Source organism: Molossus molossus, unplaced genomic scaffold (genome assembly GCF_014108415.1).
Source record: "Molossus molossus isolate mMolMol1 unplaced genomic scaffold, mMolMol1.p scaffold_m16_p_18, whole genome shotgun sequence".
Classification (NCBI taxonomy): Eukaryota; Metazoa; Chordata; class Mammalia; order Chiroptera; family Molossidae; genus Molossus; species Molossus molossus.
The window spans coordinates 56,981,951-57,106,025 of NW_023425353.1; the positions used below are offsets into that span (position 1 = coordinate 56,981,951).

At 43.5% G+C, this 124,075-nt stretch overlaps 3 protein-coding genes across 8 annotated transcripts; all 3 read left to right on the forward strand.

Annotated features, from left to right (window-relative positions):
- Positions 1-540: 540 nt before the first annotated feature.
- On the forward strand, positions 541-82,861 carry OXSR1 (oxidative stress responsive kinase 1). 6 transcript variants are annotated; one of them, XM_036266393.1, is made up of 19 exons: positions 18,767-18,902; positions 23,717-23,825; positions 24,374-24,408; positions 26,178-26,314; positions 30,873-31,014; positions 46,567-46,622; positions 53,536-53,645; positions 57,197-57,298; positions 59,427-59,560; positions 61,790-61,838; positions 62,539-62,604; positions 66,997-67,119; positions 70,250-70,282; positions 71,689-71,835; positions 73,291-73,355; positions 75,858-75,910; positions 78,074-78,142; positions 78,987-79,051; positions 80,158-82,820. In XM_036266393.1, exons 4-19 carry the CDS (start codon positions 26,224-26,226, stop codon positions 80,230-80,232), a joined length of 1,380 nt encoding a protein of 459 aa, XP_036122286.1. In that variant the 5' UTR covers positions 18,767-18,902; positions 23,717-23,825; positions 24,374-24,408; positions 26,178-26,223; the 3' UTR covers positions 80,233-82,820. The 6 variants fall into 6 exon arrangements, with proteins under 6 accessions (XP_036122282.1, XP_036122283.1, XP_036122286.1 ...); XM_036266389.1 differs by lacking the exons at positions 18,767-18,902; positions 24,374-24,408; positions 26,178-26,314 and adding exons at positions 541-944; positions 17,633-17,745 and having other exon boundaries at positions 80,158-82,861; XM_036266392.1 differs by lacking the exon at positions 24,374-24,408.
- Positions 82,862-88,209: 5,348 nt separating this feature from the next.
- SLC22A13 (solute carrier family 22 member 13) lies at positions 88,210-96,838 on the forward strand. The gene is made up of 10 exons (XM_036266298.1): positions 88,210-88,751; positions 93,771-93,874; positions 94,071-94,225; positions 94,425-94,593; positions 94,723-94,843; positions 94,929-95,023; positions 95,224-95,438; positions 95,610-95,718; positions 96,243-96,458; positions 96,757-96,838. Exons 1-10 carry the CDS (start codon positions 88,374-88,376, stop codon positions 96,836-96,838), a joined length of 1,644 nt encoding a protein of 547 aa, XP_036122191.1. The 5' UTR covers positions 88,210-88,373.
- A 10,037-nt stretch (positions 96,839-106,875) lies between these two features.
- Positions 106,876-116,200, forward strand: SLC22A14 (solute carrier family 22 member 14). Its single transcript, XM_036266299.1, has 10 exons — positions 106,876-107,391; positions 108,094-108,197; positions 108,394-108,548; positions 109,420-109,588; positions 110,610-110,730; positions 110,997-111,094; positions 111,385-111,604; positions 113,442-113,590; positions 114,152-114,355; positions 116,014-116,200. Exons 1-10 carry the CDS (start codon positions 106,876-106,878, stop codon positions 116,198-116,200), a joined length of 1,923 nt encoding a protein of 640 aa, XP_036122192.1.
- The last annotated feature ends 7,875 nt before the right edge of the window (positions 116,201-124,075 follow it).

Consider the following 124,075-nt stretch of genomic DNA (forward strand, 5'->3'; position numbering starts at 1 on the left):
TCCACACCCAGCGGAGCCGTTTGCACGTCTCGAGGGTGTGACGGGCACGCCGTGACGTCCCTCCAGAGAAGGGTAGGCGAGCACAGTACTACCGTTTTTGAGGACCTGGAGCCCTGGCGCGGAGAAGAGCGCCGAGAGCCTGGAGGCGGGACTAACATATGACTGATGTCCACACACGCCCATTGTCTTTCCGATTCCTTCTCAAACAAACCAATGAGTGCGACAACGGAGACGGCAACGTGCCCCCCGCCGCCAGAAGTTGCTCCGCCCCCTCCACTCGGCCTCCCCGGGTCGCCATGCTTGGTGTGGCTACAGTCTCGTGCGACTCTAGACTCTTCTCTGACTCTCCGGTATCACTGAAAAACTCATTCTTAAGCATTCCTTCCCGTGCACTGTCAATTTCCACCTTCTCGGGCTTCTTGCTCGCTCGCTGCGAACCCAGCCACACTTGAGATGGCAGCAGAGGGGGCGGGGGCCAAGGCGGGGCGTGACCGGCGCGATGACGTCAGCGCGTTGCGTGTCGGCAGGTGAAGGGAAAGTTTGGCCCGTGCGTGGGGCTGGGGTGGAGGGCGGGACAGAGGGGCCGGGCCCAGGCGAAGCTCCTGTCGCTGCTGCAGCGGAGGCCGAGGCCGGGACTTGGACCGGGCCGGAGAGTGGCGGGCGGAGAGGAGCAGGAGGCGAGGTCCGCCGGAGCTTCGAGCCCTCGCCGCTCTGCCCCGCGGTGACCTCGCACCCAGGCGCTGTCCGGACCCGTGGTTGTTCTCGAGGAGATTGGTGGGGTCGCGGCGGCAGCGGTTGGGGGTGGGGAGAGGCGCGGCGAGGAGAGGAGAGAGGTCAGCGAGTTTGAGGGAGGACCGAGAGCTGTGCTGCCGTCATGTCCGAGGACTCGAGCGCCCTGCCCTGGTCCATCAACAGGGACGATTACGAGCTGCAGGAGGTGATCGGTGAGAGCTGGCGCCACAGAGTGGGGAGGCACCGCTCTGGGCAGCGGGTGACACGCGGGATCGTGGGGACCTGCGGAGCTCGGGGAGCGCAGGACTCACAGATATGAATGGGCACTGTTTGGGCACGGGGTTGTAGGGCGCGTGGGTGAGGCTCCGGGTGTGTGCAGCGCGTGTGAGGCGGGTTAGGGGATTTTGAGTGGTGTGCCTGCAGGGCGGGGTGGGGTGGGTTTGAGGGGCTCGGGGGAGATGTGTGTAATTATAGATGTTTGAACCTTAGCGACAAATGTGTCTTGGAGAGAAAGAAAAGTGCAGGGTGGGGCAGGCCTTTACAAGGCTGTACAAAAGGGATATTGGAGTTGTGGACGGCCACCTATTTCGAGGATTGTGGGATAGGGTGCTTTAGTTCATTCCAGCATCGGTGCGAGAACTCTTGAATGCCCACGAAATGCCAGACAGTGCCGCGGTGGAGCTGGGGCTCCTCTCCGGACGAGGCTGCAGGCACCATACTGAGCAGCTTGGACATAACTTCCAACCGCTTGGGACCGACTTTGTAATCAGGGAGGTAGACATTAAATAAGTAAACAAACAGCAATAGGTTTGGGGCAAGTGCTAAGAAGGAAATAAGATGTTCTGATAAGAAATAACCTGGAGACCTGGTTAGGGTGATTTCAAGGAAAAAGCTTTTTTTGGAAGCATGTAAGTTGAGCACTGAAAGGTGAGAAGGAAGTTAAAGAATCAAGGTTTTTTGTTCCTACCCAGAGATGAGAAAATGCAAAGGCTCGGAGGAAGGAAAAAGCTTGATGTGTTTTAGGAGCTGAAGGAAGATTGGCAAGGATTGAAGGAAAGGTTAGGGAGAGGCCAGAGCTTAGGGACCTTCTCAGCCTTGGTAAGGATTTTGGAATTTTAAGTGTTACTGAAGAGCTTTAAGCAGGGACATGACATCCAGTGGGTCTGGCTGTTGTGTGTGGAGTGGATTTGAAAGGGGTCCAGGAATACCAGTTGGCATAGACCAAAACTTGCACATAGATTGTAGTTGTCAGAGAGGCACAGTGATTGGGGGAGGGGAGGGACTGTGGATGATGAGAGGAATATTTGTTGAACAACAATAATACAGTGACTTTAGAAATAAAAAAGGTATGTGTTTAGTTAAACAGAACTTAATCCAACTAACATGAGCAGACCCCTATGTATTGGAGGAAGGAGATTGTCTACTTTGCTAGATCAGCATCCTGTCCTAAAATTAGTTTTGTAACAAAGACTGGCTGAAAACTCACTAGCTGTCTTGGGGGTGTGAGTGTTTATTGGACTGTATCTGTCTTTTAGAAAAACTTTGTCATATTTCTTTTTTTCACTTCTTGTTTCAAAACAAATCTGGGCTAAGTTTTGTCTGAAAGACATCACATCTTTTTCCTTAAGTCACTTCATGGGCCTGTGTTCTTGCTGTGTCTTGACATGTACTGGTTGGCTCTAAAAACAGCTAGCCAGGTCTCTGTCTTGATAGATTGCTTCTGGGCCCCTCAGAGTTTCCTGTCAAAGAAAGGGATTAAGTGGGAGTTTCCAAAGTCATGTCTGAAAAGTAGAGTCCCTCTGATTGTCTTAGAAGAGAAGTTTTTACATTCATTTTTTTTTTAATTTTTTTTTCTTTATTGATTTTTTTAGAGACAAAGGAAGGGAGAGGGAGAGAGAGATAGAAACATCGATGAGAGAGAACATTGATTGGCCGCCTCCTGCATAGCCCTCACCAGGGATTCAGCCCACAACCTGGGCATGTGCCCTGACCAGAAATCAAACCAGCGACCTCTTGGTGCATAGTTCAATGCTTAACCACTGAGCCACACTGGCTGGGTGCTTGTGGCCATCCTTAATGCCATTGCTATTAAGGTGGCATAGGGCTCTAGAAATTTAGAGACTTGTGTCCTGAGACCAGGAGGGTGGAAAAAGGGGAATCAGCCCTCTGGGATAGGGTTAGTCTTTTTCTCATTCTCAGAGCCATGGATAAAAGTTTGTTTATGGGCCCCCAAAATAATTTTATGGGATCAATCTTAATGAATTGCTTTAAAGAATTTACATTGTTGCCTGGCTGGTGTGGCTCAGTGGTTGAGGGTCCTATGCACCCAGAGGTTGCCGGTTTGATTCCTGTTCAGGGCACATGCCCAGGTTGTGGGCCTCATTCCCAGTGAGGGCATGCAGGAGGCGGCCAGTTGATGTTCTCTCTCATCGATGTTTCTGGCTCTCTCTCTTTCTCTTCCCCTCTCTCTAAAATCAATAAAGAAAAAAAAGAATGTCCATGTGATTTGATCACCTTATTTTAAAAAATAATTTTACTGGCCCTGGCAGGTTTGGGTCAGCGGTTAGAGTGTTAGCCCACCAACCAATGAATCTCAGGTTCCATTCTGGTCAATGGCACGTACCTGGGTTGCAGTTCATCCCTGCCCTGGTTGGGGTTGTGCAGGAGGTAACCAGTCGATGTGTCTCTCTCACATTGATGTTTCTCTCTCTCTCTCTCTCCCTCCCCCTCTCTCTCTCCCTCCCTTCTACTCTATCTGAAGATAAATGGAAAAATATCCTCACATGAAGATAAAAAATAATAATAATAGCTTTACTGCTCTGGCTAGTGTGGGTCAGTTGATTTAGCATTGTCTGTGCACCAAAAGTTGTTGCAATTTCTGTTCGGGGCACATGCTTGGGTTTCTGGCTGGATCCCCAGTAAGGGGTGTGCAGGAGGCAGCTATCGATGTTTCACTCTCACATCAGTGTTTCTCTCTCTCTAAAAAATCAATTAAAAATAAATTTATTGAAGTATAATTTAATATTATAAAATTCACCCATTTTAAGTGCAACATTTAGTGATTTTTAGTAAATTTACTGTGTTGTGTATCAATCAGCATAATCCTGTTTTAGAATATTTTCATCACCTCATTGAGATCCTTTGTGCCTGTTACAGTTAATCCCTGTTCCCACCCCCAGCCCCAGGCAACCACAAATCTACTTTCTGTCTCTATAGATTTGCTTTTTTTGGACATTTCATTTAAGTGGGTTCATATAACATGTGGTCTTTTGTGTTTGGCTTCTTTCACTTAGCATAGTATTTTTCACTTTTTAAAACAATTGTAAGGAAGTATAAGTTATATACCATAAAATCCACCCATTTTAAATGTATCATTCTATAGTTTTTTAGTAAATTTACAGAGTTGTTCAGTCATCACCACAACCCAATTTTAGAACATATTCATCATACCAAACCGATGGCTCATGTCCATTTGCAGTCCTTGTTCCCACCCCCAGCCCCAGGCAACCACAAATCTACTTTCTGTTTCTATAGATTTGCTGGACATCCATGTAAATATAATCATATAATATGTGATTCTTTGTGTTTGGTTTCTTTAATTTGGCATAATGTTTTTTGAGGTTCATTCATGTTGTAGTATACAGTGTTTTCCCTTTCTATTGGACAACACTTGATGGACAACAGCTTTCTGCTTTTTGGCTGTGAACAGTCACATCAGATCTTCATGTGAACATGTTTCATTTTTCTTGAGTGGAATTGTTGGATCATATTGTAAATTTATGTTTAACTTTTTAAACTGACTGCACCATTTTACATTCCCATTAATGATGTATGAAAGTTCCTGTTTCTTTATCCCCCTTGCCAGATTTGTTTGTAGCCATCGTAGTGGGTGTGAGGTGGTATCTCATTTCGATTTTGTTTTGCATTTCCCAAATGACTAATGATGCTGAGCATCTTGTCATGTGCCTGTTAATTAGCTTTGTATATATCTTCTTTGCTGAAATGTCTATGAAATGTCTATTCAAATCTTTCGCCCGTTTGGATTGTTTTCATTTTTCTTTTTGCATTTATCTTCAGATAAAGTGGGAAGGAGAGAGGGAGAGAAACATCGATGTAAGAGAGATACATCTACTGGTTGCCACGCACACAACCCCAACAGGGGCCAGGGATGAACTGCAGCTGAGGTGCGTGCCCTTAGTGGGAACCGAACCTGGGACTCTGGTCTGCGGGCCGACACTCGCTGAGCCAAACCAGCCAGGGCTGGGTTGTTTTCCTATTGAGCTATTGGGGTTTGTGTATGTATTCATTGCCCTTAGTGGGAACCGAACCTGGGACTCTGGTCTGCGGGCCGACACTCGCTGAGCCAAACCAGCCAGGGCTGGGTTGTTTTCCTATTGAGCTATTGGGGTTTGTGTATGTATTCATTCTAGATAGGAGTACTTCACCTGATACATGATTTCACATATTTTCTCCAAGTCTGTAGCTTGTCTTTTTAGTTTCTTTCTTCCTTCCTTCCTTTCATTTTTTAAATGTTTTTATTGATTTTTTTTTAGAGAGAGATAGAAACATCCATGTGAGAGAGAAACATCGATCAGCTGCCTCCTGCATGTCCCCCTACTGGGGTTGAGCCTGCAAGCCTGGCATGTGTCCTGACTGGGAATTGAAGCGGGCCCTCTCAGACCTTGGGACTACGCTCAATCCATTGAGCCACACTGGCCGGGCTCTTTTCAGTTTCTTTCTTTTTTTTTTTATCCTCACCCGAGGACATTTTTTCATTTTTTGTTCAGATAGGTGGAAGGGAGAGAGGGGAAGAGAGACAGAGAGAAACATTGATGTGAAAGGTACACATCAAGTGGCCGCCACCCGCACAACCCAACCAGGGCCGGGGACAAACTTCAACCGAGCAACCGAGATATGTGCCCTTAGCGGGAACCAAACCCAGGTCTCTCTAGACCGCAGGCTGACGCTCTAACTGCTGAGCCAGACCAGCCAGGGCTCTTTCCAGTTTCTTAATGGTATGTTTTAAAATATAAAAGTTTTGAATTTTGATATGAGTTTAATTTATCACTTTTTTCTTTTAATTGATTGTGCTTTTGGTATTGTAGCTAAGAAATCTTTACTAATCCAATATTACAAAGATTTTTTCCCCCTGTGTTTTCTTCTGAGTGTTTGAGTTTTAGCTGTAACACTTGGTCCTCTGATAACATTTTGAATTAATTTTTCTGTGTGGTGTGAGGTAAGGTGAATCATCTTGTTTTACAGATGAAAACACAGACATAGAAAGGTAAATGACTTGTAAAAGCCATAGAGCCAGTATTGGTGTCCAACTCTCCTGTTTCCCATTTCAGGACCCTTGTTCCTATGTCTGTATTTGATTGGTTTTTGGATATAAACTGGAAGATGGTGGTCAAGTCTGACAGATTAGAGGAATATCTTTACAATGAAAAAAAATCTGACGAGCAACTATTTTATTGATAACCCTTTTGGATGTAGTAGGATTTGTTCTCTTTTGTGTATTCTATTTTGTAATTTTTTTAAATGCTCTCCCTCTCATTAGTAAGTTCCTGTCACTCCACTCCTGACACACTCTCACCCCATCTTCCCGATAGGGAGGGAAAAAAAGATTTTCCTTGAACTGCAGCTTAGTATAAGTAGTAAGGCTCAATAAATCAGTATATTCTCTTTGTTTTCTTTATTGATTTGAGAGAGAGAGGAAGGAAGAGAGAGAGAGAGAAACATTGATGAGAGAGAACATCGATAGGCTGCCTCCTGCATGCCCCCTACTGGGGATTCGGCCCACAACCTGGGCATGTGCCCTAACTGGCAACCTCTTGGTGCATCGGTCGACGCTCAGCCAGTGAGCCACACCAGCCGGGCAAATCAGTCTATTCTTATTCCAACTTTGCTTTCATACTGAAATGTTTGGAATACAGAATTTTGTAATAAGCTGTTGTTTTCAAAATAAATCTTGATTTCTTCAGATTACCCTCAGTTTTTTCAGGAAACAAATGATTGGAGTCCAGAAAAAATAAGGTTGGTGGGTGTCATTTGAATTTTCTGTTTTCAAGGGATTTTATTTTAAGGAAATGGTATAATAATGTCTCCTTTTTCACCAAAGCACACATATTTATTTAAACTGTAATTTTTTTTCATGTGTGCTGCTTAGTACTCTAATATTTATGGGGTTAATATTCCTTACATTCTGTTTTGTTCTCTCATTTTCTGGCAAAATCCTACAGAGAAAATTTCTTTCCTCAAACATAATAAAAACATACAGATTGCGAATTCAAAGGACTTCCGTTTAAAGAATTTTATTATCTTAAATGTGCTTTGGCAAGATTTCAAGTTCCTTAAGTATATTTACTTGTAAAAAATGTTAGTACTGTTCTCACTATAAGTTATTCTTCTTTTCAGTATTTTTGAGATCCTTTTTAACCCCTATTATTATGTCAGGTGTTATACTGTATTTGACATGTTGAAGCAACTGTAAGAGTATGGGATTTGGGGTTAGACTGACCTGAATTCAGATTCTGGCTTTCCTGTTAGAACCTGTGTGATCTTGGGCAATTTATATAATTAGTTTTAGTGTCAGCTTTTTGTCTGTAAAATAGGATAAGGGTACCTATGTCTTTGGGGCTGATATGTGGATTAAGTGTAATTGTTTGTAGAAAGTGTTTAGGTTGTATTAAATGCTTTATAAAATGGTTGCTGTTGTTATCTCTGACATTTTTTTCTCCTTTTTGTCCTTACATTTCCTAAGTTTTGATAATGCCATGAAATATAAAGTATGACTTAATTTGAAATCTTGTAACAAATATTTTGAATCTGCTTTAATGCTATTGGAAAATCGTTGCAACTTTTTTTTTTTTAACTTCCAGATCTCATTCCAGTTTAGATGTATTTAAGAATTTGTTTTTTTTTTTTTTTATTTTTTCTATCCTCACCCGAGGATATTTTTCCATTTTTTGTACAGATAGAGAGGGAGAGAGAGGAAGGGAGAGAGAGTGAGAAACATCGACGTGAACGGACACATCGAGTGGCTGCCACCCGCACGACCAACCAGGGCCGGGGACAAACTGCAACCGAAGTACGTGCCCTTAGCGGGAACCGAACCCGGGTCTCTCCGGACCGCAGGCCGACGCTCTAACCGCTGAGCCAAACTGGCCAGGGCTGTATTTAAGAATTTGTATTGGACATGCTAATACATCTGTGTGAGGCCCTGCCCCCCGTGGTATTGCCAACAATATGAGATGATGGCAAAGTGGGAAAACAATCTGTCGGGGCTGTGCCGTGTACCTTTTATTGGAATGCATCTTGAAAAGTCTCAGTAAATATTTACTGTTTACCTCAGACTAGATTTAGAAAATCTTTCTTAAAATCGGTTCTTAACAAGGTATGATTCATCTAGCTTTGACACTTGGTGAAGGTGACCCACTAGCTTGATTCTTTACCCTTTCCTCTTTTATTTTCATTAATTGTTTAGTAGCCACACATTTTGATGTCTAAAATAGTGGTTTACAAATGTGGATTTTAGGATTCCACCTCTAGCCCCTCCATAAATGTGAAAGACATCATGCTCTGTCGACAGTGATGCTTAATGGTTAGTGTATTTTCTTCCCTTGATTGGGAGACTTAGTTATGTTGACATTTTCAATAAGGCTGGCTTTGGGCCAACAACCTCATAGGGTTGAATCAAACAGGGATTGTATTTGACTGCATGTAATGGAAAATAAATAACAGTAGCTTAATGAAATACCACCCCCCCTTTATATAACAAGGAAACTGGAGTGGCACCCAGGCTCCTAGTTTTTCACTCCATCGCACTTAGCACATGACTCTCATTCTTATAGTTGCAAGATGATTGTCCCACCTATAGCCTCCTGCCTGTGTTCCAGGCTGAAAGAATATACCAAAAGGACACAGGCACGTGACAACTTAGTTGGCTCCCTTCCCTTACTTTCCTGGAAGCCTTACTCAGTGACTTCTATTTCTTTTATAGGCCAAAACTGTGTAATTGGGCCATTTGCAAGGGAGGCTGTGAAATGAAGCTTTTTAGCTGGGTACATTATTACTTCAAACAAAGTTGGGTTAAAGTTTTGTTGTTAAAGAAGAAGGGAAGATTGTATGTTGGATAGGCAACTAAAAGTGTTGGTCTTGGTTTTTATTGTTGTTGGTGTTTTAAATTACAATAGTTAAATATGATATTGCAAGTAAATAATTTAACTTGACATGTAGTATTCAGTTAATAAATGTTAGCTTTAACCTAAAGAGGCAGCTGCCTACCAATTAAGAGCATGGTGTTTGTTGAAACATCATGTAGTTCTTTCTAATTTATGATCTAAGTCTTACAGTTGCTTACATTGCTTTATATGATCAATAATACCTAACTCATGAGATTATAGTGAGAATTAGATAGAAAAAAGAAAGAAATACAAGTAAAGAAAGTGCTCAGCATAGTACTTGGCATACAGAGCAAGTGTTCGATAAATGTTAATACTCATGGTGGTAATCATGAGGTAATGCCCATAATACTGGACTGTTTTAGTGTTTGTTCTGCCCCAAGCAGTAATTTTTTTTTTCTTGAAAATATATGCCCCTACTTGATTGATTAATTTGTTCAACAAATATTGAACTTCTATGTGTCGGGCACTGTTCTGGATTGTGGAGATAAGCAGTAAAGAAGACAGACAAATCCTTACTTTTTTGGAGTATATAATCTAGTGGTAAAGGACAAAAATAAAGCATTCTGGTGTGTAATGTACTGCAATTCTGCAGTTAAATAGCTAGCTAGCAGAGGACAGAAGAATGCAAGAAGTGGGGATGCAGGGAACGGTGCATTGAGATGCACAACAGTGCACAGCAGTGGAAGTTGGAATTAGGATGTCTTACTGGAAATGGTCGTATACTTGCCATTATATAATTCTTGAAGTTAGGCTGATGCTTATTAGAGGGCATTGGAGCAGAGCAGTTTTCACCCCTTGACTAAACCACTTCTAAAAATACCTTTTACACATTTGCATGTGTATTTGTACTGAAATAAAAGTTTTATAAAGTAACATTTTCTTCTGCTACATGTAGTGCATACTGATGTTTTCTACTTAATTCTATTTACTATAAGAACAATGATGATTGAAGCCAGTAAGCTGACTTATAGTTTGAAAAATTCCACATGAAGGAACCTGCTTTAAAGAAAAGATGAAATATTTTCAAAATTAGCATCTCTAATTCTGTTTGGTGCAGCCACTGTGGAAAGCAGCGTGGGGTTACCTCAAAATATTAAAAATAACTACCTTATGACCCAGCAGTTACACTTCTGGGAGTATATCCGAAGAAACCTAAAACACTAATTCAAAAGAATATATACTCCTCTATGTTCATTGCAGCGTTATTCACAATAGCCAAGATCTGGAAGCAGCCCAAGGGCCCATCACTAGATGAGTGGATAAAAAAGTTGTGCTATATTTACACAATGGACTACTACTTGGCTGTGAAAAAGACGGAAATCTTACTGTTTGCAACACATGGATAGACCTGGAGAGCATTGTGCTAACTGAAATAAGACAGAAAAAGACAAGTACCATATTATTTTACTGATATGTGGGATCTAATGAACAAATTAAACTAACAACAAAATAGAAATGGACTCATGGAGAGCAGACTGACAGCTGTCAGAGGGGAGGGGTGTTGTGGGACTGGATGAAAAGGTGAAGGTATTAAGCAGAAAAAAAACCCAAACTCATAGACACAGACTTCAGTATGGTGATTACCAGAGGGAATGAGGAGTGGAGAAGGTAGAAGAGGCTATAGGGGGGATAAATGGTGATGGAAGGGGACTTGACTTGGCTGGTGAACACACAATACAATATAGAGATGATGTATTATAGAATTGTACACCTGAGACATAAAATTTTAACCAATGTCACCCCAATAAATTTAATAAAAAAGTAAAAATAATTAAAAATTTTATTTTTCAATTTTAATTTACATTCACTATTATTTTGTATTAGTTTCAGATGTACAGCACTTTTTATTTTTTGTTTTATTTTTTAATTCTTTCAAAAAATTAGTAGTTAAGATGATTATAAAATCATTATAAACTACTAAAGGTAGTTTTCTCTATCCTCATATTTATATTATTAGTTGCTATTTTCTGTAAAGTAAAATTTTTTCTTATGAAAGATAAAACACCATTGGCTGTACTGAATAAGTGGTGTTGAAAGTAGTGAATTTTTACTGCATTATCATAATCCTTTATGTTAATATCTTAAAATATTTTTCAACTGCTGAACAATATTTTGGCATGTATTTTAGGAAGATCATATAATCAATGAAAGTGCTAGTTAGAATAGAAGAATTGGAGCCTACAAGTCTCTATCATCAGGTGTGGAAAATGTTAGCAGCTTGTCTTTTGTAATTTGTTAAATTATACCAGCATTTACTATCTTGCTCCTAGGGAGATTTGTTTATTAAGTGTGTGAATCTTTTGAGTGACAAAAAGATTGAGTGACTTTTGTATATAAATAATTAATACCCTGTGTTTTATTATTAGTGAAATTAATTCTGTGTTTAATGATGGCTTGGAATTAATAACTACTAAACTTAAAGTCAGATATTTCTATGTTTATATTATTAACTCCAGCATGGTTTTGGTTTATGTAGGACATGACATTAATTTGTTTAAGGCTAGTATTTCAGGGTTTATGTGTACGATAAATAATTACCTGGGGGTAGTATAACCAGTTTGAGAATTAATACTGGTTAAAAAGAATTCCATCATATAGTACTTTTGTGAAAATTAAATTGTAAAGAATCAGGGACCACATCTGCTATTAGACGTCTGTTATCTGGGATCAAAGGTACTCTGTAGAGGTCACATTATATCTTCTGTGACTTGAGAATGCCTATCATCTTAGGCAGACAGATATGTAACCTGCAACAGCCTCTCAACTGAAGGTAAAGGAGAGAGTTGTTAAGTTTTCTTCTGGGTTTACACACAAAAGGAATTAGGAGAGGAAGGGACCAGAGAGGGAGAAAACCCTGGCAAACACTGACATTCTGCCTGACTTTGACTCACACTCCTGTGTAGGGTAAAGAGAGCTCAGCCAAGAAGCAGACAGACTATAAACTATTTCCACAGTGGCCCATTGGTTCATTTTTATCAAGTGATGTATTAGTGTTCCTGAACTAGTTCAAGTGCACTATTGGATGATGTCATTGAACGGTAAATGTGTTCTTGAATATTGGATTTTGTTTTGAATTTTGCATTATATGAAGTTTGTATAAAACTTTTACTTAGTTTGTTATAATTGTGATTTGGGTCTGTCCATGTCAGTGTTGGCTATGGTTGTGTGTGGGTGGCTTTAGTTGAGGATTTTCAAGTGGATGTGAATGTAACACACATCCCGTTGAATTATATAGTTATATATGTAAATTGTTTTCAGTTTTAATATTTGTAGCACAATATTAAAAATTTGATGCCATAATTGAAGATTTTAAAAAATTTTCTTTATTGATTTTAGAGAGAGAGGAAGGAAGAGGGAGAGAGAGATAGAAACATCGATGAGAGAGAACATTAATTGGCCGCCTCCTGCATGACCCCCACTGGGGATTTGGCCCACAACCCAGGCCTGTGCCCTGACTGAGAATTGAACCAACAACCTCTTGATACATAGGTCGATGCTCAACCACTGAGCCACACCGGCCATGCTTGAAGATTTTTTAATAGCAGCTTTATTGAGATATAATTCATATATCATACAATTTTCCCTTTCAAAGTGTACACTTTTGTTTATTCACATAGTTGTGCAACCATCACCACTCTAGTTCCAGAACGTTTTCATAACTCCAGAAGGAAACTCCATATCCATTAGCAGTACTCCACACTCCGCCTTTCCTCTGACCCTGGCAACCACTAATCTGTTCTATGTCTATTATGTTTACTATTTCAAGAGTGTTACATAAATGGGATGATAAAATACGTAACTTTTTGAGATTGGCTTTTAATGCCCTTGAGGTTCCTTCAAGTAATGTGCATATCAGTGGTTTGTTTATTTTTATTGCTGAATAGTATTCTTCTGTATGAATTTAGTTGTGTTTGTTTAACCATTTATCTGTTGAAGGATATTTGGGTAGTGTCCAGCTTTTGGTTATTGTGAATAAAGCTGCTATTAATATTCATATACAAGTTTCTGTGTATACATATGTTTTTATTTTTCTGGGATAAATGCCCAAGCATACAAATTCTGAATTCTTTAAATCCATTTTTATTTTTAAAAGAAATGGTGAGTTTTCCAGAATGGCTATACCAGTTTTTATATTTCACCAGCAGTGTATGAGCGATCCAGTTTCATCATGTCCTCACCAGCATTTGGTGTTATCATTAAAAAAAAATTTTTTTTTAGCCATTCTGATAGGTTATCCCATCTCCAACGAATTGCTTTTGCACCTTTGCCAAAAATCAATGGTGTACATTGGTGTGAATCTATTTCTGGGTTCTCTATTGTTGTGTGTATGTGTGTGTGTGTGTGTGTGTGTGTGTGTGTGTGTGTAGTCCTCTGCCAGTGCTGTACTGTCTTGATTACTGTTAGCTATATAAGTCTTGAAATTGGGTAGTATGGACCCCTTTGTTCACCTTCTTCACTATTGTGTTAGCTATTCTAGGGCCTTTCCTTTTTATATAAACTTTAGAATAAGCCTTTCTATATGTACAAAATACTTTGCCAGGATTTTGATAGAATTTTTTTAAACCTTTTATGGTCCATTTGGGAGTATTGACATCTTTATTGTGTTGAGTTTTTTTTATTTTTTATTTTTTTTCTTTATTGATTTTAGAGAGAGAGGAAGGGGGAGAGAGATAAACATTGATGAAGGAGAACATCGATTGGCCTCCTGCATGCCCCCTCCTGGGGATTTGGCCCACAACCTGGGCATGTGCATTGACCAGGAATTGAACTGGCGACCTCTTTGTGCATGGGTCGACACTAAACCACTGAGCCACATCGGCCGGGCTAGTGTTAGATTTTTTTTAAAAGTGTTTTTCTTCATCAGTTAACATGATCATATGCTTTTCTTCCTGAACCTAGTGGTGTATTACATAGTGTTTTACTTTGATTTTGATTTTTAAAAAATATTGTACCAACCTTGCATACCTGAAATACATACCCCTTGGTTGTGGTATGTCATCTGTTGCTGATTTGATTTGCTAATATTTTGTTAAGAATTTTGCAGCTAAGTCTACAAAAGATACTGGCTGGTCTGTAGTATTCTTGTGATGTCTTTGTCTGGTTTTGGTTTTGGTAATTCTGGCTTCATAACATAAGATGGGAAGTGTCTCACTTCCATTTCTGGAAAGCATTGTGTAAAATGGCTCTTAATTCTTCTTTTGATGTTTGGTAAAATTGTCCATTGAAACCATTTGTCGCGATTTTTTTTTTTAAATCCTCTCCCTCCCACTCTGTCTGGAGATAAATGCAAAAGTGTCCTTGGGTGAGGATAAAAAAAAAAACTCTCACCTGAGACTATGTTTATTGTTTGTTGATTATTATTATTATTTTAGAGAAAGGAAGAAGGGGAGAGAGAGAGAAAAAAACATTGATGTGAGAGAGAAACATTGATCAGTTGCCTCCTGTATGAACCCAGACCTGGGATTGAACTGATGACTTAGGTAGGTGCCCTGCCAGGAACAGAACCCACAGCTTTTTGAGTATGAGACGACACTCCAACTGAATGTGTGGTGATTTTTTTTTTATTTTTTTTTTAGAACTTTTAAATTACAAGTTTGATTTTTTAAAATAATTACCTATTTCCTATTGGCTGAGTTTTGTAGTTGTTTTCAAAGAATTGGTCCATTTATTTTCTAATTTGTAGAATTATGAGTTAAAGTAGTATTTCTCTATCTTTTTAAAATTGAGATAAAAGTCACATAGCATATAACTTACCATTTTAGAAGGGTACAGTTCAGTGGGTTTTAGTATATTCACAGTGTTTTGCAACCATCACTACTGTCTGATTCAGAATCCTTTCATCACACCAGAAAGGAATCCTGCCCGGCAAGCAGTCACTCCCATTCTGCTCTTCTTCCAGCCCCTGGCAACCATTAATCCATATTCTGTCTCGATACAGTTGCCTGTTCTGGACATTTCATGTAAATGGAGTCATACAGTATGTGGTCTTTTGTGATTTTTTATTTTTCATAGCATAATGGTTTCTAGGTTTACCCATGTTGTTTCATGTGTTAGTACTTGCTTCATGGCTCATGACTTTTATCATCCTGGCATCTGCTTTCAGGGTATCGCATCCTTCTCTAACCCTTCTGCTTTCTTTTTATGAAGACCCTTGTAATCAAATTGGGCCCACCCAGATAGTCCAAGATAACCTTCTCATTCTTAGTGTAACTTAACATGTGCAGAGTTCTGCCATGTAAGGTAACATTCACGGTTTCAAAGATTAAGACACGTGCATCTTGGGAGAGGAGCATTATTCTATCTGACACGTAGACTTTTGATCTTTTATTATTATTTAATCCACACTGTTCCCTGAGGTTTTTTGTTTTGTTTTGTTTTGTTTTGGTCTATTTTCTCTCATTTGTTTAGATTGAGGAAACTATTTTGGGAATTGTATAATTTTTATTTGATACTTTTTAATTTTTTTTATTATTATTTTTTTTTAATCCTCACCTGAGGATATTTTTCTGTTTATCTTCAGATAGAGTGGGAGGGAGGGAGGGAGAGAGAAACATCTATGTGAGAGAGACATATCAACTGATTGCCTTCTGCATGACTGACCAGGGCTGGGGATGAACCACAACCAAGGTATGTGCCCTTGACCAGAATCAAACCTGAGACTCACTGGTTCATGGGCTGATGCCCTAACTGCTGAGCCAAACCGGCCAGGGCTCATTTGGTACTTTTTTATAACTTGTGTTTATTTGCTGAGATTTTTTTTTTCCCTCACCCGAGGACATTTTTCCATTTTTTGTTCAGATAGAGTGGGAGGGAGAAAGAGGAAGAGAGAGAGAGAGAGAAACATCGATGTGAAAGGGACACATCAAGTGGCTGCCACCCACACAACCAACCAGGGCCAGGGACAAACTGTAACCTAGGTATGTGCCCTTAGTGGTAACCAAACCTGGGTTTCTCTGGACCGCAGGTCAACGCTCTAACTGCTGACCCAAACCAGCCAGGGCCTTTGCTGAGATTAAAAAAAAATTTTTTTTTTTAATCCTCACCCAAGGATATTTTTACATGTATCTTCAGACAGAGTGGGAGGGAGGGAGAGAGAGAGAGAGAGAAACATCCATGTGAGAGAGACACATCAACCGATTACCACCCGCAGGACCCCAACTGGGGCCAGGGATGAACTGCAACCCAGGTATGTGCCATTAGTGGGAACCGAACCCAGGATTCTTTGGTCTGCGGGCCGACGCTCTAACCATTGAGCCAAACTGGCCAGGGCTGAGATTTTTAAGTTTTTAAATTTATTTTAAAAGAATTCTTAGTTGTTGATGCATTTTTATATTAGCTGCTTTAAAATTCTCCAACATGATTCATTTTGGTGTTGGCATCAGTGTGTGAATGTCTTTTCTCATTAAAGTGTGTCTTTCCTGATTCTTGGTATCACGTGATTATTGTTTTTTTTTTATTGTATCTTGGATGTTTAGGATACTAATGTTGGATACTCTTGGTTCTGTTTAATCTTCTGTTTTAGTAGGCAGTTACTCTATTTAGGTTTAGTGTGTAGGCCCTGGCCTACTTTTGTGAGCTGTGTAATTCTTATGATAATTTAGTTTTCAGAGCTCTTGCAGTGCTGGTCTCTCCTGCTTTTTTCTTCTGGCACCCTGGGAACTCCTGTTTGATCTGTACACATGTTACTTAGGCTGACTGGTGGGTGTGAGTCCCCAGTTTGGCTGCTGTTAAGGGCAGTTTTGCTGGATGTTGCCCCAGATGTGGCACTGGGACTTAGTTGCCCCTGTGGTGGATCTGGCCTACTGCTATCTGAGTCTGGGGTGGAGACTCTGCTGATGTTGACTGATGCGATGGTGGGTTGGGTCCCCCACTGTCCTGGGTAGGGATTGGGGAATCTATTTCTCTCTGGGTCTGCTAAGCTCCCTTTTCACAATTGATTGGCCAGAAAGCAGATTGTCCTTATTTGTTTGTTTCTGTCTATCTCTATTGGTGGTTCCAAGTTGCAGGCTACCCTGGTGCCCACTTGTGGATATTTGGGAGATAAAAGGAAAACCAGTGAACTCACAGTGGTGTTTTTCTCACACTTTGAGGTCCCTAGCCAGTTCACCTTCTTTCTACATTGTAGAGGCATTTTATGATTGTTGAATTATTTCTAGGATATTTAGTTGTTTTTAGAGGAGAGGAGCAGAGAAATAGGGTCTGCACCATCAAATTTTAGAACTGGAACCCTAGCAATTTTTATTTTTATTTTTTATACTGGTATTTATTGGCAATTCTGTGAAATGGTTAAGGCTTTTGCTTTTTTTTTTTTCCTTTAATCCTCACCCGAGGACATTTTTCCATTTTTTGTTCAGATAGAGTAGGAGGGAGAGAAAGCTAGCGAGAAACATAGACATGAAAGGGACACATTGAGTGGCCGCCTCCCACATGACCCCAACCAGGGCCGGGGACAAACTGCAGCCAAGGTACGTGCCCTTAGTGGGAACCGAACCCGGATCTCTCTCGACCACAGGGCGACGCTCCAACCGCTGAGCCAAACTGGCCAGGGCAAGGCTTTTGTTTTTATAGATACCCAGCTTTTTAGAGTATTCGTCCACATCTGTTAAGTTTAAGAACAAGATAAGGATTAACTTCTCATTTAAATTGTGTGGGAATTAGGAATGTCATGTTTTTATCTAACCATCTGTTTATTTACTCATTTATGTATTTATCTTTAGGGAGTGGAGCAACGGCTGTGGTCCAAGCAGCATATTGTGCCCCAAAAAAGGAGAAAGTGGCAATCAAACGGATAAACCTTGAGAAATGTCAAACTAGCATGGATGAGCTCCTGGTATGCACGTCTCATGTTTCTTAAGTGGAGAGGTATAGTCTTGTGCATTCATGTAAGAGTGGGAAATAACTTGAAGTTTTTAATCCTTTTTTTAAAGTTTGTGATTTTTTTCATTATAGTAATGTTTATTATAAAATATATATAAATTCAGGTAAGTAGAATATATAGTTATAATCCTCACATTCTGAGTTTGACACTTGCTATATGATCTTTAGACTACACACTTAAATGTCTTTGTATATCTATGATAATGTAATCATATATTCTTTTTATTGAAAAATTTATCACAGAATTTTTCTGTCAATAAATATGAATTAATATTATTTTCTTTTTTTTTTTTTTTTTTTTTATCCTCACCCGAGGATATTTTTCCATTTTTTGTACAGATAGAGTGGGAGGGAGAGAGAGGAAGGGAGAGAGAGTGAGAAACATCGACGTGAAGGGACACATCGAGTGGCTGCCACCCGCACGACCAACCAGGGCCGGGGACAAACTGCAACCGAAGTACGTGCCCTTAGCGGGAACCGAACCCGGGTCTCTCCGGACCGCAGGTCGACACTCTAACCGCTGAGCCAAACTGGCCAGGGCTAATATTATTTTCAATATGTGTGTAGTATCCCATTAAATAGGTAGACTACACTCTTTTTTAAAAATATATTTTTATTGATTTTTTTTAGAGAGAGAGAGTAAGGGAGAGAAAGATAGGAACACTGATGTGCGAGAGAAACATGGATTAGCTGCCTTATGCACACCCCTATGGGGATCGAGCCTGCAACGCTGGGTATGTACCCTGACCAGGAATTAAACCAGGACCTCTCAGCCCATGGGACACTGTTCAGTCCACTGAGCTATACTGGGCAGGCTAGACCACACTTTATTTACCCTGTTCTCTGGTATTGGACAATTAATTACTTTCCTTCCTCTTATTTATTGTTATAAATGATACTTGGTTACTTCTCTCTTCCCTTAAAATAGTATCATGCAGTTGTGATTCCTGGATCAAATGGAATATCCTTTAAAAAGCTTTTGGCTTCCTAAGAACATGGTTTGAATCTGCATTCTGACCATTGATTTGAGATGAGAGATAGAATGACCCAGGCAGCATTGGCTTCTGCAAAGACTAAGGGAAACGGAGTCCCAAACCAGTCAGGGCTCAGGTGAAAGTCTTAAAAATAATATTTCCATTATTACAGCAGGGCCTTACTTTTAGAGGAATGGGAATTTGATATAGCTTAATAAAAGGAAAACATGTTAGTTAGACCTCCATAAATTTTGGCCACATATTCCAGTAAGCTTTGTGTTGTAAATGTAGTATTTATATTTTTGGCAAATAAGGGTTAGAGGAAGTGAACTTAATAAAGCAAGTTTAAGATAATTGGCTTTTGGGGAGGGGGAGGGCAAGCAGGGAAGATCCCACTAAACCCTGAAGACACATGAGGAGTATAAATAATGCCTGATTTATTTGTGGTGTCCATGGTGTCAGAACCAGTGGTCCGAGTGGCATGGCTCCATTTCTGGGAGATAGGAAGCTCCTTAATTTATCTTAAAAAAATCTCGATCAACACAGTAAACTTTAGATGTGGTGATTTTGAAATTTATTTTCAAAATTACCTTTATTATAATACAAAAAGGGTGCTCTGGGTTCTCCAGAGAGTGCTGACTGCAGGTGTGCGTCATGTGTGACAGTCATTACGGAGGAGGCAGTGTATTGCTCCTTTCTCTTGTCAAAGTGTTTTCTTGTCTGACAACCTTTGCAAAGTGTGATGGGAAAATCACCTGTCAAGTCTTACTACATTCGTTTTTCTCCAGAGACTATACTCACAGGCTTTTCTCTAACAAAGGCACATAATGTAGTATTTTAAAATTTTTCTCTCCTCTAGTATATGCTAGGACTAGATTCATTGAGCAAACATCTGAGGGGAACATTAAGAGGCGTAAAATGTCTTTTCTCCTCAAGAGGCTCACAATGTAGTTGAAGACTAGATGCTCTGCTGTCCAAGGCTGAGCAGGACAGATGCCTAGGAAAGGTATCAGATACCTTTCCTAAGGAAGAGGAGAAGGAGAGCTCCCAATTATGAGGATGGAGGCCTTGTGGAGATGCTTGTTTCATGAGCCACTAGGACTGGGGAGACTTTGAACAGGCAGAGATGGAGACTCTGTTTAGCAGGGGTTTACAATCAGGAATGAATAGTATATTCATATATATTAATATAACATATTTTTATAAAACTTTTTATTTATATTATGTGGAATGCTCTCTGATTTTCTATTCTATTTCCTTTTTTTGTTTGTTTTTAACACAGTCCACTAAGTTGCATGACTCATATGAGTTGCAACCAATAGTTTGAGGGACACAGTACTACACAAAGAGGAACTGAGACTAAATTTGGTCAAGGACAGTAAATAATAGAAAGGAAGACACAGATTGCGTATACATTTTGTAGATGGAAAAATTGTACTAGAATGAGCACTTCATGAAGACAGAGACTATTTTGTTCACTACATGAATGAATGAATGAATGAATGAATGAATGAATTAACATTACTTGAGCACTGACTGAATTGTGTGAAGTGGAGGAAAGCTGTCTGTACTGGGGTAATTAGAAAACCAGGTAGTAAATAGTAGAAATCAACACGAGTGAGTTTCATGAAGAAATAGGAAGTCATAATTTGCTTCAGAAAGCTTCAGGTGGAGTACTGAAAAGTCCAGACATAAGATCTGGCATTAGCAGATAATAGAGGACTTTGAAGAAAGCACTTTCATTAGCATGAATGGAATTCAATTCTAAGTGTTGAGGAAGCTGCTGGGAAATTTGAGTCAGAATGAATGTATCACTTTTTGCAGAGCACTAATATATAATTATTTTTTGAAAGGAAAGGGAAAGGGTATCTTCAATGGGAGTTAAGATAAAGGAAGGCTCCTCCTCCCTCTTGAAGAAAAGGAATATTTAAGACTCTTTTAATTTTTTAATTTTGAGGTTCTCTGAGAGTCTCTTATCAGAAAACCCTTTATAGTAAGTACTCCCTTTTCGGGATAAAGCTCAAAACCCTTAGCTTAACAGTTAAGACCTTGGACAATTTGACCCAACTTTTTACATTATGTGCATGTGATTTCTCTCTCTCTCTCACCTCTCCCATCCAATTATTCTCCCAGTCCTATTGTTCATACCTGTTTAGTATTATCTCTTGGCTACCTTTCTTTTCACTCATTGCCACTTTCTAAAAAAGCTTTCTGTTTTTAGATAGTTTTAAATTTACAGAAGAGCTACAAAATGGTACAGAAGTTCCCATATGCTGTTCACCCAACATCTAATGGTAGCATAACCATAGAACAGTTATGAAAACTGAGAAATTAGCTTTTTATCATTTTTCAGGTTACCATTGTCTCTCACCCAGACCACGGCAGCTGCTTTAAACAGAGGCTTTGCCTCTGGTCTTGCTTTTTCTCTTTTATTTTCTGCATTATAACCAGACTGAGTTTAATATATATATATATATATATATATATATATATATATATATAGTTAAACCGTTGCTGTAAAGATGAAACCTAATTTTTTTTTTTTTTTGGTACGTGCCCCTAGAGGGAACCAAACCCGGTACTCTCTGGTCCGCAGGCTGATGCTCCAACTGCTGAGCCAAACCGGCCAGGACCCGAAACCTAAATTCTTGAACATAGTTATATGGTCCTTTTTGATACAGTCCAAGGTAACTAAACAAGTAAAAACCTGTTTATCTTTCCTATTTAAATGTCAGCAGAATTGAATTTTGTTTTTAATTAATTTATTTTTTATTTATTGATTTGAGAGAGGGAGGGTGGGAGGGAGAGAGAGAGAGAGAAACATCGATGAGAGAGAACATTGATCAGCCACCTCCTGCATGCCCCCTACTGGGGATCAGGCCCTGTGGGCATGTGCCCTGACCGGGAATTGAACCAGCATCCTCTTGGTGCATGGGTCCATGCTCAACCACTGAGCAACACCAGCTGGAGAGAATTGAAGTTTTTAATAGGAAACCTTCCCTGGTAATCACTCCTAGTTTTTTATAATTTGTCTCTCAGATGAAGTCATGTATCTTGTACTTCCCCTATCAAACTGTTAATCGGTCTGTGCTATAAATTAGTATTTGTCTAACTTCTTCACTAGACTGTAAGTTTCATGAGGGCTCACCATGGTGGTCAAGCACCTCGCATTGTGCCTGGCATACAGTAGGCACTTGGTAAATATCTGTTGAAACCCCAGACAGGTTTACTCATTGTGTCCTATAATCTCTCCTGCATATTTCATCCTTTTTTTTTTTTTTTAATTATATATGCCTTTCACCTTGTACTATTGTAATATCTCCACATCCAGCAGAACTAAACCTAGTTTCCACCTCCTCTGTGAAGACTTCTTGCCTACCTTAACTATTTCCTGTGGATTTTTGTAACATTTATTATCTTTATTACTCATTTGGCCTGTATGTGCTGTCCTGCGTGTGCTTATCTTATCTCTTCGAATCCTGTATAACTATGTCAGCAGGCAGGTGCTTACTTTAGTTCCTTCTTCCTTTTCCTTCATATTTACTTAGCTTTTAGTACAGAAGATTGTGCTGGTGACTGGGGTGCAGAAATACATACAACAAGGTCCTTGCCACAAAGCAATTTACATTTAAGTAGAGAAAATGAGAAAAGAAAAGCTGGCATTTATTGAGCACTTCTTATGAATCAGGGATTGTGGGCAACTTTTACACAATTGATTTTACTAAACAGATACCAGGGTCATAGGGCAAATGCATGAATCAGTAAAAAGCTGTATAAAGTGATGTAGGATTCATCCATTCAACAAATGTTTATGGAAGGTGTGCTGTGTGCCAGGCACACTGATAAGTGCCAGAAATAGAGTCTTAGTTCTCATTGAGTTTACAGTTTTGTGAGGAGTAGAGAAAAATAAATAGACAATTATAGTATAGTATGCCAAGTTCCACAGTGTTTAGGAATTCACTTTTTAGTGCTTGCCATCTAGGGGCTCTTTGTCTAGCAAGGGGGGACAGATGGAATAAACCCCCAGGGTACTATTCAGTACATGTGTGCCATGATGTAGGGACATATACAGGAAGATTAGAAGCCAGAAGAAGGGATACCTAACTCAGTGTGGGGAGCCTGGAGGAAATGGTATTTTGACTGAGTTCAGAAGGAAGAATTTGCATTTTTAGGTGGTAGAAATAATGAGGGGAGCAGATTTGAGGCGGAGGGAACAGTTGAGTTAAATGTCCACAGTTAGAAGTATGACTCGCTTGAAGTTACTGTGGCTGGATCATAGGACTGGGGTATGTTGGGGTATAAAATTGAGGGGAGTAGGAATGAGACTAGTGAGGTAAGCAGGACCCTGATCACACAGTGCTTTTTTAAGGCATTTTATCACACCAGATGTAATTTAAATTCATTAACGAAGATTGTGTAAACACTTTTGGCTCAGGTTTCTACCTTGGATTTAGTTTATGACCTTGCCCTGTTTCAGTGTAATTCTCTGTAGAGTGAAAATTGTTAATCATTTCACAAAAATGGGATGAAACAATATTTTTAAAGAAAGAAATAACTCCCAAACAAAAAAACACCCTCTGTTTATTAGTACTTATCCTCTCTAGCTGTAAAACCAGGTTTCCCAAGATGGTTTCTCAAGGGCACCTTGAAGTAAAAATATGTGTCTCTGTGGAGGCCTGTGTGGTACTGTGCCAGGCCAGGGTGTGGTAAATAGTGCATGATTCTAGTTTCAGAGATTACTAGTGTGGCGACTGGAAGGAATAGAGTCAGAAAAGACTGAGGGAAACTAAGTAGTTTTTGGTTTTAACTGTTCTTGAAGTGATCAGGGCCATGGAGATTCCAGAAAGGTTGGACACAGTCTTGGGAAGTATTTCCAGTCTGTATTCACTAACTTGTTGTATTGTTTTAGGCTTGCATATAATGAGTTACCATGTTTTCTCTTTTTTGTAGAAAGAAATTCAAGCCATGAGTCAGTGCCATCATCCTAATATTGTGTCTTACTACACGTCTTTTGTAGTAAAAGATGAACTGTGGCTAGTCATGAAGCTGCTAAGTGGCGGTGAGTAAAATACAGTGAAATGTTAACCTTCATGGGTTAGAAAGTTCATAAAAATATTCTTTTCTGGTTTTCATGGACATTTGCATTTGAGAAGATACTGAGAATATAGGATCTGCTAACAATGCTAGTGTATGAGCTGAGACAGGTCTCACACATTGCATTTGTCATGCCTCTTACATTTCTCTTAATCTAGGGTGGTTCCCTCCTACTTCCTCTCTTTCATGACATGCATTTGTTAAGGGTCTGGTCTGTAAGGTCGATGGTAACTATCTTGTAGAATATATCTCGTTATTTCTTTATGGGGATGTGTAACTTCATTTATATTCCTCTATTTCTTGCAAATTGAAAATTATATCTAAAGCCTTGATTAGATTTAAGTTAAATATTTTTGACACAGTGTTTTGTAGGTGATGCCGTGTACTTCATAGCACATGATGTCATGAAGTATTTGTTACCTGGTTGTAATTTTAATGGTGATGTTAATTTTGATTTCTTAAGATTATGATAGGCTGCTTCATGGAATGGTTAACTTTGTTTTCCCTTTGCAGCTAGCAGGTAATTTGTGAGATAATACTTTGGCACTGTAAGTATCTAGTTCCTTCTAAGTCTTTTCTCTAAAGTTATTAGCATCCATTAATGATCCCTGTTAAAAATAAATCAATCAGTTTGTCAGGGATTGCAGAATGGTGGTTTTTCTTACTGCATCCTTTCTTTTACATGTATAAACTGGCATTCTTCTGTGTAAAGGAACTTTACCTTACTAACTGGGGCTCTTTGATTAATCAGTATTGTAATCTATATATTAGAGGAAATTATAATCTGTATATTAAAGAGTTAGTTTAATAATCACCTCCAGTGGTAGCAAATTAGAGGGTCCCCCCACCTCCCATTGGGTAAGGCTGTCACTTTTTGGAGTATTATTATATAGACTCAAGGATATTTATATATTCAATATCTTTCAAACAGTTATACTTTGATGCTCAGGTGGCCAAAATTTTGTCAGTGGGAGTCACTTCAAGCTTACTCTTGTGTCCTTTTGACATGAATCCATCAATCTTTGATAACTTTCTTGTTTTTTGGTTCAAGATTTCCTAGGCTCATGTTTCTATTGCTGTTCCCACACCCAGAACCAGCCAATATTCTAACATGCTCTGATCTTTTTTATAGGGAATGGTACTTAGAAAGCATAACTTGGGTGCTTGGGATGCTCTTTGTAGCTACTTTGTCATCGTTTCTAGTTCAAAGAGCTTGGAAATGTATATTAAAAATAATTCATGGTTTGACATTAATGCTTCCAATTCAAGTTTAATATTACAGACCTTTAAAACTTTCAAATTACACTTGAATCTTGTTTCTCTTACACAGAAAATCTTGATCCCTGTTCGAATCAATCAATTTGTCAGGTACCCAGCATTAACATGATAAATTATGTGCATTATCCTGCAGTAAATATGCAGTTATTTCTGTTTTGGTCCTTAGAATAAAATGTAAGTATTGTGATTACAAACAGTGGGCCCTTGGCAAGTATAGATTGGACATTTTGTTCCTGTTACCTGAAGGCTCATGCATGCAGTAAATTAGACATTTTGCTAAGGCGTGGATTTGAATCCTGTGGCAGGAGCAAGAGGACTAGTGAGGACTAGTGAGAGAGGGAGCCGCCTGATTTTCCCATCACTATGCTGCTTGGTTTTGTTTGCATATGTATTTTGTGTGGGAGCATCATTTCCCATTTTAGAATTCAGGGTTACAGAAAAGAGAGTCCATATTTTTTGCAATTTTAATATCATACCTCATTAAACACTTTACTTCCCCAGAGAGGTTGTAAAGGAAAGAGCATAGGCTTTAGAATTAAATCCTCGTCCGGCTGATGTGGCTCAGTGGTTGAGTGTCAACCCATGCACCAAGAGGCCGCCTGTTCGATCCCGGTCAGGACACATGCCCAAGTTGTGGGCCCGATCCCCAGTGGGGGCATGCAGAAGGTGGCCAGTTGATGTTCTCTCTCATTGATGTTTCTATCTCTCTCTCCCTCTCTCTCTAAAATCAGTAAAGGAAAAAAGAATTTGAAAAAAAAAATTTTTTTTTAAACCTTAACTTTTCTACTTAGGAAAAGTATGTCATTGGTCAAACTATTTCAACTCTTGGAACCCATTTACTTGTTTGTTAAATGGGGATACCTTTCTGCATTTCAGGGTATTGGGAAAGAGTAAATGAGATGATATTTGTAAAGCCTCCACCATCATGCTGACATGTAGTAAGGTGCACAAGAAATTTTAGTCATTAAGAATAATAATCCCTTGTTATTTGATGCTTTTCAGTGTAGCCAGAATCACCTTTTTGTTTCAATCCCATTAGTGACACACTGGAGAAACTGGATTGCTTTGTTAAAGGCCCTGTTCATATGATGGTTGGAAGCCTTGCTAACACCAACCACCTTTCAAGATGGTGGTCAAGCATGGTTCTTTCACTATGGACAGATATGGGAATATTAGGTAATACTGTATCTTTCATTATTGATCACTTACAGCATACTTTCTGTATTGTAATTTACAAAAATGTATAATACAAAGTTTTTGATGTTTTCTAAAAAGTCCTCTGATGAATAGGAATAAATTGTCTGCTTAGTTTTCTCATCCACACTTGTATGCCGGCCTATTCTTTCTGCTACACTGCTAAGCAGAATGATATGTATCTATTTTTAAAGAATCCATGTTCTCTTAGTGAGTATATGTCCTGAACACAGATGGGGCAGGACATGTGTCTGGGTGGTGTCTTTTAAATGTACCTCTCTGTCCCTCCTGGTCTTAGGACAGTACCCAATTTTTTAGCTTAGCACTAAGCAGATTTCCTGGAGGATAATTTTCTAACATGTTTTAGGCATTAATTCTTTTTATAATTACTTTTATTTTCATGAGTCAGCAAAATTTTACATCTGACCCTTATATTAAATTTTGCATCTTTTTAAAGAAAATGAAATCTTTTGTAGTTATAGAGTGAATACACACTTAACCTTTAGAGAAATGTTATGCAATATGAGAACACAGTAGATAGAACTAAGCACACCTTCTATTTTATTTAATAAGAGGAAACTGTGTTAAGATAGCTCAATTGAAACTCCATATATCAAATACTTATTGATCATCAGTACATTGGTGAATCAAACTGTTGGTTTCTTGCTCTTATGCATCTCATGGCTAGCCAGGAAAAGTTAGAGTTAAATAATTATGAGTGTGTAAAGTGCCTTGAAGAAGTATTAGGTGCCATGGGAACAAGTACCAGGAGAACCTCACCTTATTGAGGGAGAATGGGTGTGGTGAGGTTAATGAAGACTTCCCTCAGGAGGTGAGATTCAGCTGAGACAGATGGAGATGATATCAGGGAACGATGGAGAAGGGGTCCAGATAGAGGGGACACGGTACAGAGAACTGTCTGGAGGCAGGATTGAAGAGTGTGATGTGTCTTGGGAACTGATGGGGGAATCACAGCTGGAGCAGAATGAGTAACAGGAGACCTCTGAATAATTTGAAAATATATATAACCAGAGTTAACAGAAAGAAAAATATATAGGCTGCCTTCTTTCATATCAACTTTTCCAGCCAAACATTTAAAACAAAAGCATATTTTTGATTTGGCAACATTGTACTGATGTAGAATTTAATAAGCTAATTAAATCGTAAAGTGAATTGCAACTGTCACTCTCAAACCCATCAACCAGCTGGACATCATGGTTTAAATAAGTTTCGGTGTGTCAGTATTATCATTATTTCATAATGCTTTCTTATAACTATAATATTCTTTTCTTTTGCTAATTAAAACTCTGATATTGAATAGTGAGATTTATCAGTATAGGAAGTTTATATTTAGAAATTAGTTTATATTTAGAAATTTATTTTTTTTAATCCTCACCTGAGGATATTTTTCCATATACCTTCAGATAGAGTGGGAAGGAGGAAGGGAGGGGAGGGAGGGAGAGAGAGAGAAAGAAAATCCATCGAAGACGTGAGAGAGACACAGACTGGTTGCCTCCTGCACGACTTGACCAGGGCTGGGGACAGAACTGCAACCAAGGTACGTGCCCTTGACCTTCTGAAATCTAACCCGCAACTCTTTTGACCACAGGCCGACACTCTAACCGCTGAGCCAAACCAGCCAGGGCTGAAGCACTTTTGATCTAAATAGTTATTTCTACAATTTAGCAGCACCATATAAGATTTTTAGACATCAACATAATTAGAAAGCTTTTGAAAGGAAAGAGAAAGAAGTGCTTGCAGTGTCAGATGCTGTGACATGCTGAGGAAACCATAAGGACAAGAAGGGGAGACTGTCCAGTATTTTTCAGTCAGGGATGCTGATCTCAGTGAATTGATCATCTCTCCACTTATAAAAATTATATTGTTGGGAGACTGAAACTGAAAAGACATTGTTATCACAGGGGCTTCTTTATTTATTTATTTTAATCCTCACCCAAGGATGTTTTTTCCATTGATTTTCAGAGAGAATGGAAGGGGGTGAGGGGGAGAGAGAGAGAAACATCGATGTGAGAGAGACATGTCGATTGGTTCCTCCCGCACACACCCTGACTGGGGCCAGGGATCGAACCTGCAACCCAGGTATGTGCCCTTGACTGGGAATGGAACCCACAGCCCTTCAGTCCACAGTCTGACACTCTAACTGCTAAGCCAAACCAGCCATGGCACAGGGGCTTCTTATATATAATACAATCTATTAATATGGTTTAATTGTTGAATGAATAAACTGTGTTAATTTTTAATTTCTGGTGGGAATTTCTACCTTTGCATTTCTTATTTTAGATATTCTTTACATTACAAACATGCAACTCTACTGGCGTTTATACAGCTGTCTTACTGAGCATTTCTTTTTTTTTTTTTTTTTATCCTCACCCGAGGACATTTTTCCATTTTTTGTATAGATAGAGCGAGAGGGAGAGACAGGAAGAGAGAGAGAGAGGGAAACATCGATGTGAAAGGGACACATCGAGTGGCTGCCACCCGCACGACCAACCAGGGCCGGGGACACACTGCAACCAAGGTACATGCCCTTAGCGGGAACCGAACCCGGGTCTCTCCAGACCGCAGGCGGACGCTCTAACCGCTGAGCCAAACAGGCCAGGGCCTGAGCATTTCTTATGTGTCCTAGATTTCTCAGGAGAATGAATTGTGTGGCCTGTTAGCATAGTCACTTTGTTTTGGGGATTAATGTGTGATTTGATTAAGTTAAGAACAAAAGTTATCCCTTAAGCCTCCTACTTTGTGGAGATCAGAATGCCTTCAGGGTGGTGATGGCCTCCCCCTTTGTGGAGCAGTCTTGTGAATCCCGTAGTCAAGAGGGGAAGTGAGGTAATGTACTAGGAGAAGTTACCTAGTATCTGGAGCCTCCCTGGTTCTTTTTCTACTTAGAATAAATTGCCCAGTCTCCTGCTAAAGGTACAGAGTGGCCTAGCTTCCAGAGGGGGAGGTGGGATCTGGGAATCTTATTCTCCCTTATATGAATTTTCGACCAGTTTTCTGTTTTCAACCCTTTCCTTCAGTCCCCCTCACGTCCCCTTTTTGTGGTCCTTATATTCTGAGTCTTGCTGAAGCTCTAGGTAGAGATCACTTTTTCCTAATTACTTTCTCTATAGGCTTTGAAGTTTCAGATTTCTCCACTCTGTTTACTTTTTCTTTTTCTGCTTTTCTTCTTCCAAAAAAAGTATTACCGTCTCTCTTCTGTTATTCTTGTTCTTGTCTTTGTTCTTGGTTTATGCCCTCCTCCCTTTTTTTTTATCCTCACTTGAGGACATTTTTGCATTTATCTTCAGATAGAGCAGGAGGGAGAGAGGGAGGAAGAGAGAGAGAGAGAAATATCGACGTGAAAGGGACACATCAACTGGTTGCCACCCACAGAACCCCAATCAGGACCGGGGACAAACTGCAACTGAGGTACGCGCCCTTAGCGGGAACCGAACCCGGGTCTCTGTGGACCGCAGGCTGACACTCTAACCGCTGAGCCAAACTGGCCAGGGCTAGACCACTTCTTTTCATCTATTTGGAAGTACATTTTTTGCTTTTTAAGTGTGAAATAAAAAGCACCCACCAGGGCAAGTTTTCAACAGAAGCATGTGTTTATTTTAATTTTAGTCTTGATCATTAAGGTCTTGTGCCAAGAAATAGGCATCAACTCTTTTCAGTGCAGTTTACATTATGTTCCAGATTTCTTGTTACAATTTCTAATAATGAAGATAGTTTTGTTTTGGTTCTGCGAACTTCATGGGCCATTGTACTACCAGAAATCTTACAAATCTCTACCAAACTGTTACAAATTATAATCATCAGTTATGATAGTCAGCATTCTATGATTTAATTACTATGTATGTATCTTCCCCCACCCCCTTTTCTAATTTTTAGTAGGACCATTATTTTTCGTGCTGGGAAGAATGGGATTGATAATACATCTGGGCTGTTATTTAAAGAGAACTACCATTTTAATTTTTTTATATTTTTCTTTGCCTTTTCTATTTTATTTCTATTATTTATTAGCCTGAAACATAATTTTAACCCTTAAGTTAGTTTGAATACACATGTGATCTTTACTTTTCAAGTATTTCGTCTGTAATTTGATTTGCATTTCAATTGTATTTTTCTATCTTTATTCACAAAATGTTGCATACTCTAATCTGGTGTTGGAGCTTAAATTGGTTTGTGATATATTAAAGTGTTCATTGATGGACATGGTTAACCTAGGTATTCTCCATTACCTTTTCCAAATTCTCATTAGAAGTTTGAAGATGATGCTGGCGAACACTGCTATTTGGATATTAGCAGGCTTCTTTCTGTTTACACTCTACTGCTGAGCCAAATCGGCCAGAGCTGTTTTAGATTGGAATTGAGAACAAATTATTTATCTTAAACTTTTGTATTTCCTTATATTTGCTATTTTTCTTTTCCACACAATTAAATTTATCAAAAGGTTTACATGTGTTTTTATTTCAAAATTGCTCTAAATCATTGAATAAGTTAAACATTTATGGAAAACTGTGTCTTTTGTTTTCAGGTTCTGTTCTGGATATTATTAAGCACATTGTGGCGAAGGGGGAACACAAAAGTGGAGTCCTAGATGAACCTGCCATTGCTACAATACTCAAAGAAGTATTGGAAGGGTTGGAATACCTGCATAAAAATGGACAGATTCACAGGTATGTTAAAGAGAGTACTGTACTCTTATCTTTTGGATACGTTCAGTGGTGGTTGTGCTTTATTATTTCATTGAGGCCATTTTCCATTGTTTTGCAGAATTAATTATAATCTGAGTGTTAACATGGTTCTTTGTATTACTAGTTTCAGTACATTGTGGTTAGGGTTTTAATCACACAGCCAGTAAGTATTTTTAAAATACAAAAACAGGAAAAATTCCTAATTTCTTATCAGGAGGTAGTTACTGCAACCACTGATAACATTTTGGAAGATTCCTCTCCAGTCTCTTTTATGTGCTAAAAAATATTTAAAACAAAAATATATATGTAATTTTGTCTGTTGCTTTATTTGCTTCTTTTATATTATATCTTGAGTATTTTCTCAAATTATTAAAAGCTCTTTGTAAAATAACATTTTTAATTAAAACTTTTTAAAAAATAAAATAATACTTAAAAAGCTGTGTAACATAGTTATACAGTAATGATAGGGGATTTTAATACCCCACTCACAGCAGTAGATAGATCATTCAGACAGAAAATTAATAGGGAAATAATGTCACATTAGACCAGATGAATTTAATAGATGTTTATAGAACATTTTGCAAGTGCAAATGGGACATTCTTCATAATAGATCATATATTATGCAACAAAACAAACCTTAATAAATTGAAGAAGATTGAAATCATATCAAGCATCTTTTCCAACCGCAATGGCATAAAACTAGAAATCAACTGCAGTAGAAAAAGTGGAAAAAACACAAATACGTGGAGACTAAACAACATGCTATTAAACAACCAGTGGACCAAAGAGGAAATCAAGAACTATGCTAAAACAAATGAAAAGGAAAACACCAACTTTTCAAAATTTGCAACAAAAACAGTTCTAAGAGGGAAGTTCATCCAGGCCTACCTCAAGAAACAATGAAAAGCCCAAATAGTAAATTTACATTTAAAGGAACTAGGAAAAGAACAAAAAACCCCAAGTAAACAGAAGGGAAGAAATAGAAATTACTATGATTGGAGCAGAAATAAAATAGAAATTGAAAAAAATTAATGAAACCAAAGCTTGTTCATTGAAAAGATAGATAACATTGACAGACCTTTAACCCAACTCATCAAGAAAAAAGAGAGAGCCCAAATAAATAAAATCATAAATGAGCCTGGCTGGTGTGGCTCAGTGGATTGAGCATTGTCCCATGGACTGAGAGGTCCCAGTTTGATTCCTGGTCAGGGTACATGCCTGGGTTGTGGGCTCAGTCCCTGGTAGAGGGTGTGCAGGAGGCAGCTGATCGATGTTTCTCCTCACATTGATGTTTCTAGCTCTCAAAACAAAACAAAACAAAACAAAAAATAAATACATTTAAAAAAATTAAAATGTTTTAACTGACATCTCAGAAATACAAAGAATCATTAAAGAGTACTATGAACAGTTATATGCCAACACATTTGACAATCTAGAAGAAATGCATACATTTCTAGAAGTATATAACCTCAGACTGAATCATGAAGAAATAGAAAATCTGGCCCTGACCAGTTTGCTCAGCGGTTAGAACATTGGCCCCGCAGACCAAAGAGTCGCGTGATCAGTTCCCATCAAGGGCATGTACCTTGGTTGCCGTTTGTCCCTGGCTCTGGTCGGGGTTCTGTGGGAGGCAACCAATTGATGTGTCTCTCTCACATCGATGTTTCTCTCCCCACCGCCCTTCCACTCTATCTAAAGATAAATGGAAAAAATATCCTCAGGTGAGGATTAAAAAATAAAAAAGAAAAGAAATAGAAAATCTGAACAGACCAGTTACTAGTAAGGAGATCTAATCAGTGAAAACCTTTCAGCAAAGAAACTTCCAGGATCAGATGTCTTCACTGGAGAAGTCTACCAAATTTTTAAAGAAGAGCTAACAACAATTTTTCTCAAACTCTTCCAAAAAGTAGAAGAACAGGGAACACTTCCAAACTCATTTTAAGGTCTGGCATTACACTGATACCAAAGCCAGACAAGGACACTACAAGGAAAAAAATTATAGACCAATATCCCTGATGAACATAGATGTAAAACTCCTCAAAAAAATATCAGTAAACCAAATTGAACCATGCATTAGGATCATACATGATCAAGTGGAATTTATTTCAGGGATCAAGGACGGTCCAGCATTTGCAAATCAATCATTATGATATACCACATTAACAAAATGAAGAATAAAGATCTTATCACCTTGATAGAAAAAAAGTATCTGACAAAATTCAACCTTTTTACATGATAAAAACTCTCAATAAACTTGGTATAGAGGGAATATACCTAACATAATAAAGACCAAATATGACAGACCCACAGCTTACATCATACTCAATGGTGAAAAGCTGAAAGCTGCCCAGCTGGTGTGGCTCAGTGGTTGAGCATCAACTCATGCACCAAGAGGTTGCAGGTTCGATTTCCAGTCAGGGCACATGCCCAGTTTGTGGGCCCGATCCCCAGTGAGAGGGGCGTACAGCAGGTGACCAGTCGATGTTCTCTCTCATCAGTGTTTCTATCTCTTTCTTCCTCTCCCTTCCTTTTACTCTAAAATCAGTAAAGGGGAAAAAAATAAGATCAGGAACAAGACAGGGATGCCCACTCTCACCACTTTTATTTATTTTTATTATTTTTTAATCCTCACCCGAGGACATGCTTATTGATTTTAGAGAGAGGGGAAGAGGGAGAGAAAGAGAGAAACATCAATCAGCTGCCTCTAGTATGTGCCCCAGCTGGGAATTGCACCTGCAATATAGGTATGTGCCCTCAACAGGAATAGAACCCAGCATCTTTTGGTGTCTGGGACGATGCTCCAACCAACTGAGTCACACTGGCCAGGGACACTTTTTACCACTTTTATTGAACATATTACTAGAAGTCATAGCCAGACCAATTAGGCATGAAAAAGAAGTTAACAACATCCAGATCTGAAAGGAAGAAGTAAAACTGCAGATGATGTGATATCATATATAGAAAACTTTAAGACTATACCAAAAAACTGCATAACTAATGAACAATTGAAGTAAAGTTGATATATAATTGTATATATTGATATATAATCAATATCCAAAAATAAGTTATGTTTCTATACACTAAGAACAATCTGTCAGAAAGAGAAATTAAAACAATCTCATTTACAATAGCATCAAAAAGCATGAGACACTTAACAATAAATTTTACCAAGGAGGCCCTGGCAGAGTAGCTCAGTTGGTTAGAATGTCATTCCAATACACCAAGGTTGTGACTTTGATCCCTGGTCAGGGCACATACAAGAATCAACCATTGAGTAAAAAAATAAGTAGAACAAGAAATTGATGTTTCCTTCTTTCTCTCTTCTCCCACACTCTTTCTCTCTCTAAAATCAATTTAAAAAAAAATGTAACCAAAAAGGTGAAAAATCTGTTGACTGAAAACTATAAGACATTGATGACACAGATAAATGGAAAGATAATTCTGTGTCCATAGGTTAGAAGGATTAATATTGTTTAAACGTCTGTATTACCGAAAGTGATATACAGATTCAATGCCACTTCTATCAAACTTCCAATGGCATTTTTCACAGAAATAGAAAAAAAAATCCTGAAATTCATACGGAACCACAAAGACTCCAAATAGCCAAAGCAATCTTGAGAAAGAACAACAAAGCTGAAGGCATCACAGATCCTGATTTCAAACTATATTACCATGCTGTAGTAATCAAAACAGTATGGTATTGACATACAGACAAAAACATAAATAAATGGAACAGAATAGAGAACCCAGAAATAAATCCATGCATATATGGTCAATTTTTGATGAAGGAATCAAGAATATATAATGGAAAGGATAGTCTCATCAAGAAATGAAGTTTGGAAAACTGGATAGTCACATGCAAAAAAATGAACCTGGACCCCTATCTTACACCATACACAATAATTAACTCAAAAATGGATTAAAGACTTGAACTTAGGACCCGAAATTGTAAATCTCCCAGAAGAAAATATAGAGGGTTGACCAAGTTCCTTGATGTTATCTTTGGCAATTATTATTATTTTTTTTGGATTTGACACCAGTAGCAAAGGCAACAGGCAAAAATAAACAAGTGTAACTACATTAAAAAGCTTCTAAATAGCAGAGGAAACCATCAAGAAAATAATAAGGCAACCTACTGACTGGGAGAAAATATTTACAAATCATATATCTGATAAGGGGTTAATATCCAAAATATACAAGGAACTTAAAAAATTCAGAGGCCAGTCCTGGCCAGTTTGGCTCAGGGGTTATTAGAGTGTTGCCCGTGGACTAAAGAGTTGTGGGTTCGATTCCAGTCAAGGGCACGTACCTTGCTTGCGGTTGGGTCCCCGGCCCTGGTCGGTGTTATGTGGGAGGCAACCAGTCAGTGTGCCTCTCCCATCAGTGTTTCTCTCTTCCTCCCACTCTACCTGAAGATAAATGAGAAAAAAAAAAAAAAATATATATATATATATATATATATATATATATATATATCCTTAGCTGAGGATTAAAAAAACACTCAGAGGCCAAAAAACAATAACAACATAAAAAATACCCAACCCAATTAAAAAATAGGCAAAGGACCAGAATAGACATTTTCCCAAAGAAGACATAAGTGGCCAACAGATAAATGAAAAGGTGCTGGACATTACAAATTATCAGGGCAATTCATATCAAAACCATTATGAGATATCATCTTGCACCTGTTAGAATGTCTTTTATCAAAAAGACAAAAGATGACAGATGCTGGTGAGGATGTGGAGAAAGGGGAACCCTTGTACTCTGTTGGTGGCAAGGTAAACTGGTACAGCCACTATGAGAAACAGTATGGAGTTTACTCAAGAAATTAAAGGTAGCCCTAGCCAGTTTGGTTCAACGGTTAGAGCATTGGCCTGTAAACCAAAGAGTCTCGGGTTTGATTCCCAGTTAAGGGCACATACCTGGATTGTAGGTTTGATCCCAGCCCTGGTTGGGGTTGTGTGGAGGGCAGCCAATCAGTGTGTCTCTTTCACATCGATATGTGTGTGTCTCTCTCTCTCCTCCTCTTGCCCTTACACTCTATCTAAAAAAAAAATCAGTGGAAAAATATTCTCAATTGAGGATTAACAGAGAGAGAGAGAGAGAGATTAAAGGTAGAACTATCATATGAATCTGCAATTCCATTTATGGGTATACTGTACACAAAGGATATGAAATTGCTATCTCAAAGAGATCTCTATATTTCCATGTTCATAGCAGCATTATTCAAAATAGCCACGATATGGAAACAACCTAAGTGTCCATCAATGGATGAATGGATTAAAAATGTGGTATATAGAGAGAAAGAGAAATACCACATGATATCACTTATAAGTGAAATTAAAAAAAAAAAAAAAAAGTTGAGCTAATTGAAACGGAGTAGAAAAGTGGTTGCCAGAAGCTGAGGAGTGGGGGAAATAGGGAGAGGTTGGTAAAAGGGTACAAACTTTCAGTTACAGGATGAGTGAAGTCTGAAGATCTAGTGTATAGCATGGGGACTATACAGTAAGTCCTTAGTTAAGGGTAGGTTCTGGGAATTTAAGCAGAATTATGTATAATGAAACCAATTTTACTATAAGCTAACAGATATAAACAGGTATTAAGTTCCTATGGCATCTCATCAACATAATAAAATGATGTTGAATGAAAGACATTAATACAGAACCTGCTGTAGTTGATAACAATATATTGTATTATTGCAATTTGCTAAGAGAATAGAATTTAAATGTTCTTATCAAAAAATATAAATAAATGAATACATAAGGTGATAGATGGGTTAATTTACTCAGTGGGGGCGGAGTCCTCTCTCAGTACATTCGTATATGAAGCCATCACATTGTACATGTAAAATATCTTACAGTTTAGGCCCTGGTCATTGTGGCTTAGCAGTAGAGTATCGGCCCGCAAAGCAGAGAGTCCCGGGTTCGATTGCAAGGGCACGTACCTCAGTTGCAGTTTGTCTCTGGTCCCAGTTGGGGTTGTGCGGATGGCAACCAAGTGATGTGTCTCTCTCACATTGATGTTTCTCTCCCCCCACCCCTCCTGCTGTATCTGAAGATAAATGTAAAAATATCCTCAGAGTGAGGATTAAAAAACAAAACAAAACATATCTCTTACAATTTTGTCGGTTATACCTGAATTTGAAAAAAAATCACCTACTTAATCCAAATCCTTCACAAAACAGACAAGCAAAGGCCCAGAAAAGTAACTTATTGAAGATCATCTACCATGTTGTAAAACGGGTTTTAAGGAGTAATCAGAATAAGAAGGGGGAAAAAAGATATTCTCTTACGCCCGCAACACACACACACGCACACTTTTTAAAAAAATCTTCACCTGAGAGTATGTTTTTATTTTTGTTTTGTTTTGTTTTGTTTTTGAGAGAGAGAAAAACATCGATTGTTGCCTCTCACACGCACTCCAACTAGGGATCGAACCCGCAACCTAGATACGTGCTCTGACCCAGAATCGAACCTGAAACCTGTTGGTGTATGGGAGAACGCTTCAACCAGCTGCACCACCTGGCCAGGGCTTGATTAAGTTACCCTAAGAATAGCAACACTTTAAAGAAAATCAACATAAAATAGGTAAAATCAACCATTTATAGGAGCATCTCATTCTAGGAAAAAGTGAACAGTTCTTTCTTGTTGTCTAAATAGCCCAACCTACTTTAATTCTTACAAAGGAAAACAAATTCTCTTTATAGAGTTGAAGGAGAATAGTTGACTCTAAGAAATAACATAAACTAGAAATCTTGGAAACACTGAAGGTATATTCTTAAGACAATAGGATTTTAAATCTAAAATTGTACGTAATCAGTTGTTTTGTATGAAGTTAAAGTAAGGTGTTAACAAATGACTTTAGAAGGGGTATGACCAAAGAGTAAACATTTGGGAATAAAAAGTACCCTAAAAGCAGGATTCCTTTCCTTTGCATGGTGAAAACCCTGTGAATACATAACTTGAAATAGCAATGAACTTAATCCAGCTAAAGTCTCAGTTTTGATTCTATATTCAACAAGCAATCTTCTTGAAAGAAATGTACCAGAGGCTGCTTATTGGCCCCAATGTGTCTCCCCTTCTTGAATTAAAAAAAAAAAAAAAGACATTTTTATTGGGCACACAAACATCCATAAGAATGATCACTTGCAGGCCAATTATGACAATGAGATTTCATTTCTAGCCACTGTGATGAGGACCAAAGTGTTGTGTTCTATCAACCCCAGCACTACTGACGTTTGGGTTGTGCAGTTCTTCCATGTAGGGTCTGTCCTGTGCGTTGTAGGATATATTTAGCAGCATTTCTGGCTTCTGCCAGTCACTTCAGTAGCACCTCCCCTTGGTACCCATTGTGACAACCAAAAATGTCTCTAGACATTGTCAGATGTCCTGAAAACCACTGCTAACGGAAAAGTGGCATAATCTGTATTTCCCTTTCCTTCTACTGAAATGTGGATGTGGTGATAAGCCATCCTGGACTATGCAACAAGACCTTAGAGGTGCTAGAGTAATAAAATAGAAGGAGCCCAAGTCCCTGACTGTATGGAGTACCATACTGGGCAAATGGACTGATGTCACTTATGCCCAGACTATTACATGAGAGAGAAAAAATATTTTTCTACAGCCATGTAGATCATCAGAGATTGAGAAACTATGGCCCACCAGCTGAACCTAGCCTTATGTCTGTTTCTAAAAGACAAAAACCAAACAAAAAACCCCACATCCACACCCATTCATTTACAGATTGTTTATGGCATCTTTCCTACTACAAAGACAAAGTAGTAGTGACAGAACATCTGGCTCACAAAGCCTAAAATATTTAACTCTCTGGCCCCTTAAGAAAATGTTTGTTGCCCTGGCCGGTTTGGCTCAGCGGTTAGAGCGTCCGCCTGCGGTCCGGAGAGACCCGGGTTCGGTTCCCGCTAAGGGCACGTACCTCGGTTGCAGTTTGTCCCCGGCCCTGGTTGGTCGTGCCGGTGGCAGCCACTCGATGTGTCCCTTTCACATCGATGTTTCCCTCTCTCTCTCTTCCTCTCTCTCCCTCCCACTCTGTCTGTACAAAAAATGGAAAAATGTCCTCGGATGAGGATAAAAAAAAAAAAAGAAAATGTTTGTTGACCCCTGATGTAGATGAATGACAACTAACATCCACTGAAACTTGTATGCTAAATGCTATTCTAAATGCATTGTTTATATTACCTCACTTAATGGTCACAGTTGATTCATGAGGTAGATACTATTATCCCCATTTTACAGATGAGGAAACCAAGGTAAATCGAGTTAAGTAACTTGCCAAAGATCACCCACCTATGACAGAGCTGGGATCTGAATTTAGTAAGTCTGTTTCAAAAGCCTGCTAGAAAAGATTGTGTTAATCAGTAAAGTTGGGTATACATTGGTTCAATATCAGTTTCATATATATATATATATTTTATCCTCACCCGAGGACATTTTTCCATTTTTTGTTCAGATAGAGTGGGAGGCAGAGAGAAAGAGAGAGAAACATCGACGTGAGAGAGACACATCGAGTGGTTGCCACCCACACAATCCAACCAGGGCCGGGGACAAACTGCAACTGAGGTACGTACCCTTAGCGGGAACTGAACCCGGGTCTCTCTGGACCACACAGGCCACCGCTCTAACTGCTGAACCAAACCAGTCAGGGCTATCAGTTATATTTTTTAGTTACTACCACTGGAATTATTATTCTGTACATAAACCAAATGTCTAGTTTTATTTATTTATCCATATCTCTATATTTATTTATTTATTATTTTTTAATCCTCACCTTGAGGATATTTTTTCATTTATCTTCAGATAGAGTGGGAGGGAGGGAGGGAGAGAGAGAGAGAGAGAAATATCGACGTAAGAGGGGCACATCAACTGGTTGCCTCCCACATGACCCTGACCAGGGCCAGGGACGAACCGCAACTGAGATATGTGACCTTGACCGAAATCGAACCTATGGGCTGATACTAACTGCTGAGCCAAACCAGCCAGGATGTGTCTCTATTTTTAAAAGTTGAAGTCTTCACTTCAGAAAACAATAAAAGTATGTTCTTTTTCCTAAACCTTTACATGTGCAGATTTTATATATTTAATAGTAAATTAACCCAAAGTATACACTGAAGTACACGTTATGGTCACTGTCTTTTTTAGAACACAGTGAATTGATTCACATCAAAATCAGGCACAAATTTTTGTCTGTGCTTTATTTTGTATGACTTTAACATTTGCTTTGTAAAATATATCAGCTCTTATTTAGCTAAATGAGTACAAGGAACAGAAAAATGTTGAAAGAAATAATGGCTTCAAACTTTCAAATTTGAAGAAAAACAATCTACAAATTAAAGGAGGTAAATGAACCAAAATTAGGATAAATGCAAAGAGATCTATACTCTTCATAATCACACTGTTGAAATCTGAACACAAAGAGAATATCTTGAAAGCAGCAAAAGTAAAACAACTCATGTAAGGGGAGCTTTACACTGAATGTTTGTGTCCCCTCAAAGTTCATGTGTTGAAACTCAATCTCCAATGTGATAGTATTTGGAGGTAGGGCCTTTGGGAGGTGATTAGGTCATGAGGTTGGAGCCCTCATGAGTGGGATTAGTGTTCTTATAAAAGAGACCCCAGAGAACTCCATGGTCCCTTCTGTCATGTGAGGACCCAGCAAAAAGATGGGCACCTGTGAACTAGAAAGCAGATCCTCACCAGACACCAAATCAGCCACTGCTTTGATCTTGGACTTCCCAACCTCCAGAACTGTGATAAATAAAAGTTGGTTATTTAAGCCCCCCAGTCGAAGGTATTTTTATTACAGTAACCTGGACAGACGAAGACAGAAAGCATCAATATGTTTAAGCACTGACTTCTTATCAGAACAATGCAGGCCAGAAGTCAGTGGAATAGAGCCCTACAACCAGAATGACCCCTTTGAACTACATCCTTCATAATTGAAGATATGTTATAGGTACATAAAAATTCACGATTGTTACCTTCATGGTAACAATTGTTCCTTTTTAAAAATTATTCCTTTATTTTTTATCCCTTTTTATTCCTAGAAATACTTTTGTATTAAAACCATTAGCTCTTATTTTAGTATGGCTATACCAGCTTACCTTTGGTAGGTGTATCTTTCATTGTTGCTAAGTCTTCCCAAGGTCCTGGCTTTATGAAGGGTCTCAGTTCTAACTCTCACCCTTACACCAGCTCAGTGCCATGTTTTTTACTTAGGGGTGAGTTTTAAAACCTGAGTGCCTTAGCCATTTGGGAACAGTATTTCTGTTCTATCGTCCAAGGCTCACTGCTCTGGTTCTTAATGGTCCCTCTTCATTTCTGAAAAGGTTTTGTTGCTACTTAGAGCTTTAAAGTCCAGTTGTTTCAGGCAGATTTCTGTTAGCCTGGTAGATCAGGTCAAATAGTTTTCCACCATTTCCATTGTGTTCTCCCTTTGGCCTTCTAGACTTTAGAGGTTTTCATTTTTTTTAAATTCTTGCCCGAGGGGACACCTTTGCATTTATCTTCAGATAGAGTGGGAGGGAGAGGGGGGGGAGAGAGAGAGAAACATCGATGTGAGAGAGACACATCAATTGGTTGCCACCCACACAAACCGCAACAGAGGTATGTGCTCTTAGCGGGAATCAAACCCGGGCTCTCTGGTCCACGGGCCGACACTAACCGCTGAGCCAAACCGGCTGGGCTAGACTTTAGAGGTTTTTGACTAGGGTGAACAGGTCTCTATATTAGACTTATACTTTTCTCTCTGTATCTACCAATGCAAATATTTTTCCCATTAAAGAAATTAACTGTAACAGAAATGTTAGATATTTAACCCCCTCCACCTGGGGTCAAGCTTGCAACCTTGGCACAGGACAGTGCCCAACCAACTGAGCCACACCAGCCAGGGCTGCCAGCTTTTGTTTTGATTTGTTTCTTCTCTTGACTTTTTTCAAATTTTCCATAAACTGTGCTGATTGGTGAGTCACAAAAATGTCATGGAAGAAAACTGTTCTGTACTAATGAGAAAGTCAAGCATGTCTAATATCTCATTTAATATTAAAAGGAATTTGTAACTCTGGTGCAATAGTAACATGTGAGAAATAGCATTAAGCTGAGAAAAACAGCACTCACCTTTTTTTTTTTTTTAATATGTTTTTATTTTTTTAGACAGAGAGAGAAACATCAATATGAGAGATAAGCATCTATCTATCGGCTGCCTCCTGCACACCCCCTACTGGGGATAGAGCCTGAAATCTGGGCATGTGCCCTGACCGGGAATCGAACCAGACATCTCAGTACATTGGACAATTCAATCCACTGAGCCACACCAGCCGGGCAGCCCTCACCTTTCTTGTTATTTAAGAGTGGATGGAGCATTTAACTGTTGGGGCTATTGCTATTCTTTGTGACAGAGTAAAAACAGTTGTTAATCAAGGATTGTATTGATTGCCAGATATTTAGTTACAAATCTTTTTCTTGAAAGGTCAGTTGTCCTTTTGTGTGTGAGGACAGATCGTAGTGTGCTTAGTTGTCCAGTGAGCCATTTTGCTGCATGAAATTCCTCTGCTTTTACTCCTGGAAGCTGTTATACAGGTTGCACTTGTGGTTTCAAAAGGGAAACATGAACTGATGTTCTGGCAATTTGCTCAGGAAAGGTGAAGGTTCTACCGAAAATGGGTGACTGTCTCTTCACTTAGGAAAGACAAAAACTTATAAAATATAATTTAAATAGGCAATACATATGCATGGCTTAAAAAGTTCAAACAGCACAAGCCCTGGACAGTTTGGCTCAGCAATTAGAGTGTTGGTCTGAGGACCAAAGAGTCACAGGTTCGATTCTGGTCAAGGGCATGTGCCTTGGTTGCAGTTCAGTCCCCTGCCCTGATCAGGGTCATGCAGGAGGCAACCAGTTGATGTCTCTCTCACATCGATGTTTCTCTTTCTCTCCCCCTTTCACTCTATCTGAGGATAATGGAAAAAAATATCCTTGGGTGAGGATTAAAAAAAAAGTTCAAACAGGACAAAAAGGTATATGATAAAAATAAATGAATCTTCTCAATATCAACTGCAGCTAAATTATGTTGATATTATGTACTTTTGATATAAAGTGATGTGATGAAAATGGCACTTTGCTTATGTGGTTTTACTTCCAAGAACTCATAACACCAGTCTAATGAGGGAAGCATGCACATTCCATTAGATGGCCGTCCTACAGAATACTAAATTCTTCCTCCTCAAAATTGTGAAGGCCATTAAAACCAAGGAAAGTCAGAGAAACTGTCATAGACAAGGCGCCTAAGGAGAAATGACAACTAAATATAATGTACTGGCACTGGACGGGATCCTGGGACAGAAAAAGGGTATTTGATAGAAACTGAAAAAAATCTGAATAAATGGTGGACTTTATTTAATAGTAATGCATCAATACTGGTTCATTAATTGTGGTAAAAGTACCATACTAATGTATGATGCTAATAGGGGAAACTGAGTACTAGGTGTACTGCAGTCTTCTCAATTTTTATGTAAATTGAAAGCTGTTCTAAAAAAAATAGAACAGTCTTTTTCCTTCCCTGAACCTCTAGTAGCCTAGTCTTGCCATTTTCTTGTGATGCCTTTGAGAGAGATTATAGTCTAATATAAACATAATGTATATATCCCTCTCCTGCTTTAAAAAACAGCAACAAAAATAACCTCCCAGACAAATGGCAATGTACATATGTAATATTCTTCACTAAGAATATATTTGGAGATTGCTGTATGTTAACACATTTATTCATTAGTATTTATAGTATTTCGTTATATAGCTATACTACAATTTCACTCATCTCCTATTGAAGTGTAGTTTGGTTTATCCTATTAGACTACTGCCTATTGGTTTATAAGCCTAACATTTGGAACAGAATTGGGAGTTGGGACATTGGGGAGGGAACAATCAAATTTTATTTTGGTATTTAGTTAAATTCCTTGATTTAATATTGCACTTCTCTCTAGAAACAATCAGATTTTATTTTAGTGTTTTGTTGGATTTACTTACTTATTATCACACTTACCTCCATGAGGATTTGAGACAGGTTGTCTTCTATTTGGTTATTTAAATGTATTTGTTAACTATCTGGGAGATGCTCCTATGTTCTAATCATAATACTAAATAATTAACTGTAGGTGATATAGAAATGTATTATGATATATAGTCCCAGATATGGCTCATGATGAAACAGAGAAAGACCCAGAAATATGCTCATATTTCTATGATCTGTAGTAACATTGTATTATAGCCAGCTGTACAAACACAAAGGAGGAAGTAACTAAACCATGCATTGTTTTTTCCATTGAATTTTAGGTGACATTCCAGAAAAAAAGGGAGTTGAAGGTTCATGGTTGACTCATTTGAATGGTCTTTGTCACCAAGGGAAGGGAATGTCCTCAATTTCCTCCTGTTCATAGTATCTAGAGTCAGAGACTTCAGGTTTGTAGAGCAAAGTGAGTTAGCCTCCACTGTAAGTCAGCCTCTAGAAAAATGTCCTGTAAATTGTTTAGATTTATAAGCAGTACAAAATACTCACTAACACAATTATCTTATGCTTTAGTATATATTCAGGAAAGGGATTATATACTCTAGTATGGTGTTGCTGATGCACATAATTATGAAACTGTAGTTCATTTAACAAGGAATGGTTTTATCTAAAGATGAAGGAAAACAAGATGCACAGGAAAAGGGTAAAGAGTTGTGCTTTTCACTGGCTCCTTTTCGTGACAAACAAGGCCTTCCTCCATGAGCTAGTCTTGCTTTTCTTTCTTGTCTAGATTCAAGGGCTGGCTGCCTTTTATTTATTTAATTATATTTATTTTTAACTACAAAATAAATAGATGAATCTAGTCCCATAAGATATTCAAACACTGTTCCCCTTGACTCCAGTCCCACTACTCTCCACAAAAGGAACCCATTCATTGCTCTTCATTTGTTATATATGGTAAGGTGTGTGTGTGTGAGTGTGTGTGTGTGTGTGCGTGCAAAATGCACTGTTCTGCTTGATTTGTTCACTTAGCAGTGTACGTATTAGAGGGAATTTCAAATCATAATGTGTTGATTGACCTTGTTCTAGTTCATGGCTATAACAATTAATTTTAACCTTTCTGCTGTTGTTGCTTTTCTAGGCTGTTATCATTTGGGGTTATTACAAATAATGCTTCAGTGAACTCCATTGTGCATTTCCTGTATATTGTGAGAGTTTCTCTAGGTTATCAAGGAGTGTTTTTGCTACTTGTAGGATTTACAGATTTAAAATTTTACCAGATATTACTAATACATTGTTTCATGAGAAAAATAAATTGTAAATTGGAATGGCTAGTATGACATCATTTATGTTGGAAGAAAAACCCAGATATGTTATAGGAAGATATTCTATTAATCAGACTGCTAACAGTTGAAAATTGCAAGAGAATGCTATATTTGAGAATAGTAGTGAAAGAGACGTTGGTCGTTTCAGTGATGTTTTAGTTTTTATTTTTATTTTTTTATCCTCACTCGAGGACATTTTTCCATTTTTTGTTCAGGTAGAGTGGGAGGGAGAGAGAGGAAGAGAGAGAGAAACATCGACGTGAAAGGGACACATCGAGTGGCTGCCACCCGCACAACCAACCAGGGCGGAGGACAAACTGCAACCGAGGTATGCGCCCTTAGCGGGAACTGAACCCAGGTCTCTCTGGACCACAGACCGACACTCTACTCTAACCACTGAGCCAAACTGGCCAGGGCATGTTTAGGTTTTTATAACAAGAATGTATTAATATATTACTTGAGTTGCTATAGTTATCAGTGAAATACAGAGATGTTGAATAATTTATATCTGTCTTTATGCTACAGTCATAGAATAATCTCTATTATTCTATGGTCATACTGACCATTTAAAAAAATTTTTTTTTTTTATCCTCACCTGAGGACATTTTTCCATTTTTTTTGTTCAGATAGAGTGGAAGGGAGAGAGAGGAAGAGAGTGAGAGAAAGAAACATCGAAGTGAAAGGGACACATCAAGTGGCTGCCACCCGCACAACACAACCAGGGCCAGGGACAAACTGCAACCAAGGTACATGCCCTTAGCGGGAACCGAACCCAGGTCTCTGTGGACCGCAGGCCAACACTCTAACCATTGAGCCAAACTGGCCAAGGCCCATTTAAAATTTTTGATCATATATTAGGGTGTAGAAAAAATCAGTATATTTCACAAAGTAGAATTAGGTTAGAGTCACATTCTTTGGCCATTATTATTATCCCAATTAAGCATTTAATCATCTTGGCTTTTCTAGATTTTTATAGTAAAGCTATATGTTATTCTAGTTTTTTGTTTACAATGTTTGGATTCCAGTACAAGTGACTAAAATTATTTAAATTTTACTACTGGCCTTGATACCTTTTAATGCAAAATATACACTTCAGTTGCCATGTTGTATGAATATAGTAAACAGTTTCTTAAATCATGTGACTCCAAAGAATACGTGTTATTTTAATATGTAACTTTTTTTTTTTCTTAAAGAGATGTAAAAGCTGGAAATATTCTTCTTGGAGAAGATGGCTCAGTACAGATTGCAGGTAATGATTAGTATTTATTTTTATCTTTATTTAATGGTCAGTGGAAGCACATTACTGATCTTTTTGTTTTCTTAGTCAATTTGCTCTTCCCCAGACCATTCCTAGTCAAGCATCCTATATTGGCATACCTATTCTGACTCTGAAGATACGTACTCTTTGCTACTCAGTCTGCATTTTCTCTTAGACATATTTCTGACCATTACTTTTTACCTTCTAGTTATCTACTCTTTATTCTCCATTTAGGGTCTCCTTCTATGAGTTTTTATAGCATTCTGTACTTTACTTTAAAGGAGAAGTAGTTAAGAAACCTCATTGTGTTTAAGAATACATATGCTATAGAAAAGTGATAGAGCTGCTACTGTACTGGAGGGCATGGGGTATTAGCCAAATAGGAAGAGGTATCTGACAGGTGGAAGTATACTTTGGGAGATTCAGAGCTGAAGAGTTGGAGTCCATGGTCTGCCGACGGTGGCTATGCTGGTGAAATAACCCTTGCTTCGGGCTGGGACTCCAGAATGACTGAATGGCAGTATTGTTGAGCAAGCATATTATCTGAGAAAGTGGTATTTTATCTGAGAAGATAATAGATTTGACTTAAAATTAGCAACTTCTAGTCATCAAAAGAGGAACCAACAGTTTATTACCATTAATAAGTTATAAAGCAAACCACAGAGTAGAGAAGATATTCACAGCCTGAATACTGATAAAGAACTCAAATTTAGAATATATAAAGGACTCCTTAAGAAAAACTCTGATTAAAAATAGACAAGAGACTTTCCAAATGAATACATCAGAACATAAATTTAATAAAAGGTATTTGACCTTACTGGTAATTAAAAGCAAAGTAAAATAACATTGGGATAATACTACATTATACTACTGGCTGTGCTGGCTAAAACATCTAATAATAGCAGTTGTTAGTCTGGATGTAAAGCAAGGAAAAATCTCATACTCTGATTGTGGGAGTGTAAATTAGTATAAACACTTCATTAGGTTAAAGATATGTATATCCTAAAACTTTGGCTTTTAAATGGCATTGCGTAGAGAAACTCATGCTTATATAAGTGCCATGATGCTCATAAGTATTAAAAGTGTGAAACAGTCCCAAGCCCTTTATTAGTAGAATAGATAAATAAATTGTGGTTAATTTGTACATTAGAATACTAGCTACTGATGAAATTGAATAGAATTACAACTATATATACAAAAGCATTAATAAATTATAAAGACATAGGATGAAATAAGCCAGTCAAAATAGAATATAGGGGTGTGCAAAAGTAGGTTTACAGTTGTGAATGCATAAAACACAGTTTATTCTTGTATTATTATTTATTAATTAATTGTATTCTTTGTTATTAACCTACTTTTGCTCACCCCTGTGTGTAGCATGTGATTCCATTTTTATAAGTTTAACATCAGGGATATTTGTGCTGTATTGCTTAGAGAAGCAAAATGAAGTGGAAAAAAAATAAGACAAGAGGATTCTGGGAAAATGGTGAGTAGAATCACCAGGAGTCTGTCTGCCCACCTAGACAGCAGTTGAACTGGCGGAATCTGTCTGATGTACAGTGGGGTTCTTGATAACATTTTGTTCGTCATTTCATTATCACATTGATGACATGCCATAGGAACTTAACTCTTGTTTGTAAAATTGGTTTCATTATACATTGTTTTACCTAAAGTCACAGAACCTACTGACAATTTTAAGTGAGGACTTAGTGTAACTGTTTTGGAATTCTGGAGACCATTGAAGGCTTGAAAATTCTAGGGAAGGTCTTGGAAGGTAAATTGTGGTTAATTTGGTCAATTTCAGAGCTATTCATTTCTCACCCATCAGCCACTTGTAGGCAGCTGTACATATGTTTTGGAGCAGTTTGCACACACCTTGTAGGAACCATAGTGGGAAAAAAGGATTCTGTTCTCCAAATATCAGGTATCTGTGCTCTGATCACTGATTGCTGCTTCGGATCACAAAGGTGCAGGCAAAGAGGCGAGCAGCCATTATGGTTGTTAAATCCCCTCCCCCCAATGACTTCCAAGGGACTTACCAGGCCAGTACCCTTTTTCTTCCCTTCATTTTTTTCTTCTTTCCCTTTTTGGAGCCAGACATTAAAGAGTAGAACATTTAAAAACAACTACATTTACAGGAGAAATTGGAAAGTGACTGCATATGCCAAGGAAAAAGTGCAGAAAGGATCTGAGAAGACTTTAAGTTTACACCTCAGGCTGATACTTGACACAGACGCAGTCTGCACCAACTAAAAGAACAAAAACAAAAAAGAGAAAACCCAGGAAATGAGGTGGAATCTGATCTCCACAGTTGCAAATCTCCAGTTTCAACAACAAAAAAAATCACGAGGCATTCAGTGAAACTGCAAAATACAGTCTATTCAAAGGAAATACATAAATCAACAAAAACTGTCAGTGAAAAGACCTGATGTCAGATCTAGACAAAGATTTTAAAAACAGCCATCTTAGAAGTAACAGAAATAACAGATGATGTACAGAAACCAAAGAAAGCAGTGCATGAACAAAATGGAACTATTAATAAAGAGAGAAAACCTAAAAGAAACCAAAAAGAAATTATGGAGCTAAAAAGTACAATAACTTGTACTATGAAATGAAAAACTCACTGGAAGATTTACTTGCAGATTTGAGTTGGCAGAAGAAAGAATTGGTAAACTTGAAGATAGGAAAATGGAAATTAACAATCTGATGGGTTGAAGAAAAGTGAACAGAGCTCAAGGGATTAGTTAGACACTAGTAAGTGGACCAATATACACATTATGGGAAGCCCAGAAGGAGAAGAAGGAAAGGAGCAGAGAGAGTATTTGATGAAAAATGCCTAAAAACTTTTCAAGTTTGATGAAAGACATGAATATAAACATCTAAGAAGCTCAATGACCACCAAGTAAGAAAAACCCCAAGAGACTCACACAGAGACACATTATAATCAAACTTATGAAAGCTAGGGACATGAATCTTGAGAGCAGCAAGAGAAAAATGATCATTACACTGACTCATTACATGGAATACTGAATAAGATTGTCAGCAAATTTCTTATGAGAAACTTTGGAGGCCCAAAGGCAGTGGCCAATGCAGTCAAGTGCTAAAAGGAAAAAATTGTCAACCAAGAATCCTGTATCTGGTAAAACTTCATCAGAAGTGAGGGATAAATTAAGATATTCCCAGATAAATAAAAGCTGAGGGAATATGTTTTTATTAGGCCTGCCCTGCAAGAAATGCTCAAGGGAGTCCTGCAAAGTGAAATGAAAAGATCTAGACAATAACTCCAAGCAGTACGAAGAAATAAAGATCTCAATAAAGGTAAATACATGGGCAAGTATACAAGTTATTATTGTAAGTATTATTGTAACTATGGTTTGTAGCTCTACTTTTTGTTTACTGTGTAATTTAAGAGACTAATACACTACTAAAAACAATTAATTGGTCTAAAAGTTAGCATTACAGTAACATTAGTTTGTAACTCCATCTTGTTGCCTACATAATTCAAGACACTAATGCATTTAAAAGAGTCATTCATTTATGGTTTTGAACACACAGTGTATTAAGATGTAATTTTGTGACATCAATAACCAAAAAGGGTGGGGACAGGGCTGTAAAGGAGATCTTTTCTGTGTATCGAAGGTAAGTTGGTATAAATTCAGATTAGTGTGTTAAACTTTAGGGTGTTAAATGTACTTCCTATGATAGCTGTGAAGAAAATAGCTATAGAATATAGACAAAAACAAGTAAGAAAATAAATTAAGGTTTCACAACAAGAAACAACTCCACACAAAGTACAAAAATAATGTAGGAAATGAGGGATAAAACTATTAGACATAAAGAAAATAAATAATACAGTGATAGGAGTCTCTTCATATCAGTAGTTGCTTTAAACGTAAATGGGTTAACTCTCCAATCAAAAGACAGAGATTGACAGAGTGGATTAAAAAAAAACACATGATCCGCCCTGGCCGGATAGAGCAGTTAGAGCGTCTGCCTGTGGTCCAGAGAGACCCGGGTTCGGTTCCTGCTAAGGGCACATACCTCGGTTGCAGTTTGTCCCTGGCCCTGGTTGGTTCGTGCAGGTGGCAACCACTCGATGTGTCCCTTTCACATCGATGTTTCTCTCTCTTTCTCTCCCTCCCACTCTATCTGAACAAAAAATGGAAAAATGTCCTCGGATGAAGATTTAAAAAAACAACAACAAAAAACACATGATCCAACTATATGCTGTCTATACTGGTTTTCCTACTATCCTGAAGTAGAGAATTTTTATGAAATCTTTTATAAGCCAAATTGGCTTAAAGCAAAGAATATCTCCAGCTTTCAGAAAGTTAATTTGAAGCTACTTGCTTTCACAAAAACCTACATTGGTATGGTAACGGCTTTTTTGGTAAAAAGTGAAAATCCTTTTTGGGTTTCTTTTGGTTCGTGAAAACAGGTACTCACATTGTCACATTTCATAAAAGTGAAGTGGCATGCCCTGGACGGTTTGGCTCAGTGGTTAGAGCGTCGGTCTGCGTTCCTGAGAGACTCGGGTTCAGTTCCTGCTAAGGGCACATACCTCAGTTGCAGTTTGTCCCTGTCCCTGGTTGGTTCGTGCAGGTGGCAACCACTTGATGTGTCCCTTTCACGTCGATGCTTTTTCTCTTTCTCTCTTCCTCCCACTATCTGAATAAAATATGAAAAAAAAAGTCCTTGGGTGAGGATAAAAAAAAAAAAAGTGAAGTGACATAATGCAAACCAGAAAATGGGGGATATCTATATTGTTAAAATGTCAATACTACCCAAAGTGATCTACAGATTTAATGCATCACTATCAAACTCCCAGTGATTTTTTTTTTTTTTTTGGAGAAATAGAAAAACTCATCCTAAAATTAATATGGAATCTCATATAATTTCAAATAGTCTAAACAGTCTTGAAAAAGAATGAACAAAGCTGGAAGATTGATATTTCTTGTTTCCAAAACTTATTGCAAAGGGACAGTAATAAAAACAGTATGTGATTGGCATAAAGACAGAGACCGATAAACTAGCCCAGAAATAAACTCTCTGGCAAAAGTAGGTTTACAGTTGTTTGTATAGAAAATACAATAATAAATAATAATGCAAGAATAAACTGTTTCTCATACAACTATAAATCTACTTTGCCCCACCCTGTATAGGGTGAAATTGTTTTGACAAGAGTGCCAAGACCATTCGATGGGGAAAGGGCTAATTGTGCTAAGAAAATTGCGTATTCCCATGAAAAAGAATGAAGTTGGACCCTTAGATCTAATAACATATACAAAAATTAACTCAAACTGGATCTTAGATCTAAATGTAAGACCTAGCCCTGGCCAGTTTGGCTCAGCGGTTAGAGCATCGGCCCACGGACCATGAGTTGCGGGTTCGATTCCAGGGAAGAGCATGTACATCAGTTGCAGTTCATCCCTGGCCCTGGTCGGGTCATTCAGGAGGCAACCAGTCGATGTGTCTCTATCACATCACTGTTTGTCTCTGTCTCTCTCCTCCCCTCCCCACTCTGTCTAATGATAAATAGAAAAATATCCTCGGGTGAGGAATAAAATAATAATAATAAATATAAGACCTAACACATTAAAATTCTTAGAAGAAAACATAGGGAAAGAGTTGTATGACATTGGATTTGGCAGTGATTTCTTAGATAATGATGCCAAAGGCATGGCTTAACAGAAGAAAAAGTAGACAAATTGGCCTTTATGAAAATTTTAAAATGTTGTGCCTAAGACACTACCAAAAGAGTAAAAAAGTCAACCCTTGAAATGGTAGAAAATATTTGCAAGTCATACCTTTGATGAGAGACTGCTAATATCCAGAATTTACAGAGAAGTCCTAAAACTTGAATAGACATTTCTCCAAAGAAGATAAACAGAGGGCCAGTAAGCACATGAAAAGCTGTTCAACATCACTAACCATCAGAGAAATAAATGCAAATCAAAACTACAAGGAGATACCACCTCACACCCACCAGGATTGCTACTATCAAAAACAGAAAATAACAAGGATGTGGTGAAATTAGAATCCTTGTTCACTGTTGGTGGAAATGTGAAATGGTACAGGTGCTATGGCAAACAGTGTGGCAGTTCCTGAAATAATTAAAAACACTAGGTGATACAGCAGTTCCATTTCTGGGTATATAACCCCAAAGAACTGAAAGCAGGGACTCCAGCAGATATTTGTACACCCATTTTTATAGCAGCATTATCCATAGTGGCTACATCGTGGAAGCAAACCAAGTGTTCATCAATGGAGTAATCAGTACACAAAATGTGGTATATGTATACAATGGAATATTATTCATTTTATAAAGGAAGGAAATTCTGACATACTACAACATGGATAAACCTTGAGAACATGATGTGAAGTAAACCAGTTATAAACAGACAAATACTGTATAATTCCACGTATATGAGGTACTTTACTCAGAGTTATAGAAAGTAAAATGCTGATTGCCAAGGCTGGGGGAGGGGGCAGTGGGAAATTATTGTTTAATGGGTATAGAGTTTCATTTTGGGAAGATAAAATGAAAAGAATGGAGTGGAGCAAAGAGGAACATCTGAGATTATGATGATGTGTTGGGTGGAGAGGACCTGTTAAGCCGTGTTCCCTGAGTGAAGAAGTTTTACAGAGGCTCAACTTACTCTCTGGTTGGCACATGTCCACTGGATGCGTACTTTTCGCTTCTTGCGTAGTGGCTCCTGCACCCTGGCCTCTTTGTTTTTCTCTACCTGAATAATAAAAATTTGCTTTGTTCTCACAAACACACACACAAAGTTCAACAGAGAGAAGAGATGTCATGCTGGTTGTATATAGAACTATACATTATGTTATTTTTCTATTCATTTATGTTACTGTGCTTTTAATACCTTGTTATATTCTGTTTCAGACTTTGGTGTTAGTGCTTTTTTAGCAACGGGTGGTGATATTACCCGAAATAAAGTGAGAAAGACCTTTGTTGGAACCCCTTGCTGGATGGCACCTGAAGTTATGGAACAGGTATTGTATCTTTTAAAATAGTTTAGGGTTTGGCCCTGGCTGGTTTGGCTCAGTGGTTAGAACATTGGCCTGTGATCCCAAGAGACCCGGGTTCAGTTCCTACTAAGGGCGCGTACCTCGGTTGCAGTTTGTCCCCAGCCCTGGTTGGTCGTGCGGGTGGCAGCCACTCATTGTGTCCCTTTCACGGCGATGTTTCTCTCTCTCTCCCTCCCACTCTACCTGAACAAAAAATGGAAAAATGACCTCAGGTGAGGATAAAAAAATAATAAAATAGTTTAGGGTTTTGTTATGAAATAGAAAAACACTGAGTAATGCTTGCTTTTGTTTGGTATACTAGGTTAGGTTTGGGAAATACACATTGCTATTCCTTGGCTAAGACTTTCATCCTCCCTTAAAAAATAAAACTGTAGAACTTTACAAAAGACACATGAAACTCAGGTTTATACTAAAGTTAACCTAAGGAATAATAGAATGAAGATTGGTTTAGTAATATTTTCCTTAGTACAAATTAAATGACCTAATCTTTGTACATGTAGTTGTATTGCTATGGTTCTTGAGGGACTAGTTTTCTCCATGTCATCATTTTCTATTTGTTCCCAACTGCAGTCTGATGTCACTCATCCCATCGCCTTACAGAAACTCTGCTAAAGCTCGAACTCTTCTCATTTCTTGTCCCTTGTCTTGTTATCTTTGTGGCATTTGACTCTATTGGCCAGTCACACCTTTCACTTCCTTAGCTTTCCTAGAGTAGTTTTCTTTTTTTCCGGCTGGTCAGGTCAGTTCTCCGGCTTATATTCCGGCTTTTCTTCTGTTGCTAAATGACACTGCTTCCCAGGACGTTGTTCTTGAACCTTCTCTTCCCTGACATGCTCACCTAATATTCTCTTTGCTCCCTACTTATTATTTCTAAATTATATCCAGTCCAGTCTTATTTCCTATGCTTCTAGATGTTTCCAACTCCCTCTACATGTTTTGCAGCAATGTCTTTTTGGTATATCATACTCAGTATGTAGAACTGAATTTTCTTCCCACTCTGTTGTAATTCCCGTATTCCTTCTTTTGGTGAGGGAAGTATTCCCATTCTAGGATTATGTGGATGGTTAACCACAACACCTGACACTGGACCGATGAGATTGATAGCAGTTTATTAGTTGCCTATCCACATAGGTGGCAGGGCGTTGGGGGGGGGGGGGGGTGACGACACTGTATGCCACATAGGGTTGTATTCAGGGAGAGACTGAGCAAACAGTTACTGTGGGACATAAGCTTTGTAGTATCAAGAGAGTGAGATGCCCCTTGGATTCCTTGTGAAGATGTGATTGGCTCATTTGAATCATTCCAGGCTGGCAGGAAGCAGAAATCTGCTACTTAGGGATAAGCAGGAATTGTACCTGGTCCATGTAACAAGCAGAGTTGTTGTGCTAGGGAACCTTAGCCTCAGGAGCAGAAAGGGGAGGGGAATTTTCACTTATGTCATTAGAGGCCGTCCTATTTATTTACCAAATGTCAAGATAGCACAAAATAAGGAGCTTTAATTTTAGGACTCATAAGGTTTCCAAAACCTTTTTCTGTTCCATATTTATTACTTAGGTTAGAAAATTAAAATATTTAGTTATAGCGCCCTGGATGGTGTGGTGCAGCTGGCTGAGGGTTGTCCTGTGCACTGAAAGGTCACTAGTTTGATTCCTGGTCAGGGCACGTGTCCCGATTGTGGGTGTGATCCCTGGTCAGGGTGTGTGTAGGAGGCAATTGATCAATATCTCTCTGTCACATAAATGTTTCTCTCTCTCCTTCTCCCTCTTCTTTCCTCTCTCTAAGAAACAAAACAAAACACGTTTTCTTAAAAAGTGTCATCCCATACACCAAAAAAGTTGCGGGTTCGAATCTCAAGGCGTATACCTAGGTCAGTGGTTCAGTCCTCAGTCAGGGCATGTATGCGAGGCAAAAAATCGATGTTTCTCTTTCACTTTGATGTTTCTGTCTGTCTCACTCTCTCTCTCTTCCTCTTAAAATCAATAAACATGTCCTCGGGTTAGGATGAAAAAAATTCTTTTAAATTTAGTTATATATAATGTGCTGGTGACAGTATAAGAAGAGAGGAATTCAGCAGTATATTCACACCAACAACTTTAAAAATATTCACACTCTTTGTAATTTTTTTTATTATAAAAATTAAGATGATACAGCAATATCATAGAAAAAATTTTTGGGAGGGTGTACCAAATTACTTTATTTGAAGGAATGGTACAGATGCAAGAATGTAAGTGTATAATTGGGTAGAAGTTGGAGAAAAGGAAAAGGTAACTCCCACATGCACGTACTACTCATGACCAGGGAAGTCACCCCCGTGGCTATGGGAAGCCAGCCTAAAACTTAGCTCTCATCATTGTCTCCCAGTGTGTGCTTGTTAGAGAGGTGCTCTGCCATGTCAGTTTCAGGGGCCTCCAACCTGCACAAGTTGGTTATGTGATCACCCAATTTCTTTGATGGATTTCACCTGCTTGTTCAGGTGGTGAGTTTCAATACACACAAATGAGGGTCATTTTTGTCAGTGGCCAGTTTGTGCAATTCCAGCAGTGACCGGTTCACACTTTTCCCAACTGTAATGCACACCCCAAGGCATCCAGCCTCTTCTCCCAGGCGTCAAGTCTGGTTTCTTGATCCTGAAGGAAGATTCAGCCACCTCGATGGTTGTACAGGTTCATCAGTTTCTCAGCATGTTCTCTCTCCCCATGAGATTAGTGAAGAAAATATTTGGCAAAGTTCTTCAAAGCTACATCATCACAGTCAAAGTAGTAAACATGGTGAGGTCGATGTAGGAAGTATAGAGCTCCAGGTCGATCTGGTGGTGGATGGAGCCTCTGAGTCCTGGTGGTAGTTCTGGTGTGCCTGCGTGGGGGACATGGCTGTCATGGTGGGTGGCAGAGGAGAGGCGGCTGTGCAGCACCAGTCTTGGGACAATGGAGGGCACCGTGAGGAGGTGGTGGAAGGCTGGACCTGGGCGGTTGTCTGGGATGGTGGTGGAGTGCCAACATCCAAGCACTGTTGAAGCAGAAAACCATGGCCACTCAGGGCGAAGACTGTCCATAGGAAATACTGGGAACAAAAGACTCACCATCACTGCCTAACATTTTGTTCTAGTGTTTTCCTATGTTTTAATAGACTATATACCTACTTATAATAGTATCAAAACTTATGACCAGGTTTGTATTTTTTTTTCTTCTGTAGTGCTTTATCACAGGTGTTTTTCATATTTTCATATGGAATTCATTAACCTTGGTTTTGGTTACCTATTTAATATTTCTTTAAGGGGAATATACCATACTTAACAACTTCCCCATTGTTGGTGAACATTCATTCAGGTAACCAATTTTTTTTTAATTGATTTTTTTTGCTGTTCCCAAGTGTATATAGCTTTTGCCTACTTTAGATTATTTTACTGGTTTAAAGCTTCTGAGTACTTTCATGTTTCATGACACATATTGGAAGCTGCTTTTCGAAAGTGTTTTTAGGGTGGTGAAAGTAATCATGTATATCTCTGTTCTCTACAGGTCCGAGGTTATGATTTCAAAGCAGATATCTGGAGTTTCGGGATCACAGCGATTGAACTAGCCACAGGGGCTGCTCCTTATCATAAGTATCCACCAATGAAGGTGAGGCTCATATTCAAAATACCACCCCAGCTTGTGTGTCAATTCCATTTCAGAGCCTTTCTTCATTTGACATCCTTACTCATGGAATTCTGCCCTGCATTCCTTCTACCTCCTGTAGCAGTTAAAATCTGTATTAGGTATTTGTTGTTTAGTATTGAGTAACTATACATTGTAGTTGAGCTTTTTATGTGATTACTGTCCATCTCCTGACTCTTAAGTAGTTTGATATTAGGATCTGATGTCTCTCAACTTAGTGTGTGTCCCTTACAGTCACCTTTAGTGGGGATGATGATCATCTCTCTATTTCATAAGGTTGTTTGAAAGGTTACATATTAATAGTAATCATAGCTAACATTCACTGGGCACTTATTTTACCAGGCACTGTTTTAAGTGCTTTTCCTATCTTAAATGAGATAATCCATGCAAAGTGTTCATGTGCCACACATATGTATTATTCTCATTATTATTAAATAAAAGTTTGCTTTGTGGTAGGACACTAAACAGCTTTTATTAAAAGGCCTATTATTATTTCCTGATGTAGTAGTTACCTGAAATGTAGTCATTAATTCTGTCCCCAACATTAGTAACAGAATGAGGTTTCTGTGTTCAAGATGGTGCTGCCAGTACTGTTGGTAACTATTTTTATCTCTGTAACCCCTTAGTTATAATATGCACATGAATTGTTCTGTTTGTAGTTGTAGCTATTGTTTATAATTCTTGCCCACTTTACAAGATATCCTATGACTATATAAAATGGCAAACTACCATTGTGGTTTGTTGTCATGTTGATATCATTCACATCTATATAATCTTTGTGCATTTAAGAACCTTTAAAAGATGTTATTCTGTTCCTTTTAAGGCTCTAACAATGCAGAGAGGGATAAGACCAGTAAACATATATAAATACATGTTTGATGGGTGCAATTTTGATTCTCTGAAAGGTTAGTGATACTTGAAGGCCATGGTTTGCCTAAAGGTTGAAGACTCCTAGGAGAAAGTGGATATTCACAAAATTTTAAGAAGAATTATTTTTTTATATAACTTAGTTTGGGGGCTAATTTTAGGGCAAAGAAATGCCTTATTTTTAAACAGGAGATTAACTTGGGGTGGTAAACACACAGTACAATATGCAGATGATGTATTATAGAACTCTGTACCTGAAACCTATATAATTTTATTAACCAATGTCACTCCAATAAATTCAGTTAAGTTTTTAAAAATTAATAAAATGAAAAGGAAGTTGGTGGGGAAGGATGAGGTTTATGTTCCATCCATTATAGGTAGTGACTCCTGCAGTTAGTGCCAGACTTACAACAAATTAACCGGTTTGCTCAAAATGAGAACTGTCACCAACCTTAGTAATTCTGTTTCAGTAAATGTAAATCTGAAAAGCAAAAAATCTGTAAAGCAAGTAATAATTCTGATTGTAGCCTTTTACTTTTTAGTGTTGACTTTCTAGGAAAAAAATGGCTTTTGCTTTTATAAAACAAAGTTAAACAGTATAGAAAAACACAAATCACCCAAAGTCCCATCACATAAAAATGACTTTCATCACCTGCATCTCTGTGCATTGAGTATGTTGCCATGAAAGTCAAAGAAGGAAGAAATGGACAGAATAGTCACAATTGTTAGTTGTTATGGGGAAGGTAGGAAGTGTGAGAACTAAAAAATGCTCTAGCTTTGTTAACTAGGACATCACCAGTGATATTTCTGTGACAGAAGTTTCTGAGGAATTCTGGGAAGAGAGGGCCAGATTACAAGGCATCAAGTTGAAACAGAGCCATGAATAGGTAAAGTCAGCAAGTTCACACTGTGAATTTTGCTATGGTTAAAATTTTTTTTAAAGGTAGTTTGGCATTATAGGGACAGAAGACATGAAGGATTCTAATCAAAGGAGATACATTGTGGATGCAGTTGAGCCCTGGTAGGCACATCATCTGGGAAGCCAACTTTCTACAGGATACTGTTGATGTTGATAACTCTGGGTTCTGAACAGCTGTCTAAATGTGAACTTTTAGAAAATAGTATCTGCTTGTATGTTGGGGGTTGTTCATATGAAAAGGTCTTGGCTATGGTATTTAATTCACTGAGTCTTCAGAAGTTTTTATTATATTGAAAATTCTTACAGGTGTTGATGCTGACACTGCAGAATGATCCTCCTTCTTTGGAAACTGGTGTTCAAGATAAAGAAATGCTAAAAAAATATGGAAAATCATTTAGAAAAATGATTTCATTGTGCCTTCAAAAGGATCCAGAAAAAAGGTAACAAACACATGAGAGAAAGCTAACTTTTCTCTTCATCTAATATGTAACTAGTAATCACATATATGCATGTGCAGGGGATTATTTGTACATACGAAAGAAAGATGAACATTCAGAAAATAGAATGAGAAGGTCCAGAGTGTGTGTATGTAACAGACATATGTATACACACACATGTGTATATGTGGACTTTAAGGAGCGATTAGAAAGATTGTGGGAAATGCAATATTCAAAGAAATAATAGCTGAGAATTTTCTAGAATAGAAATACCTGTATCCTTAGGTTAAAGACCATCCCCCCAGATTTTAAGCAGCATTCTCCTTTTCTCACTTGTACACATGGTCATGAAACTACAAGACACAGAGTTCAATAGAAGCTCTTAAATGCACACTGAGGGAAAAGATTACCTACTGAGGATTAACAGGTAGACCTGTAGCCACTTCCCTAATAGTAACAGTTGAGGCCAGAATATAATAATGCTGTAATAATGCTGAGAGAGAATAACTATTAATACAGAATTCTCCACCTGATCAAACTGTCATTCAAGAATTAATCATAGAACCCAGGCTGGTATGGCTAAGTGCTTAGAGAATCTGCCTGGGCACCAAAGGGTCTTGGGTTCAAGTCCTGGTCAAGGGCATTTACCTGGGTTGCAGATTCAAGCCCCATCCTTCTCCCCCGTCAGGGTGTGTGTGAGTGGCAACCAATAGCTATATCTCACATCAATGCCTCTTTCTCTTTCCCCCTCCCTCCCTCTCCTACTCTCTCTAAAAATTAATGATAAAAAATATTCTCGGGTGAGGATTAACAACAATAATAATAAAGTATAGAATTAAGATATTTTTCAGACAAAGATTAAGTTTTCCAGTCACATTTTAGCACTTAAAGAACTCTTATAAATTGTACTTTAGAAAGAAGGAAATGAACCTAGAAGAAAGGAATTATAAGAAGCAATGTTGTGCAAACAAACTATTGAACGTACTGAAAACCTGACTGAATGAAAAATAGGAATGGTAATGACTATTGTCAGTTTGCATAGCACTTTCACATTTATTGTCTGTTAATCTTTATAGAAATTCTTTGAGGCCCTGGTTCTCAAGTTTGAGTGCACATGGGGATCACCTGGAGAATTTTAACAACTAATAATCCCTGGGTTTGCCCCCATAATTCTGCTCTAATTGGTGTGGGGTGCAGCTTAGGCCTCAGGACATTTTTGGTAACTCTCAGGTACAATGCACAGCAGCAGTTAAGAACCACTGTTTTTAGGGACATGGCCAGATTATCCTGAACCTTAGAGAAGTGATTTGCTCAGGATTACATGGTAGGTGTGTGGTGTATGGAATCAGGACCAATCTCTTAAGTATAATGTTTATTATTTATTCTCAATCGTACTCAGTTAAACATTTGTAAAATTGTCATGATGTCTTAACTCAAATGAAGGAAATAAGACTGTGCACAGTTGAGTTAAAACTGATTTTTTATTAAATTTGGGGAATATCCATTACATTCAGAGTCTTCAGTTTTTTTTAAGGGAAATGGTGAAATCTATTTTTAATATGTTGTTACCTAAGTTGAAGGCAATCAGGCAGCCACATAGCAAGAAGCAGAGGACTTTTGAGTTTAGATGTTTTTGTTTTATCTCGTTAAAGTAAACATTATTTCGCCTACTTCTTGTGAAATAATATTAAGTAGCAGATGTTTTGGAAGCCACTATGAAATCATGCTTCCAAAAAAATTTTTTTATCTAAAAAGTTTGTCAAAGAACCTACAATAATGATTATCAGTACATGTCTATGTGAGTTTTTTTTATCCTCACCCGAGGACTTTTTTTTTTTTCCTCAATATTTTGTTCAGATAGAGTGGGAGGGAGAGAGAGAAACATCGACGTGAAAGGGACACATGGAGTGGTTGCCACCCACATGACCCAACCTGGGCTGGGGACAAACTGAAACTGAGGTAGGTGCCCTTAGCAGGAACCAAACCCAGGTCTCTCTGGACCGCTGGCCGACGCTCCAACCGCTGAGCCAGACCGGCCAGGGCTGTGTGAGTTTTTATTCTACTTAATGTCTTATACCAAGTTTATCTGACTTTTTTCTTTTGGGCAGGTTAAGGAAAGTGAAGTGTACTGAGTTTTTATCTTACTGCTTAAGAAATCATTTCCTCATTTTTAAAGATAAAAATCCACATTATAGTTGAATTAAGTATAAAAACTTTCTTTTCTGGTTTTAGACCAACAGCAGCAGAACTGTTGAGGCACAAATTTTTCCAAAAAGCAAAGGTAGGAAATTCTAACTTTCTATTTTTTGTGTTCATGTGATCTTCCTCAGTTATTTAAATTAGATTTGCTGCTCAGAAGTTGTATTATGTTAAGATGATTATGTTTAGAAGAATGATAGTAGATTAAATCATTGCTGAAGGCACAAGCTATACAGTCTTTGGTAATTAAGATACATGCTTCAGCCCTGACCAGTTTGGCTCAGCGGTTGGAGCGTCAGCCTGTGGACCAGAGAGTCCTGGGTTCAGTTCCCGCTAGGGGCATGTACCCAAAAAAAAGGTACATGCTTCAAAATAAGAATTTATTTTCCATATAAATTAATTTAAATGTCAACCAGTTAAACTTATAACAGGAACAATTAATGTTTAATTTTGCCATTAGAAATATAATTTGTAAAAAATACTGAACTCTCATTTCAGGATTTACTACTAAATTAGGAAACATCTCATTTCTCAAAGATATCAGATAAGTGGGATGTTACTGTAGTTGAAAATATGGGACCATGATCCTCAAGGGCGTATGGTACAAAGCAAACCTTTCGTTGATAATGGTTTATAGCAGTACACCACTAAAGCTTTTCTCAAACTTCTTTATAAAACAGTTGCTTTGTCACATTTTAATTTTGGTAAACACTTATTTGTCAGTTTTTTTGGTTCAATTAAAAACTTATTATAAGAAGAAGATACTTATTTTTCTTCTGCAGAATAAAGAATTTCTTCAAGAAAAATTATTGCAGAGAGCACCAACCATTTCTGAAAGAGCTAAAAAGGTAAATGGGTATTTAACTCAGATTTCCTGGGAAACTGCTTAGAGGAGATTTACTACTGCATTTTGAAAGTATATGTTAAGTAATATTTTGTTGCCCTTGCCGGTTTGGCTCAACAGTTAGAGCATCGGCCTGCAGTCCCAAGAGACCCAGGTTCGGTTCCCGCTAAGGACGCGTACCTCGGTTGCAGTTTGTCCCTGGCCCTGGTTGGTCATGCGGGTGGCAGCCACTCGATGTGTCCCTTTCACATCAGTGTTCTCTGTCTCTGTTCCTTTCTCTCCCTCCCACTCTACCTGAACAAAAAATGGAAAAATGTCCTCGGGTGAGGATTAAAAAAAAAAAGTAATACTTTGTTAACAGTCTGAGTATTACTCAGTTTCTTTTAAATTTTTTTTTTTTATTGCTTTTAGAGAGAGAGGAAGGGAAAGGGAAAGAGAGAGAGAGAAACATCGATGAGAGAGAACATCGATTGGCTGTCTTCTACATGCCCCACACTGGGGATCGGGCCCACAACCTGGGCATGTGCCCTGACCGGAAGTCGAACTGGCAAGCTCTTGGTGCATGGGTTGATGCTCAACCACTGAGCTGCACCGGCTGGGTGTATTCAGTTTCTTTCAGCCCATTCTTTAATATATTCATTCAGCTAATATCATTGGTCTACTGAATGCCTAGGTATTACTTTGTTATCTACTGGAAGGAAGAAGTATGTTAGACAGTTGATTAATTAATTCTGAACTCTGTTAAGTCATTGTTTCTACTACCAGAGTGAGTTGTGAAGGTGGCCTCTTTCCTTACACTATACAAAAATATTGAAGATACCACTTCACACCCACTAGAATGACTAATAAAAAAGACAGAAAATAACAAGTGTTGATAAAGATGTGGAGCCCTGGCCGGTTTGGCTCAGGCCTGCGGTCCAGAGAGACCCGGGTTCGGTTCCCGCTAAGGGCACGTACTTTGGTTGCAGTTTGTCCCCGGCCCTGGTTGGTCGTGCGGGTGGCAGCCACTCGATGTGTCCCTTCACGTCGATGTTTCTCTCTCTCTCTCTTCCTCTCTCTCCCTCCCACTCTATCTGAACAAAAAATGGAAAAATGTCCTCGGGTGAGGATTAAAAAAAAAAGATGTGGAGAAATTGGAGCCCTCACACATTTACAACGTAGTCTGGCAGTTTCTCAGAAGGCTAAACAGAGCTGCCATATGACCTAGCAGTTCCACTTCTAGGCATATGTAGAATGAGAATTGAAAACATGTACGTACAAAAATATGTACACGAATGTTCATGGTGGCATTATTCGTAATAATTAAAAAGTGTAAACAACCTGACTGTCCATCTACTGATGAGGGGATGTGTAAAATGTTGTGTATCTATATAGAATATTATTTGGCAGTAAAATGGAATAAAGTACAGATACATGCCTTAACAAGTATGAGCCTTTAAAACATTATGCTAATTAAAAGAAGTCAGTTACAAAAGTCCACATGTTGTTGTATGATTTCATTTATGTGAAATGCTCAGACTAGGCAAATGTATAGAGACAAAGTAGATTAGTGGTTTCTAGGACTAGAAGTATTGTAGAGAAATGGGCTGTGACTGATAATGGTTATGGGTTTTGTGTGTGTGTGTGTTTATGAGAGGAGTGATGAAAATCTAAATTTGATTGTGGAGATGGTTTCACAACTCCGAATAAATCAAAAATGATTGAATTGTATACCTTAAATGGGTTAATTATATGGTATATGAATTATATCTCAATAAAACTGTTACTGAAGAAAGAGCATTTAGAGAATGGCAACACCACCAACAAAAAGCTCTTGGAAACTGAAAACATTGTAAAATAAATGAAAAAATTTAATATAAAGGGTATAGAGTCAAGTTAAGGACATTTCCCAGAAAACAGAACCAAAAGGCCAAGAAATAGATACCAGGAAAGAAAAGACAAGAACATTAGAGGATCACTTAAAAAGGTTCAACAGATGAACAAAAAGAGTTCCAGAAAAGGAGAACTAAACACACACACACACACACACACACACACACACACAACCAGAAGAAAGGAAATTGCTAAATAAACAATTCTAGAAAAATTTCTATAACTAATGGTCATGAATTTCCAAATTGAAAGAGCCCAAGTACTCAGCACAATGAATGAAAATAGACCAACACGGAGGCCCACTAAGATTATAGGAGAAGGAGGAATGATCACAGACAGGATCAGGACTTAGAATGACCTTAGTAGCACCTCTGGAAGCCAGATCACAATGGAGCAGTTATGTTCAACATTATCAAAGAAAATGATTTCTAACTAAGACTTTTTTTTTTAACCAGGCAAACTATAAGTGGTATGTGGAGATGGAATGAAGTATGTTTAAAAAATGCATGGCTTTAGTAAGTGAGTCATGCTAATAGTGAAGAAAGTGCTTAAATTATGAACAGGGAAGTCGCATAATCCAGGAAGCATGGTCTTCTGGATGATGGTAGAGTGAGATCAGAAGTGCCAGACCTGGTGTAAAACCTCTCTAGGTGAAACAGGTTAGGAGGCTCTGGTGGGAGTCTTCCCCAAGAAGATGGTGCTGATGCAGAATACCTAACGTATATGCATGTGTAGGGAGAAGATTTATATAGCTGGGAGAGAATTGGGCAATACATTTGATAAGTACGTAGAAATAAATACACAAATACTAACTCCAGGGAAAACAAAAATGTTATACAGGAAAGAAAAATAACTATAATGTATAATAAGGCTCAGCTGTATCTATTATATAATCATGCATGTAAACACTAAATGATTTAACCAAAATTACAGTGTATCTTGAGAAAGGAGTAGATGGTTGATAATAGTGTTAAATTCTCATCTTCTGTAGTGGAAAGTCCAATAGATAATTTCTAAAACCAAAAAACTAAAGGGGTAACAATAATGTTACATAGAACCCTGGCCGGTTTGGCTCAGCGGTTGGAGCGTCGGCCTGCGGTACAGAGAGACCCAGGTTCGGTTCCCGCTAAGGGCACGTACTTCGGTTGCAGTTTGTCCCCGGCCCTGGTTGGTCGTGCGGGTGGCAGCCACTCGATGTGTCCCTTCACGTCGATGTTTCTCTCTCTCTCTCTCTTTTCCTCTCTCTCCCTCCCGCTCTATCTGAACAAAAAATGGAAAAATGTCCTCGGGCGAGGATAAAAAAATAATAATAATAATAATGTTACATAGAGAAATGAATATAAATTCCAAAAGAATAAGCTAAAATGAGTTGAAAATGGTTGCTTGTGGTAAAAAGGATAAAAGGTAGGATATTGCTGGTTTTCTTAACAAAACTTAAATAGCTATAGTACTCTCACCCTGGCCAGTTTTTCTCAGTGGTTAGAGCGTCAGCCCATAGACCAGCGAGTCATGGGTTCAATTCCGGTCAAGGGCATGTACCTGAGTTGCGATTTGTCCCCGGCCCTGGTTGGGGTTCTGTGGGAGGCAGCCACTCGTTGTGTCCCTTTCACATCGATGTTTCTCTCTCTCTCTCTCTGTTCCTCTCTCTCCCTCCCACTATGTCTGAACAAAAAATGGAGAAATGTCTTTGGGTGAAGATAAAAAAAAAAGCTATAGTACTCTTAAAACTGTACAGTTATAATTGTGATTTTAAAAGTTAAAATTGGCCTGGGCCTGTGTGGTTCAGTGGTTTGGCCCTCACAGTGGAGGGTCGTGGTTTCAATTCCGGTCAAGGGCACGTACCTGGATTGTATTCTATCCAGCCCTGGTGGGGGCTCATGTGGGAGGCAGCCAAGAAATGTGTCTCTCTCCTCCCCTGCCCACCTCTTTCTCTCTTTGTCTCTCCCTCCCTGCCTTTCTTCTGCTCTCTAAAAATCAATGGAAAAAATATCCTCAGGTGAGGATTTTAAAAAATTAATATTAAAAAGAAAAAAGAGCCCTGGCTGGTTTGGCTCAGCAGTTAGAGTGTTGGCCCACAGACTGAAGGGTTGCAGGTTTGATCCCTGGCCCTGGTCTGGGTTGTGCAGGAGGCAACCAATTGATGTGTCTCTCTCACATTGATGTTTCTCTCTCTTTCCCTCCCTCCCTTCCACTGTATCTAAAAATCAGTGGAAAAATATCCTTGGGTGAGGATTAACAACAACAACAAAAAAGAGCAGGCTATTTATTTGACCTGTGACTTCACATAAGAAGGACTTGGATAATGTTCAAGTTCAGAGCATAGAATATAGAAAAAGTGTGTGGGTGTCAGTAAAAAAAGAGTGGAGATTGAGAACAGAGCAGAGCCAGCGAGGGGTGGAGGATACTTACAGGGAAAATTATGTGCTTACTGTGTTGAAGTAGTAGGAGGAGAGGAAAATGATTGGCTTTTCTATATAGTAAATATCAACATTATCATGATTTATGTCTTTCTTCCAATGAGCAGGTTCGGAGAGTACCCGGTTCCAGTGGCCGTCTTCATAAGACAGAAGACGGTGGCTGGGAGTGGAGTGATGATGAGTTTGACGAAGAAAGCGAGGAAGGGAAAGCCGCAATTTCACAACTCAGGGTAGGTTTTACTAAACTACATGCTTTAGCTAGAGCTCTATTTTGTCTGGAGTCTCCGAGGTAATACCATGTTCTGTGATTCTGGTCAGCCTACCCAGCTTAGGTACAAAAAATTGCAATTGTTAGTGACAAAATTTCTTGGAACAACTTATCAACATTAGGAGCCAAATTAATTTTACATGGAAAAGTGGTCTGGCAGGTCTGTTTGAATATGATAACATTTAAGGCATGTACAAGTGACCCAAATCTAGAGATGAAAATACACTGGTAGGATAGGTGGCTGATTATGCATTGCAAAGAAAATGTCAGTGAACTTTAAAGACTAACAATAATAGAAACTTTGTTCCTGAGGTCTGCTAACATTCTACCTGAAGAGTAATAGTGTATTTCTTCTTTAATTGGTATATCCTGGATGATGATGTGTGTGTATGTTAGTTTTTGCTAAGCAGTGAAGATAGGGGTCTTGTTTTCATTTGTTTCATCATTGTTGCCTAAAGCTAAATCTAAAGTTGATTGTTAGGACTCGATCCCAAGAATAGAAAACAAACAAACACAAAATCAGATTTATAGACTATTACAATGTCTGAAATGGAAAATAGATTAGGTGGGATTAGTGGTGGATTATGCTGTAGAAGAAAAGATTAATGAACGTGAAGGCTAGCAATAGAAACTGCAAACTGAAACTGAGAAAGAATTTTTAAAAAAATGAAGAGACTCAGTGAGCTAATACAAACATTAAGCAGCATAATATGCATGTTATTGGAGTCTCCAGTGTGTTTAGGAAATATTAATGTTTGAGGTCATAGTCTTGACTGCTCAGAACCTTTTGTCGGATGAGTAGAGAGGGTAGTGGTATATCTTTGCCTGCTTTTAAGAACGAAAGCCTCTTGGAGAAAGGACTGGTTGTAGGGCTTACACAGAGAATACACCAGATGACTCTGGAATACCTTCTTTTTTCAGAAAGAATATTTTTTATTAAAACAAAAAGTCATACTAATACAAGGGTGTGGTTGATGGAGCTCCCAGTGGCCAAATTAGCTAGAATTTAACCATCAAAATCATTAAGTGCAGTAATAAATTATATATAGTTTGAAAACGAGGACTCCACACGTCCATGCACTAAATGGGGGAAAGTGGTGGCTTTTCATTGCAGTGAGCGCCAGTGCTGACTGGTGAAGGTTGGAGAGTTGGAGAGGGAAGGGGATCGTCTCACAGCCCTCATGCGACAGTTAGAAAGATTAGTAATGGCAAGGATCAGCAACAGACGCTAAGTATAGGGGAGAGCGTTTTGCTGAGCAAGATTATTTACATGTGGTTTTTTAAAATTTTTTAATTTTTCTTTATTGATTTTAGAGAGAAAGGAAAGGAGAGGGAGAGAGAGATGGAAACATTGATGAGAGAGAACATCGACTGGCCGCCTCCTGCATGCCCCCCACTGGGGATTGGCCCACAACCTGGGCATGTGCCCTGACCGGGAATCAAACCAGCGACCTTTTGGTGCATGGGTCGATGCTCAGCCACTGAGCCACACCAGCTGGGCTTACATGGTTTTAAAGTGTCTCTCCAGCCCGGTCAGTGTGGCTTAGTGTATTGAGCGTCATCTCATGGAATGAGAGGTCTCCAGGTTCCATTCACAGTCAAGGCACATGCCTGAGTTTTAGGTTCGATCCTCAGTAGGAAGGAGGTAGCTGATTAATGTTTCTCTCTCTCATTAAATAAAGTGTCTCTCTATAGAGTGTCTTTTAGTTGCAAGGTAGAAAATGGTTCCTGCATACTGGAGAAATCAGAAAATGCCCTGAGTAGATGATTAAAATTAACATCACTGATGAGGGGCAGACGACCGTGTCATTCCCCAAGATGCGATACCCTAGGAAGGACACATCACTGTGTAGAATTCCAGCTGGAAATTCATATAATAAGTTTAAATCAAGAGGAATTATCAGACAAACCACAGATGAGGAGCACTCTAATCAAATAAAGTGTGTATGGAGGTGGGATGTTCTTCAAAAATGTTTATATCTAATGACATGTGACAGCTAACTGCGGTGCATGATCCTAGAGTGCGTCCTCTACTGGGAGAAAAACCAGAAGCTGTAAAGGACTCTGTGGGGTCTGTTGGAAAAATTGGATTATGTAGGATAAAAGGTATTATTGTTAAATTTATTGAAGTTGGTAACTTCAGTAGGGTTATGTAAGAGAATATCCTTATTAAGAAATACAGTGACTATTCAGTGGTAAACAGCTAAGATATATGTAACTTATTCTCAAATGGTAAGGGGACAATATGATTAACAATATATATTACATATTTTATATATATTAATTTATAAATATGTATAATATATTAAATATATAACGTATGCTATATTTGTATATATTTAAAAAGAAAGTGAAATATAAAATTTTTTTTAAAAAGTTTCTGAGTTGACCATATATTTTCTGTGATACATTAGCTATTACCTAAACCTTGATTCTCCTTAATAAAATGGTGATAAAATTTTTTTTAAAAATCCAACCTGACCTTTTAAATAGTCTAAATCCATTCTTGGTAGAATTTAATATAAATTGATATTTATTTAGAGATAAAAGGTTTTTTTTCTAATTCTCTAGTAGTCTCCAGAATTACTTCTGTTTTGATTTATTAAATAAATATAGCTTAGATTTTCATATGGCAGATTATAATTGGTTTTTCAATTTTGGCTCAAGAGTTTTCTCCATTAAAGGCCACAATCAGAATTACTGTGTTGATAATGTATTAAATAATTAGCTTGAAGATTGACATTTGGTTTGGTATACTATGTACATAGTATGGTCATAATTAGTAAAAAGAGTCGTACTTTGAAAAATGTGACCGTCCTACTGTTTGAGAACTCAGTCTCATTATGTTTGTTTATAAACCTCAAGTTGTGATCTCTTCAAATACCGTAAGTACATGTCACCTGGACAAAGAATACAGTAGTCACAACGGTTTTCTTTTTCCGAAAACTTTCACTCGAGTTGCTGATGAGTTAATGTGTGGATCAGAATAAAATGGAGTTGACTTGCATTTCAACATTCTGTGTAGTTTGAAACTGACTGCGAGTAACCTGAGGTTTGAGTTAACAGCCCTTCTTTTTTTGTATTTTTTTTAGTCTCCCCGAGTGAAAGAACTATCAAATTCTGAGGTAAGTAGTTGTGATTACAGAATCATTAAAGTCTATGAGCTTTTATTTAGGTTTGGTTTTAATATTAAGCACGTCTTTTATATGTGCCCAAATTCAACTTATGTTGAATTTTATCAGATATTGATTCTGAGTTTGAATGGACCTTTGCAATAAATTGGTGCCATTGCACTCATTTTAAAAGTAACTTTTTGCCTGGCTGGTGTGGCTCAGTGGTTGAGCGTTGACCCATGCACCAAGAGGTCGCCGGTTTGATTTCTGGTCAGGACATATGCCCAGGTTGTGGGCCTGATCCCCAGTGGGGGCCATGCAGGAGGCTGCCAATCAATGTTCTCGCTCATTGATGTTTCTCTCTCTCTCGCTCTCCATTCTTCTCTCTTTAAAATCAATAAAGAAAAATATTTTTTTGAAAATGTTTAAAAATAACTAGCCCTGGCTGATTTTTCTCAGCTGTTAGAGAATCAGCCTGCAGAACCAAGGGGTTGCAGATTTGATTGCGGTCAAGGGTATGGTTGCAGGTTTTATCCCCGGCCCAGGTCAGGGTTGTGCAGGAGGGAACCAGTTTTTCTATCTCTTTCTCTCTCCTTCCTTTCCACTCTATCTAAAAATCAATGGGAAAATATCCTTGGATGAGGGTTAGCTCCCCCCCAAAAGTAACTTTTGATTTCCTCATATGAAGCTAAATGAACACAAAAGTTACTTTCTTGTCTCCTTGATTTTGCTTATATGTCATGAGATATTAGACCTCTCTGTAATTTTGTATTGCATACTTAAATCTGTATTTTGGATGTGCTGTTTTGCTGGGCAAAGGGCACAGAATAGATGTAATTAAAAATAAACATGGTACAATCCTGGCCAGTGTGGGTCAGTGGTTAGAATAACTGCTGATGCACTGAAGGGTCTTGGGTTCGATTCCTGGTCAAGGGCTTGTACCTGGGTTGCAGATTCAATCCCCAGCCTTGGTCCTGATCGGGGCATATGCAGGAAGCAACTAATTAATGTGTCTCTCTCACATCGATGTTTCCTCTCTCTCTCTCTCTCCCCTCTCTTCCTCCTTCCCTTCCTTCCCCCTCTCCCTCTCTTCTTCTCTCTCTAAAAATCAGTGAAAGCCCTGGGTGATTTTGCTCCATGATTAGTGTCGGTCTTCGGACCAAAGGGTCTCGGGTTCAATTACCAGTCAAGGGCATGTACCTGGCTTGCAGGTTTGACCCCCAGCCCCAGTCAGGGTTGTGCAGAAGGCAACCCATCAATGTGAGAAGATGTGTCTCCCCTTCCCTCCCTTCCACTTTATCAAAAAATAAATAAATAAAATTAAAATAAATATCAGTAGAAACAAATATCAAATATCCTCAGGTGAGAATTAACAACAATAACAAAGTTTAAAAGCATTATATGTGCTTCTGTTACAGCTATTTCCAACAACTGATCCCGTGGGTACTTTACTTCAAGTTCCAGAACAGATTTCTCCTCATCTACCTCAGCCAGCTGGGCAGACATCTGCACAGCCAACCCAAGTCTCTCTCCCCGTCCCCACGGAGCCATCAAAAACAGCTCAGGTAAAGCAAGGGCATGTCAGGTAAAGCCTTCTGGGAAGATGTAGAAAGCAGAGAGTAATGTGGAACACCACCTAATGTAATGAGGTCCATCAATATCTTGGTAGATTTGAAAACAAGTTAGAATTCTTTTTTCACAGTTTTAAACGTATACAGATAAGAGAGTTTTACAAGGATACAGGTTTTTAAGCAAAAAAGTAAGTTAACAATGGAAACATTCCAAACATCAAAAATTTGGGAGTTAATTTCTTGTCAGCTTTTTATTAGATCCTTATTATATTTAACTTCAAAATGCAGCTGACAGAGTTATCGTGACACAAGGAAAATTGTCACCAGTTCTCTTTTTGTTCACCTATGTTTGTGTTTTTGTTAGTACTGTCTCCAATTCATGATTTTCCTGTATTACTCTTTTTAAGATATTGTCAATTTTATGAGGCTTGATTTTATTAAAATGAGGTAATATAATCTGTAATTCCACATAATCAGGTGCACACAATTTCTGAAAGCAGCCGAGGGAATGAGGGCCCCAGGCTGTGTGCTCCCGCCCCTTCCTCAAGTGCTGTATGGAACATGGGACCTTGTACTTCATGGTCAGAGTAGGGGTTTCAGAGTCTGTTCGCTTATTAAATAGTGGAGCTTTCTTTTTTTTTTTTTCCCTAACATTTTAGATGGAAAGAAATAAAAATGGAAGTCCTGATTTTTTTTTTCTTTGACACCCCAGTGGTGGTCTATCTTTGGAGACCACTGGGGGCTTCCAGTTCATGGTGCTAACTTCCTGTAACCTTTTCATCACCCAAGCTTTCCATTTCTGCCCATCAGATGGGAAAAGATACAATTGTCTTATGAAACCTGATGCAAATATTGGTTATTTTATAAACAACTTAAATAGAATGCATATCATCCAGTAAGTAAGAGGGGGCTATCAGGTTTCAGAAAGGATGAGTTTAGCCATTAACCTGTTAATCGAGCGGGACGTATAAATACGTCAAATGTTGCATACAGTGAAAAGTGAATTCCCTGGTTAACAGGTTAAAAGACCTAAAACCTCCATGCTGGGTGACTTTCTGAGGGGCAACCAGTTTAGACTCTACCTGGGTGTTGCCATATGATATACACTGCTTTTTTAAAGGGAAGAACCCAGCTTTGTGTTTTCCACCCTTGCAGAAAGAAACATGGATCTGAAAAAAATAACAAAGTTTGTATGTGGCCACATATGGACTTTCATGTGGGTTTGAGAATTATCGTTGTAATTGTGTTTGACTCCGGCTGACATTCGGTTCTTGCTGCTGCCTTGGAGTGCATGTCTTCCCACAGCAGGGAACGTCCTAGGGGCTGGGATGGCCTCACCTGGAGATGAGGGAAGTTGCTGTCAAGTGGACGAGTGCTCTGCAGTGACCAGTAGTCACCTCCACCCCTAGTAGTCCAGGCAGTGACTTTCTACCCTTCCATGCTTTTTAGGCTCCGTCTTCAGGAGCAGGTTCACAAGAAACCAAGATCCCCATTAGTCTAGTACTAAGATTAAGGTAAGTAGACGTTTTTATTTTGTTTTGCTTTCTGAATACTGTGAATACGCTGTTTTCTCTTCGCAAGTTACTCCTTGTTCCCAATAGTCTGTGTCTGAGAACTGGATAGGATTGTGTGTCCTCCCGGCATCAGGTGCTGTTTGCTTGCAGGTGTATTATTTTGCTCAGAAATAATAGCAACAGTGTCAGGACCTGGATGTTAACAGGTCAACTGGTGCATTCTCTTAGTTGTTTGTCCACTAATAGTGACAAATTGTGCATTTGCAATATAGGTACTTTAAGTTGGGAAATAAGGTCTTTAACTGAGGAATAGTTTTTAGGGGAGTAGCACTAAGTTGGCTTATCTGAAAATTAGTCTTATAATTGTGACCATATAAATATCATGGACTGTGAGATCAACTAACCCAAGATTGTGATAGAGCAAATGAAGGCCCTGTTCTTAAAAATGGAAGGGAAAACCTCTAAGCATATTTGTGATCTGTGTGTCTCCATTTTATAGTAAGTACCCTCAATCGATGCCTCTTGGTGGGTCTGTGACACACTGCTCGTAGGAAGCGCCATAAATGGTGGTCTGTTCATTTTAACCCTCTCTTCCTTTGCAGGTAGTTGGATTAGGATTGTAGAGCATTCTTATCAGAATAGCTGTGGATGTTGTATTGCTATAAGGTCTCTTTCTACTCATAAACACACTTAAAATTTTTATTTTTATTTAATTTTATTGATTGATTTGAGAGAGGGGGGAAGGGAGAGGGAGAGAAACATTGATTTGTTGTTCCACTTATTTATGCATTTATGATTTTTGTAGTGTCCTGACTAGAGATCAAACGAGTAACCTTGATATATCGGGACAACGCTCTAACCAACTGAATTCTGTGGCCAGAGCCAAAAAAATTAATTTTAGAAGCATCACCTGAGATGTCTCAGGTATTCTTAAACTTTTACTAACATTTTAAAAAGAGTTCCACTAAATTATATTGACTCATTCCTCCTTCCACATATGAACTCCTAGTCATCTTCTTGGTATGACCATAATTAGAGAGGTAGCAAGAGCTGTTTGGAGAATATTTTGATTTTACCACTAGGAGCTATGAAATTGTGCCATAAATGTGAAGAACGCAGATTTGCTTACCTTTCCTTTACAGAAGCCTACTTGGTACACCTTGTCTCATCTCACATAGTTGTGAATTGATAGAGTGTCTTAGTAATCTCATCCTATTTTAATTGTACATAGAGAATACCATTTTTCTCTTTTTGAAAATTTGTATGCTATCTTATAGCAGTCAATAGATAATATAAAAATTCAATTTGACAAGTGCTTCAGGAAGGTGGAGAAGATACTTGTAAGTGATGGTAGTTAGCTTTTTCAGAAGGTGGTTTCTTAATGGACTAGGTTGCATTTCTGTTTATGGAGGCTAGATTCTTGTTCTCACTGATAAAGATTTTGAAGTTAAACAACTAGAAGAGATTTAGACCCGTTAGCATATTGTCTTTAAAGGTGTTTGTGCTTCGCATATCAGTTAAATCACTAGTGATGCTAAACGTTTGATCTGATTTTTAATCAGCTCTCAGAAAGAATATGTAGTCAGCAGACTATGTATAGCACTCTCAGCTATTGGGGAAGGATACTGAGAAGAGAGAAAATGAAATGCCTCACTCGATAATCAAGTCTAGGTTGGAAGTTGATTTGAATTATGAACTAACGTAGCTTGAAACAAATTTCAGGTAGTGTACATGCAGAAGTGTAAGTCGTGGATACAGATGCACAGAGAAGGCAGTGCCAAGGACGAAATCACTTGGGGACGGGTTGTGTTGGAGATGGGTTTCTGTATTTTAAGCACAATTTCAGTAACATCCTCAAGTGTTTGTCAAATAGACCTAAGTCCTCTACATTGTTTAGATAAAATGGATTTGGGTCCTAAGTGATTAGACATTAGACCTGATGTTCTAATTTCTCCACCTTAACCAGAACTTCCAGGGAGCCTGGTTAGTATACTTTTCCTCACCAGTCACATGTTTGGATCTGTGGAGTCATATGTTAACTCTGCTGCCTATATGGGCCCAACTCCTTTCCTGTCTTCCTAGACTGTGCAAATCTTACCCATCTGTTAAGTCCTATCTAAAAACTACTTATAAAGTTTTTTCTCATCCCACTAGGACCATCATATGATCTATGGGAACAAAACAATCTTTTTTTTTTATTCCTCACCTGAGGATATTTTTCCATTGATTTTCCGATAGAGTGGAAGGGACGGAGAGAGAGAAACATCAACGTGAGAGAGACACATCCATTGGTTGCCTCCCACATGACTCCGACCAGGGTTGGGGGTAGAACTGCAACCGAGGTAAGTGCCTTTGACCGGAATCAAACTTGCAGCTCTGGTCTGCGGGTCAATGTTCTAACCACTGAGCACAACCAGCCTGCGGCACAGCTTTCCTGATATATGTTGGCAGAGTCTGTGCATAAATTCAGAAATTGATTTTATACATTATGGTTTTTTATAGGAATTCCAAAAAGGAACTAAATGATATTCGATTCGAATTTACTCCTGGGAGAGGTAAGTTATAAAAAATATTGGAAACACAATAGCTGCTGCTTTGTTTAGTGAAGTGTGTTGTGAAGGGTTATCCTTGAGGTATATTTTGCTATGTTAAAGGATGATTAAAATGTTCTTGATTTGAAGGGGTTGGGGGGGAGCATATGAATAAATAAAAATGCAGTTTATTTACTACTAACCTCATTTAGAAAACCTCGTATAGGTTACCCTGAACAGCATGGATTTGAACTTCATGGGTCGTTTATACACAGATTTTTTTCAATAAATACTGCAAATGTATTTTGTCTTCCTTAGGATTTTGTTAACATTTTCTTTTCTCTATTGTTATACTATGGCATATAATACATGTAACATACAAAATATGTATTACTTGACTGTTTATGTTATTGGTAAGGCTTCCCGTCATAGCAGGCTATTGGTAGTTTTATTAGTAGGCTGTTAGTTAAGTTCTGGCAGGGAGTCCAGAGTAATACACAAATTTTCAACTGCACTTGTGGTCAGAGCCCCTGACCTACTCCCTGTGTTGTTCAAGGGTCAGCTGTATAATACAAACAGTAATTAACATAGTTCTAATTTACTGCTTACTATTGGCTAGGCTTGTGCTCTGATAATGTACATTATCTCATTAACTTCTCAAAATAGCCCCCTAAATAAAGATTATCTCCATTGTGTGGATGATGAAATCAAGAGAGAAATGGAGCTCACACAGCTGGGAGGAGGTGCTGGGAGGTGTGTTGCAGTTCACACAGCTGGGAGGAGGTGCTGGGAGGTGTGTTGCAGTTCACACAGCTGGGAGGAGGTGCAGCTGGAATTCAAATCCAGATCTGTCAGAGTGCAAAGTTCTTGCTCTTATCACTGGACATAGTTGTCCTCCTGACAATAAAAAAGAAACAGGGCTTCCAGCCTCCTCGCTCCAGAGGTGGAAGTTGAGCTTGTGATGCATAGTTTCTGGCCATAAACTTCTCCTTGGAGCAAAACTTACTGCCTTTGTTACTCAGGGTTAAGATTTGGGGAGTGGCCAGCGTCAAATAGTCTTTCGTGCCTGTCTTCTCCCTGTCTTCATATGATCGGCACCTAACCACTGAGGAGAATAGATGCAGTTAGATGTACAGAGGGGTATTCACTCTACTGTTTTAAAACCTGACAGAGTCACTTATTCAAGAACTAATTCAAATTGCTGGTTGTCTGCACAAGTGTGTGCACCGCCTCCCAAGGTCCTCCTTTCCCCTCTGAGGGGCTCAGTGCTCAGCCCTTGGGGGAGAGCACACTGAGTCAGTCAGAGGTGAGGTTAGTTGGGGATACTCTGTGTTCATTTTGCAATTTCTCATTACACCCTTTGTTCAGGTTATACCTACCAAAATAATTAGCCAAGAAGAAAAGCCCGTCATAATAAAAAAGAAAATTATTTTAGCCCTGGCCAGTTTGGTTCAGCGGTTAGAGTATCGGCCTGCTGACTGGAGATGCCTGGGTTCAGTTCCCGCTACGGGCATGTACCCTGGTTGCAGTTTGTTCCCAGCCCCGGTTGGGGTCGTGTGGGTGGCAACTAGTTGATGTGTCTCTCTCACATCGATGTTTCTCTCTCTCCCTTCCCCCCTCTCTCCCTCCTGTTCTATCTGAAGATAAATGCAAAAATGTCCTTGGGTGAGGATTTAAAAAAATGATTTTAGCAAAAAACTTGGAGTGTGATCCCCCAAAATAAGAGATTACGTTTTATTTTTTTTCAATATCTTGAGGGGAAAAAAATCACTGTTTTATTAGCCTTGGAGATGTTGCGTGCTCGTCATCATGTCTCGGAGCTCATTAGGATCATGTCCAGGGTTGCCCTCGGCATAGGAGTTTCCTCTGCAGCATCACTGTCAGGTGCTCTCCTGACAAGGACTTGAAATCCATCTAAATGGCACCATTATTTAGAAACTTATCTTTACATTGAGCTCGTATTTGCCATCTGGCTGTATTCATTTTTCCCTTTACTAGACCTGTGAGTATTCCTCACTTGAGATATCCCAGTGGTTGGAAAACCCTTTGTGTGGGGGAAAGACCCCACCTCCCTTCTTGGTTCTGTAGATTTGGCAGCTAAAATCTGGCAGTGCCCACACGTGCTCTGAGAGTTAGCAGTGACATGTATGCACAAGAAACGGAGCACCTTCTTTTTTGTCCTTGCAGATACGGCGGAGGGTGTCTCTCAGGAACTCATTTCTGCTGGCCTGGTCGATGGAAGGGATTTAGTCATAGGTAACTCCATTCCACCTGCCCTCGTGCCCATTTCCCTCTCTCTGTACATAGGACCAAGAAAACCAGGCTTGGATTCCACTGAGCATGTCAGTGGTTCTTGGAATGGTTCTTGGCTTGACTGAAATAACGGGTATTGGGGACAGTTCCTTACAAAAAAGAAAACTTCACTTCTGAGTTTGTTTTATGACCTCCAGTGATAGTAAGTGAAAGCCCACCCAGGTCTCTGGGAGACTCTGGTAGAAGTGATGACAAAAATCACAGGTTATGGTAAGCTTAGCCATGTCTCATCCATTTTGGAGGATGAAGTCTAACCTTGTGGAGCTAAGAGGTAAGCAGAAATCTTTAGAGATTTAGTCCTAGAAAAAACAGGGAGTCAGAAAAGGCCATAGGTACATATTACTGAAGGAAAATTCTATTTTCTAGGGCAAATCAGGAATGGTTTTCTATAAAGGGCCAGGTAGTAATAGTTTAGGCTTTGTGGGTTGTGTACCGTCTCTGTTGTTTTTAAACCATTCTTAGCTCACAGACAGAACTGAAACAGGCTGTAAGCCATAGTTTGCTGTCTCTCTGGTCTATGAATAGACAGGTCATACCTCTTTAGCCTGAATGTCATTCCTAAGTTGATGCAGCATCTTAAAGAAAGTTCATTTGACAATGATTGGAGATTTATTTCTGCTACTTGGAGTCGAGTTTAAAAGATACTTTCCTTTGGGGAGTAATTTAACTTTCTGCTTCCATTTTAATTGTATATAGAAGATTCTAAACTATCATTTAAATTCTTAAAATATGGTTGAAACTATATTGACCAAGCTTCTCATTACTTTCTCTGTTTGTATGATTACAGTGGCAGCTAATTTGCAGAAAATTGTGGAAGAACCTCAGTCAAATCGATCTGTCACTTTCAAACTGGTATTTGTCTCTTCCTCCTTATTAAGCCATCTTACTTTTTACACATCAGCTGCTCCTACGGACCACCTTCCATATTCTCTGGATAATGAGAATTTTATTTTTGATTTTGTTTATTTTAAATATGTTTTTATTGACTTGAGAGAGAGAGGAAAGGAGGGTGCGAGAGAGAGAAAAACATTGATGTGAGGGAAACATTGGCCCTGGCTATGCAGTGGTTAGAGCATCAGCCCACCGACCAAGAGTCACAAGTTCAATTCCCAGTTAAGGGCACAGCACGTACCTTGTTGCAGGTTTGATCTCTGGCCCCTGTCGGGGTCGTATGGGAGGCAACCAATCAATGTGTCCCCCTCCCTCCCTCCCTCCCTCCCACTCTATCTAAAAAAGAAAAAAAATTGGCCCAGCTGGTGTGGCTCAGTAGTTGATCATGCAGCAAGAGGCCACCGTTTGACTCCTGGTCAGGGCACATGCCCAGGTTATGGGCCTGATCCCCCGTGGGGGGCATGCAGGAGGCAGCTAATCCATGTTCTCTCTCATTGAATTTCTATCTCCCTCTCCCTTTCTCTCTCTCTAATATCAATAAAGGAAAAAAAATTAAATAAATTAACAAATGGAAAAGTATCCTTGGGTGAGGATTTAAAAAAGAGAGTGAGAAACATCGATCAGCTGCCTTCTGCACACACTCCAACGGGGGATCGAGCCCGAAATCTGGGCGTGTGTCCTCACCAGGAATCGATCCGGCGACCTTTCAATGCACAGGACTCAAGCAACTGAACGACACCAGCCAGGGTTAGGTGATGAGAATTTTAAAATATCATGGATTATGTTCATTTAGCACCCCCAAGGCTCTGAACTGAAGTCTCCCTTTCAGTGGCCTCCCTTCCTCTGCCCCTCCCAGGAAGCCTCCTACCTCAGGCCCTTGACTATGCTCAGAAGAGATTGTGAGCCAGCTGTATGCCCAGCTCCCATCCTTTCTGGAAGAGACACCTTCATCTGCCTCCTGTCTGTATCCCAGGGACCTGTCCCCCACTGCCTGCATTCCCACAGTCCCCTTGTCAGTTTTCATTGTTTCTAAATACTCACAGCTTCTCATTTTGTTTGATTCTTAGGCATCTGGTGTCGAAGGCTCGGATATTCCTGATGATGGTAAACTAATAGGATTTGCCCAGCTCAGCATCAGCTAAATCACAGCCCTGGACGAGGAGGCCTCAGAAGATGCCACACATGCGTATCTCTGCTGCTTCTGTTGGCCTAGACCCACTACTGCCAAAGAACCCAGCAACAAACCTCCCAGCTAGGAGTTTTAGAGGTCTTTCTTTATGTTCATCCTGCCATCGTTCCCCCCTTTTCCCACAGGGAAAGAAAAGTTGGATCACCAGTGGCCAGCATCCCTTTGAAGAGTTCCGTTAGTAAACTTACTACATGTGTCCCCTTTCTTCCTCCATCTGAGAAGTGGCCCATGTGCCTCAAGGCCCAGGAAGAGATCTTCCAGCTCATCTTGTCTTACTCCACTGACGGTGCTGGGTGAAAAGTAGCAGCTCGATTGGTCTTCCTCATGCTGCCGGATTTCCCACACCTGACAGGATGTGGGCATCTTGGGATGTCTCTTTACCCCCCTGAAGTAGCAGTTAAAAGTTGATTGTTCAGCTGGAGCCCAGAGAATTTAATTTAGAGATTTTTTTTCTTTTTTTAATCTGATGTGAATTCTAGCAACCTTTGTTAGGAAAAAGCACAGCCTCAGATGGAGGCAGCCTAAACTGTCCTCTAGTTTTGTTCATGATGTTTCTAAGCGTTTTGCTGAAGCTGCTCTCAGGCACCCCTCTTCATTATTCCCTCCAGAAAGGGATGCTAGCCTTAACTCAGCTGGTGCAAAACATCTGACTATCGTCGGACTTCAGCCATCGGATCCTTCAGCGTGGAACTTTGAACTGTTTTTAGAGAAAACATCAAATATTGGCTTGTTAAAGTGAATTTTCCCAGCAGTGGTTTTTGGACAGAAAAAAAAATCATAACTCATATCATTGTGGAAGTTATTTATTTTCAGAATCTAAAAAAATTATTAAATCGAAGAAAAACTGCTCCTCTAGTCTTCTCATGAAAATCCGTTTGCCTGGTCTCCAAGTCTTAAGGAAATGCAAAGCTGAGATTCCTACAGCAATAACGGAGACACTGGGCTGGAGAGGTCTGCCTTCTGCCCCGTCGCCTGCACTGACCCTTCCGAGGGGCTCACACTGCGTGTGCTGAACCTGACCCAAGACAGAAAGTAAAACCACATGTGCCGTGACTTAGGATTTCATTTGATTTTCTACAGAAATAATGTAAATTATTTTTTAGGTTTTGAAAAAGAGCACTCATAATGCAATATGTGAATAATCAGTGGGGTTGATTTTTTTTTTCCCCTAACGTTTCAGAGTCAGCCTTTGTCTAATTGCAAATAGCCCTAACGTGTTTGTATGTGAAAGAGATCCTCAGTCTGGCCTTAAACGACACACACAGAGGCTTTGGCCCCATGAAAAGGGGAGAGTTGCCTCTGAGTGAATGGCTCCAGCCCTGTCCAGCATTGTTGGTCTGGGAATAGTGAGGTTGCTCTACCTGGTTTTCTGCTGAGCATCTCTCAGAGCTTTCCCACAACTGGCTTGTCACAGTTCTTGTTTCATTCGTCCTGAGCTTATAGTTTAGTCACGGGCTTTCTTCACCTACCTGGAGGAAAAGGCATGTTGGGAAAGGGGTGGATGTTGAGGAATGGGAGAGGGAGAGTTTGAGATGGGGTTGGGAAGAAAGTAGACTAGAGGATCAGACACCAGAGTCCATGGTCCCAGCAGGAGAGTTAACAGGAGGGAGCCTGCCGAGCCTGGAGAGAGGAAAGAAGGTTGATCAACTTGCTGGAAAAAATATTTAGCTTTTTCTTTTTATTTATTTTATTATTATTATTAAATTTTTTTGGAGGCAGGTAGAGGGAATAAGGACAGGGAGGTAGGAGTAAGTTTGGAAAAGAGATAGTGTCCTCTTTGGCACAGGACTAGTGGCTCACCCTAGAGTCTGTTTTGGTGTCCAGTAAGCCCGTCGCACTCTACTTACGTATGAATCCAAGGGGTGTGGCATCGCTGTTCTAGCTTTGGGTTTGGAGGCGATCTGAAGCCCAGGCTGGGGGTAAGCAGCGGCCCATCCTCCTGTTGAGTTTCTCCAGCAGCCATTGCCTTTGGACTGTGGTGGGACAGGCACGACCATAGAAGTGAGCTGGGGCTTTCTCTTTCATTTCGGTTCATTTTTTGCCCTGCTGGGAATTAGGAGTCCGTCATCAAGCCCCATGACAGTGTGTTTCTTCTGCATGATGTATGGTGGACTCCCTTTGCTGACTTGGGGAGTGATGCTGAGCAAATAAGTGAACAGAAACTTCCCAGTGGGAAGCACATAACCTAGTGAGAGACCTTACTCCTTTCCAGGAGTGGTGGGTGGGTCAGGGTACACCTCCGGCGCGGAGTCCCCAGGATTCCCTGGTCCCTGGGGTAGGGACTGACTTTAGCACAAGGTAACATGTGCCAATGCTGTTTGTGAAATGTATGGTCTTTCTAAATGACTATTGGATTTGTTTGGGTTTTTTGCTTAAGTTTTGAACCAAATCTTAGAGCCAGCTGATACTATTTAATAATCTGGAGGATAGAATAATGGTGTATCAATAAACGGAGCTTCCTCCTTATGACGTGTGCTAGATCATGGAAGATGTAAAATATTTGACTCTCCCTCCACCCTTTTTTTGACTTTGTATTTTGCTGCATGTTTCCTTCATTTTTAATCAATAAAGAGTAAATTGTCTCTGGCGGTGTAAGGAACCTTTACTTTAATGGTGTTAAGTGGGGAGTAGGGGGAGTGGGCCAGGGGGTCACTGCTAACTAATTCTTCATGTAAATGCAGAAAAGCCAAAGTGCACAAAACTGCGGGGACAAAAAAAAGTGTATTGATCTACAAATTAAAACAGCTTAAAATCTTTGGACAAATGGGGAAATTGAAATCCCATAGGGTAGAGGGAGAGGATCTGCCCCAGGAAATTTGACGTGTGGGATAGAGAACTCCCTATAGCGACCTTTTCTGACTGACTGCTCGTGGATTTGGGCAGAGGAAAGATGCTTGATGCAAGCTCTCGGGAGTTCCTCTTGGGAAGTTCAGAGCAGGGCTGAACTTGTCTTCATGTGGCTCTGATGTTTTAATGGTGGGTTTTCATGGAAGATTCTAGGCGCTTCTGTGTTCTTCCACCTCCTGGTAAGTAATCTCCCTGATCATAATTCCTTCCCAGCAGCAGGTGGCCTTTGACCAGCGATAGCACTGCTTGTGGGTCTTGGTGATCCAGAGCTCATCTTGGAGCCTTGGAGCTGGCAGTATCAGGGTTGATTGAGTTTGCTTTTAAGATAAGCAGGTCATAAAAGTGGACTCTGACTATTGTGGGGACAGAGAGGAGATGCTCTTATTCAAAAGTGACCATGGTGTATGTGGGGACAGCGGGGCACAGTAAGAGTAAAATAGCACCCCTCCACTTGCCCATTCTTTCTAACATAATCAGATCCTGCCCAGAGGCCCGATTCCCTAGCTCTACATCTTTACAGTAGTGATGCTCAGTGCAGCAGTTCTTGGATGCCTTCTTTTGGTCAGCTCCTCTACCCTTTTATTTATTAGAGCAGTTTTAGTTTCATAGCAGAATTAAACAAAGTATACAGAGTTCAGCCCAGCCAGTTTGGCTCAGTGGTTGAGCATCGACCCACGCACTAAGAGGTCTCTGGTTTGATTCCCGGTCAGGGCACATGCGCAGGTTGTGGGCCTCATCCCCAGTGGGGAACATGCAGGAGGTGGCCAATCAATGTTCTCTCTCATCGATGTTTCTCTCTCCTCCTCTCCCTCTCTCTCTCTAAAAAAGCAATAAAGAAAAGAAACAGCCCTGGCGAGTTTGGCTCAGCGGTTAGAGTGTCTGCCTGCGGTCCAGAGAGACCCGGGTTCGGTTCCCGCTAAGGGCACGTACTTTGGTTGCAGTTTGTCCCCGGCCCTGGTTGGTCGTGCGGGTGGCAGCCACTCGATGTGTCCCTTCACGTCGATGTTTCTCACTCTCCCTTCCTCTCTCTTCCTCCCACTCTATCTGTACAAAAAAAAATGGAAAAATATCCTCGGGTGAGGATAAAAAAAAAAAAGAAAAGAAAAGAAACAAAGTATACAGAGTTTCCATATACCCCAGTGAGTCCACACATGCACAAACTTCCCCTCTGTCAGCATCCCTTACCAGAGGAGTCCATTTATTAGAGTCAATGAACCTACATTAATAAGTTACTTTGTCTCAAAGTCCATAGTTTACATTCAGGTTCACTCTTGTGCATTCTGTGAGTTTAGACAAATGTATAATGACATGTATCCATCATTACAGTATTGTACAGAATAGTTTCCCTGCCCTAAGATCCTCTGTATTCTGCCTATTCATTTCTTTCCTCTAGTCCCTGGCAACTGCTGATCTTTTTTTTTTTTTTGTCTCCATATTTTTGCCTTTTCCAGAATGTCATTTAGTTAGAATCGTGCGGTATTTAGCCTTTTCAGAATGGCTTCCTTCACTTAGTCACATGCATTTAAGGTTTCTCCGTGTCTTTTATGGCCTGGTAGCCCATTTCTTTTTAGCACTGAATAATGTTCCATGTCTGGATGTATCACAGTTTATTAATCCATTCACCTACTGGTTGTAGTTATGGATAAAACTGAAATAAATATTTATCTTGTGTGGACATAAAATTTCAACTCCTTTGGGTAAATACCAGAGAACCCAAGTGTGGACTGTATGGTAACAATATGTCTAGTTTTATGAGAAGTTACCAGCTGTCTTCCAAGTGGCTGCACCATGTTGGCTTCCCAGGGGTGAGTGAGAGTTCCTGTTGCTTCATATCCTCACCAGCATTTGGTGGTGTCAGTGTGTTAGATTTTGTCTGCCCTAATAGGTGTGCAGTGGTATCAGGTTTTAATGAGCAATTCCTTAAATGATATGATCTTGAACCTTTTTCCATATGCTTGTTTGCTACCCGAATATGTTCTGTGAGGTGTCTTAAGGTTTTAAGCCCATTTTTAAGCAGGTGGTTCATTTGCTTATTGTTCACTTTTAGAAATTCTTTGTATATTTTGGATAATGGGTCTTTATCAGATACCTCTTTTGCAAATATTTTTTTCCTGCCTGTGGCATGTCTTTCATTCTCTTAACAGTTTTTTGCAGAGCCAAAGGTTTTAATTTTAAAGAAATCCAGCTTATCAGTTATTTTTATCATAGATCATGCCCTCGATGTTGTATCTAAGAGGTCATTACCATACCCAATGTCATGTACATTTTTGCTGGTGTTATCTTCTACGAGTTGTATAGTTTTGCAGTTTACGTTGTGGTCTTTGATCCATTTTGAGTTAATTTTTTGTGAAGAGTCTAAGGTCTGTGTCTAGGTTCATTTTTCCCTCCTGTGGGTCCCCAGTTGTTTCACTGTCGCTTACGGAGAAGACTACCTTTGCCCCATTGTACTGCCTTTGCTCTTTTGTCAAAGATCAGTTGAATCTGTGAGTCTGTTTCTAGTCTCTGTTGTGTTCCACTGATCTATTTGTCTGTTCTTTTACTAATGCCACACTGTCGTGAGTATTATAGCTTTATGGTAAGTCTTGATGTCAAGCATTGTCAGTCCTTCTTCAACATTGTGCTGGCTATTCTGGCTCTTTTGCCTCTCCACATAAACTTTAGAATCAGTTTGTCAACATTCACAAAGTAACTTGCTGGGATTTTTATTGGGATTGTGTTTAATTACAAAATCAAGTTGAGAAGAATTGATATCTTGACAATATTGAGTCTTCCTATCCATGAACATAGAATATCTATTTATTTATTTAGTTGTTTTTCTTTTCATCAGAGTTGTGTAGTTTTCCTCAAACAGATCTTGTACATAGTTTGTTACCTCTATACCACCATTTCATTTTTGGGTGCTAATGTAAATGGTATTGGTTTTAATTTCAAATCCCACTTGTTTATTGTTGGTATATAGGAAAGTGATAAAAAGCTTATGTATTGATCTTATATCCTGCAACTTTGCTATAATCACTTGTTAGTTTCAAGAGTATTATGCTGATGGTTCTTTTGGGTTTTTCATATGGATAATCACATCATCAACAAAAAAAGACAATTTTTTCCCTTATCAATCTGCATACCTTTTATCTCCTTTTCTGGTATTATAGAATTATCTGGGATGTCCAGTATGATGTCGAAAAGCAGTGGTGAGGGGAGGTATCCCTGCCTTGTTTCTGAAATGCTTCTTGTTTCTCATCATTAAGTATGATGTTAGCGCCCTGGCCAGTTTGGCTCAGCGGTTAGAGCATCAGCCTGTGGTCCAGAGAAACACGGGTTCTGTTCCCGCTAGGGCATGTACCTCGGTTGCAGTTTGTCCCCAGCCCTGGTTGGGTTGTGTGGGTGGCAGCCACTTGATGTGTCCCTTTCACATTGATGTTTCTCTCTCTCTCTCTCCCTCCCACTCTATCGGAACAAAAAATGAAAAAAATATGATGTTAGCTATAGGCTTTTCGTAGATGTTCCTAACCAAGTTGAGGAGGTTACCTCTAGTCCTAGTTTGCTGAGAGTTTTTATCATGAATAGGTGTTGGGTTTTGTCAAATGCTTTTTTTTTTTTTTTTTTTTTTGCATTATTGATGTGATCATGTGATTGTTCTTCCTTAGCCTGTTGATGTGAAGGATGACATTTAATTTTCAAATGTTGAACCACCTTTGCATACCTGGGATAAATCCCACGTGGTCGTGGTATAAAATTCTTTTTATACAATGTTGGGTTCTATTTACTAATATTTTGTTGAGGGATTTTGGCATCTCTGCCTATGAGAGATACTGCCTGGTGGAGAGTTGGGGACAGGAGGGAGAAAGGAAAGGGCTCTCCTTATGCAGCACCTTGTATCCTTACCTCTGCTTTCCCGTCAGCCATGCTTGACCTGCTCCACCAGCTGACTGATTAACAGGCAATCAGAGGCTGCGCCAGACGGGCAGGTAGATCGACACAGGCACACCGTCTCCAGGACTAACCACAACCTTGCTTCTTTGTATTCCCTTCACCCATGTTCCTCTGCCTGTCTCTTTAAATGGTTCAAAATTGAAAACATGAAAAGGCTTTCTTAAGCATGCACAGCAAATATGTGAATGTGTGTGTGTGTGTGTGTGTACATATACATACATGCATGTAATTTTTTCCTAATGTTCTCTTTAATCCATCATTCCCCAGCTTCCATGACTGAGCTAGATGCCTTCCAAGACCTGGCTCTTCCTCCATTCAGTAAGACTCCCCAGAGGTAAAAGATGGGAGCCTTCATCTTTGGGAGAGTCCTCTTTGACGTCCTGCCTTTGTTGGTCCCCAGTCCTGTAAAACTCCTGACTCCAGCAAGGGTAGGGGTGGCCACCAATGGGACTTCCACAGCTGGGGCCTGTGGTAGAGGGACACTTCGTCTTGTGTTCTTTGTTATCACTGAGACTGCCGGGGGGGGGGGGGCTGGGGCTACTCGGGGGCAGCTGGCATTTGGTTTTAGTCTTTGCACAGTGTGTGTGGTGGATGCCTCGCTTAGAGATCAAAATGCAACTCTTGGGTTCTCGGTAATTGATTAGCATTCATGAATTGTCTTTGGTGCTGAAACAGAAAGGCTTTTGTGCCCTTGGTGGTCTCCGGGCCCGCGCGCTGCCCCGGGATTGACTGGTGTTGCTCACCGCCAGCCCCGGGCCCACAGGAGAAAGGTGAGATCATCAGGGTCAGGCTAGACTGGTCCGTGGACAGAGTGAGTAATACGCAGGCTGGATCCTTGCAGCTCTCCTGACATCCTCCACAGCCTAGTGTGGGCTGGTTGCTAGAAGGGACATCTGTGTCCTTTTGGGTATCACAACTACTCTCAGAATTTGGGTTCTATTGTGATGAGAGGGGTTTGAACTGGATATGAGTTGTTTAGGATGTGGCAGTTGGCGAGGGTCGGGGTGGGGCTGTCCTGTATACTGTGTAACATTTGAGTAAAGCTCCATCCTGTGTGCTGGACCTGAGAGGTTTTCTTGGGTCTTCTGATGCCAGTGTCTATCACATAGTCAATAAAACATTCTCTGATTCTGCAAGTCAGAGTGGACTGTTTTCTCATCCTAGTCTATCTTTGACAGGAGCTGAGGTGTGAAGTTAGGTCTGAGCTGGGTTAAACATTAATGCAGCTGCTATCACAGCCAGGATGAGCAAGCAACCCAGGGCCAAGGTGCATAGCTCTCTGCTGGCCTCAGGCTGAGGACGCGGTGACCAGTTACCATGGCTCAATTTTCTGAAGTCTTGGCTGAAATAGGCGACTTCGGTTGCTTTCAGGTGCAGCTGCTGCTACTGCTGAGTGTCCCCAACTTCCTGTCTGCCTTCTACATGTTTTGCCAGGTCTTCATGGTCCTGGATGAAACACACTATTGTTCAGTGGCCTGGGTCAAGAACCATACTTTGAACCTGAGTGCTGCTGAGCAGCTGTCCCTGAGTCTGCCTCTGGATGCTGCAGGCAACCCTCAGCCCTGCCTCATGTTCCGGCCACCCCCTCACAATGCCAGCCTGGAGGACATCCTCAGCCACCGCTTCAATGAGACACAGCCTTGTGAGGCAGGCTGGGACTACCCTGAAGACAGGCCGCCATCCCTAAAGAGTGAGGTAGGCTGCCTTTTGGCTGGCTGTCCCCTTGTTGAGATCTGTCGGTACCTGGTACCTCTGCCGTGTGCTTTGCCCTGTCACTAGCATTGCTGTCTTTGTCTTGCCCCCTGTCCCGTGCCTGAATGATTAACCATTGATATGCCTGCTTGTCTTTTTGCCAGTTATCTTGTTTTTCTCTGTCCTCTGCCTCCAGGCTCGTCTACCTCTTTTCATTTTCTTTCTTTATTGATTTTAGAGAGAGAGGAAGGGAAAGAAAGAGATAGATAGAAATATTGATGAGAGAGAACATCAATTGGCCACCTCCTGCATGCCCACCACTGGGGATTTGGCCCCAAATCTGGTCATGTGCCCTAACTGGGGATCAAATCTGCGACCTCTTGGTGCATGGGTCAATGCTCAACCACTGAGCCACACTAGCTGGACTCTCTATTCATTTTCTCTGTCTGGTCTCCCTGCCCATCTGTTTATTCATCTTTGCCTGTCCTTCTTCCTGTGTTGCCCAGTTGCCTGACTTTCTTCCTGTCCCCTCCTGTTTTGCTGTTCTGACGCCATTGTCATCTGTCTGCTCATCTGCTTGCTTGCCTTGGGCTTCCTACCTTTGAGCTTCTCTGGATCTCCACCTGCCGACCTCTGGGATGCTGGAGGACACCTGTGACTCTAGGACTTGTCCTGTTGAATACTGATCATTTGTTCTTGCTGAATTCATTCTCAGGGACCCAGACAGCGAAACAGAAAGGTTCCCACTCCAGCTGCCTCAAAGTAAGAAAGGCCCTGGGGCCCTGGCCAGTTTGTCTCAGCGGTTAGAGTGGCGGCCTGCTGTCCAGAGAGACCCGGGTTCGGTTCCCGCTCAGGGCATGTACCTCAGTTGCAGTTTGTCCCCGGCCCTGGTTGGTCATGAGGGTGACAGCCACTCAATGTGTCCTTTTTACATCGATGTGTGTGTCTCTCTCTTTCTGTCTCTTCCTCCCACTCTGTCTGAACAAAAAAATGGAAAAATGTCCTCGGGCGAGGATAAAAAAAGAAAGAAAGAAAGAAAAGAAAGGCCCTGGGAAAGTATCCTAGATGGCCGGGCGAGCTCGGGCGGGGATAGGACTTTGCGTGGTAACATCGCGGACGGAGCATGGAGCTGGGTCTCACGCGGGCTCCTGCTGCCCGGCTCCCTGCAGGAGGGGGACGCTGGGCGTTCTTGAGAGAAGGGCAAGCCCGAGCCTTCGTGGAGAGGGCCGTTTGGAGTCCAGAGAAGAAACACTTATTTTGACCCAAAAGCAAACTTGCATTTTTTATTTTATTTTATTTATTTATTTATTTATTTATTTATCTTTATCCTCACTCAAGGACATTTCTCCATTTTTTTGTTCAGATAGAGTCAGGGGGAGAGAGAGAGAGAGAGACATTGACATGAAAGGGACACATCGAGTGGCTGTCACCCTCATGACCAACCAGGGCCGGGGACAAACTGCAACCGAGGTACATGCCCTTAGCGGGAACCGAACCTGGGTCTCTCTGGACCGCAGGCCGATGCTCTAACCACTGAGCAAAACTGGCCAGGGCAAACTTGCACTTTTTAATAAGTGACCATAAACCAACCCCCAGAGCCCTGGCGCCCGAGGCTAGGTTTCTCTGCCTTAGGCCTGGCCGTCTCCCTCATGCCACCCACGGGAGAAGGTCGCTGTGCCCTCCCCTCCCTCTGGATCTCATCCAGCTGGCCCAGTCGGCCCTCTGGTCTCAGATGCTGTGGGATATGCCTGCTTCTAGGCATGCTTATGGACTCTGCCAACCTGGCCAAATTGCGCCATCCTTAAAGCCCAGCAAACATCCAGGTGGTTGGAAGCCACCGCTGGCCGCGGTTCACAGCCCGTGAAGGGCTGTTCTGGGAATTTCATTCAACCAAAGATCTCTGAGTGTTAACTGTGGAGGAAACAGTCAGCGGAGGGAGGCACCGACTCCCCTTCTGCGATTACCCGACGGCCGGGAAGACCTGGGCTCCTCGTGTAGGGAGACAGGGCAGGCTGGCTCTGAGGCTGACTTTGCTTCCTCCTGAAGAGGGATTGGCAGACGACTTCCTGAAGGAGTTGGTAGGTGAGCTGGGCCCCAGGGTACCAGAAGAATGAGGGCAGAGAAGAGGGGAAGCCTTTGCCAACAGAACAGCAACAGAAAGACTGGCCGGAGGAAGCAGCAGGAACCTGGTGTGTCTGGAGCAGGGGTGAGCAGGGGTATGGGAATCGAAAGGGGATATTCTCAAGGATTTAGAGACTCTCTTATCCTCAGTCATCCTCCTGCACGGCCAGCCGTGGGTCTGGGCCCTGGACCTTGTCCCTCTCGGACGTACTCCTTCCCACCCCCACCCCCCCAGAGCCCGTGGACCCCAAGGAATGTGCAGATTTGGTGCTCTGTGCCCTGCACCATGTGAAGCCCCGAGCTTGGCTCCAGAATAGAGCTGGTTGGGTGTGAGCTCTCTACCTGTCTCTGTCCACAAGGAGGGGCTCCGCCACGCTGTCTCGGAGGACCTTCTGAGCTGACACCCCGAGTTTCCCTCTGATAACCAGCAGCTTCATATTCCAACTGAAATACAGCCCAGCCAGTGAGGCTCAGTGGTTGAGCATTGACCCATGGACTGAGATCGCTGGTTCGATTCCTGGGCATGGCACATGCCCAGGTTGTGGGCTCAATTCCCAGTAGGAGGTGTGCAGGAGGCAGTTAATCGATGTTTCTCTCTCTTTCCCTCTCCCTTCCTCTCTCTCTCTCAAAAATCAATAAAATATATATATGTTAAAAAACAAAAACAAAAACAAAAAAAACACACCTGAAATACAAACAGTCCTAATTTGAGAAGAGCATGTTTCCTTATAGGCCGTGTGCTCTCGAAGGTCAGAGTTCGTTTCTCCTCCTCATCATACCCGTCTACCATTTCCTGGTGCCTGTCCTTGGTAAAAGGATGAAATGAACGTCTGAATAGCAACAGCAGGGTGGTCTGTCCTGGGACCAAAGAGGGGCAGGGATGAGAGGGAAGGGGAAGCAGAGGGAATAGCCAGTCCGGGGTCTGGAGGCATGACAGTGCCGGGCCTGTCTGAGGGATGCTGCCGCACAGAGCGGTGTCCAGGGCAGAGGATGTGGGCTTTGTCCTAGGGACCAGAGGGCGCCCCTGAAGGCTTTGGAACAGGGGTGGCAATGTGATGGGGTATACTCCTAGAAATGGAGCAGGATTCTGTGGGCCACCGTGGAGGTCCCAGAGAGAACCACCCCCTGTGGGCGTTCGGGGGGCAAGGTTGATGACTGGCGTCCCAAGTTGGTACCTTCATCTCTGTTGCACGTGCAATGTGATACCACCATGAGTTTTGGTACTTCCTGCCACCTCCAAGCCACAGTGTTTGCTCCTGCACAGTGGGAATGACACGCCTTCGTGGTGTTGGAATGATGATTCAGTGAGATAAGGGGTATACAGAGTACAGGGAGGTAGTGAATGGTGGCCACTGAGCAGAGATGCCAGCTTTGGAACAGTCTACTGGCCTGGCAGCCCTCGTGTCTGAGACATCCGTGTCACCAGCTGTGAGCTTCGTTTGCACCGGGGCGGTGCGTCAGCCCAACTCACTGACAGCTTCCCATGTGAGGCTACCCTGCAAAGAGTGTTAGTGTTTTAGTTCCTTCAATCCTCTCCGGTGATACTATGTAGTATCTTTTATCCCCATTCTGTACATGGGAAAATATAAATAGTGTCTAACTGCAAAGGCCATCTGTGGCTGCTCAACAAAAACCAGACTGGGTAGAGTTGGGTGGAGCAGGTTTAAGTCCTCTGTCCTGCCCTGCTTCATTCCCAGGGATGTTCTTTAACTGACGATGATTGGCTTGTTGGCTCGCGGTAGGTATTAGTTCATTCATTCGTTCACTCAGCAAACGTTTTCTTAGCTTTCATTCAGCCTCAGTCCATCTGGGGCAGTAGAGATATCTGAACGCCGCTAACATCCGTCTGTGGGGCCTAGGATTAGCTGCTTACCCTCTCCTTTCTTAGGGGAATAGTAGCAAGTCAAGGATGGAGGTGGAGTTACGTGAGATAATGCACGAAGAGCATGAGGCGCACTACCCAACACAGTGATACTCAAAGGCCGTCGTCACTGTTGTGAAGCTGCCTCTGTGAGCCTGGAGGGGCCCTCACATGTCACGTTCCCCTGCAGACATGTGTATGGATCCAGGCTGTGTGCAGGGCGTACAGAACTCCCTGAGGGGCCCGCAAAGCAGTGGGGTTGGGGTGATCACCTGGGCTGTGTGGGCACACACGGTAGACATGTGATCCGAGTTGCACAGACATGCGTGTTTCTCCCGGGGGTTTCCCAATCTGTGTATGTGTCAGGTGCTCTCTGTGTCTTCAGGTGCATTGCCCCGCCCACCCCCACCAGGTATACATACTCAATCCTCCGTCCTAACCTCCTTCTCAAGGGGGTGTGAGAGCCCCTTAGTATTCTCATGGCCTATGAATGATGAGAGTTTCAGGAGGATTTTGCTTCCAGATGTAAGAACTTGGGAGGTCCAGGCAGGTCACAGGGGTTTCCTGGCTGCAAGGAAGAGGCCCCATTTGTTGGAGAACAGCAATTAGTGCTTCTGTCAGAGGTCCCCAAACTCTGCATCCTTAGCACGTCAGTAATTTTCTATGGCATCTCCAGACCAAAAGAAATAAGTAACAGTATTATGTATTAAGTAATTTTTGACCCTGCAAACAACTTAAGCATTTATGTCCTAACAATTTTAAAGCTTTTTGAAAACAGTAAGACAGCCCGGCCAGTCTGGCTCAGTGGATTGAGTGTTGTCCCATGGACTGAGAGGTCCTGGTTCGACTCCCAGTCAGGGCACATGCCCGGGTCGTGGGCTCGATCCCCAGTGGGGGCGCGTGCAGGAGGCGGCCGGTCGATGTTTCTCTTTCATGTCAGGGTTTCTATCTGCCCTGGGAAGTCTGTAGTGGGTGGCCTAGATGATAAAGGACTTGCCCCCAGCTGCCCCTGAACTCATATCTGCTTATATCTGCCTCAGTTCAACCTAGTTTGTGACAAGAAGCACCTGAAGGAGACCTCGCAGTCAGTGTACATGGCGGGGCTCCTCGTCGGGGCGCTCATCTTTGGGCCGCTCTGTGACTGGTGAGAACCTTGACCAGCTCATCCCTTCCCTGGCATGCTGCCAGGCATCGGCACAGGGCCGAGTCTCTCCCTCACCTGGGGCTCCCGGGGGGGGGGGGGCTGTGTGTCCTCCTCACAGAGCCCCTGGGGCAGGGCTGGGTCTCCCTTTCTTCCCTCCCCTCAGAGACTCCCTGCTGGACTCCCCTTTGCCCCTTAGGATCGGTCGCAAAGCCAGTGTCCTGATCCAGCTGCTGCTCTTCGCCGTCATCGGCCTGGCCACAGCCTTCGTGCCCAGCTTTGAGCTCTACATGTTCATGCGCTTTGCTGTGGCTACTGCCGTCGCTGGATACGCCTTGACCAATGTCACCCTGCGTGAGTGCCTGGCCCTGAAGCCCTCAGCCCCAGGGCGAGGCCTTGGGGACAGGCATCATTCCCCAGACTGCCTCCAGGGGGCCACCTGTGCTTCCTGAGCTGGGACTGAGGCCCCAACCCTCACAGGATGGCTTCTCGGGAGGCGGGAGGCGGGGTGAGCAGGCAGGGTCTGGCGGGGTCTCATCGTGGCTGTTCACAGTGGCCGAATGGGTGGGGCCCTCGTGGAGGACTCAGGCCGTGGTGCTGGCCCAGTGCAGCTTCTCCCTCGGGCAGATGGCCCTGGCAGGACTTGCCTACGGCGTCCGGAACTGGAGGCTCTTTCAGATCGGCGGCACGGCGCCCGTGCTGCTGCTCTTCTTCTACGTCTGGTGAGCAGGCTTCCCGGAGCGGCCCCAGGCCACGCGCATCTCGGGGTCACTCAGAGACGCACCCAGGAGAGCCCGGGGCTCTGGGACTGCCACTCCCTGCCCCACAGTCACGCCGTTCCTGACCTGCAGGGCTCTGCCAGAATCTGCCCGGTGGCTGCTGGCCCGGGGAAGGACCGAGGAGGCTAGACAAGTGATTCAGAAGGCAGCCTCGGCCAACAGGCGGAACCTCTCCCCAGAGCTGCTGAGCCAGGTACTTCTGGCAGGGGACCCTGCCTGCCCCCACTCTGACCCGCTCAGGCACCCTGCTGGCCCCTCACTCAGAGTCTTCCTCCCAGCTGACCCCAGAGAAGACGGGCCCCTCGGGGAATGCCCTGGATCTGTTCAGACACCCCCAGCTCCGGAGGGTGACGCTGATCCTCTTCTGCGTCTGGTGAGGCCCGGGCGTGCCCCTGGTGTGTGTGTGCGAAGTGGCATGGTGGCTCTCTGGCGGGGGTGGGCTGTGCGGGAAGGACTGGGTCTCTCCCCGCCTGTGCCTCTCTCCTGCGTGACTTCTGGCCACGTCAGGCGCCCTTTCTGAGTGTGATGGTGTCTCATCACCCAGAGTGACAGGGACCCTTGGGTACGTTGTAGGTTTGTGGACAGTCTGGGATACTTTGGCCTGAGCCTCCAGGTGGGGGACTTTGGCCTGGACATCTACCTGACGCAGTTAATCTTCGGCGCTGTGGAGGTGCCCGCCCGCTACTCCAGCATCTTCATGATGCAGCGGTTTGGTCGCAGGTGGAGCCAGATGGGGACTCTGGTTCTAGGGGGCCTCGCGTGTATCACCATCATCTTTGTCCCGGCAGGTACCAGGACTGGCTCTCCCCGGCCCCCACCCATCCTCACTCACCTGGTTCCACAGTGAGGGCTTCCCTGGGTTCAGGTGCAGATGGGGAATTTGGGGGGACAGGGCAGGGAGCAGGGCCCAGGTGATGGGCTGTCTGCCCTCCGTGTGGCTGACAAGCATCCCTCACCAGACCTGCCCGTAGTGGGCACTGTGCTGGCCATCGTGGGAAAGTTTTCCACAGCTTCTGGATTTACCATCTCCTACGTCTACTCTGCTGAGCTCTTCCCCACCATCATCAGGTAAGGGCCGTGCTGCGCCTCCTGCTCCTGAGACCTCGGGCTCTGCCGTCTCTCCTCCATCCTCACCGCCTCCCACAAACAGCTTTCGAGGCTGGCTCTGGGCAGCGGTGCTGGGCGGGGCCGGGGCAACTACAGATGTGGTCCACACCCCGGTGTCCCCAGGCTGGTGGAGGACAGACAGAAGTCAGCCATGCCCTAGCCACGTGAGGGCTGCAGTACAGAATGCATCTAAGAATGAATGGCGCGGGAGAGGGACCATCAGGTGGGGGAAGGGGTGTTCCGGAGTGCAGCCTTCCACCTGAAACTGGCTGACAGAGGCCGGGAGGTGGCCGAAGCATGGACTAGGTTGGATTCTAAGTAGTTCACTGTGCAGGAGGAAGGCTGGGTGGGCTGGGTGAGCCTGGAGGCCCCGCAGGCCTGGGGGGCCACAAGGAGGGGTCTGGCCCTCACAAGGAAGTGTACTGAGGTGGCACTGTGGCCTGGCGTTGAGGCCGCTCTGCTTAGTGGCGCCGTCCTTCCCCCAGGCAGACTGGCATGGGGCTGGTGGCCCTCTCCTCGAGGGTCGCGGGCATCCTCACACCCCTGGTGATGCTGCTGGGTGACTTTCACGAGGCCCTCCCCATGGTCATCTACGGCAGCCTCCCCATCGCGGCAGGCTTGCTCTGTGCCTTTCTGCCTGAGACTCGTGGCCAGCCCATGAAGGACACCGTCATGGACCTGGAGCAGGAGCCCCGCCCACGGTGAGCTGCGTGCTCTCTCTGCAGCCCAGGACCCTGGCTTCACATCAGTGTCCCCTATCTCAAGTTCAAGCCTTGACCTCACCATTGGTCCATTGTTGCTCAGAGACCAGTATGGGGGCGTTTTAGGATCCACAGACTGGCTTTGGGTTAGATTCCCCATACTTGGTGAGGGCAGGGTAGGGGAGGGGAGGGGAGGGCAGGGGCGGGGAAGGGAGGACAGAGGAGGGGAGGGCAGGGCAGGGACACTGCTCTGGGACCACTTCTTGGGCAGTCAGTGATGGCTTTTTACTCCCTCTAGGACCAAGAAGGTAGCGACCCCTGAAAATGAAATGGAGGCCCCAGGAAGAGCCTCCAGCCCAGGGAGTAGCACGTACTTCTGATGCCGTTGCCCTGGACGTGGCTGGGCCCTGAGAGCACCGCAGGCTTTGCTGATGGGGCAGCACCCAGGACCCGACTCCATGCCAGCACCGGCTGCCAGGCCGCTCCCGGGGCACCTGGGGCAGGGCCTCTGCTTCGTGGCCTTATCCCTGAGCCCCGCCTCCAGCACTCTCTTCTGGGTTGGGTCTTGGTCTCACCTTGTTCTCTCATAGTCTTGTGGGAGGTATGGCCCCCCTGATCCCCCCAGCCTGGGTCCGCCTGCCCTCTAAACACAGTCAGACCCAGAACAAAACCCCCAGGTGGGGCCTTTCTGAGCGCGTGCAGTAGGCGGAGGGAGCGTGGAGTTGTGTCCTCTGTCCCGGCAGGAAGGTGGGAAGCTGTCTGTGGGTCAGAAGGTGGTGGATCCTTCCAGTGGCTAGATCAGGGCCCTGTGGCCACGGTGGGGACCCCCAGGACATCTGATCCTGCGGAGAGAAGACTATGTCCAGGGGAAGTCAGTTTGCATTTTTTTTCAAAGACCCCCCATCCCACCGCCCGGACTCGGCTCTCACCCGTGGCTCGGGACCAAGGGGACGTGTGTTCTGTTCCTCTCTGTGCCCCTCCTCCCTTTTATCGTCCTGCTGCTGGCTCAGGAGGGCCCGGACCGGGTGAGGGGAGAGAACGGAGTGGTCTTTGGTCTCTGACTTCGCTGCTGGCATGTAGTTGTCCCGGAGGCGCTAGCTGGTCACCAGTCCACGCGCCCAGCAGACACCTGGAAGCCAGTGCTCCCACGGGTGTCTTCGTGCTGTCCAGCCGTCCCCTCAGGACTTCTACACTGTTCCTTAATAGGACCCATGGACTCGCCACTGCCCACGGGACCCTCCCCAGCTCCTGCTCCCAGCATGGCCCCGCGTGCTCTCTCCTGCAGGCACCTTTCCCAGAACACAGCTCTCATCCGTGTGCCACCAGCGGGGGGAAAGGGCGTGTGCCCACCACCCCTTCCCTTGCCCAGCCCTCAAAGGCATCTCCGGCTGGCCCCCTCCGAGAGAGAGTTCCGGTCTCTCCTTGTCTCTGGCAGCCCAGTTCCAAAGAGGGCGGTCCGAACCTCCCTCCCTAGCTCTCCTCCGCGGGGCCTCGAGGTGGTGGTGGGTGCGGGGCCAGGTTTTGTCTCTGTGTAAACCCAGCATGGACGCGTCCAGCAACTCTCTGGAATACGTGGGTCATGGTTCCCCACAGTTCTCAGCTGTGAAGTGATGGACAGAGGCTCTGTTTTGCATCCTGCTGCTTACCCGGGCATGGAGTCCCAGGCTGACGGCTTCCCTTGAGGACACTGAAAAGTCTTTCTTGGCGCAGCCTGGCACCCGGGCTGAAGTTGCCAAGGGGAGAAATAAAAAGCCCGGAGAGGAGTGGGAAGACAGCCGCTTCGAAGCTGAAGGCGGTTTTCAGCGCCGAGTGTGGACACTTGCGTCGCTTGGAGACACAGTCATCTTTCCTGGGGAGAGGCTGAAATGGATTCTCTATGGGCACAAGCATAAATGCACGACTCATCTGTCGCCTCTGGGCAAGTCTTCAGAGACTTTCATTTTGTTAGGGATCGTGGGCCCTTGGGGAGAAAGGTTTTTCTCTGGATGTATTACAAAGTGCCCTGTGGCTTCCTCTGATGGGAGGTGAGCAGCTGAGACCTCAGAGGAGACATGCAGGCTTGATCTGGACTCTTCCCTGAGGAGCTGTGGGCAGCCTGTCTGGGCTCTGGCTGTTCTCCCTCGGTCTGGTGAACACAGGACAGCCCAGATTCAGGGGACATGCTGGCAGTGACCCATTTACTCCTGTTACAGTCAGCTTCATGGGGGTTAGTGCAAGGCTTACCTCTCAGCTCGGGTGCAAAGCCCTCCTACTCTGGGTCTCAGGCTTCCCATGTTCAATTGGATGGTTTTATAGGTCATTTAACTCCAATTGTCAAGGACTCTGTAATCTTGGCTGCCCTGGCTGGGTGCGAATGGCAGAGGGCTTCAGCGGTCTGTCCCCAGGGTATAAGGAGACAGGAGGGGAGGGCCTCCCTCCCTCCCCAGGGCAGGATGGGGCCGGGCTGAGTCCTCCAGGGGCCCCGACTCATCGCCTCTGGACTTGGCCTCATGCTCTGCCCACTTACCCACTCATCCGTCATGGAGGTCCTGTGCCCCTTGCCCTCCCTTTGGGAGCATGCTGACCCCAGAGATGGACAGTTCTCTGTGGCTGTAAAACTGCTCCCAGAACCTCGGAGGGATGCCAGGGGCTAGGAGGACAGGGCACTGTTGTCAAACAAGGTGGCTGACCTCCCGTGCGGAACTGGGAAGGCGCCCCTGAGGTTAGATGGCCGCCGGCCAGGTGAAGGGAAGGCAGGCAGGGGCTGCAGCTGCAAGGACTTCTGGGAGTTTGAGGAACCAGACCCAGGTGGGGCTTAGAAGGGCATACCCTTAATTCTGAACTTTGTTCTGCGGGCAATAAAAACCACTGTTTTTCTTTAAGCGTGAGAGTCTCAATACGTTTTGTATTTTAAAAATTACTCTCGATCTGAAAAGTATGTTGGGAGGGGCCAAAAGCAGAAGCAGAGAAAGCAGACGGCGCATCATTACAACACGAGACCGGCTGCAAACATTTATGACCTCCGTGAATGCTCACAGCATTCCGATGCTGAAGTGGGGTGATGGCGGTGGGACTGGGAGGGGGCTGGATCTGAGAGCAAGTGAGGAGGTGAAGACCCTCTGGTCCGTGGCCTGTGCCCTGGGCACACAGGTTAGCTTCTTGGTTTCCTTTGCAGCCGCCCAGGAGAAGCCCCCTGGCCACTAGGCTCGGTGCCCACCCTCCTCAGAGAGACCCCTGAGATTGACCACTCTCCTGTGCATCTTGGGTTGACCGTGTCATTGTCAGAACTCTGAGGCGCCCCCGCACCTCCCCAGCCACGCCTCTGCTTTGACACTGCCCCCACTGCCCTGACCCTGACTTCTCGCAGCTGCAGCCCTGGCTCACACCCGAGTCTCTGAAGCTGCTGCAGGTGAGCAGAAGCCCGCCCTGTGTCCTGGCCCCTTAGAAGGGAACGCCATCTCCTGCCTCTCCCTCTGGCCAGGCGTCCTGTCCACGCCAGGGAGCGGGGTGGGCGCCTCGGCGCGCAGGGCTGCTGCTCCTCGTGGCCGCCTTCTCGCCTGTCCCCCCTCCTGTAGAAACCTGCTTCTCCCTTGCTCCCACCTCTGGCCTCCAGCTCTCGCGCTTCCTCACCTAAAGCTACCTGGTTCATGGTGGTCCCTTCCACTCCACCTCCTCCACCAGCTTGGGAAAAGTCACCTCTTCCTCCAGCGTCTCCAAAAGGTCTGACAGATGAGTGAACAAGCAAAGGGACCACATTCAGACGTCTCATTCCATGGCCCCGGCATCCGTCCTGTCCAGGCTGCAGTGACAGTGCCATACCTCAGTGGCTTTCAGCAGAAATGTATTTCCTCACAGGCGAGGCTGGAAGTACAAGATCAGTGCCAGCAGGGTCAGGTCTGCTGGGGGCCCACTTCCCAGCGTGCAGACAGCCGCCTTGCTGTGCCCTCACGCGATCCGGCCTCCGCCCGCAGTGGGGAGACCTCTGTCCTTAGAAAGCCGCTAGTGTCATCACAAAGGCCCACCCTCATGACCTCATATAACCCAAGTTTCCTCCCCACCGCCCATCTTTAAATACCGTTGGGGGTTAGGGCTCCAATATAGGAATTTGGGAGGCTGGGGGAGGACATGAACATTCAGTCCATAGCACCATCCTTAGCCTCACTGGGCCCTGTGTTCTGTTGACCTTATCACTGCCCCTGCCCTCTGTCCTCAGAAATAGAAAATGACTTTAATAAAGAGGCATATTGTTTTTGGATGCAAAAATGATATGTAAGAATATTAGTCCTTACCCTGGCCAGTTTTGCTCAGTGGTCGGAGCATTGGTCTACAGACCTAAGGGTCGTGGGTTCAATTCCTGGTCAAGAGCACATACCTGGGTGGTAGGTTTGATCCCCGGGCCTGATCAGGGTCATACAGGAGGCAACCAATTGATGTATCTCTCTCACATTGATGCCCCCCACCTTTCCACTCTATCTAAATATCAATGGAAAAATATCCTCAGGTGAGGATTAACAACAACAGAAAGAATATTAGTCTTTGTTGATGTAAGAAACGTCCAAACCTGGAGAGATTTTTTTATGAGTTTATTTGAGCCAAACTGATGGCTTATGCCGGGGCATTAAGATCTCATATGCTCCCTGTCCTCAGATTTGAGGATGTAAGCCATCATTTTAATTTCTGTTGAGAGCTAGGTCATTTCTCTGTTGCCAACATCCTGTGCTGTATCCCTTTCATCCTTTAGTTGTAAAACCATAGCAGCCAAAGAGACCAAACTTCTGCCTTCTCTCTCCCTGCACCGCAGACTGCTGGGCACTGCTGGAGGGTCACTGCCCACCAAGTCTGTTCTGTGAGTTATTGGTCATCAGCGTCAGCCATTCCTTCAACTACAGCACCGTTCCCACCAGCTTTTGTAGTCAGCTTGTTTTCTAACTCTCACCGGTGGTTTAAAATTTTTTTTGTCCTTTATTGATCTGAGAGAGAGGGAGGGAGACAGAGAGAGAGATAGAAACATCGATTGGCCGCCTCCTACATGACCCCCACTGGGGATCGGGCCTATAACCTGGGCATGTGCCCTGACTGGGAATTGAATCGGTGACCTGTTGGTGCATGGGTTGACGCTCAACCATGGAGCCACACTGGCTGGGCTCACCAGTGGCTTTTTAAAGAAAACTTTATTTATTCATTTTAAAGAGAGAGGAAGGGGGAGAGAGAGAGATTGAGAGATTTTTTTGTTCCACTTATTTATGCACATTGGTGGATTCCTCTATGTGCCCTGACCTGAGATTGAACCCGCAACCTTGGCTTATCAAGATGACACTCTAGCCCTGGCCAGTTTGGCTCAGCGGTTAGAGTGTCGGCCTGCGGTCCGGAGAGACCTGGGTTCGGTTCCCACTAAGGGCACCTACCTCGGTTTCAGTTTGTCCCCAGCCCTGGTTGGGTCGTGTGGGTGGCAACCACTCGATGTGTCCCTTTCACATCGATGTTTCTCTCTCTCCCTCCCTCCCACCCTATCTGAACAAAATATTGAAAAATGTCCTCGGGTGAGGATTTAAAAAAAAAAAAAAAAAAGATGACACTCTAACAACTGAGCTACCCAGCCAGGGACTCACCAGTGGCTTTTCCTAACCTCCACTCTGCATCTTCCTTCTGCCTCCTAACAGCTTCTCCTCTGTTCCCCTTCCGCCTTTCCTCTCTTCCCCCTCCACCCCCTTTGGCCTGGGGACTGAGGATGCGAGTTGTGTCTGGACAGATGGGAAAATTTTCCTCAGTGGAGATGGGACCCTTAAGGGGAGGGCAAGTGCTTGAGGTGCCGGGAACAGTCTGTACCAAGGCATGGAGTGGGCTGGCTCCTGTGGAGAATTTCCCAGCCTGCCTCGCCTCACCTGTCCCTAGGGTCTGTGGCCAGTGACGCCCCTGGAGTAGAACGCTGCTCCTCACCATTCCTGTCCCACCCCAGGACCCCCTGCCCCATTGTGATGCTGCTTCCTGGCCACCAGTGGAATCCAGAGGTTCTGCTGCCCATGGTCTGGCTGGGCCTGGCGTGTGGTTAGGTGGGCCCTCGCTTTGGTTCGTGTTTCTGTCTCTAGGGAGGAGCAGGGAGGGTGTGGAGGTTGGCAGTTGTGATGGCACCTGACAATCGGGACTGTATTCTCCGCACAGATGTGGACAGGAGCCTGCGAGGATCCATTCACCGGTGGGGAGTCTGTGGAAGGAGCAGACTGCCCTCACGGGAAGCGTGAGTTCGGGGTGGCGTGGGCCGTTTCCTGCCTCCGGGAGAGCCAGCGCTGCTCGGCTCTGGGCTTCTTTTCCAGGTCTCCGTTGCCTCTTTTGTACATTGAGATCCAGTCACATGGGTCCACCTGGCCAGGGACCTGTGGGATCAATAGAGGGAGCAGGACCTTGCAGATTGTCAGACCCCTGCGGGTATTCAGATGATGCTGGGGGTTGGGGGTGCATGAAGGGAACCCTGCAGGGCAAGGCGGGTCCAACTGGCTGCAGGACTGACAGCCCTGCAAATCCCTGTGAGGAGAGCGGAGGTTCCCTCCCTCCCTCCCTGGGAAGTCTCCACCCACCTCCCCCTCCAACCTTACACGCGGATACACTGTATCAGTTTCCTGTTGCTGCTGTAACAAATTACCACAAATTTAGTGGCTCCGAAACAACACAATTTATTACGTCACAGTTCTGGAGGTCAGAAGTCCAAACTGGGTCTCACTGGGCTGAAGTCAGGGTGTCAGGGCTGTGTTCCTTTCTGGTGCCCCTAAGGGAGAATTCATTTTCTCACCTTTCCCAGCTTCTGGAGGCTGCGGTGCTCCTGGCCCCACCCTTGTCCATTGCCCTCAGCTCTGTGGGGGTGGGGCTTGGGGCTGGTGCCCCTGCTTCTCCACATCCTCACCAACACTGGTTGCCTCCTGTCCGTCTTGTGTCTTGTTTTTTAAAGTGATAGCTGTCCTAAGGGGCGTCTTGCACATATTTTGTTAAATGTGTCCCTTGTTCATATTTTCTGAATATTATAAATGGTGTCTTTTAAAAATTTCCGTTTTTAAAAATCTTTTTATTTTGAAATAATCATAGAGTGACAAAAACGTTGCAAAAATAGTCTAATAGTCCCTCCTTAACTGCAGGGGACATATCCCAAGACCCCCGGTGGATGCCTGACACCAGGAATCGTACTGCTCTCTGTATAGGCTATGTTTTTCCTATACAAACATACATAAAGTTTATGGTATACAAACTTTGGTATATCCAAATTGCCAGCATCACTATTCTTGTGCTTTGGGGCCATTACTAAGTAAAATAAGGATCACTTAAACACACACACTTCAACACCAGTCGATCTGATAACCAAATGGCTACTCAGTGACTAATGAGCAGGTAGCCTATGCAACCGGGGTACTCCAGACAAAGGGGTGAGTCACCAGGCAAGACGGAGCTGTTCAGCGTGACGTTTATCATGCTATTCAGAATGGCATGTAATTTAAAACTGAAGAATTGTTTATTTCTGGAATTTTCCATTTTATATTTTTTTGGACCCTAGTTGACCGCAGGTAACTGAAACCAGGGAAAGCGAAACCATGGAAAAGGAGCGACTGCTGGACACAGAATTCCCATTCATTCTTCCCTCCTCTTCCCCCAATGTTAGTGTCTCACTTAACCATAGTACAGCGATCTAAACGGGGAAATTAACACTGATGCAATAATATTAACTAATTTACGAATCTTATTTGAATTTGGCATATCGTCCCGCTAACGTTCGTTTCCAGACCGGGGGTCCAGTGTGGGATCCCACGCGTGTCTTCTTCGTCTCCTTCAACCTGGAGACATCCCTTAGGCTTCATCTTTCATGCTTGGACACATTTGAAAAGTGTAAATAAGCCAGTTATTTTGTAGAATGTCCCTAAATTTGTTTGGTGTCATCTCATGACTGTTAACATTATGCATTTGGGGCAAGAATGCCCCAGAAGTGATGACGTCTTAGTGCAGGACGTCAAGGGGACATGAGGTCAACACGGCCCATTACTGGTGATTTTAACTTTCATTTGATTGACGTGGTGTCTGCCAAGGTCCTTTATTATAAAGTTACTATTTTCCCCTTTGTAATTGATGAGTATCTTGTGGGAAAGTACTTTGAGACTGTACAAATATGTTTCTCCTATTTTCTTAAAAAAAAATTTTTCTTTATTGATTTTTAGAGAGAGACGAAGGGAGAGAGAACATTGATTGGCTGCCTCCTGCCCCCCACTGGGGATCGTGCCCACAACCTGGGCATGTGCCCTGACTGGGAATCTAACCAGTGACCTCTTGGTGCATGGGTTGACACTCAACCACTGAGCCACACTGGCCAGCTATTTCTCCTATTTTCATCCTATTTCCTTCCTTTCTTTCTTTCTTTCTTTCTTTCTTTCTTTCTTTCTTTCTTTCTTTCTTTCTTTCGTTAGATAGTCCTCACTCGAAGATATTTTTCCATTGATTTTTTTTAGATAGAGTAGAAGGGCGGGGGGGGGGGAGAGAAAGAGAGAGAGAGAGAGAGAGAGAGAGAGAAACATCAACGTGAGAGAGACACATCGATTGGTTTCCTCCTGCATGACCCCAACCAGAGCCAGAGATTGAACCCGCAACCCAGGAACATGCCCTTGATCAGGAGTCGAACCCAAGACCCTTTGGTCCACAGGCCAGTGCTCCAGCTGCTGAGCCAAACCAGCCAGGGCTCCTTCTCTCTTTATGAGTTATAATTTTACAGTAAGGAAGAGCGGTCCCTTTATCCTGTTTGTATAGTCAGTAACTTATTTATATCAGCACGACTCAGCTATATTTGTTCTATGGGTTATCTATTACTATCATGATTTATTTTGTTGCCATAACTGTCCCAGATTTGGTCACTGGGAACTCCTTCTGTTTGACTTCTGTGTCCTTTTGACACGCCCCTGTCATTTTGGGGACACTTCCTTACTTTCTGGCACCATAAGATGTTCCATTCTCATCTTGTATGTTCCTGGCTCCAACCCTCGAATCCACCACTCCTCCAAAGACCCTACTTCTTTTACTTAGAAACCAAGATCTGAGTACTAGGTATGATCATTGCCTTTTTTTTTTTATCCTCACCCAAAAACATTTTTCCATTTTTTGTTCAGATAGAGTGGGAGGGAGAGAGAGGGAGAGAGAGAGAGAGAGAGAAACATCGACGTGGAAGGGACACTTCGAGTGGCTGCCACCCACACGACCAACCAGGGCCGGGGACAAACTGCAACTGAGGTATGTGCCCTTAGCAGGAACCGAACTCAGGTCTCTCTGGACGCAGGCTGATGCTCTAACTGCTGAGCCAAACTGGCCAGGGTGTGATCATTGCTTTTAAAGTGGGATTGCTTTTAGTCTGTCTCTGTGGACAGAGAGAGAAAATATATCAACAACACGTTATCTATATCGATATAAAATCAGGAGTTCAGTCCAAATGTATTGTTTCTTATTTCTATTGACTCAGAATGGCTTGCCTTCTCTTTGGTTGATAATCTTTGTTTTGAGTTCTTTGCTTGATCTTAATCTGTAAGAGCCTTGCAGCCTGAATGTGCAGAAATATTCCTTCAGAGCAGGCTTGCTTCTGGTGGTAGCCAAGGGATGCCCAACCCAGGACCTCTTCAGTCTTGCTGAGGGTTTCGGCTCAAAACTGAGTTTAAAGTCCCCCATCTGCGGCTGCTCCAAGGTGTCAAACTTACAGACACCATCGCTGCCCTCCCCCTCCCCCGCCTGCCTCCGCTTTGACTCTGTGCTGCCTTGTGTCATCCTACTATTTTGGGGTCTCACCGCACCAGCCCTGGCTCCCCACCTCCATGGCCAAAGCTTCCAGCCACCCACCTTGGCCTTAGGTCTTGGGCACTCTCCATCCTTTATTTATTGATTGATTTTAGAGGGAGAGGAAGGGAGAGAAAAAGAGAGATAAAAACACCGATGAGAGAGAATATCGATTGCCGGCCTCCTGCATGCCCCCCACTGGGGATCAGGCTCACAACCTGGGCATGTGCCCTGACCAGGAATGGAACCAGTAACCTGTTGGTGCATGGGTTGACACCCAACCACTGAGCCACACCAGCCAGGCACGGTTTGTTTGTTTTTTTAAATAACGTTCCCTGGAGAACTCTCCTTTTGCAAGACTGGTAGTGCCTTGGTGTGTGTGTAAACCAAGTTTCAGTTGTGAGGAAGTTGGAGGAGAACTCAGGCCTGAGTACTGCATTTTCTAAAACATTAAACAATAGGGGGGGGTGGGCCGATGGGGGACACATGATGTTCATTCAGCTGCAGAGGAGGGAACTACAGAGAGCATCCGGGCTGGAATCCACCTTGTTCCAAGCCAGAGAGGCCAATTCCCAGTCTGTGGCCCCCGCGCCAGCCCCTGGTGTCTGGGCAGCGGCCAGCCAGGACTGAGCTGCACCCTTTCTTTGAACAGATGGCAAGAGAAGGCAACTTCAAGACAGAGCCCCACTCCCAGCCTCCTTCCAGTAGCTCCAACCAGCAGGAGGCAGGAGAACACCTGCGCTCCTGGTCTCTGGAGAAGTTGTTACGCAAGTTGAAGGCCACTGAAACCGATCTGGATGACAAGTTTACCAGTATCTTGAACTCGCTGGGGCACTTTGGCACGTTCCAGCAGAAGCTGGTGGCCCTCACCTTGCTCCCCAACTTACTGTCGGCCTTCTTCATGTTTGCCGACATATTCGTGTTCACAGTCCCAAAGCCCTATTGCAACACCAGCTGGATCCTGGCAGTGGGCCCTAACCTGACAGAGGCTGAGCAGCTGAATCTCACCCTGCCCCGGGATACCAACGGCAGTTTCCTGACATGCCTCATGTATGTGCCTGTCACCTGGGATCTGGATGACATCATCCAGTTTGGCCTCAACTACACACAGTCGTGCAGCAATGGGTGGATCTATCCTGAGAGCAAGAGGCGATCGGTGATCAATGAGGTGTGCCTTGTCCTGAGTCATCTGTAGCTACTTCATGGGCTCAGAGATGCGCCCTCACCCTCATCAAATAAGTGGGGAAACTGAGGCTCAGGGACGGGAAGCAATTGGCCCAAGGTCACCCTGCAGAGGAAGGACCAGGACAGAAAAATGTAGGATTCCTGCTGCCCGGCCCTGGCCTCGCCTGTCTTAGCCAGGAAGCTAGAATGGATTTGGGGGGAGGGGCAGAGGGCACACGGCAGGGTTTGCCATCTGTCCAGGGAATTGCTTCTATAATTGTGGCTCTGCCCTCTGAACTCAAGAAGGGAGTTGAAGAAAAAGGTGGCTTTGATCAGGTACGGGTTCCAGGGCTTCTCAGTCAAAGCTGCAACCCAGACCCTTCACAGCACGGACCTCCCAATCGGATTCTCTAGGCCAGGGCTCAGCATCTGTATTTGGGGAAGGGTCTTTGGTGATGCCGGCCTTCACTAAGCGACCGCTCCACCTGCCCCACCGTGGCCTGCGCCCTGGTCCCTCTCTTCAGGCCTGACGCCCAGAGTGTGCTGGGTGAGGACCGAAGGCAGCGGGAACAGAGCTGAGGCTGCCCCCTGCCCCTGTCTCAGGCCCCTTCTGCCTGAGGGCCCAGCCTGGGAGGAGGCTCGGGCTCTGGAGCCAGAGGCTGGCCCCGGGCGGGGCCTGCGGCCGACCCCTGCGTGCAATCCCCAGTTTGACCTGGTGTGTGGCGAGGAGCTGAACAGGGAAGCTGTGCACACCACGATCCTGGCCGGCCTGCTGATCGGGTCCCTCACCTTCGGGTTCATAAGTGACAAGTGAGTCTCCCACGGTTTCTTCTGGTCCCTGGGCTGCCCCTGCCTCCTCCTCATGGGCACCCAGAGTTGAGGAGTCTCCGGCTGGGGGAGACGAGGGGAGGGGCCATCTGGAGGCCGGTGGGTGGCTGGGGATCTGGCCCCCAGTCGGCCTGCGGAGGCCCGTGGGCTCGGCGCAGCCCCCCTTCGATGCCCTCAGGCTCGGCCGCTACACCTCCATCCTGCTGTCGATCTTGGGACTGATGATCTTCGGCTTTGGGACGGCCTTTGTCGGCAACCTAAACCAGTACCTGTTCTTCCGCTTCGGGGTGTCCCAGGCGCTGGTGGGCTTCAGCATCAACAGTGTATCTTTAGGTGAGGCCAGGCTGCTCAGGGTGAAGAGGGGGAGCATGGGGAGGTGGAGGATGGGGTGCGTGGGGGTGGGGTGCACAAGCCTGCAGAACAGAGTTGCAACCCAATCGCGCTGGCAGTGGAGGAAAGAACCCCCACTTCAGGCTGCCTGGAGGTGCAGAGAATCTGTGCTCAGACAGCCTTCCGTTCCCACCCTTCCTCCTCACCGCCTCGCACCCGCCTTCCCCTCACGCCCCTGGATGCTCCACGTGGCTTGTGTGTGGTGAGCCCTGAGGACAGCCGAGCGAGCTGCCCATCCTTTGTGTGTATTGCCAACACTATTCGGGGGGCCCTGTTCTGGTCGCCCTTGAGCCTCAGGAAGTGAACCGACTTGCTGGGGGTCACACACAGTGCGGTGAAGGAGCGGGGATCTCCCCGGGGCGGTGTGATGGGAAAGCCCGAGCTGCCGCCTCCTGGAGTGCCCACGGTTCCCTGGCAGGAGGCTCTCGCCGAAGGCCGGCCAGAGGATCCGGGTCTTCCACAGGCTAGACCTGAGCACGAGGCAGAGAGCAAAGACCAGGGCAGTGATTCCTGGTCGCACCGCGAGGCGGCCGCGGGGTGGTGTGCCCAGAGCCAGGCCTTCCAGTGAGGCGTGTCGTCAGGCAGAAGGTGTGCAGAGGGACAGCCAGGCTGAGGGGGACCAGAGGCTACATATGCGATTGGGAGGTCAGGCAAGGCGCCGAGGGTGTGCCTGCCTCGGAAGGTCGTCTCTGGACCTAGGGCAGATCAGTCCGAACTGTCCCAAGCATGGCTGGGGCATCTCAGACGGCTGGTGCAGGGGCAGCCCCGGGGACCCTGAGCTGACTATGATTTTGTCCTCTTGGCCTCTGCACAGCCTCTGAGTGGCTAGTGGGTGAGCACCGGGCCCACGCCATCATCCTGGGACAGTGCTTTTACCCTTTGGGGATCATGCTCCTGACAGCGCTGGCCTACAGCGTTCCCCACTGGCGGCTGCTGTTTCTGCTGGGCGGGTCGCTTGTGTTCTCCCTCATCTTCTACATCTGGTGAGTGAAGGGATACAGGGCGTGCCCGGGCAGGTCCCATGGGCTCGAGACTGAGCGCTGTGAAGGGTCCTTGAAGGGCTGGAGAGGGTGGAGTGTTCCCTGAGGATGGGATGAGAGAGAGCCGGGGGCAGAACCTCTGGAACCCCAGCATTAGGCCCCCTCAGAGGAGACCCTTAAAGATACGGTAGAGAGGTGGTCAGAAAATCAGAAGGCAGAGTGTCGGAAGGCAAGAGTCAAGGACCAGGAATGGCCAGGGTTGAAGGCAAAAAAGAGGCTAGTTAAGTGTTGGCCTGGATGACCCTGAGGTAGCTTCTGTGGAGTGGTGGGGAGCTGAGGAGAGGGGGGCCTGGGAGATGGAGCATCGGGGAGATGACTGTCATGCTGCGGGGCTGAAATCCCAGCTCTGTGAGTGGGGCTGTAACAGAGGGCGTGGGCATGGAAGACAATGCCGCCGTCTGCCTGGGCAGGTGGGGAGGACCCCGGCACAGAAAGTAGAGTGCGTGCCCTGGCTGGCGCGTTCAGTGGTTAGAGTGTCGGCTTGCACGATGAAGGGTCAAGGGCATGTATCTGGGTGTCAAGTTTGATCCCCGGCCCTGGTCAGGGTGCTTGTGGGAGGCAACCAATCAATGTATCTCTCTCGCATCAATGTTTCCCACCCTTCCCCCTCTTCTACTCTCCCTACAAAAAATCAATGGGAAAAATATGCTCAGGTGAAGATTCACAAGTGCAAGAAAGCAGAGAGCCCTGAGGGGTGGCTGAGGGGAAAGAAGTGTTGGGTAGAGGCAGTGAGTGGCCAGGGTGGTCCCCAGCAGCAGTGGGCCTGTGTGTGGCTCGGGCAGGGGAAGGGATGACTTCCAGGGAGGGATGGAGGACATCTCGAGGTTGATGGTCACCTTCAAGACCTCCAACATCTGAATGACCTCATGCTGGAACAGGATGGCCACCGCTGAGGCAGGGGCGGGGCCCACTTGGGTCTCTGGGGCACCTTAGCGTGGTGGCTAAGGGAGGTTGTGCCGTGCAGTATTCTCCCCGAGTCCCCTCGGTGGCTGATGATGAAGGGGCAGGTGGAGGAGGCCAAGCGGGTGCTGTGCTTTGCCGCCAGAGAGAACAAGAAGAACATTCCTTTGAGTCTGCTGGGCAAGGTAGGAGGCCTTGGGCCCAGAGCGGAGTGGGGCAGGGGTGTGGAAGGGCCTCTTCTCTCATCCTTTCAGGGGATCTCGGCCCAGAGGGTGTCCCTGGCCCACTGCTGGAGGGGAACAGTGACAGCACAGTCAAATCCTGTCAAGGGAAAGCCAGAGACCAGGCTGGCACCATGGGGGGGGGGGGGCGGGGGGCCTTGTGGGTCCTGCAGGGGTGGGAGCATGGTGGGTCTCTGCCCTGCCTCTGGATGGTCATGTTTGTCCTGTAGCTACACGCACCTGGAAAGAAGGCGACGAAGGCCTCAGTCCTGGACTTCTACAACAACAGGCAACTGCGCAAGGTGATCTTGGCGATAGGCTGTGTGGGGTGAGTCCCCAGGGCTGGCCAGCAGGGACTGCAAACAGAGGTGTGTGCCTGGAACTCTGGAGAGGGAGTGGGGCGTGGCCTGGCTGCAAGGGAGCAAGGCCCAGGGGGGCGACGCCTGAGGGCCCCGCCTTGGCCCACAGATTCCAGATCTGTGTTTATTTCTCTCTCCCATTCCCACCCTGCCCCCCTCTCCTCTGTCTTCACCTAGCCCATCTGTATGTGTGTGTGTGTGTGTGTGAGTGTGTGTCCCTCTCCTTCTCGCCAGTGTTTCTCTTCTGGCTTCATTCCAGGTTCACTGCTGGTCACAGCTATTTCACACTGAGCTTAAAGATGAGGGATTTTGACATGAACCTCTACATCAGCCAGATGGTTTCTGCCATGATGGAGCTGCCCGCCCGGCTTGGCAGCATCTTCCTCTTTGAGCAGTTCGGGAGGAAGTGGACCCTGGCCGTCATTCTCTTACAAGGCACCTTCATGAACTTTCTCGTCCTTAATTTCCCCTCAGGTACAGCCTCCCCACCTCCATGCCTTCTGACAACACCCCCCTCACCCCCGTGCCTCCTGCCCCGTCCTGTCAACAAGCCACCCTGGGAGTCAGGCTCCTGCACCCACAGTCCACCTTCCCTGCAGAGGCCCCGGCGCCTCCGGAGCAGGCACCCATCGCCAGAGCACTGCCCTCCTGGGGAAGGGGTCCCCAAGACCAGCTGCTCACAGTCTCAGAGGCCTGGCGAGCTGTTCGGAGGAATCGTCTCTGTGTGGGTGGGAAAGTGGACAGCCTTCTTCTGCCTAGTTTCAACCCATGTCAGATCTGGTGGCTAAATGTGAACAGATGTAGCCCTGGCCAGTGTGACTCGGTTGGTTGGGCATTGGTGGAGTGTTGTCTGTGCACCAAAAGGTTGCTGGTTCGATTCCCGGTCAGGGCACATGCCCGAGTTGTGGGCTTGATCCCACAAGGAGCATGCAGGAGGCAGCCAATCGATGTTTTTCTCATCAATGTCTCTCTCTCTCTCCCGTCCCCTCTCTAAAAATCAATAATTTTTTAAAAAGTGAACAGATGCAACAAAAGTAACCCTTCAACCTCTACCCCAGGCCCTGCCTCTCATCTAGAATACCTCTGGTTGTGAAGTGCCTGTTAGCTGTAACTTCACAGGAAAACAGAACCTGTCCACTAAAATCAGAGTGTTCGTGCATGAGGGTCTCTCCTTCCCCAGGGGCACAGCATCCGGGTGCCCTGTGGGCTCAGAACTAAAGGAGGAAAGTTGGGGGGCAGGAAGCTGGCAATATTTTCAAAGAGCCCCCAGGTCACCTCACAGGGCTAGAGAGTGACAGGGCTGAGGATGTGGACAGTACAATGTCAGTGTGCACCTAGTCAGAATTACCACCCACGAGAACCCCCTCAGCTGCTCCCTCTCTTTCTCTGGGGACTGGAATTGTGAGTGTCTGGACTGGGTGGGACCTTTCTTCTCCCAGATGTTGGCAGTGTGGACCAGCTAAAACAAAATGGGGACATACATTCATTATTCAATTTTGGTGGGGGTTTTTTAAAAGAGGGTCTATAGCCCTGGCCGGTTTGGCTCAGCGGTTAGAACATCGGCCTGCGGTCCGGAGACACCCGGGTTCAGTTCCCGCTAAGGGCACATAACTCGGTTGCAGTTTGTCCCCCGCTCTGGTTGGTTGTGTGGGTGGCGACCACTCGATGTGTCCCTTTCACGTCGATGTTTCTTTCTCTCTCTGTTCCTCTCTCTTCCTCCCACACTACCTGAACAAAAAATGGAAAAATGTCCTCGGGTGAGGATGATAAAAATAAAAAGAAAAGAAAAGAAAATAGGGTCTATAATGAGTCAAGCAGAAATGTTAAAACTCTCAAATGTGTAAGAGGAATGAGGACTAGAACCCCCACTAGATAAAACTCTCTCTCTGATTTCATCCCAGGGCCGAGCAAAGCTGGGCCCCCGTGGGGAGTGGGACTGGGGCAGGGGCCTGCAGAGGCCCCCTGGGGCCCCGGCTCCTGCTGCCCACGCCTGCAGCAGGGCTCCTCCTGCTTCCTTCCTTCCTCCCCCTCGCTGCAGGTGCCTCTGCGTGAGGATGTGGGAGACAGGAGACCCTCGGGAGGCCCAGGAGTGGGGCGGAGTCCGGCAAAGTAGCCGGTCTCCTGAGAGGCCCCGGGGGTCCCAGTGGGACCTCCCACCCCGCCGGTCAACTCTCCCACTCCTGATGGGGGCTCAGCCGACTGACCCTCCTCTGACCCAATGCTCGAGTCAGCTGGCCACGCGGTGGGAGTGGACAGCTGGGCTGCCTTCTGAGAGGGATGCAGGGAGAGCTGATGACAGACCTGGCCCTACGGGAGGATGACCCCAAACTCGGGTGGTCATGTTGTCTGCCTACAGATCTGAAATCCGTCGTGGTCTTGATGGTCTTTGTTGGACGATTCAGCCTGAGTGCCTGGATCGCCGGGTTCTTCACCTACACTGCCGAGCTCCTCCCCACTGTCCTCAGGTATGAGCCTGGTGAGGGGCGACGGGGTGGGAGGTGGGACAGTACAAGATGAATAGCAGCAGCTAAGGCTGAGCATTCTTCCGGCGACAGGCAGCGTGCAGAAGTTCCCACGGATTATTCCATCTACCCTCACACACAAAATCTCCCAAACGCCACCATTAGCCCTACTTCAGACCATGAAATCAGAGCGGTACAGGCACCGGCCCAAGGTCAGGCAGCAGCGGGCGGAACTAGCACCGGCCCCGGGCAGTCTGACCAGGTGCTGACTGGGCCACTCTGAGGCTCAAGCCCTTTACCACGGGGACCTCGCTGGTGGCAACAATGTCCTCCTCCCCCTTCTCCCCGCATACCCCTCAGAGCCGTGTGAGTCTTCCCTCTCCCACTGCTGACCCAGAGAAACGACGACCTCCTCTGAGTCACTGGAGAACTACGTTCTCCAGGGTCACGCTGAGTTAGGACAGGTGGGAGCCCGGAGGTGTGGAGTTCGGGGGGGCTGCTGCTTCCACTCTCCCAGCCTCTGGGCCGGCCAGGCCCCAGACAAGCTTTGACCTTTCCTTCCAGGACGACAGGCCTGGGGCTGGGGATTCTGGCCTGGGCATCCGGAGCCATCTTGTCCATCACACTCATCAACCAGAGCCTCACGCCCTTATCCAGTTCTCTCTGCCTCATCTCAACCATCTGTTCCTTGTCCCTGTGCTACATGCTCCCGGAAACATATGGTCAGCCCCTCGTCGACAGTCTGGAGCACTATTGCCTGCACCCGAGGTAGGTGTGCGAGGCCCCTGGGCTCTGGCCGGCACAGGGCCTGGTTCTCAAGCTCTTGGCATTGAGAATACGTCAAGTGCTGTCCAACTGTGCCTTTGCCCAAGGGGCCTGTGACACAAGACACGAGCCACTGTGTCCATAGCAGCCTCCCAGCTCTCCTGGTGCTGCCACCCCACTGCCCAGCCCAGCCTCTGCTGCCCTCTCTGCCCAGCTCTTCTGACCCAGCCGGGGCCAGGCCCTCTGCTTGGTGTGCCTGCTGGCTGCAGTCTGGCCTGGAATGCTGTTTGACAGACGCCCTGGCTCCCTGCCCTCCCGGGGCAAAGGGCCTGGGTGAGGTCAGCTCTCTGAGGACTTCTTTCCTCTCGGACCCAGTCACGATTCAGGGCTCTGGCCTCTTGGCCTCAGCAGCCCAGGACCCTGTTTAAGAACGAGGCTCTACCCCAACCCCACTGTGGGCACCACCGGCCTCTCCTAAGTGCCCACTGGAGAAGACTTGTCGTGATTGGCAGGACCATCACTTCTGGGATTTGGGTCAACAGAGTGCATCAGTCTCTTTCTGGACTTGAGGGGACTTGAGCAAAAATGTGGGGCAGAGGCAGCCTGAGGTCCTCCAGGGCCCTCCACTCATACTACAGAGGTCATTGCTCCGGCCTTCTCCTGCCTTCTTCCCCACCATTCTCCCCCTCCCCTCCTTCCTCAAACTCTCATTGGCACCACCAGGGTTAGACCGTCAGCAGTGAGAGCAAGTCATGGTTTTGGGGAAGACAAATATGCAAACAGTTCTCACTAGCGGGCTCTGACATTGGGATGTAGGACCTATCGGAGCCCCAGGAGAGAGGAACTTGCATTTCTGGAGCTGGGGCAGGCTTCACAGAGGAAGTGACATTTGAGTTGGGCTTTGCAGGGTGAGTAGGCATTTGCCGTTGCAGAAAGGGGCAGTGCCGTGCAGCAGAGTAACAGTACAGAAATTCAGAAGCCAGGCTGCGGGGCCAGAGGACCTGGAGTTCTGTCTCTGCCACTGCTTCCTACTTGTGCACAGGGAAATGCCTCTGAGCGTCTTCATTTGCAAGATGCAAAGAGAACATGGTAATAACAACAGCTAACAGGTATTGCACATTTATTACGTCTTAGGTCCTGCTCTATACATGCCTTTTCATACTTTGTCCTAACCACAACGACATGCATGGTAGGTCCTGTCACTATCCCCATTTTGCAGATGAGGAAACTGAGGCACAGACAGGTTAAAAACACGTAGTCTAACATCTGTCATACATTCCACAGTAAAAATAAGTTTTAAAAAGAAAACAACAACAACGTGTAGCCTCGCCTTCCTCTCTCTCGGTTTTTGGGAGGATTCAACCCACATAAAGCTTGGCACCGTGTCTCACATGTGGCAAGTGCCCAGTAAATGCCAGTAGTGAGGAGAGCGGGCAGAACCCCCAAAGATGCAGAAGACTGAAGGGTCTGGCTGGAGCCCGGAGATGGAAGTGGCCTGATGCTAGAGGCAAGGGTCCATCACAGGCTCCTGACCTGCAGGTGTGGGAAAGCCCACCTCTCAGGGAGCAGAGCCAGTCATGGCTGAAGCTGCCTTAGAGTTACTGCTTTTTTTTAGCTCCAAAAATTACTGCTCCTGACTTGTTCTCCAATGGCTTGTTCAGGACCATGAGTGATGATTTGGATGACGATTTGACAGCTGATCATGCGTTATGTGATGTGACCACAGAAGTGGCAAAGAACACCATTCTCAACGTCACGATGAATTTGAACCCGCGCCCTCTTAACAACACGTCTTTGAAGGCTGAAGAAAAGTTCAAAGGCAGACGGGTTACTGAGGGCCCCAGGTGATCTCGGGGGGAGTGAGTGGCTGGGTATGGGGCTGTGGATTCCAGACCACAAATTCAGGCCAAGTTCAGCTTATGGGGCAGGGCCAGTTCTGCTCCGAGGTCAGCCCTCAAGATCTAAAATGACTCCTGGGGGAGCTAAAGTGTGATTAATTCTAATAAAGGTACCATGTTGGACTTGAGTTGTCTAGGTCGACACTGGCTTTGTCCGGAGAGCCCAGAGCCCCAGGCGTGGAGGACAGTGGGTCAGTCCAACTTATCCAGAGTCCTTCATGTCTTCAGCTCATCCTCGAGGACAGCAAGGAGCTCCCTGAGGGGGTGGGGGTGTCTGTGAGGGTCAGGAGCGGGCAAGGGGAGGACTGTGCCCCTACACTGCCCACACGGCCTAGCTCAGGCATCTGCTGGTGGGGTGGGCTTCCCTCTCCAGAGCAGACTGGGCATATTTCGGCCCGCGTAGGTGTCCAGGCAGGCCTAGGAGGGGAAGGAAGTGAGAATTCCCATCTGTGCTGTGGCCCAGGGCTTTCTCACTCCATTTTTCCTTTGACACTCACAAATAAGCATGGCCTTGGGGATTACTCATCCCAGCCTCCTCCTTGGGGGTGCCTACCCTGATGGCTCCAGCTTGGCTGACCTCTGACCTCCACCACCCCTAGAATAAGCCCCAGATCCCAGCTCACAACCCCAGCTGCCCGGAGGGTGAGTCTGCCCTTCCCAGCCTGCGGGGGGCTCCCCAGCAGAGCTCAGGATTCCTCACCCATTAGCCAGGTGGAAAGCTTTGGGTCAGGCCCTGGGTTCCACCTCTTCCCGCCCTGGAGGTGGGATTCCGGAGGGCGAGGCTTGGCTCATCCCCTCCCCTCTCTGCTGGTTTATTGGAAGATTATCAATTTGCGAGGGAGGAGCTAACTCCCAGGAGCCTCCGAGAGGACAGAAAAGAACGTCTGTCCTCATGGAGCAAGGGCAGGGAGGCTCTGGTCTCCTGGGCAGGACAGGACTGTGGAGTGACAGAGGCGGCTTCCGGCACTGTCCCAAGCAACTGTTCTGTGCGTGCTCCCAAACGGCAAATGCGAGAAGCTGGTGCCCTCGCCTTCCCCTCTCAGGGTCATTTTCTGGTCCCTCTGTGTCCCAAGTGTCCCAGGAGTACCCATTCAAAGGGGTCTTGCAAAGTGTCCGATCAGAGGATGATAGGATGCTTTCTGGACCGCCCTTGCTTTTCTGGGGGACTTCTCTGTGAGCTGTGATGGCCAACATATTAGTCACGTTTAAACACCTTGCCCCAAATTACTTTGCTGGAAGGATTCAGCCAGCGCCGCAAGGAACAGGAGGAGGAGATGGGTTGGGACCGAAAACTGATAGAGTAGTGTCCCTGTGAGGGGGCTGGAGGCCACGGGACGTGGCTTTTGGCAAGACCTAGCGCACCTCTACGGGACTCAGATTTCCCTTAGGTGGTCAGGATTTGTCCATCAGTTCCAGGTAGGACCTACCTAGCTTGTTACCTAATCAATGGCTAATATTACCTGGAATTTGACATTATATATTTTATTTATTGATGCACTTATTTTTTGGTTTATAAACAACAGAAATTTATTTCTCACAGTTCGGGAGGCTAGTGGCCCAAGATCCAGGTGCCACCTGAGTGAGAACCCTCTTCCTGATTCATAGCCAGGACCTTCTTGCCGTGACCTCACATTGCAGAAGGGGTGACATGATCTACTTGAACGGGCTAGACCCGTGCTGTCCCGTACAGTGGCCAACAGTCAGATACAGCTGCTGAGGGCCTGACATGCAGACAGTCGGAATTGTGGTGTGCTGGCAGTGTAGGGAACATTGGATTTCAACAGTAGTACAACAACAAAACGTGGACGATCTTGTCAGCATTTTTATATTAATTATATGTGAAAATGATAACATTTGGGATATATTGAGTTAATAGTATATTAACATTAATTGCACCTGTGTGTTTGTGTGTGGTTTTTTTTAACTTTTTAAGATGGGACTGGCAGAAAATTTAAAGCTACCCGTGTGCCTTGCATGTGTGGCCCACATTATGTCTACTAGACAGCACTAGCCTAGAACCTTCCTTTTATTAGTCTCACACATCATTTATATCACACTGGTTTCTTAGTGTAATATTGGAAGGGAAATGTCAAAATTACACAAAGTTACACTTAATAAATTCTCCCACAGGCCCTGGCCGGGTAGCTCAGTTGGTTAGAGCGTCGTCCTGAGACGCCAAGGTTGCAGGTTTGGTACCTGGTCAGGAATGAACTAATGAATGCATAAATAGGTGGAACAACAAAGCGATGTTTCTCTCTCTCTCCTTTCCTCCCTCCCTTCCTCTGTCTCTTTAGAATCAATGAAAAATAATTTCTTTTCAGTCTTTAATAAAAACATTTAAGAATATGCACTTATCTCTGATTAGATTCCAAAGATTCTGATAAGGATGTTTTCATTCTCCTGCTTCCTAAATAGTACGCTGTATTTTGATTTCCTCTTCGACCCCTGATTACTTAAGAGATTGGTTTAAAAGTCCTAAGCACTTGAGATTCCCCTTATTATTGCTGCTTTGTTGGCTGGTTTTCTTTTCCTTTTAGTCCAGAAGTTACAAGTTCAGCAATTCAGAGTTAACTAAAATGCAGAAGTCACCCCCTAACCACCAATTTCTAAATCCTGCTCCCACAGTCGGTTGTTAATAACTCGGAGTATGACTTTCCAGACATTTTTTTCGTGTATGCAGAGCTACTGGGCTTAATTACCTGCCTCAAAGGCTCACGTAGTGAGGGAAGACGGGCGCCAGGGAGGGGTGCAGTACAACCAGAGACATGGAAGACATCACGCCATTTAATTTTCCTAAAATCGAATTTGTTTCTGAGGTGAGTACAAAGACTTGCACAGCAGAAGTTTTCACACCTGGTAAAAAGAAGCACTTTCCTCCACCGAGCCCCCTTTTTTTTTATTCTCACCCGAGGACATTCCCCCCCCTCCCCGATATTTTGTTCAGATAGAGTGGGAGGGAGAGAGAGAGAGAAACATCGATGTGAAGGGACACATCGAGTGGCTGCCACCCACATGACCCAACCAGGGCTGGGGACAAACTGCAGCCGAGGTACATGCCCTTAGCGGGAACTGAACCCGGGTCTCTCTGGACCGCAGGCCAATGTTCTAACCGCTGAGTCAAACTGGCCACCAAGCCCTTTGGAATCTGTTTTGCTGAAACATCAAAGTCCATCAAACTTTTCTAAACACAAAGTCAGCTTTAAAAAATCTTAACCTCAGCCCTGGCCGGTTTGGCTCAGCAGTTAGAGCGTCGGCCTGCGGTCCAGAGAGACCCGGGTCCGGTTCCTGCTAAGGGCACGTACCTCGGTTGCGGTTTGTCCCCAGCCCTGAATGGGTTGAGCGGGTGGCAACTGCTCGATGTGTCCCTTTCACATTGATGTTTCTCTCTCTCTCTCTCCCTCCCACTCTACCTGAACAAAAAGAAAATGGAAAAATGTCCTCGGGTGAGGATTAAAAAAGAAAATCTTGCCCTGGCCAGTTTGGCTCAGCGGTTAGAGCGTCGGCCTGCGGTCCTGAGAGACCCGGGTTCGGTTCCCGCTAAGGGCACGTACCTCGGTTGCAGTTTGTCCCCGGCCCTGGTCGGTTGTGCGGGTGGCAGCCACTCGATGTGTCCCTTCACATCGATGTTTCTCTCTCTCTGTTCCTCTCTCTCTCTCTCCCACTCTACCTGAACAAAAAATGGAAAAATGTCCTCGGGTGAGGATAAAAAAAAAAAAAAAAAATCTTAACCTCAGTTGCATGAGTTATTTATTTAACTGGAGGCAGAACCCACCTTTCACCCTCAAACTTGGACAAACAAATCTGTGTAATGTTGGCCCTGGGGCCTATAATTCAGAGCATTTATTTTCAACTAATATCACCTTCCCACTGACCTGTCAAAGAATTTGTACGACCTTTGAGATAGAATAGACAGAGAGATTATTTAATTTCTCACATATCCCAAGATGAAATCTTTTATAAAATTTCAGACAGATATGTCTAATAAATTAGTGAACCTGAATTATAATCGATTTGTCTACTTCATTTCCTAATTTCTGATTAAAAAAATTTTTTTTATTGATTTTAGAGAGAGAGGAAGGAGAGAAAGAGAAATATTGACTTGTTGTTCTACTTATTTATGCATTCATTGGTGATTCTTTTTTTTTTTTTTTTGTGGTACGTGTTCCCTAGAGGGAACTGAACTCGGGACTCTGGTCCGCAGGCCAATGCTCAACCGCTGAGCCAAACTGGCCAGAGCGATTGGTTGATTCTTGTATGTCCCTGGCTGGGGATCAAACCCGCAACCTTAGTATATCGGGACGATACTCTAACCAACTGAACTACCTGGCCAGGGCCCTGATGGTTTTTGATTCAGGGATTTTTATCTTTGTCTTAGAAGTGCAAGGGATAGGAATTAAAGCTACCAATATACTTCTAACTTTTCACTCTTAAAACCACTCATTTAGAAAACCACTCATTTAGAAAACTATATAGAAGCCTGAGATCCACCCACGTGTCTCATAGGGAGCCCACACAGTAAAATGTGGGGTCGATACCACTGAACACAATAGAGCAATCAGATACATCCAATTAGATCAGAGGGTCCCCAATTTTTTTTACTTCATGGCACCCTTAGAATTTCAACAATTTTTTCACGGTACTCCTAGCAGAAATGGTTAACAGTTCTCTTTATGAAGTAGTTCGATCCAAACTTGGTTGCTGTTTGAAGAAAATAATACACAGAAGTTGGAGGAGCAAATATTTCATTTTATTTTTAATCAGAACCCCTTTCTAAGGGGAAATGTGTGCCCGCTGGGCACTGTGACTTCTCCGATGCTGGGACCAGGCTGGATGCTCCCATCCGTACTGTTTCGCCTTGATTTCCCTGCAGGGCTTGTTTCTCAGCACAACTGCTGAGCACACAGCTTGGTGAAGATACAGTGTTAAGGTACAGAGAGGGGTGTAGCACAATCTGATGCTGGGCTGTGAGCTACCTCAAGTCAGCCGTTCACGTGATGTCTGACATGTTGAGTATCATCACTGTGTTTTCTTCGAAAAGTAAAAATATCCCGCATCACCCCTATAGGTTCCCTGCAGTTTCTCAGGCACTCGGTTTGGGAACCACAGAATTAGATATACATATAACAATATAAACACACCGTAAAAACAGTGCTAAATAGCCCTGGCCGGTGTGGCTCGGCTGGGCGTCACCCCATGCATGGAAAGGTTGCCAGTTCAATTCTCAGGGCATGTGCCCAGGTTGTGGGCTCCATCCCTGGGTTGGGGCATGCATGAGGCAGCCAATCGATGTTTCATTCTCACATGGATGTTTCTCTCCCTCTCTCTTCCTCTCTCTCTAAAAATCAATTTAAGAAACAACACAGTGCTAAATAAATAAAAAAGTACTTAAGAACCGTGGCCTATGGGGTGCCAGGGAGTCTGCTCTTGGAGGGTTTTAATGACTTACCTGCTAAACTGGGGACAGTTTTCCATGCAGCATTTGACCCTGTTGAGCATCACCTCCCAGGAAGGTTCTTCCATTGACTTCCACCACGCCCCTCCCTCATGGTCTCTTCCTACACTTTTGACTTGTCCTTTGCACTTCCCTCTGGGGGTCTCCAGCTGTCCCACTCTAAGTCTTTTCTGCACAATCTAGGCCAGTCCCATTGGGAGCTGCTGGTAATTCCTACACCATTGTCTTCAGCCCAGGACTCTTTCCTGAGCTGGAGGCCAATATCCAGCTGCTTGTTCATCATCTCCACTCAGACATCCACAGGCACCACAAACCCACCATGTCCTGACTACACTCACCATCTCCCCCAAACCTGCTTCTCTGCCCATGTTTCCTAACTCAGAGAACAGAGCCACCCCATCTGGTAGTGGCTTGTGGTAGGCTGCACTGGTGGCCACAGTTCTTCACCCCTCCCTGTGTCACACCCTTGCCATGGCCTCATTCCTACCACTGGACTTTGGGGGCCAGAGGAGTTTGGTCGGTCGCAGAGAGGCAGAGCGCAGGTGCTATTTCCAAGCCTAGACCTTCAGAGGCCTTCCATGGTTTCCCTCACCTTCTTATGCTCTGCTGCTTTATGAGAGGGACATGCTGGGAGTACTCTGCTGGTCCCAGGAAGAGAAAGATGAGAGACGTGGGGAGCACAGCTCCTCCCACTGATCCTAGCCCAGATGAGCTCACCTCTGCTGACCTGCTGACAGGTGAGGAACAGTAAAAGATTATTGTTTTAGCCCTGGCCACTTTGGCTCAGCAAGTAGAGCATCGGCCCACAGACCAAAAGGTCACAGGTTTGATTCCAGTCAAGGGCACATACCTAGGTTGTGGGTTTGATCCCCAGCCCTGGTCGGGGTCGTGTGGAGGTAACCAATTGATGTGTCTCTCTCACATCGATGATTTTCTCTCTCTCCCTCCCTCCCTTCCACTCTCTCTAAAAAATCAATGGAAAAAATAACCTCAGGTAAAGATTAGCAGCAAAAAAAAGGATTATTGTTTTAGCCACCAAGTTTGGGTGTTTTTTATGCATCAACAGTTAACCAACTAGGTCACCTAAACCAGAAAATTGGACATTACCTTTGACTTCTCCCTCTCTCAATCCGCAAAGTCCCCAAAGCCTCCTAAATATCTCTTGAGTCCATCTACTTCTCTCCATCCTTAGCATCTCTGCCCTAGGTCAGGCCTCCTGTACCCACATTCAAGCCAATTTTCCCTTCCTCCCTTTTGCCCCCATTCTCAAGGTAGAATGCTTGAGTGCTTTTCCTAGTATGCAAATCGGATCACATGACTCCTCTTCTATCTTTGCCCATTTAGAACCTAGCTAAGGGAAGGAGCCTTGCTGGAGAGTGTGGACATAAGAAACATCCCAACCAAGGGTTCCCAGAATCCTGCTGCTGCTGCGTGCCCCTTTTCAGGACATCGGCTAGGAAGACAACATGAGAGGCACTGACCATGTGGAATCGAGATGTCTGTCTTCATTCCTTGCTAATGGGTCAGATCACAGATGTGTAGTATCTGTATATAAGCAAATGGGCTTTCAGACTTCCGGTCTTCTCTGTGGCTGCGGTGAAAGGGCTGTTCTATCAAGAGAAAGGTCGCGTCGCCAGAATGGCAGAGGTGCCAGAGCCCAGGTGAAAGTTACCCTGAGCAAGACAAGGCCTCCCTGGGAGGCAGCTTGAGAAAGAGCCAGTGGCCTTGGCCTTCATGAGACATTTGTATATTGCCACGGGCCTTCTCACAAGGCTGCCCAGCAAATTGTCTTGTTTAGTGGTTAACCGTGGATTCTGGAGTCAAACTAACTGGCTCTGGGCCCAGCTCTGCTGTTGATCTTGGGACCCGGGGCCAAGAGGAGGATCTGGGCTCCAGGCAATTCAGCAAGAGAGAGGCAGGTAACTAGGGCACTGCCTGCCTGCCTCAGGAGCTCTGGGGGGCTGGCAAGCTCCTGGAGGAGCACCTCACCCAGGTGCAAGTTGGCAGGGCTTTGAGAAGTCAGTCCTAGGAAGAGAAGGATGGAATGAGGGGAGGGGAAGGTGTCCTCAGGTCCAGGAAGAAAGGGACTGGGTCTACTCGTGGTTCTCATTCCCCCTTCACCAGGTCTGGCCATCAACACAGCTCACCGCGGGACCAAATGAGCCCCTCTGTGGGGCATCAGGCGCTCTGGGTTAAGTACAGAGGTGTGGGCTGTGGTGCATGAGGAACCACTCAGGTTGCCTGCGTCAGGACAGGGCCTGCTGGAGCTCACTGCTTCCAGCCCCAGGGACCACTTTCCTGTGACCCCCAAATCACCACCCTAAGTGGACAGCTCTTGCAGACCCGGAGGTGCCCAGGCCGAGGGCCCCCAGA

What these genes read in the sequence shown, in the direction of transcription:
- OXSR1 (XM_036266389.1), top strand. Translation starts at nt 875, where the DNA reads ATGTCCGAGGACTCGAGCGCCCTGCCCTGGTCCATCAACAGGGACGAT. An exon ending in TGGCTCAGTACAGATTGCAG is followed by an intron (nt 46,623 to 53,535) that starts GTAATGATTAGT and finishes ATTCTGTTTCAG; the next exon opens with ACTTTGGTGTTAGTGCTTTT. An exon ending in AAGAACTATCAAATTCTGAG is followed by an intron (nt 70,283 to 71,688) that starts GTAAGTAGTTGT and finishes CTTCTGTTACAG; the next exon opens with CTATTTCCAACAACTGATCC.
- SLC22A13 (XM_036266298.1), top strand. Translation starts at nt 88,374, where the DNA reads ATGGCTCAATTTTCTGAAGTCTTGGCTGAAATAGGCGACTTCGGTTGC. An exon ending in CTTGACCAATGTCACCCTGC is followed by an intron (nt 94,226 to 94,424) that starts GTGAGTGCCTGG and finishes GGCTGTTCACAG; the next exon opens with TGGCCGAATGGGTGGGGCCC. An exon ending in GAGCAGGAGCCCCGCCCACG is followed by an intron (nt 96,459 to 96,756) that starts GTGAGCTGCGTG and finishes TACTCCCTCTAG; the next exon opens with GACCAAGAAGGTAGCGACCC.
- SLC22A14 (XM_036266299.1), top strand. Translation starts at nt 106,876, where the DNA reads ATGGCAAGAGAAGGCAACTTCAAGACAGAGCCCCACTCCCAGCCTCCT. An exon ending in CTTTGAGTCTGCTGGGCAAG is followed by an intron (nt 110,731 to 110,996) that starts GTAGGAGGCCTT and finishes TTTGTCCTGTAG; the next exon opens with CTACACGCACCTGGAAAGAA. An exon ending in TTAATTTCCCCTCAGGTACA is followed by an intron (nt 111,605 to 113,441) that starts GCCTCCCCACCT and finishes GCCCTACGGGAG; the next exon opens with GATGACCCCAAACTCGGGTG.